At 45.8% G+C, this 125685-nt stretch overlaps 3 protein-coding genes and 1 long non-coding RNA gene across 4 annotated transcripts; all 4 read left to right on the forward strand.

The window, feature by feature from the left end:
* The first annotated feature begins 50329 nt into the window (after positions 1–50329).
* On the forward strand, positions 50330–57460 carry LOC126050522 (uncharacterized). Its single transcript, XR_007509574.1, has 3 exons — positions 50330–54292; positions 54578–54744; positions 55745–57460. It is a non-coding gene; the product is annotated as an uncharacterized LOC126050522 (long non-coding RNA).
* A 958-nt stretch (positions 57461–58418) lies between these two features.
* On the forward strand, positions 58419–70920 carry INF2 (inverted formin 2). Its single transcript, XM_049828481.1, has 5 exons — positions 58419–60800; positions 67651–68059; positions 69414–69529; positions 70068–70227; positions 70883–70920. The coding sequence occupies exons 2-5, from the start codon at positions 67666–67668 to the stop codon at positions 70918–70920; spliced, it is 708 nt and encodes a 235-aa protein (XP_049684438.1). The 5' UTR covers positions 58419–60800; positions 67651–67665.
* A 4095-nt stretch (positions 70921–75015) lies between these two features.
* Positions 75016–96153, forward strand: LOC126050512 (inverted formin-2-like). The gene is made up of 14 exons (XM_049828463.1): positions 75016–75121; positions 75897–75999; positions 76083–76168; positions 76709–76809; positions 78143–78213; positions 78327–78434; positions 79434–79504; positions 80142–80262; positions 81372–81536; positions 82263–82365; positions 83232–83390; positions 84415–85179; positions 86663–86722; positions 90105–96153. Exons 2-13 carry the CDS (start codon positions 75919–75921, stop codon positions 86719–86721), a joined length of 1890 nt encoding a protein of 629 aa, XP_049684420.1. The 5' UTR covers positions 75016–75121; positions 75897–75918; the 3' UTR covers position 86722; positions 90105–96153.
* Positions 96154–98558: 2405 nt separating this feature from the next.
* On the forward strand, positions 98559–115992 carry LOC126050443 (inverted formin-2-like). The gene is made up of 13 exons (XM_049828308.1): positions 98559–98747; positions 99081–99221; positions 100476–101015; positions 102418–102560; positions 103043–103104; positions 104578–104680; positions 105311–105396; positions 106446–106546; positions 107792–107862; positions 107965–108072; positions 108668–108738; positions 110366–110486; positions 115870–115992. The coding sequence occupies exons 4-13, from the start codon at positions 102429–102431 to the stop codon at positions 115990–115992; spliced, it is 978 nt and encodes a 325-aa protein (XP_049684265.1). The 5' UTR covers positions 98559–98747; positions 99081–99221; positions 100476–101015; positions 102418–102428.
* The last annotated feature ends 9693 nt before the right edge of the window (positions 115993–125685 follow it).

Consider the following 125685-nt stretch of genomic DNA (forward strand, 5'->3'; position numbering starts at 1 on the left):
GACTTCACGGTCCCAGCTGAAATATCACATATTATTCACATATTATGCCCTTGGAGCACAAGGAAGAAGTTCCCAGTGCCCTCAGGGGAGGCAGGAACTAGTTTCTCTTAAGCAGCGGAGCAACATTAGATTCACCTTGCCCTAATAAAAAATGTTCAGACACAGACCGTAGGTAGATATGTCAAGAGGAGACAGCCAGCTCCTTACTGAGGCTGTAGAGGAGGGCAAGAGGGTGAGAGAGGAATGAGCTGAGTGAAGAATAACTGGTTTTGGCAGAATTAAAAGCAAGGAAAGGCCCTGCATGGGCAACCTGGGTCACTGAGGACAGAGATGCTCAGGAGTGGGTGTTGGGGGAAAGGCAGGGAGAACAGGTGACCTACAGCAGCAAGGAGGAGGTAAGGAGCAAAAGAAAAGCCCACATGTCTGCTTAAAACTCTCACCCTGAGGCTTTGTCCAGCCATTTCTCCACTTCATGCCAGGTTCATGCCCCCTGCGGCACTCGTGGCACCCTCCAGCTGCTGCAGTCTGCCTCCCTCCTCCCCAGCCACGGCACAGCCGCAGCGGCCCCTGGGTCACAAACCTCCATCTCTCAAACCAGTAAATACCTAGCAAAAGAGAGGTCAAAGTCACCCTGCCTTTCTTTTTTTTCCCAAACATCCCACAGAAGGAAAGGAGATTCTTCCTGTGAGCAAAATGGGCTGTTCCTGCCTCAGTTTTTCCTTTACAAAGGCAATGGCTTCAGGTCCATCAGTGTTTCTCTTCCCAGCCTGCCAGCACAAGTGTGGTTTCCCCAAGCCTGCCAGCTTAGCTGCATGCCCGCTTCCCACCCTTGGGCATGCAGGAGCTGCAAGAGCTCGAGGTTTGGGGACTGCAAAAGTAACTTCACCCAGACCTCCCAAGGACTCCTTTACTCAAACCTCCTGGCCTGGGAGTCAAGATTTGATCTTTCTAACTGTCATCCCTGCAAAATTAATCAAAGAGATGAAAATCCCCTCTGCCATTCATCACCACTGATAAAGGTCCTGCCACCAGAACTGAGCTCCCAATTTTGCTGCTGATGCACAAGGCGGGAGGTGACCTGGTTCACTCTTGCAGAGCCGCCGTGGCTCTGCCACGCAGGTACTAAAAAAAGCCTGTACGCATCAGAGACCTGCATAGCCATGGCTTCAAGTTATATATGTCTGGTAGGATTGCCTGAGTTCTGCAGAAGGTAGCATCTTTTCAGAGATTCAGGTCAAGTTTTTGAAAAATGGTTCATGATTTTAAAGCGGGTCTCTTTCTGGGTTACCAATTGAGTTCTTTTTAAAGGCTCATATTTTCTCAAAGAACTGAAGAGTATTAGGTAGCTTCTGGAAAACAGATCTTTTCAAGGGCAGAGTAAACCGTTGGGCGAAACATGCTGTGCAGGCAGGTGTAAAACCAGCCTGAGGCTGGAAGCTCTTGAGTATCGTTTGTTGCTGGGAAGCAAAGTGGATGGTTCAGTCATAGTCCAGCACTGATGTGCCTATAACAGTTTCCAGGCTGGGGCTGGTCTCATCCCACCAGCTCTGACCTCTCAGCTGTCTGGGTCCAGCTGGGAAGAAGCTGAATATCCAAAGCTCAAGGTGTGCAGTATTAGCTGTCAGGTCTCCACAAACCCAGCCCAGAATTTGAGCAGTCTAAGTGCCCAGCATCTGCTTCCCAGTAGCTGCAATCCTTGCACAAAGGGTTAATTTTATTTGCAGAGCTCCGTGCTATGCACAAGTAAATCCCAGTGCATTTTTACCAGCATGATTTATAAACCAGGTTTAGAAAACTCTGGTCTCAGAAGTCTGTTGTCAGAGTTAATGGAGCAAGAATATAAACTGCAGCATCTTAGGGTTACAGTCACCTCTCGATAGCATCCTCCTGACAGTTTCGGATCCAGATCTCTGCTGCGTTTGTCCAGGCTGCAATGTGGAAATGCCTCTCCCTTATGGCCTGCAGGGCCACGATGGGACAGAGATTTCTTGTTGAACCTTTCCATCGAAAGGCTCAATCAGCTGCAGCAGCCTGAGGTCTGCATGACTTTTCCCCTTTCCTATCATCCTGCAGAAATGGAGCAAACAGAGCTCTTCGGACTGCAAACTGCACGTTGGTACTCAAAATGAAGGAGTGGAGGTGACTGGCTCGGAAAGGGGTAGGAGCGTGGTGTTTTGGATGGCCGTGCCTTGTTTGCACCCATGGAGAGCAGCATGGCTATTGCCAGGCCTCCCAGAGTAAGGATCCCACATAATAAGACCAAATGCTGCTAGATGAAGACACTCGTGTTGCATCTGTGCTCTTGAGAGTGGCTCAAATTACCTCATAGAAATCCACTTAGACAAGATTATTTCATCAGCTGACAAATTCCCTGAGCTACTAAAGGATCTTTTGCCTGCTTGATAAAAGGTTCCATAATAATGAAAAAAAAAAAATGAAAGAACTTTCTATATGAAGAAAGGCAGGGAAGAACTGAAAAATCTGTAATATGCCCGAACTTTGCTCTCTAGCCCCAAGAAGCACAGACAAGATATAAGCAGCAGGAAAAAATGAAACAACAGCATCAAAAAGCCACCTGAGTATCAAGAATGAAAAATGTGTAAAAAGTGAAATCCTGGATAATAATTAAGTCACTGATGTGTCATTTTCTGAATTATCTAGGAGCAAAAAGAATGAGAAATGTGCCAACTTGCACACTGTGGTCCATGTCGGGAAGCAGGGACAGGATCTCTAACATCATATGCTAGTGCTCTCCCTTCCATGTCAAGATCAAGAAGCTGACCATGTCCTGGGCTTTAAAATCAATTCAGTCCCCAGCCAGCAGCAGTAATAAAATGAGTACATAATGCCACCTTCTGGCTATAGTCGAGGACACAATAAAAACGTTGGCAGAAAGATAGTGTTCTGTCCCTCCTGCACTTGGGTGGATGATATATATCACTTGCTTGTGGAAGTCAAATTTCTTTTGCTGACTTAATCCCAGAGCCAAAATTAATCAGACATCCTAGCTAACAGGATCAGGAAATGCCATAAATTATGCTGCCTGCAACCTAACAACAGCATTAACAGCACGAAGAAGGTGGAGGCTTTTTTTGATTAATCACTGTTTAAGTTGCCTAAAGGACCTATGAAACCTCCTGCTGGCTGACACAATGAACAACATTTTATATTAACCCATATAAGGAAATGTCTTTAAAAGTGATGGATTATGCAGATGCGAGATGGGGACTGTGTGATGTGGTTACCTAAGAGCTGCAAGCTGCATGACGGGCCTTTCTGCTCTTCCCAGCCCACAGCAGCCCTCCCCACCATCTCCAGCCTACCCCAGAGAGGATGCTTGTCACCCAGCAGCTGAGCACCCTCAGGAAAAGCCACATAACACAATGGGTTGGACTGAGTTGGCTCCAGGCAGAGCTGGAAATTTTATGCAAACAAAACCACTGGCAAATTTGGGCGCCTTTTTTTTTTTTTTGCCTTTTTTTGCCTTTTTTTTTTTTTTTTTTTTAATACAAACCAGCAAGCTCAGTACCTAGGGGAGGGATAGGAAATGGACATTTCATCTACCAGGTTTCTGCGGCACCCTGCAGGACAATGTTCCTCTTTTTGTGCATGGAGATGTTGAGAAGTCACTATGGCTTCCCTTAGTCCCAGTGGGGTGCCACTGTCCTGGTAACACCCTGCGCTGGGGCATACAGAGTGGACAGGCTGAACGGAGGGTCATAACAACCCAGCCCCAAGCACATGAATGTCCACTTCTGGAGCTCTAGATATAGCATCCCTCGTCAAACCTGTTGTTTTCTCTATTTTGTAGGAGCATCTATATAGGAGAAACCCTGGTTCCTGCTGCAGGGGGTATGCTGAGGTTTCCATTTTCTTTGGTAAGCATTTTTCAGAGCAGCTAGCATCAGCCTTGCTCCGCTCCCACTGAAGTGAACTGCCTCCCATCCACTGCTCTTACTTTTTACTCTCCTGAGAAGTCTCAGCACTTAGAAAATACACTTTTATTTTCACTCTCTTGCTTAAAGAGATCTACTTCTTGGGGTGATGGATTTTCAGAGCACCCTCCACTGTGCTGCATTGCATACCATCATTTTAAATCTACATGAAATGAGCAACTAGCCCTTGTCGAGAGGGAAAAGCTGCATTTTACTCCTTTTGCTCTGGTACTATCAAATATAACATATGCAACGCAGCTAAGAATAAAGTCCCAGAGTTGAGACAAAGTGTTATTTTTGACAAAACGCCACTGTCAGATGAGATTATGGCTGGACAGATGGTTTAGGGATCTGCCTAATTTTAGGTGCACACCAATCAATACAGCCAAGCAGTTTTCTCATTGCTCTTCACCAGTGAGTATTTCTAGACAGGTCAAAAATTTCCACTGACATAATCTTTTGATGGTAATTTATCCAAAGTAGCAGAGTCAGAGTTTCATAAAAGAGTTAGAAATCACCAGTGGACTTGAACTCTGCAAAATGTTTCAGAAGGTCTTTTAGTTAAACTTCATGATCCTGGGATGAAGGGAGTATCTCAGTCTCCTTCCTAACCTCCCAGCTCATGCACATCTCCCCATCCCCGCTGGACACAAGGCATGGCTAGTAACTTCTTGCTCACTGATTTAATTCCCTTTCTGTGTAGTCAGGGGCTCCTGAAAGATGTATGCCCCTACTTGTCACTTTTCTGGTATGATGTCCTGACGGTTATTTACACCTTGATGCCAGGCTTGCCACTTGACCCCACTGCCATGTCCAGGCCAGCTCTGTCTGATGAGCAGTCCCTCACCCAGCCCCTGCTTTCCTCCTGGCTCTTCCAGCCACCCTCACTCCTGCATCAAGTTCCCACCCGTCCTGCCATTGGGACCATCTTCAAATATCTGTGCTGGTTTTTTGCTTACCAGAGAGAAGAGGATATAATTATCCATCACTCCCATGCTGTCTGGGAGTTTGGTGAAGGCACATGCTTAGACACATCCAGAGCAACCAGACCTTCCTCCTGCGGCTTTAAGGCAGTGGGTCTGGGGACAGCCAGAAGAAATCAAGGAAAATGATCAGCAGGAATGACTTTAATCCTGTGCAGAAAATGAAGTGGCAAGAAAATATGTCACTTGAAGCCTGACTGAGAACAACCCTGCAGGAATTTAACTGGCCTGAAATGATGTCAACTTGTTTCAGACCTGACTCATCTTCACTTTACTGAGCACTGACAAACCCCAGAGGCTGCATCCTCCAGAGAAGTGCCTGCTTCCCTTTGAGGCGCGGAACACCCCAAGCCTGCCAGTGAGGCAAAGAAAGTGAATAAATCAGTGATACAACAACTTATATCTTGCATTAGCATTGCCAAGGAAAGGGAAACGCCTTTTTGTTCAAAAGGCTGACCTTTCCCTTCTGAAGCCTTGATTTCTAAACCACATATTTCACTCTGTGCGTGTTCACCAGCTTCAAGTGAGCCTTTCCAGACCTCATGGCCAAGGACTGAGTGAAGCTCAGCTGCTGCCACCACGGGACCTGCTTTTAAGTGCGGTAACACATCGGCGTGAAGGCGGCAGGCTGTGCCGCAGCTCGTCTCCTGCAACTTTGGAGTCATTTGGGCTTGCCTTGCCCCCGGGGAGGCTGAGGGTGCCCATGTCAGATGCCCTCCTCACTGGCTCTGCCAATTAAACTAGACAGGCCAATGCTTTTGCCTTTACTAATTGATGCAGCAAGCACATAATTAAAGGACTCCCCATCGCTTTGCAATCTTATCCGGCTATTTGACCAGGTGGAGCCCTATCGTGCACCTTCCTCTCAGCCTGCTACCTGCTTTTCCAGCTGCCAGTCATTAAATGTCACCCTTCTACCAGGCCGCGGGATGATGAATGCTCTCCCGACTGCTCTGCATATCAACCACGCAGGAGGTCAGATACCCGCTCCGCTGCCGTCTCCCGGTCCGTCTGATCCGGCAGATGGATCCCTTGGTGTCTTTGTCTGCTCTGACCTACTTCTCCCTTTCATCATCTGCCGGCTGAATCTCTGGGGTGTCTGACTCACCACAGATGTGGGGATGCTGTGCCTGCCCACACATATCTCTCCTCTACTGGCTGCGAATTAACCCTTCATTTTAGGTATGGGGGTGGCCTGCACTGATTTCCCCAGCCCAGCTGTGATATCTTCCTCGCTGAAGCCAACAAATACCAAAACCACCTGCCCTCAGACCACCTCCAGCATGCTGGCAATGGCTCTCCCATGTTTCTCTGTGGGATGGGAATCTCAGGGCAAACAGGACCCATTGACTGCTGGCTAAGAAGTTCCTGGGGTATTGGCATGGACATCCATCCATCCTTCCCCTCTCTGGTTGACGGGAGGGCTGAATTTGGATAAAGACATTTCTCATACCCTGCAAGACCTTTTGGTGTCCTGGAAGGTGGGACGAGGTGCAGGGGACACTGAAGACAGCTACGATGGCAGATGCAGGCTGGTCCAAGCGGCTCTGACCACAAGGACCCCAGGCAGCGTAGAGCAGAGGCTCCCAGGCTGAGCCTGGGACATTGCGGAGGAGCTTGAGCTGGGCTGGCACTGCTAGAAGGATTCTGGGCCAAGCCACCAGCCCTGCTGTATGGCTGTGAAAGACCGAGTTGTACATATGGCTGGGGCTTTTCTGAAGTGTGCCTCAGAAGGGTCATGATTATCCATCCTGTTGTGACACTTGCAGGAGCCCACTCATCCCCTCTTTTACAGCCAGCAGACAGAGGCAGCAGCAAGCAAAGAGTCGCTATCAACTTCTTGCCACAGCTGTGCCTTGACCAAGGATCAAGCATGCAAAGCATGCACTGAACTCACCAACTGCTTTTAAAATGCCCCTAGCTGGCAAGAGGAAGTGTTGGAGGAAGGAAATAAATTTTACCGCATTATCGGCTGTCTTTGATTCGTGCCACACAGTTATTTTGGGGAACTATGAAACTGAGGAGCTGTGTAAGTAACTGCTGCTGTGTCTCAGCTACAGCAGATGCACATCTTCTGCCCTGCATGAGTGTACTCTGTCTAGACATGGCTTTCGAGGAGACCCTGCTGTGTGGCCTCTGAGCTGTGTGTGTTGCAGAAAGGAGGACCCATGGAAATCCTATTTTCCTTGCAAACTCCCCTGTACCAGGGGCTATTCCCAGCAGCAGACTTGAGCCTGGATTCTCTGTACCGGGGGGCAAGAAGAAGATGTCCCTCCAAGGCACTCGTATTAAAAGGTGAGAGAGGGCTCTGAAATGCTACGTGATGATATATCCTAACATAGAGAGAATCCGTAGAGAAGGTTTTACCAGGAGTCTCTGAGTCTTCACAGCGGTACCATTAAGGGCTGGATGCTGACAGATATGAGCTGCAGGCGCTGAGCCAAGTCTCTAAAGGATTCAGCCTGAGTCTGGGCTTAATTTCTTCTTGCTGAGAAGTGCTTGTGTTGAGTCTTAGCATAGACGCATTTAACACAGGAACAACCAGGCACTCCAAGACTTAATGCAAGAGTACATGCACAGAGAAAGCAAGTGAGAAGAATTTTGATTAATTGCTGTGTATTAATTTGCTGCTGCAGCGGATGGAATATTTGCTTCAAGCTTTTCAGAGAGACAACATGAAAATGTTTTACACAGCTGACTGGCTTCACAGTCAAGCCCATTTGCTGTTGGTTAACTCTCAGCCCCGCGTTGGTGAAAGAACAGGACAAGCGAAAACATCTTTTCACTTCCTAAGGCAGCCAAGCTTGCTGATCTAGCATAAAAAGAAGTGAACTATAACATTAGCTAGTTTAGATAGACTCGGAGAACATACAATCTCTCTTTAAAAGCTTGGCTATTGCACAAATCCTCATTTTGTGCTTTTTTTCAAGGAACATTCTCATAATTTATACCCAAACAACCTAATCAGAGGTGGTGTCAGCTCTGGAGAAGGAAATGCAGAACCCCAGAGCTGAGCATAGACAGGTAGTCTGAAAGCAAACACTTTCATCTTGTCAGGAGTGGTTTGTTTGTGTCTTATCCAGAACTGTGAGGAACTATAACCACAAATACTTCACACGGTACTTTGAATTTAATAGCTCACATGGGCTACTGTCTGAATTACTGCCTTTTATTTTATGACTAAATTAATATTATATACACAGGAGCACATTTAAAATACCCAACAGGGTAAAAGAAATGATTGCTGTGTTGAAAAATATAAATTTTTATGCACAGAAGTTATTAGCAAAGCCACATTCCCCAGTCCATTAATGTGCACACATTTAAATTTTCCTTTTTTTTTCCTTTTGACCTTTCTTCTCAGATACTACAGCATGTTATCTTAAAGCTTTAATAAAACAGTAATTCACTCATGCTTTTTATGGCCTACTAATTTGTCTGTTGTGCCATATATTGGGTTCCATAACTTTTATATGCAAATCAATAAAAACTCCTTTGATATTTCATTTAAATCATTGAATAATTAACAAATCCCAGCCCCCGTCAGCTAAACTGTGAAATGGAGAGCTAGCACTCACAAAACTTCAAGTAAAAGACAGTATAACTTAAGACTTAGATAAATCCAGCTTGTTTGTAACATTAGAAAAACTGTGCTTATGAAAAGGGGAGAAGGGGGAGAAAGATCTCATGTCTGGTAAAAAATAGCCTTGGATGTGTACAGTAGTTGCAAATGGAAAACAAAAAGGGAAATGGAAGCATACAAAAATATTGGTATAAACCTCTCTGAATATGTTATCTGAGTTCTAAGAAAAGGAAAATGCAGTACAATGCTCGTGGTTTGGGATTTCCCAGCTCCATCCATTGCAACAGGGTTGTACCTGGGCTTTGCAAGGGCTTTCCAGTGCAGCCCAAGCTTACAGCAGCGGCATGCACCCAGGCTCCAGGCGTCCTGCTCTTTCCTGGCTTTAACTCTCTTCCCCACATATGCAAAGCGGTGGGACCATTCTTGACTCCTCCAGGCATCTCAGTGCTCCTGGCTTCCTTTTTAGGCTGATTTTTCACAGAAACAAGAAGGCTGCAATCCTACCACTGTGTATAGGTTGTCTTTTGGTAGCTTCTAAACCCAGCAGCCAAGTCTACATTACATAGAATGGTAAGATCTCAAAAATATGCAAGTTCCTGCAAGTGTCATGAAAAATAAGAGGTCAAGCAAAGGTAAGAGAAGCAATGTGTCCTAAATGCAAAGGCTGAAGTCTGAGCCCATGGAGAAGCCGGATAGTCCATGTGAGAGAGGGACTCTGGTTTAGGCACGACTTGGTGCTGGGCTCATATCAGGTATCAAGTGCATCAGCTGTCAGCCCTTGTTCCACAAATCTGTAATAAAAACCCCATCTCCTGGCTAACAACATCCCACTAGTTCTGAAGATAACCCTGAGATGTGAAGCCTGTGCAAAGGAGTCCCTGGAGGCATGCCAGAGTTTGCAAATAGCCTGAATCCCTAACATCAGGACTTTTGGTATTTATCAGGACAGCAGCTTTTTGGTATCCTCCTGTTGCGGTTTAACCCCAGCCAGCAACCAAGCCCCATGCAGCTGCTCACTCACTCCCCCTCAGTGGGGTGGGGGAGAGAATCAGAAGGGTAAAAGTGAGAAAATTCATGAGCTGAGGTGAAGACAGTTTAATAGGTAAAGCAAAAGCCGCACACGCAGACAAAGCAAAACAAGGAATTCATTCCCCACTTCCCACGGGCGGGCAGGTCCATCACGTGTAACCATTACTTGGGAAGACAAATGCCATCATTCCAAGCGTCTCCACCTTCTTCCTTTTTCCCCAGCTTTATATGCAGAGCACGACATCATATGGTCCGGAATATCCCCTTGGTCAGCTGGGGTCAGCTGTCCCAGCTGTGTCCCCTCCCAACTTCTTGCGCACCCCCAGCCTGCTCCCTGGTGGGGTGGGGTGAGAAGCAGAAAAGGCCTTGGCTCTGGGTAAGGACTGCTCAGCAATAACTAAAACATCCCTGAATTATCAAGGCTGTTTCCAGCACAAATCCAAAGCATAGCCTCATACTAGCTACTAGGAAGAAAATTAACTCTATCCCAGCCAAACCAGAACACGTCCTTGCTCAGATGTTATGCTGCCTGCACCACTACACAACAAAAAGCCAGCTCAGCAGTTACGGGACAGGATTTAGGCGTATGGTGTATAATTTATTAAAGAGAGAGAAGATCCGGTGGATGCTAAGCCTCAGCCACTCGGGAATCTTTATCTGAGTGAGGGACAAAACCTCTCTTGCACTGATCAAAGCAGTTAAAAGATGTTCCCATCCTCTGCTCCCTGGACTGCCTGCGTCAGCCAGAGCCAACCGCTCCCTGTGTGCGCAGGAAAGGAGACAGCAGAAGTCGGCAGTGCAGCGGCTCACTGCTCTGAGCCTCGTTGGGAGCCACACGGGAGAGAGAGAGCCTTAATCTCACCACCCGAAGGATGGAGGGCCTTGGTTCTGCGAACACCAGCTCACAGCTGGCCTGGCTGCGCAGGCATCAGCCTGGGCATTAGCGTCTCATTGCACCGGAGTACATTCAATTTATTGCATATTTAAAGATGCTTGCTGCTCAGTCTGGTGTTGGGCTGTGCCAGTCCAAAAACTGTCCGGGAAGTCCAAAAAGCAACTCAAGACTACCACACAGTTATTAAAATACAGAAATCTTTTGAACTTTGCATACTATTGTTGGTATTGTTTCCTGATTTTTACCTGCTGTAGATGCAGAAGGAAGAATTAACTGAAAAGAAATTAAGGACAGACTTTAACTTTGCCTTTGCTTAAATAATGCGTATTTGTTTAATTAAGGCCTGTGACATCACATTAAAAGGAGAACAACGTAGTGAAATAGAGATTTGGATCAGTGAGGGATGCATGGCAATACCATAGCATTTTCTATTTGTTTGTGTCAACCACTGACAGAGAAAGCCGTTCTCCAAAGGAGGGATGGCTTACTCAGGGGATGCTGATTTAATTCTCTGTCCATCTAGAGTTCTGCACCGTGATATCAGGAGGAGCAGAGATAGAACAAGCCCCATGCTGGCCTGCCATTTCATGACCTAATAGTAAGGCCAAGGACAAGGAAAAAAAATCTGATCTAAACAGGCTGGTCCACACATTACTGAATGCTTATATTGCCTACAGAGAGCTGGGACACAGAGCTAATCGTTAAGCAGATGCATTCAAGGTTGAGAGTGCACTGTAAAAGCTGCCTGGTTTTACATGGGCATTAGAATAGTGCTTGACTACTCTCATCGCTATCTTGGAATAATTTTATGTTAATTCTTTAAATGTCAATTATTCAGATGATTCTGTGCTGCACTTCTAACTTCTATGTTATTTCTTTTAAATTGTTGCATACGTCATTTAACATGTTCTGTGTTAAAGGTCCCTTTTTTTTAATATTTATTTTCTTTTATATCTTTGCAGTACAGAATTAGCCAGGGCTCCCGCTCAGAGCCCTATCACTGGTTTGTCCTTATTACTTCTGGTACATTTTCAATGTTTTCATTTAAATTTGTACACTTTGTTTTATTGTGCTTGTAACCGTCTTAATTTATTTTCTGTCTCTGATTCTTCCTTCTGGTTAAAATGGACACACTCAAAGACCATCCACTGTTATTGACCCAAAGAGCAGACATCATCCAGGGGACCTCATTGGGGAGGTATCTGGGGCTATTGCATAGAAGCCTGGGTCATGTACTTGTCTTTTCAGACCTTACAGTTTACTAATCTCTGAATTTTCGGTGAAGCCTGGCTGCTTTTAATCAACTCATGTCTCTGTATGCTCCATCAATGTCAAAACAGGTAAAAAAATTGCTTATTAAATTCTTTGACCAGTAGTGTACCTGTAATTAAATGAGGCCCAAGAAAAAAGTACTGCAATGAATGTTTTACCTGGTCCCCATCCTTACTAAAGCCCTGAGCCCTCAAAATCTTACACAGGCACGTCCCCGTGAGCACCGGGCATCACCTCATTGACTTCCAAGACTGTAGTTGCAACAGACCATGGGGTCAGGGCATCACAGTGGGACCGTACCTGGAGGCAGACCTGGACTCCCCTCAGGGATGGAATGGCCTGATGTGCTTTACTCAGGGTTTGTCTCACCACCTTAAGCCTGTAATTACTGGCTTAAAGGAAGAAAGCTGCAAAGCACAAATCCAAACCCAAACCACAGCACAACTGGACCTCCCTGACTCCCCCAGAGCAGGGATGCACCACAGGCAGTACCACCAGCTCTTTGCATGGGATTACACAGAATGCCAGAGCTCTCTTTTTGGCTTGAATTCCCGCCCCCCCCCCCCCCCCCCTTTAAAAATTCATAAATACCTTTTTGGGGAGAAACCACATTCTCCCTAAAGGTGTCTTCAGTTCTTAGATTGGATATTAGAAAAAATTTCTTCACTGAAAGGGTTGTCAGGCGTTGGAACAGGCTGCCCAGGGAAGCGGTGAAGTCACCATGATGTGGCACTTTAGGACATGGTTTAGTGGGCATGGTGGTGTTGGGTTGACGGTTGGACTCAATGATCTTAAAGGTCTTTTCCAACCTAAACGATTCTATGATTCTTAGAGCATCCTAGGTCTATTTACCCCTTCGACGTTTGCTGCACCGCTTGGCAATTTCACCTCATGATACACCACCCGAGCTCGAGTGCTGCTGAAGCCACAGTTCAGCAAGATTACCGCTTCCCAGCTGTACCACCGGCCACGTCCTTTAGTCACCGGTCCCTGCTGGTGAGAGCTGCTCTACCTGCTTCCCTCTCCCGAGCCCAAGGGAGCTGCAGCCCAGGGGCCCCGAATCACAGCAAGGCTCTGGCAAGCTCCGCTTGGGAACCAGGAGAACAGCAGCCAGCCTGGATCCCAGGGGACAATGCCTGGTTTAACCACAGCGTTGAGAAACCCTCGCGAGCACCCCAGAGCAGTAAGACAAACGGCAGCAAGCGGAGCAGCCAGCGAAGCAGCCCGAGACACCGCAGGGAAGACTCGGAGCTGAGCCGGGGCTCTGCAGGGACTCACCGGCTTTTCACCCTCGCTCTCTTTGCAGAAGAGGAAAGCTCATCTCAGTAAACCTCCTTCCCAGGTGGGTTTAGCAACACACACCAAAAAGCGATACACAGGGACGTTACGGACTTACGGACCCAAGACTTTAATATAAAATGACTCACGGTAGCCTGCAAAAATGGCAACTGCAGGTGAGCCTTCAAGCTGCCAAAAGGCACGTAAATGCAAAACTACCACCCCAGGCCAGATAATCAGTTGGTCTAAATGAGTACAGGTACGGCTGCCAGCAGAGCTGTGCTGACTAGCTGAGAAGCCATCCTCCTCCCCTTTGTATTGGAAACCAGTTAAAAATGTAGCAGGGATGCACAATTGGGAGTACAGCGATGCCCCGGTTTTGCCAAGGGCTCTTTTTAAATCTGTTATCATCTCCTCAAGGGAGGAAAATAAAAAGAAATTAATTCATCTCCTCTTTGAGCAATTGCAATCAAAGCAAAAAGCAAGATTAACCTAGGTTGTCTCCTGCTCTAAAATTGTATTCTCGTCACTGCTTAAACAAAGTCCCAAACAAACCCAATTCTCCAAACCAATAATGATGACTTTAATACATACATTTAGCAAATGCAAGGGTTTTGCTTTGCTATTAAAGTTTAATTAGTATTTATGCAGCTATTGGCTGGAATTCTGCAAGTTACATAAATAAATATTAACTCGTGGATTATTTTTTAAAAAAATCCTTGCATCTGAAATTTATTTGTGTGACTCTCCATTACTTATTCATTAATTCATGTATAATTCCAACTCCTCTTCATTCCAGATGGAGTGGGAGGGAAGGGGCAACTCCCTTGGGACTGATGTGCATGGTTTTAATTCTCAATTTAGTCTCCTTCACTACAAATTAAACACTGAAAAATTCTAAACAGAGCGTTTAGCCATGCTGACATGTTCAAATCCATCAGTCTGCGAGAACTGCCATTTCTTTAGGTATGTAATAGTACAAGTTGAGAGCAATACGCAGCACCTGAGCAGAAAGGCCACCTTTTATATCGTGCTTTGGGCCTGTGAAGGAGCCCCTGCATCCAAACTCCCACCAAGGTCAGTTGGTGCTTCACCTGCTCCAACGTATGGGTTAGAAGAAAAATCAAGGACTGGGGCTGCAGCAAGGTTATGAATTTTGAGCAATGAAAATGTCAAAGGAGCACCTTTATGGGAGTTATTTTGGTCTTAATTTTTAGCACGCCATCAAAAATTTCCAGGGCTTCTCATCCCAGAAACACCTGACTGGGAAATTCAGGCTGGCAAAAGCACACCATCGCCCTGGGCACGCAGATGGCCCAGTGCTGCCCACCATCCCCAGTGCCGCCCACCATCCCCAGTGCCACACACGTGCCTGCAGCCCAGCCTCGGCCACCGGGCGCAGGGAAGGACTGCTGCTGGTTGAGGGGCCCTGGGAACCACCTTTCCATCATCCTGCCGTCTCTGGCTAGACACGTTTTGGCAAATAACTCTTGATATGCTTTGCCTGGCTCCCTGCAACCGGGATGGCTGAGGGGAGGTGTGTGCACAGGACCCAGGAATGCTGGAGAGACAGAGAGGATCACCAGCTGAAAAGCACCGTTATAGCCCAGCTCCAGCATTCCTGACTCAGTATTTAAAAGCAGGGGTTGGGGCTGGTTTCTTCCCCCCCGCTTGCCTGGGCCATTACCAAAGCCCAATTCACACGTGACTCCTCTCCTCTGGGGTCCCCGTAATGCTCTGATGCGCGATAGCTCTCAGGAGCCCCCGATTCCCATAGGGTAAATATCAACTGAAAGAGAATAACAAATGGTACATGGTAAATTACTGCAGGGACTAATTAAGCAGTTAGAGAACAGTCCTTGGGAGCAAAGACTGGTGCAAGGGATGTGCAAGGGATGTACAAGTGCCCCACTGACACTCTTGGGCTCATCTCACAGCTCCAGGACCATGTGAGGAGCAGAGGAGGAGCGGAACGGTGCTGTGGCACGTACATCTGGATGGCAGGGACGTCTGCTTAACAGTGATGCAGCACAAAAAGACTTGGACAAGAGGTCTGGGGCCAGATACCTAAGAGACCATGAGTCTGTTTGCATGTGTGTGCGCATTGCCTGCATTAATTCATGGATTTGGGGTTGAAAGACTGCTGCAGCCTGGCTCTATGGGACTGGGATCTGAGGAAATCTTAGAGTCCGAGGTGCACCAAAGTCAGGTGGGGAGGAGAAACCCTCTGGGTGATGAAACCCAGCAGATTTGGCTTGCCTTAGCATGGATATCTGCCCATGGACCATGACCATTAAGGCAGCACTTTGCAGCCAAAGAAGGGGAGTGAATGCAAATCAGCCCTTTTAGGATCACAGGAAGCAAAGAGGCTACACACATCTTAAATTTCTGCAGCTGTCCCACACCAATGACTGGCCCCTTTAAGCATCTCTCTGCTGTTCTTTCTGAGATAAATGTCTGAGCTAAATGCAGTAATTTCTGAGTAGTCACCTCCCGCTCTCCAGAGAGCTACCTTATGAACATAGGCTTGTGCAACTTTAAGACCCTAATAATTGGGGGCTATAAATTGTTAAGAAAGAGAGACTCTTCCAGTTTAAACTACGCTGTGTAAGCTGTCTAATAATCACACAGCACCACAGGGTAGGACATTAGACAGGAGACATGGGGGGCATTAAGAGATGGTATCGGCAAGCTTTTAGGGTGGATTTTGCACATCTTCTGAAGTGGATATTAAAACCCACAGTCAGTCAGTCAAAAAGCTTGCAGAGATCAAAATCCCAGCGGCTGAAATGATGCCTCACCTATAGCTCTTCTCCTAAGGGAATGGAAATAAATCGAGGTTCTGGCTTACACCCAGAGCAATCCACAAGGCACTGTCAGCCCTCACTTCTTTCTTAACCTAGAAGGAGTGGAGCCCCTAAAAATATCAGCAAACTATCCACATTTTCTTGTGATCACTTGCCTTTTGTCTCTGTAGTTGAAGGGAATTGATGTTTCCTGGCTTGGGAGGCTCCCCAGCATAGTGTTAGCATTACAGTATACGAGGAGCACAGAACCGTTTATTTTAATCACGAGGCTGCAGCCTGGCACAGCCAGCTCCTCTCTCTGTGCTGCTGTATTCAGGAGCTGTGTGGATCCAGACACAGCTCTATTTTCTGATTTTTCCATTCCATTTCATCAAGGCAGTGATGGCTGGAAACACTTGTTAGTAGCACAATTTCTGCCTCACACTACCTGAATTCTGCTGATAAGATTAAGCTGTAGTGCAAGACCTTATTGGTTTATATTTCACAGCTACCAGGCGTCTCCTGGAAAGCAGCATTGATGCTGTATGGATTCTCTCTGTTACAACTGGGTTGCCAATAAAAATGCAAAAGTACCTTAAAACAATGCAATTCGAGGAGATGTCAAAGAAATTCCATCTAGGTCTGTAAAAGAGTTTATGTATTACAGAGTAGGAGATAGCAAAGCTATAGCGTTATGAGCCATTTAAAGTAATATCCCCCATTACTGCAGAGAGCCCACATTCATCATGCGGGCTGACAACAGCTCCTGCTTCACTCCACCTCACACGAGCAGCATGTTCCAAAGACAAGGGATGTGAATGCACTGGCCTGCAGCAGCACGCACCTGCTAGCTGGAGTTTTGGAGGGCTGCAAAACTCTTTCTAGGGAATGGAAGAGTATGCAGAGATCATCGAGGCACCCCTTCCCTTCTGGAGTCCAAAGCCAGCCCTACAAGGCTGTGCTTCCTCCGTTTTGCTGGCTGTGCTGTGATCTTTAATCAGCAGCTACTGGCTTCTTACGCCTACTTTCTTTTTTCTTTTTTTTCCTTTTTTTTTTCTTTTTTCCTTTTTTCTTTTTTTTCTTCTTTTTTTTTTCTTTTTTCTTTTTTTCTTCTTTCCTTTTTCTTCTTTCTTTTTTAGTGGTTTTGGGGGGTTTTTTTGTTTGTTTTCTTCTTTCTTTTTTTTTTTTTTCCCTGGGGGTGCTGCCTCCTAGAAACAGCAAGTTGCAAATCTGTTCTGCCTCAGAATTTGGCTCCCACTGGGCTGGGAATATCAACATTGCATATAAGATTGTAAACATGATATTTCCCTACCTGATAAAATTACCTTGGCACTAGAGACAACTTGAAGGCGGTTCACGTCTGAAAAATCAGGTACATCTTCATACACCTCCCCACTTCCAGCTGACGGTGTGTAGGTCAGATTTGACCCGGCAGATTGTTTCTCTGGCTCATCACCGGTGCTTGACAGGAGGCAGAAACGACCATTAGGGCAACATGTGCCGCCCTGACAGGTGAATACTTTGACGCCTGCGTTTAGCGCTGGGGACCACCCCCACCACCCCCACCCCCCCCGGTGTGGCCAGTGGAGCCAGGGGACCGAGCGGGCACGCAGCGTGCCCGTGCAGAGCCAGCACCTAGCAGAGGGCTCCCCCCACCCGAGACCGGTCCCCCCACTGCCATGCGCTGTTGGGAGAGCTGGGCATCCCAGCAAGGCGTGAAAACCACCCTGACGACCGGCTCATCGAAATCCCAGCGGCACACTAAGCCTCGCCCTGCCCCGCGCCGCGGGCAATCCCAGCCTCCCGGTGCCTCAGTTTCCCCAAAGGCCAGCCGGGGACCCAGCCGGGGCTCGAGTGGGAGCTGCCGAGCGGTTGGTTCCCCGGCCGGCGGCAGCTCCGGCAGCCGGCGGCTCCCGCAGGACCCGGCGCCCCGGCCCGTCGCCGGGCTTTCGTCTCCCTCTGCTGTCCCAAACCGGCTACTGCCGCAACGGCGGGTTTGCCGGGGGACGGGAGGTGTTTGGGCACACGCAGCTTCAGGCGACCGAAGGGGACGGGGAGAGCCGCATTCCCACCGGGAAGGGTTTTCCAGGCACCTTTCCAAGGGAGGATAAAAGCCCCATACATTAGATGATTTGCAAGAAAGTACTCGGGAGAACGAGGAGGCGAGAACTAGGGGTCAGGGTCTGGTCTGGCATACCGACCTGCGATGCCTCCATCCCACCCACTTTGCTGGGGGGCTGCAGGACCCACTCCTGCTTGCCCCGAGTGTTTCGCCAGCTTGAGCTCAGCCCGGAGAAGCAGAGCTCGTCTGCAAGGGCCCGTGCACCGCCACGGCACTCCCCACCCCTTGTTCCCCCAAGGTTGGACCGCGGTGCCCTGACACGAGGTCGCACTGGTTTGTAACGTTTCCTTCGTGAGAAGCAGCAGCTCCCAGCTCCTGCGGCCCAGGCACTCCTCTGGGAGCAGACATCCCTTCTCTGCTACTGGGGTAGAAGCCAGACGCACTTGCACACCAGTTAAAAGCAAATCCAGGTCATTTCCATTTGTTCTACAAACTGCAAACAAAAGTGGAAGGAAAACTGATCAGTTTAATACCCTCATGTGAGAAAAGGACATCCTTACCCCAAGAAAACAGTAGAGACAAAAATCTGCTGCATACACACAACTCCCAGAGTTGTAGAGACTTTACTTCAGAGTGGCAGCTCTGGGCAAGGTCACTTGGTGAAATGAGAATAAAACTTCTCGTATCACTCAGAAAGCACAGGAACGTCTCTCAGGAACTGCTTCACAAAGCGCTTCCCTGCAGGGTGTGCAGCTCCTCTGGAATGACGCAGCAGCCACTTGTGGGGCAAAGCCTGCAGAGCGATATGACTTCTGTATGGTAGTAATTACAATGACTTTGGAAATAGAATCAAATCTAAAAAAAAAAAATTAAAAAAAAAATAAAAGCCAAAAAAAATTATTTAAGACACTTTTTTGATCCCCTTGAGTCTGAGAGTGCCCCTCTGCTTTTACTGTGTCCATGCCTTCAGCATTCCTGGAGGCAAAGGAAGCGCTGTTATCTCTGTGTGCACCACAGGGAACCCGGAGACAGAGGATGTAAGGACAGGCTTTTCCGAAGTGACTGGCAATTCTGAGCCCCGTATTTGGGATATGCTACTTGAGAGATCCCTACTTGCAGAGGTGAGGCTAGCAGCTTTGGCTTGCATTCAGTTTAGTTGCCCCTAGCTTAACAATCAAATATGAAGGTGCTTAAAAAAAGAATAAAAAATCTCCAGTCACTGTTGAAATGTCAACCTAAATAACTTGCCCTGTCATACTTGGGACACTGGGATGGGGCTGAGTAAACTGAACTGCCTCCTGAGTTGCTGAGTAGCATCTGAAAAGCCCAACTCTCCATCCTTTGGGACACTGGACATCCCCCAGAGGACGTGTGTCTGTGGCACCAAGCACCCAGAGCTCAGCTCTCGAGTCCTGCACTTGCACAACTTCCTAACGAAGCACACTAGTGTGAAGGGTGCTGGCGTTAGTCATCAGGGTGGCAGCAGGTAAATTGCCTATTAAAAACAGGGCTCCACCAAGAGCAGAGGGAGATACCATGAACTTGAAAGCTCTTAACTTCTTCCTTCTCTTTGTACACCTTAACAAATATTAGTGTCCGGGCTTCAGCAACATGCTGCCCATCACTGACTGACACTTACCTGTTATTATAATATCTTTGCTGTGTCATCCAGAGTTGACCTTGGGAAAGAGGTCTAATATATATTCATAACTCCATTTAATTTCATCATTAGCTCTTCTGTATACCTAATTTATCACCATAACTATGTCAAAGTGGGAAGCCTGCAATTTTCTTGCCAATATAATGTTGATGTAGTACGAAGACATCAGTGGAGCGGTTACTAACCTGCTGTTCTGCCTTCCCAACTCCCCCACCTGAAGGTAGCTGCAGAGGAGGAAGGTTTTCTTTCCCAGCCATGCCAGTCTGTTAAACTGAATGAAGTTGTTGCTCCACCAACTACTCCATTTATACCTTAAACACATTAATAAGGCTGGGCTTGAAGATGAATATTTCATAAAAGTATCTTTATTAAAAAATTAGAAAGTTGTTAAGAGAGCATTAGCATCATAAATCACAATTTGGACATGATGGCATATCAACAAAGAACTGATGTACAAACCCCCAGTTGATTTCAAAAGCGTCTGGATCAGCGGTTAGCTTAGGGTTAGTCCTGCTGAAGGAAACATGTTGATACAAGAATAAGGCTTATCTTGTGTGCAGGTGTCAATCTGCTGATCTTAAAATGAACCACAAAGCCACAAAACCCCCGTGTAACGGACAGAGAAATCCCGGTCTGGAGAGCACAGAGACAAGACTAAGGGCACTCAGCAAGGTGGTAGCAGAGCTGAGCCCAAGTCCCATCACACTCTTCTGCCCGCAACATAACGCAGGCTCCCATCACCCGAGAGTGACCAGTGGCATTTGGGTCCGTCTCACCCGTAGCTCTGATCTGTACATCTCGGGAGCACCGCAACCGCTATCGTGTTCACAGTCCCTTTCCAGCACTGCACCGCCTGATCCCAACAGCATCCTGGTGCTGTGAAGAGCTTCGTGCCCCTCTCCAGCCAGCTGTGCTGTCTCCTGAGGCCAGTGACCAAAGCCCCTGCTCGGAGTCACATCTAGGAGAAGGGGGAGCAGCCGCCAGCTGTGCGTGGCTACGTGCAGAGGGACACGCTGCAGCTCCTCTGCTCCACGCACACAAGCAGCACCTGCAGGAGAGCACCAAGAAAACGTGCTCCGGGACCTCCTGCGTAAGGCAAGGACATGAGCCACAGCCAGGACAAATTCAGCCACCTGTTTCAGAGAGACTTGTAGGGTCTGTGGGCTCCCAGCAGAGGGGAAAGAGCCTGTCCTTGACAGGCAGCAGAGACAATACCAAGATGCCAGGGCAATGCTCAGAAATGCTCAAAGAAACTCTATTTGCCACCCAAGAGCCGGAGATGTGCACAGACATAATTAAGAAGACTCCCTCCAAAGGCAGCCTGCATGAAGCAGACACAGAGCTAAGCTAAGTTTGCTAAGCAGGCCTGGAAAAGCCCAGAAACACATGGAAAAACAGCACCAGAAGCTATTTACAAGGAAATGCAGAGGAGGACAAAGGACAAAGCAGAGGAGGAAAATCTGGTGCAAAAAAATGCACTGCAAGTGCTTTACGTCTGAATGGTGAAGGGCAGGGTATATCAGCAGATGCCACACGAGGTCATCAACAGTAATTACTGCAAGAGAAATCATTAAGTCAAAGCTTCAGGAAAGAGGAGGAAAAAAGTATTACTGATTTGAAGTGATAAGGATTAAGGAGAAAGCAGAAAGTAAGCAGGCAAAGATACTGATGGTAAGCAGGTGGGGTTCCCAAGCATTTCTCAGCATCACACAGAAAATAAACCAAACCTGCAATTAAACAAAGCAAAATTAAAGCTTGGCAGGATCCAAACACCCCTGAGGAGATTCTAGATTACACACAAGATGTTCAGACACTCAAGCACCTTCTCTGGCAGCACAGGACAACTGGATATATCATCATGGGTGAGAGGTGCCTGGAGAGGTGTCACAACATGCTGTATTGCTGCCTGAGAGACAGCTGACACATGGCACCAAGCAGAAGCTGAATGACCAAGGCCCAGGTTTGGGACATGACAAGCCTGAGAAGGGAGGAATAAGCAATAGGGCTGCCATTGGTATTGGATACAGCAGCTTCAATAAAGTTGTGTAATTTTGTAATCCAAGTGAGGCCAAAGCTGGGATGAAATATTCATATGGTAAAAACATGAGCAGAATAAAAACAGGCAACTGAAGCAGACTACATCCCCAATCTCCTCACATCCAAGCTGCTAAAAGACTCCAGTCTTCAAGCACACGAGCAGTCGGCAGGTACCTCCCTGACTACACGGCGTGTTAAGAGAAAATATAATGAGAGCAACACAAGGAATGGCAAAAGGCGGCTCAAGGCAGTCTCCAGCCACAGCACAATTATCAAGGCAGCAAACAAGCTGTGAATTTGAACAGATCCAGACAAGCTAAATAGTGCATTGAACACACATCCATCCAAGTGCCTACCACCAAAGAAACCTTACCTGACTTGGCAAAAGGAAGAAAAGATATCCCCAGTGTTGGATGCCAATGCTGAAGATTGGCTTGAGCTACTAGGCAAGGAAAGCAGCTTCCTTGCCTCGTTTTTGAGTACCAGGATTGAAGTACAGATGGCTGAGACTGTCATTTGGGATCAAATGTAGAGGTGCCGCCAGCACGACATACTAACAAGACTCTCCGGGATCCATGTCACTGCTGATGACATTTAGGGGTAGAGATGAGCAGACAGCATGCTGGAAGCTGTGATAGTTAAAGGGTACAACTGGCTTTGTCAGCCAAAATAATAGGGAAGCAATTGGACCCGTTCAATAATACCAAGCTGAAACCGTATGTTGCTGCGCTATTCACTTGGTGATCTTCCAAGGGCAGCCTGGGAGAAGTTCAACCCAGGGCAAAACTACTCAAGGAGAAATCAGCTGCCAAAGGGCGTTCACTAACCATTGCTGGATGCCCCCAAACACCCTCAGCACTTGCTACTCAAGGGGGCACATGGAGCAGTGACTTGTTCAGATCAGCCTTGCGAGTTATCCCTGCTGGAGCCAAGCCTGGCTGATCTCACAAGCGCGCCTTTGCCACACTCTCCAGCTCACCTGGAATATTGCATCAGACAGGTCTTTTGGCAGTACTCAGCCCTCTCACCCCCCATAATGGAGAGCTGGCAGCCCCGGCAGAGGCAGCCTGGTTTCATCACTAGCCTTTCTTGCCGCACCATGGACTGGCCTTGTCTCCTGGTTTTGACTGGGATAGAGTTAATTTTCATTCTAGCAGCTGGTATAGTGTTATGTTTTGGATTCAGTTTGAGAAGAATGTTGATAACACACTGACGTTTTCAGTTGTTGCTAAGTCGTGTTTATACTAAGTCAAGAATTTTTCAGCTTCTCATGCCCAGCCAGCAAGAAGGCTAAAGGGGCACAAGAATTGGGGAGGGGACACAGCCAGGACAGCTGACCCAAACTGGCCAAAGGGGTATTCCAGACCATGCGACGTCATGCCCAGTATATAAACTGGGGGGAGTTGGCCTGGGGGGATCGCTGCTCAGGAACTAACTGGGCATCGGTCAACAAGTGGTGAGCAATTGCATCGTGCATCACTTGTTTTGTATATTCCAAACCTTTTACTATTATTATAATTTTATTATTGTTACTATCATCATTATTAGTTTCTTCCTTTCTGTTCTATTAAACTATTCTTATCTCAGCCCATGAATTTTACCTTTTTTTCCCCGATTCTCTCTCCCATCCCACTGGGTGGGGAAGAAGCGAGTGAGCAGCTGCATGGTGCTAAACCACGACACCTTGCCACCAGCAGTTAGTCCCTAAGAAAAGGGTTCACTCCCCAAACAGCTGACCCTCTGCCAGGGCCAGCAATACTCAGGACCGGGGATGCTCAGGACCTTTTAAACTTAGTGAGTTTTAATCAGTGGAGAGCCAGCCCCAGCAGCATGGTACTAGAGATTTCTTTCTAGGTGCCACATGGGCAAGGGGCCACCCCTTCGTAAGGTCTGGGCCTGTCACCTGGAAGTGGAGGTTTTGGCAGCAGCAGGTGAAGCAGTTGAAGATTAACCCCTGCCCAGGGCCGCTTCCCAGGGAGGCACAGGGAATTTTGCCACAGACATCCCCTACGGAGAGAAACACACCTATCAGAGATGGAAAGCAAAGTCCTTCAAGGAGCTTTGTTGGTCCCATGTCCAACGTCCTCCCGAAGTCACCTGCTGTTGTTTTCCAAGCCTGTAAGTGGAAAAAAAAAAAAAAAAAGTTAAGTGGAAGGCGTCGCAGCGCATCCCAGGGGAGATTTCCAACGCAGCCTGAGGAAGGCTGGGGCTCCCAGCCCCACACCGCAGAAGGGACAAGACCTGGGGGTGAGGGGGAACCGGCGGATCCTTCTCACCGTCCCAGCAGAGGATGAACCACTGGGTGCCAGTGAACGGAGAAATTCCCCGTGCCAGCTCCTCGTCTGCTTCTCCTCCTTCCCCGCAGAGTGGAGCTGCGCTGCCTGGTTTTAGGCAAGTCACAGCCAGGGCCAGCGATGCAGCGATGCAGCTCTGGATGCAGCCGGGCTGCATCCCGGCACTCAGCAGCGTAAATTGGATCTGCATCAGGCACCTGAGCTCTCCAGCTAGCCAGAAAGCCCAAATCAGAGTGTGGGCTGGTGTTTCTCCAGCTGCAGGAAGGCAGGCGACAGCCCCTGTGGCACTGGTAGGTTGTCAACCCGGTGAACAGATTACGGATAGACCCTTGATAAAGCAGAGATGCTTCCGAACTGTATCCGCAACTGCCAAACTCGTAGCAGGCAATTGCACCTTTGAAACGTTTTTCTATTGAAACTCTTTATTTAGGATGCTGATCTCATTATTCTAAAATAAACCTTGGGTTTGGGGGGCGGGGGGGAATCACTGAGGGCTCTTTGATGTCAAGGGTTGGGTTCTGATCCAAGCTGTGCATGTACAAGTGCGCCAGCCTCAGCTGAGTTGCTTCTGCTCCACACCCACATAATGGAGACAGTAATCTGCACTCCCCCATCACATCTACCATATGCACCCTGTGCTGGTGCTTTAATATGGCTGGAAACCCAGACGAGTCTTGGGATGCTGCAGCTGAGCTGAAATCACAGGTGGCCACAGCAATACAACTTCTGAGATGACATTGTCATATTTTTAGCTGAGCCAAGCGCTCACGAACAAGGCAGAAATGACACATCTGAGAGCTGAAATACTCCCTTTGCGAAGCAGGCACAGCAGAGCAGGGCAAACACATGCCCACGTGGATCACCTCTAAACGCTGCTCGGGGTGGAGGAGCTGAGTGACATGGGACCTCCCGGAGCATGGCATCCCCACCAGCCAGCACCCACCGGGGTGGCTCCTCCTGGATGGGGCTTTGAACAGGGACACGTTCCAGTCGTCACTGACGTAACCCCTGGTAATAGAGATACAGCTTGTAAGGGACAGGTGAAATGCAGCCATTGATCTACCTGTCTTAGTGCTCTGGAGAGCAGGTTGAATACAGATAAAATTTCTTTTTCTTCTGGAAAAAAGAAGCTTTTATAGAGCTAAAAAAAAAAGGAAAACTAAAGGCAGCACTTCAATAAAACCCCGTGGACACTTTTCATCAACTAAAAACCCCAAATTGAATCTTTTTGTAGAAACCAGACATTCAAAAGACACCCATTTTGTGCAAAACCCAGTTTCCATTTGTAAAATAAAAAGTGCTTTGCTAGATGTTTTCGGGCAGCGCCAGCACCTCGTCCGTGGAAGCAGCAAACAGCAGACATGCAGGAAACGCTTTATTGAAATAATTTCATTTCTTTCCTCTTCCTTCTATATTCTCCAAGGGACAATGTGCTTGTGATAGACTCCAAAAGCCACAGACATGCCCTATCTCTGAATTGGAAGCTGTCAGGCTTCCTGTCTGTTAGTGTTGTCTCTCTGCACTGTATGGTCTTCTGGACAACTAACGTCTCTGTGCGTAACAGTAACATCTCCGGATCTCACGTACAAGCCAAACCGTGCTGCCTCTGCTCTTGCTAATGCAGCCCAACACAGTTTGGTAGCTTCGTCTCCATCCTTCTCCCAAAAGTTATTCCTCTTATGTGACAACGCTACTAGGAAAAAATTATTTCCTTTTGGTAAGTGCCCATATCCTTCTGAAGGCAGGCAGGCCAAAACACAGAATGACAAAGAGATGCTTTTTGATACTTTGGCATCAACTAGGTGATAGCAGCAATAGCTGTGATGAGTTTATCAGCCTCTGTCCAGAACAGTGGAGTAGCAGTCTCTGCCAAATTTCTCTGCCTGCCCACAGAAGAGTGAATTAAAAACTCACAACAGGTCCTGGTGCAAAGTGGTTAGCCCACCTACACCACTGGAAGATGGATACGTGTTTGGGTATTTGCTAAGAGTCAAAATGAGCCCAGGTTGTCCTTTCTCAGCATCTTATTTACTTATCCTCTGTCAGCATCTTGTTTGCTGTATGGAAACAGCCAGTCTGTTGAGCTGGTGCTCTGGCAGCTCTGAGCATCTATAATTCAGGTATCTACACTGACAGTGTTGAAAAATACACCCCAAGTCAGGTCTTACATTTTTGTCTTTGCCTATCTGCATTTACATGCCATCCGCCAGGTCTGCTGTACCCTCCTAGACCCCACTGGTGGCAGGGGCTCAGCGCCACTCAGCACCATGCTCACTTGGCTTTTTGAATACTTTCTTCAGCTACGAAAATGCTCTTTCCTGGTCTCAGATACACACTGTATGGCATTTGGACTAAACACCTGCAGCTGCCTTTTTTTTTTTTTTTTTCCCCCCTTCTCTCCTTTTCCTGGTAACATTATGTTCTCCTAGGGAGGAAAAACATTAGCCTGGTGCTTGGAATGATTCAATTACTCAGCAGTAGGTCAGAGAGAAAACAAACATTAGATGCTGCTGCTTGCCTCCTCTAAGCAAAAGCCTTGCTGGAGCACAGATGAACTGGAATTTCAGACAGCATCTTCGGACTAGTAGTCCTAAACTAAACACTTTTTTTGACAAAGGGGATTGATTCACAGCCTATGGCTATGGATTCATCTTCTTAAAAACATCTGGATTCATTACTTACTATCAGGCCTAAATATTCTTCCCCCCTACTTGGAGGGAGCTGTGAAATTGAGTTAACACATCCAAATCCTGAGTTTCATTATAATCATGTATGCTTTTGCAGAGTCTCATTCTCCTAGCAGATGTTTGGGTAAACTAGAGGCAGATACAGACATCTCCCACAACCTTCTTCATGAGATTTCGTTCGAAGGAAGACTGCATGGCAGCATTTGCTATCTCAGCTTTACACTAGCCCTGGATGTTGGCACACACGAAGCATTGCAAATGCTGGTGAGAATTTGTATTAACAGAAACATTCATGCCAGAAGTACTCATGCTGACATCACACTATAATAGGAGAGGACAAGGGGGGAGGTCCCAAACAGGGAACAGAAATAATGCCCAGGCAATTAGTCAGACTAGATAAATAATGGGGGGAAAAAAAAGAAAAAAAAGCACTTGTAAGAAGGCTAAAAATATTCATGTGTAGCAACGATAGGGCTGGATGCAACAAAGGATTTAAGCTAATTTTTGGTGCAAAGCCAAGGTCTCAGCTCAAGAAAGTCTTCATTCGGTTATTACCTGACCACAGAAACACCCAGACTTTCTTCTTTGGCACTCCTAAGGCACCAGCGCTCAGCCTCAGCGCCCGGGCTTGCCAGGATTGAGCAAGCCGGCGTTTCGCTCGGCTCTGCCAGAGCAGGCTCAGCAGCAGAGCTGTTGGCTCGTGTGCCCAAGCAGGCAGAGCGCCCGCCTTCCCAGACCGCAGGCACAGCTGCCTGACAGTGGTCACGGAGGAGGTTTGAGTATTTACAACAGCCTAGCACTCACAGCGTGCAGCCAAGGAAGCAAAGTGAACCTCCTCCTCACATCTTCTCGCCAGCATGACCTGGTCATCGTGCTGGTCCGGTCCAGCTCCCTGCCCTGAAATGCTGCTTCTCTGCTGGAGAAGCCGAGAAGTATGTCCACTTGGGAGGACGTGGTGAATGGAGACACAAAAGCAGGGCACTGCTCTGCTCCTTCTGGCAGGGCATCCCCCTGCCATGTTCCCCTGACAGTCTCCGTCCCCTTCGTATTAGCTCCTTGGGACGGGGGTCTCCTGGAGGCTGTGACACAGACAGGCTTGGGTCTTGGTTGAGGCACGAGCATGTCACAGGGAAGGATGCGGTCACCAAAAAGCCCTTTTGCTCAGGCGTGCCTGCAAGATGCACTTTGGGAATAGTCTGAGCAACATCACACCTGCCTGCAGCTCCTTCAGAGAAGAAGACTTAGTTATTTGCATAAATTTCTGGACTGTTACAGCTAACATCACCTCAAAATATCTGTTGCTGCTGTCTGAGCTGTAGCAGGTCTTCCCCAAAGTGTTCTTCCCATGGCTTAAGGAGCCCAAGGGATGGTCTATCTGTCACAGCTCCATGTTAAGATATTCTCCTGTTTTGGCAGTGCCAAGTGTAATAACCTGCCCCTTTCCAGAGCTACTGCAAGGCGAGTTTCTGGTTGAGCTCTCTGTTTGCTTTCTCTGGGTTTTAAGGTGTACAAATCAGCATGGCTGCATTGGCTAATTTCCAGGGCAGGAGCAACAGTGCAGTCCCTAAACTGACTTGTACGTGTTCTTTTATGATAAATCTAAGCTAAGGTATCTGGGAGCTCCCAGATTGCAGCCACTTCCCAGTTTGCTATCAGAGTGAGACGTGGGCGTATGTCAGCCCTTCCCTCCCTTTACCAACACACTCTGCTTCCACATGAAAAATATGCCAGTGCGTAGAACAGAACAAGCTGCAAGAGGGGGCAAGTATGGACAAGTGGCCCAAGACCCTGGAGCAATGAAACAGTCGGTGTATGTGCAGCCTTAGACGCTTCTCAGAGGGTGAGACACAAAATACTGTGTATGACCAGCTGACTCTTGGACTATTTTGCTTGATTTTCTGTGCAGGGCCTGGATCAAATCCCCCTCAGATCAACAGAAATCTTTTTGGAGATTTCAGTGGGAACTAAGTCAACTTCAGTAAACTTTGTCAGCAGTAGAAATACTGAGGTCATCAGAGAGATGGTGTATTTTGTGAAGATCCTAATTTCTACTTCCTTAGTTTTCATTTTTAAGGAAGTGTTTTCTTAGGGACATACCCATCTTTTCAAGTTTCCTCTACTCAAGAATCGCAGCAGAGAAGTGATACTTATAGTTGAATTTCACAATTCTGGTGGCTAATTTTCGTGCTGTCTCCTCTTAAATCAAAGGGCATAAGAACCCAAAGAAAGAGATTTCCTGAGAACCGAGATAAACCTCCTCCTTTTAAGATACCCACTGGTTCAATGTGTGCTTGGTAGGATTTGCAGATATAGACTATCTAATCTCGTAAGTGGAGTGGTGCCTACCCGCAAGAGCAACAGACAGAAGAACGTTGAGCAACACTTTGTTATGGACTGATGAGCTTGGTAGGACTGGTTCAAGGAAGGTTACTCTGTGCTTACCTTGATTTTCTTCCCTATAAATTTTCAAATTTCTGTTGTTTGGGCTGCATTTTTATCCACTGTGTACACTTTTCAGGCTGAATATCTGGGCAGTTAGTCTGGCTTTCAGAAACATGGGAGAAAGGAATTTATCTCTTTCCAACAACAGGGCTAAGCTGGAGGAAACATTGCTTTGCCCATGCAAAACCCAAAATTTCCTTTCTCACGTGGAAGAGACAAGATGTGGAACTAAGCAGTGACGTAACTTCTGGGTCATGAACATGGATTTTCCCAGGCCCATGAAAACCTGTCCAGACTAGCCAGTTCACGAGTTACCTCCTGACTTTGCTGCTGCTTGAAGAGGGGCAAGGAGACTGCAGGAGGTGAGGGAATTTCAGCCTAAATTAAGCTCCCAGACTCACAAGTTGACCATGGAGTGGCCTAGGTTATTAAGGGAAAATCAGCAAGAGAAGGAGCACTAGGCTGACCGTGCAGTGTAATGCCAGTGAAGTCTTGCCCTGCCTCTCAATGGGTTTCTTGCTTCCCTGGGGAAAGCCTCAAGGTCACTGGCCTTATCCCCGCACCATTCTTTGCTTACCCTTAGAGCTTCTTAAACCCTAATTGAAGTTGCAGACACTGCTGGTTGGATGAAACCTAAGTTCCTGGCAAAAAAAAAGATGCAAATTCACAGGACGCTCTATGGGCATCTATCTGGAAGAAAGAAAGGAGATTAAAGACCTGAAACTTCTGCAATCTCCATACATTCAGGAGGTATTTCTGTTCAAAGAGGAGACATAGCAGAAAGCTGGGGAAATGTTATTACGGCAGCAGAGGGGAGAATCTGAATTAATTGTCCAGGCACTCATGGTGAGCTGTCACCCTCACCTAAAGCAGGTCTGGGAGGTTTGGGGTGCCAAAGAAGCAAAGAGATGGGGAAGTCTGCAAAGCGGGTGCCATTAGCAAGAACAGAGTGAGCTACCAGATATTTTTCTTTTCTCCCTTCAGCAAAATACAGTTTATTTACCCAACTAATCCACACTTCTGAGTAGAAAAATATCTCCCCAAGCAACTGAAAGCTTAGTTTTCCCAAGCCGAGCACTCGAGCCAATGCTTTATTAGGAATCTAATCTAAAAGCTAAGCACACGCCTTGTTGCTGCCAATCCAGTTCTGATAGAAATGACAGAAACATAAAGAGATATACACATGTAAAATACCTCCTTACTGAAGTACGTATATTTGTTGCACTAAGGGTACATGCACCTAAATGGGGGAGAGCACTGCATTTCTCTGCCTGACTCACCAGCAGCACCCATGGTAAGCAGCATATGCCGAGGTGCCAGAAGTTTGGAGGATGTGTGTGGGTAACGTAGGGAGGACTGATCCGTGTCAGATGGCTCCACTTCCTCTTTCTGAGTTCACAGGAGTGCAGCACAGATATGATTCATACCTATTTCAAGTCACTCTCCATTACCCCAGTGCTGCCTGCACAGGAAGAGTGTTCAGTCTGAAGGTATCACTTCTCTAAAAACCATAAAAGAACACAGAACTAGATACATTAATTAAAAAAAATAAATAAAAAAAAATAAAAAAAAAATCCAAACCCATGGAACCAGAACACATGATAGGAAGGTGGCATATAGTCACCAGGCTGACTCACAGTGAAAGCTTCTCCTTCACCTGTGTCAAGGGCACATGCACTGTCACTACCTAAGCATAAAAAAGTCTGAAGCTTGAGCTGCAAAAAGTGAGGAGTCTTTGGAAAAACCTGGAATATGCCTGTCCTCATATTCTAGGAGGGAAACCTTCTTTTCCAAGGGCCCACATATTCAGTGCATATTCATTTAGTATTTCTGGAAAAATGCAAAATGACAAATGCAGTACTCACAGCTCCTGCTCAGGTTGTCCAGAAAAGTCACATCTCTTGCATCTGATAGACATGGCCTGTTCCATAAGCCTCCCTTGAAAGGCTCGTATGAAGCATCCTCCACTGAAAGCCTGGTCTTCTGCCAGTGCAAACCTTCTTCAGTATAGCCTGATTTCTGTCCCTTCAGAGGATTTGGTCTGGTGAAATCCAGCAACAGGATGAAGTACAGAAAAGGTAGACAGAGACAGCAGTGATTAGACAAAGTAGTGTAAAGGAGCACTGCTCCAGTCATTATAGGGAGTTTATATGGTCTTGCATGGTTGTGGTGAATTCATTGGCACACAAATGACCTGAGACGAGGCAGAATAAGAGTTACAAGCCTTGCTTAAAAGTGATTTCAGTCTCAGTTGGGGATGCAGACACTGAGCCTTGCAGACAACCTAAAGGAATGCAACATAGGCAGGCAAAGCTTGTCCAACACTAATAAATCAGTCCCTGCAAGCCAGGCTAGCAAGGCTTAGAGCCTCACAGCTGCATCTCCTTGGGATTTAAATGAAGCCACACAGATGTGGTCAAAGCAGAACAATGCAGTCTGCCACGGGGTTGTTTCACAGAGAGTGATCTGGGACAGAGCTGTGCCCGCATGGCTCCACTGTGTCATTTCCCTGTGAAGAGCAACTAGGAAATGCAAGTCAATTATAAACCAGAAAATCAAATAGCAGTGCCATCTGGTGTGATCCGTTTCCTTCACTCCCCGTGCACAATCCAAGTGCAAAGGATATAGATGGTAAAGAGCTGTTACACAATATCGCCATTTTGAAACTCTCAAGTTAGGATTTAAGAAGGGAAGAGGTCACCCTCATGCTCTCCAGTACCCTGGGAAAGGGACGGAGAGGGTTTGGAGATGGAGGACATGCTTGGGGTTTTTTTCTGAAGTGATTTGAATGCTCAGCCCACTCAACCTGGGAAGCTTTGAGATGCTAATAGAGCCCAAAAACCTAAGCAAGCACCTTGTTGTCTGAAATCAGCACTCCTGCCCATTTTAAGAACAGCCTGGGTAACTATCTAGACCTCCATTCATCACTTTAACACAGCTGATTTTAATGGAGCTGTGCCAATTCTGGGGGGCTCCACCCCTTCCACTGAGCAAACACATTGCAAACAAAACCTGAATGAGCCTCTATCTATTTGACAGATCAGGCACTTACTGTTTAATTATACAGATGAGTAACGCCAATGAACGGGTGCTTTCTCTTTGCGAGTTTGTTACAGGGGAATGAATGCGAATTAGGCTGTAAAACAAAACAACTGTGGTGTAAATAGTGTAATTGCTGTCTTCTCATCTGTGGCAATCAATGATCTGTAAGACATTTTACATGGCTGCCCCGAGCCACTTCACATCTTGCAGTCTGGGGGCAGTAAATAACTCCTTTGCAAATGAGAGGAAGATCTACTTCGGTGTGGTACCCAGTGAGAGAGCTGCGCTACTTCAACAGGGACACCGGCAGTATGGAAAATGATGTGGGCGCTTGCTTGTTGACACAGAGAAGGGATGGACAAGTTGAGGCGCACTTAATATAGGCAGGTCCTCGTTTGACAACTCTACTTAGTAAAGTCTCTGGAAGGGGTATTTACCAGAGGTCACGATTTGTGCCAAGCTGCCATTTTTTAGAAGGAGGCTTAATCGGTTGCCACTTATCTTCAGCAAAACACTCCAACTTACAGGTATGTCAATTAGCCGTTAAGCTGAGGCCAACGGGTTTTACTGACTCAGGGACCACAAGGGGACTTAGATGATTTCCAGGATCTGGATGAGTATTTTGGACGTGTTTCTTGATGACAGAAAAAAAGCTGAAGGTGCAATCCTGAAGCCCCTTGAGCGCCATGTCTCTTTATGCAGCACCCAATGCCCTGGCTCCAGCTTCCTCATGGAGACCTAAATGTGCCCTAACTGGCAAGTGGGGGGATTCAGACAGTGATTTCAAGACCCCTTTTGTCCAGCATTCACCCTGACCACTGCCGCAAGGGCGATCCTCCTCTCCCTCGGTGCAGGCATTTGGGCAGCTCGCTGGTGAGTGGGGTCGGGGCTCCCGTCCCCCTGGGCACTGTCCTGGTCTCCTCACACCTGCGCAGCCACGTCGGTACAGACATTAGGGAAGACAGTCAAACCGAAACCCAGCCTGCCCTGCAGAGAGCTGCCCCAGCAGGCCAGAGGCAGAGAAAAGGAGTGCTTTTTCAGCCATTGCCCCAGGGTTAGGGACCTCACTTGGTCCTTTCTCAGAAAATGGAGAAATGAAATAGGGCTGTGGCTGGGGTGTCACGTATTGCTCCGGGGTTACAGTGCTGACCCCGAGCATAGAGCAGTATCGAGGCCCCCGAAGGCCCAGGCTTTCCTCTTACCCAGTTGAATGCCTGAGCGTCTCCCTCGCCATGCAGATTAATTGCCCCATGCAACATAATTTTGATGAGAACGCTAACGCACGGTTCTATCCAGGCCAAGGAAAAGGGACTGTCACGCTGACAGCACCACAGGCAAGCGTTCAGTCATTCCCATTCAGGCTTAACATACCCCATCCTTCATCCCCATCCTCAGGGGAGGAAGAGTTTTCACCCAAAAGTGAGAGACAGGGCTCAAATTGCTTCTCGCCAGCTACGTAAGCATGGCCTCCTCCTGCAGCTCTGGCTCCAGATGCCCTTCCTAAACCGCATACGCGCTGGATCTGGCCTCTGAACCATAAGCACCCCCAAGACAGGCACAGCCATGGTCGTTTTCAGCAAAGCGCCCCAGCCTGTGCATGAATAGTGTGCTTCAAAGTAAAGTTGCTCTGCCTTTGCCATCACTGGGTGCATGCACGTATGCTCGTACGCGCGCACACACACAAGGTAGGTGTGAACAGGAGCTACTTGGCTTCACTGCATGAGTCAGTAGCTGAGGCAGGTCACCAGTCCTCAGGTCTCTGCTTTAGCCTCTTTGCTCTGGCACAGCAACATTCTGCAGGGTTTGACCGTACCTGTTCCTTGCGCACCTAGACACACTCGCCACAGACCAGGTCTTACCACGTCAGTGTCCATTTACAGCATTACTGGCTCCTGCACCATGACCGTGATGAGAAGGAAGGAGCCTGGCAGCCAGTCCCGCTGCTCTCCCAACAAGCCTGGCACAAGCCATCCTCTCCCAATTTTAGTGCTATTGATTTTTCTTCCTGCCTGCCTCTCCTGAAGACACGGTGCTGGGCTCCGTTCCCCAGCCCTTGGGGCTGCCTTGCAGTTCCCCTGGCTCCCCAGCCACCCGTGGTACTCGTGGGGCTTCGCAGAGCAGCATCAAGACCTGGAAGCAGAGAGGACACGGCTGCCTGCTCACCTCCAATCCTATGCTAAGTCAGCTGGCAAGGCATGTTTTCACCTTGTTCATTGAGAACAGCTAGAAGAGGGGCTTTTTTCCTCTAAATCAGCATGAATTCAGGAAGGGAGTTCACATCCAGTTACAGGCACAGTAAGCAAGATGCTTGCATCTCAGCTAGAAACAATGGTGCAGCTCTTCCCAAGCTCACTTTTCCATTCATGGCAAGAAATTCCCACCTGGCCTGTGGCTAACCAGCACGGCTGGAGTTACTGCTGCTTTCAGACTGATCCTCAGAGGGGAATTTAGTGGAGTCTGCTGATTCCACCAACCCCATACCTGACCTGCACAGTGCAGAGGCTGAAGGCGTTGCTTAAGCTCTTCCTAGCTAGTATTTACTAAATGTGAGGGGGGAAAAAAAAATTGTGCAGGTATTCTCCCAAGCTTCCTGATACCACAAATCATAGCTGGTTTATTTTGTAACTGCCATCAACTATTTTATATCTTCCCAGAAACAATAGTCAGTCATTTGTCCAGACAAAGTGCATCACCCTCTGTGATCTTTACATCAGTGCCTGGTGCCTGGTTTGGCAGGTATGGATGCCCAGACCTTCCCAGGGACAGCGATGTCTGGAGTGGAGTGATCACACAGTCTGAACAAGCCCCTTTCACATCTCATCGGGAAATTGGCAGGGATCATGACCCAGAGCTTAACAGCCCAGCAGTTCTTAACTTAACACAGGCAGACAGGATGTCTCTGTTTAATGGAAGGGCATGGAAACAAAGGTACACATCTCCAGAGGCCTTCAGGCACCTAATGGACCCTGAAACCAGAGTCACACCATCCAGGTACAGAAGTATGGCTAGATGTTGGCTCTCCTCGTTGTCTCCTGGTTGCCTCTGTCATTTCTTCAGTGGCTGCACCACACTAATACCTACTACGCAAGGAAGTGTGATAGCACTTCCTCCATGCAAGGTGAAAACCTTGAAAACTTTCTTAGACTTCTCTGCTTTTGATCACTATCAGCATCTTCCTGCACCTTCTCGGAAAGCACTGCAGCTTGCTGGCAGCGCTCCTATTTTAAGAGCACCGTGTCATACCCGTATCTCTGGGTCGCCAGCATGTTGTGTAGCTGAGTGTTGCTTTGCATGAGACTCTGCTGCCAGAGGCTCTGCGATTCTCTGTTTTTAATCAGAGCCCAAATTTCCTCCCCCTATACCAATTTGTGATTCTAAAAGTGGCCAAGATTCACAGCTTCCCTTTTGGCTTCTTCAGTGTGTAATCTCATCCACGGCAGAGAAATCTAATGAACCTCATCAACCCCAGTGCAATGACACTGCCTTTGCCCAGCTGTAACTCCAAACAGCAACTGGCCATTCATTTCATACCATGTTTCAGACACTTCAGCATACATATTTGCTTCTGCTTCCTTTTTTTCATTTGACATGAATTAATCTCTTTGCTATGTCCTGTTCACACTAAAATGTGGGTTTCAGCAAAAAAAAATTTAAAAAGAAACTTTTTTTGGCCTGGAGCAGGCAAAAAGGATTGAGGGTCACAATCCCACCTCCAAGCCAAAAAATGGAGCCCTCCACAATTCCCCTGCCCCTGGCATGGCAGCGAAGCCTCCCACGCTGCCTCCCGCTCCTCCCGAGCAGTCCCGCGGGCTTTATCTGCCCCCTCCCATTCCAAGTGCCTGACTCCTCCGGCATTTCTGCTCACCTCCCACATTACAGGCAATCCAGACCTTTCCATGCCGTCCTCATCTGCTTCTGGGGAAAAGGCAAGACTCTCCGCTTCAGAATGCACAGCTTCCACCTCCAGTCCTGAGGCTTTGCAAATGTCCGAGCCGTGGAGCTCCGGGGCACGCATAACACTGCCCAGTTGAAAGCCTGTTGACCCACGCTGGGTAGTCAGAGCAGCCATAGACCGCAAAGCCCTGCTGAGCTCCTCTAATTGAAAAGCATTTGCCTTATCATCTCCCTTACCCCTCCTCAGACCATCAGAAGATCCCCCAAAAACCTCCAAGACCAACCAAGGCTACCAATTCGGAGATCATCCTTGCAGAACAGAGGTGAGACATCAACCCAGGGACCTGCACCGGCTTTAATCCAGCTATCTGAGGAAGCAGCTCACCCCACAGCCAAGCCAACAGATCACACGCTTCACCTGGCTTGCGCTCTATGGGCAGTGCCCCACTGTGTCTTCATAACTCAGTTGACCACCGCTAGGTGATAAAAGCTGGCCAGTGTAGACAGGCGCATTTGCACACTGCTGCCTTGGTGTACGGTGGTTCTGCAAGGGTCCAAGGCAGCCCCCTTGCTGGGGGAAGGCTCCAGCTGCCTCGCTTGAGCAGGGGATCAGGCCATGCCCCCGGTGAACTGCAAACCCGCCAGCTGCAAAGGACTTCTCTGCACTTGAACACATAGAGGTTTGGGTACAGTGCATCTTTGCAAACTTTCAGAACAAAAGCCAGCACCTCACTAATAAGCTTTGCCTGGGTTTCTCCAGCAGTGGCTACCCGAGAGTATCAACTATCGCCAGCCAGAGGGCTGAAGGCAGCTATGGCTGTCCTGCTTGTTAGCAAGCTCCTTCAGTGCAGAGACTGGAGTAGTTGTGTGTTCCTAATGGTCTTCATATTGATGAGGTGAAAGAAAACTGATCTTTCTCTTCTTTCTCTCAGGCCCAAGGGAAGCTGAGCCCAGTGCAGGAAGAGCTTTTGCTTCTCATGAGTAATGCAAGTTTGAACTCAGCTCTCAAAATATATGTCTCACCAGCTAGGAGCTGCTAGACTCTAGTTATTCTTAGCCCCCAAGTCACTGTGAGAAGCAGCTAAATGAATGTGATTCCCAACAAAAAACATATTGAAATGAAAATATTTATGATACTGCTTCTGGAAATGAGAAAAGGCTCTTCATTTTCAGGGCAAACATGCTGTTTCTATAAGAAACGACTTCAAGGCTGATATTTACTCATCTGGAATTTCTGGAGTGAACATGAGTGCAAGGCATTTGTAAGGGACTCTGCCTCCATCCTCCCATCTAGGATCTCCTCTACACGTTTGATGGGAAATGGACAGACCAAGCAGAGCAGCTGCACCAGACACATGGGATCCCAACGAAGAAGAGCTACCATGGTACAACACTGGTCCTGAACACACTGCATCTGCAGGGGGGGAATGGAAAGAGGAAGTCAAACAAGTGAATCCCATGCCCAGCATGTGAGAAGGGACAAATCTGCTGTTCTGACTTGGTAGTGTCTTACACCAGCATAACTACCGCTAGTAGGGTTAGCTCAGTGGAGAAACAAGCCCTTTTCTGGCAGAGCTGTTGATGCTGGTAGGAGATGTGAGCTATCCGTTCCCCATTCATCTACGGCTCCATTCATGGAGTTGGAAAATAGAGCTCAGCACCTACACACCTTCCCAGCTTTTGTCTTACAAATTTGTCAGATAATGCCAAGCTGAAGCTTTTGGGCTAGTCTTTTTAAAAGCTGATGACAGATTTGAAGACCAGTTTTCCTACGCTCTACGCAGATTTCTTAATAAATAAAAGAAAACTGAAGTGAGTATAACAAAAGATTGCTCTCCCTGCGTGCCTCTCACTGCTTACATCCTTAGAGCATCACAGCTACAGCAATACTTGGCTACATGAATATTCAGGGAGTCCACAGCAGCTTTCAGCAGCATCGGCAGGATCTGGTCTGACTTCCTAGAGGATGGCCTTTGGGACTCAGCTCTTCCTCTGCTCTGGGGAAGAGTTATGGGTCTGCAGCCAAGAACAGCCCGCACCGCTGTGGTTTGCAGGATCTGCACTGTGCAACCGGGAGCCACGACACGGACTGCTCATCTTTAAGATTTAGCAGCCTGAAATGAGCCATCTTTAGTGTCTATTCCAGCCACACCAAGAAGCCCTGTTGGGGAAAGTAGGCCCCAGTGCTGCCAGCCCACCCTCAATCCTTCAGCAGGCATGATTCCCCTGAAACCTGTGTGAGACCCAAGCACAGAAAGGCGACACTGGAAGTACCTTTCCCGGTTTCCCTCTCGGGCCAGCTTCTGCTGCCAATGAGGGAAGGGGCAAAGCCCCCTCAACCTCTTCAGCCACTCTTCTCCATTCATTTTTCACAAGCTTCAGGTCCCCTCTGGTCCCTGTCTTGCAGACACTCAGGAGACAGGGACCGTTTCAAATTTTACAAACAAGGAATCAGGCGGGCCAGACCCATAGATCTTCATTGCATCTGCGATGAGTTTCTCTGGGCACACAAGCGCCAGTGCTGCTTTGGCTTTGCAGCTGCTGATAAAAGCCCCCTGCAATGACCCATCCTTCTTTCTGAGCCTGACCTTGCAGGGAGAGGACTGATTTGTCCAGCCTGAAGCAACTCACTGCACAACATCAAGGCCACGGACATAATTTTCACTCTTTATCACAACAGTCAGATGAAGGGCAAGGCAATATAGTACAAATGAAACAAGCACGGGGCAGCACAGGCTGCTAACAGCAGGGAAATAAGAGCTAGAAAGTGACTTGAAGGCTTGCCGTCAAGTGAGGGGTAGGGTATATCCTGCCCTACCCTAGTACAATCCTTGCAAGCCTTGTGACTCAGAGGTTCACCCTGAATCACCACTCCCTTTCTGGTTTCCTCCTGCAACCGAAAGAAGCATTTACTTCTGGCCCACGGCAGTGTTAAAATAACAGCCTTTCTCATGCTGGCTCGGCTGCTCGGTCCCATAAACGCAGGGTGGAGGCGTGGTATATTCCCCACACAGCCCACCTAGCTGCAGGAGGGGACACGTCAGTCCATACGTGGCCGAGAACACAGGCAGGCAGGTCCCTTGAGCAGGCCTCAGGGCTAAATACACTGCTTTCTGAGGTTAACGCAAATGCCTGGGGCTCAGTGCAGCTGTTGTGCAGCTGGAAGGAGGAAAGGGTTTATTATGAAAGCAGAAGCTCGCACCAGTGAGATGCGGAAAGCTGTCGGTCCTCCTTACCCCATCCTACCGCTAACCCCAGCTCTGAGCCTCTGCCCCAGCTCGACCGTTCAAATCTTAATCAAATTCAACTCAAAATTAGTCTTTTCTTCAGGCAGTTTTCTGATGAGTAACCAAGTTAGATCAGTGGCTGAGTCATAAGAAGCAAACCTTTGTGCAGCGAGAGCAAGCTATGGAAACTCCCTGTCACATCAGCTTTGTGACTGCCATCTTCAGATGTTTCCAAAAAGGCAGCTTCTCTGCACCACAATTAGCTCAAAATCTGCCAGTGGCAGGGGATAAATGTTTTGAAAATGTTAGCAAATGATTAAATGGTACCTTAATTGCAAAGAACAGAAGCAGAACTGCACATGGGGAGGAGGGCTGGTTTGCCTCGTCCCATGGTACGTAATCCCATGGGGACTGTCCTGGTTTCGGCTGGCATAGAGTTAATTTTCATTCTAGCAGCTGGTATAGTGTTATGTTTTGGATTCAGTTTGAGAAGAATGTTGATAACACACTGACGTTTTCAGTCGTTGCTAAGTCGTGTTTATACTAAGCCAAGGATTTTTCAGCTTCTCATGCCCAGCCAGCAAGAAGGCTGCAGGGGCACAAGAAGTTGGGAGGGCACACAGCCAGGACAGCTGAGCCAAACTGGCCAAAGGGGTATTCCATACCATGCACTGTCATGCCCAGTATATAAACTGGGGGGAGTTGGCCTGGGGGGATCACTGCTCGGGAACTAACTGGGCATCGGTCAACAACTGGTGAGCAATTGCATTGTGCATCACTTGTTTTGTATATTCCAAACCTTTTACTATTATTATAATTTTATTATTATTATTATTATCATTATTAGTGTCTTCCTTTCTGTTCTATTAAACTGTTCTTATCTCAACTGATGAGTTTCACCTTTTTTTTTCTGATTCTCTCCCCCATCCCACTGGGTGGGGGGGAAGTGAGCGAGCAGTTGCATAGTGCTTAGTTGCTGGCTGAGATTAAACCACGACACGGACACAGGAGATCTGAGTGCTCTTGCAGACTCTTTTTGCCATCTTCCTCCAAAAACTTGGAAAATTCAGCTTCAAGGTCTAGCATCAATCCAAAGGTCAGTTTTTGAAAGTTTGGCACCTGGCCCATGTACAGTATGGGATGATATCCCGTCTGATAGCAGTGAACACTTAGGCAATAAGGACACGGCATGCTAATCTCAATACTTTTCTATTGTGCAGTTTACAGGCTTTCTGATCCACAGTTTGTATTGGATCTTTACAATTAGTAGCCTCAATGGACTTTTCTCTCTTGAATTTCTCTAACCACTTTTTGAAGGCCTTTATTATTCAGCAACTACAACAGAACAGTGAGCTCTAGAGTTTAATGCCAATGTGTAAAGAAGCACTTTATTTCGTTTTTTCAAAAAACTGCATTACTGAAAATATAAGTTCATTTTATGACCCCAGGTTCTCATTTGGGGAAAAAAAGGGTATGATTTTGTTCTCTATTCACCTTCTCCATTGCACTTATGACATTGCAGCCTCTACTACAGACCCTTTCAATCATTCCTCTTCCTAGTCAGTAAAAAGTCCTCTTATGTGAAGTGGTCCTATTCCTTTTGCCAATCCTGGTGCCTTCCTCCACATCTTTTCTACTCCCACTTATTTTCTTTTTTCAGCAAGGGAGTTAAGAACTGCATGCACTGCTCTGGGTGTGCAGCATTGCAGCTGTGAGTGCAAAATACTTCTAGAGTAGCTTGTTATGTTTTCTCTTTTCTGCTCTTTTCCTGTTTGAACAATACCTAACATCCGATTTGCCATTTTCTCTCTGCTGAGCGTTGAGTTGACATTTTCATAGGGTTATACATCATGAGTCTAAGCTCTTCTTTCTGAGTGGCAATAGCTAATTTTAGACCTCACCGCTGTGAACGGTTATGATTCTTTTGTTTTCCTTAAGTACATTAATTGCATCTGCTATTGTACCATTCAGCCAATAACCATTATGAGATCCTTCTGTTAATCTTTACTGTCAGTTTTAATTTTTATTATTCTCAGTAAACTCTGTATCATCAGGATCTGCTGTCACTTCCTTATTGACTTCTCTTCCAGATTACTTTTGAATACACAGAAAAGCAGCCCAAGATAAATCACTATAGCAGTCTATTGGTCCATTCCTTCTCAGTTGTGAAAACTTTTTGCTTCATATGCTTTAACCAGTCATTAATCCATGGAAGCATCTTCCTTTTATAGGTAGATTGATTGTTTCTTTTGTATTTAGCCCTTTGACCATTAATTTAATGCTCTGTTATTCTTTCCTACCAATTTTCCAAAGGCAGTCTGAAGTTTCCTATATAGTTTTCCTATACTTTTCTAGACCCCCATCCTAAGGGACCTGGCTGTTAAGTTCTCCAGAAAATCTGCCCCTTCATGACTATGTGCCTTCACAATATTTGAGGAATGCAAATAGTAAAAAAAAAAAAAAAAAAAAAAAAAAAAGTCAATTTATAGGAACGTCACAAAGCCTCAGAATAAATCCTGATGGTAGTCAAGTGTTTATGTGTTTAGAGGCAATGCCATGTACTGAGTCATACATGTTATCAGCTCTTCTGCTGGAACAGATCTTTTTGTTCTTGGCCTGAATGCTGAAACTTACACAAAGATTTTGACGTTATTAGAAAATGTTTATGTGTTCTGCCATGTGACGTTATGCCATAGGAGACAAGTCATTCATGCCAAGCTTTGACAACTGCCACTGCAAAAACTCTTGCCTAATGCTAATCAATGAACTGAATGTGATCAAAATGTCCAAGTAAAAATTGTTTCACCCAGTAAAACAACTGACGATTTTGCAAGAGCCTCACTCTGGTTGCTTTGTTCTCCAGTTACAGCCAATTATATTAACAAAGGCTCAGATGTTTACATTGCAAACACACTGTGTCTTAAGCCAGTGATTTGCTGTGTTTCCAGTACAGCAACCCAAATTTTCCTTGCATTATGAGCATAACCACAAAATGAACTGAGCAAGTATGTTACATCCCCACAGAACTTTGTGGACAACTTATAAAAACTATCACTAATCTACATACTACCACTGCCTTACGTGCTTCAGCTGTTGCCACTATTCAATTGTTGGAGTATCTCAGGCATCTAAGGACAGGCTTTAGAAGTCGTACCTTCTTCCTTTTACACATGAGGAACAGAAGTGCAGAGAGTTAGTCTACACATTTACCATAGCACGGGCCTTAAGTTACCTGTAAGGCCCAAGTTCTTCTTGGGCTGCTTGTTTGTTGGCCATGAATTCAGCCAAGAAAAGGTCCTTAAGAGAAACAGATGTTACAGGGAGAGGAGAGAGAAGTGATGAGCCAGTTGGGCATCAACAAAGACTTTTTCTCTAAAATGGCGGCAAAACCTTTTGTGTGTTTGTTACTGGGCTTGAAATTGAGACCCTTTGGCCCTGATGGCAAGATGGACTGAGCTTGGCCAGGAGAAAGCAGAGACACAAAATAAGCATCTCCTTGAAACCAGAATGGTAACGGGAAACAGGCTGACTATCCTCACAGTGGATCCAACCATGGCCCTATTTATTTACAGCCAAGCATGATGTATGCATGTACAATAGCCAAATTATCAAATATTCCAAGCTATTGTTGAGTACAGATTATGGGGTCAGCCTTTGTTCTGCTGCATGCACCAGCTTTGAAAGAGAGTCTTTGTAAAGGAAAATGGCCTGCTGTTTGTATCAGTTTCCCTCCCCAAAATGAATTCTGCATTTCTCCCAAAGACACACACTAGGTCTAATTCTTGCTCTCACAAAGGGGCTCTGTCTGGGTGCCTTCACTTAGAACACAGATTTTATTTATCAAAACTGCGCATGAAATTCGGTGCCATGTTGATACTTAACATGCAGAACATGCTGCTTCTCAGCAAGCTAGGACAGTAGAAATACTGATCATAAAGGAGAAGGAACCATGCCTTGCCTGCCGTGGTACTTCCATCCTTCCACCAGCTCATGCAACCTGGCTAAGTCAGTGCTACCTTAGCACCAAGCTGTCTCTGGAAACAAAAAATCCCATGCCTTGCTCAAAACCAGAACAAAGACGTTCTGGGGAAGAAGTGAGACAGCCTTTTGCAGACTTCATATCTTTTTAATCAGCCTTTTGCTAAGTCACTTAGCTAAGACTTTTGAGTCATTGTTTCAAAGAATGGATAGTGAACCAGGCTCTGCAGATGTTGGAGGGCTACCCCTCCACCTATGAGGAGCAGGCTGGAAGAAAGCCCAAAAACACAAGACCAGATGTACTGGGCAACACCAAAGTCTCCATTCAACTAGCCCCACGGTCAGTCTCTGTAAGCGGCCAAACCAGATGCCTCGCAGTTGCTAGTCCTGTCTAAGTACAGCATATAATGATATCTACCCATAACACCTCCTCAGCCTCCAGCATTTTGCAGCTTAGGGACTTCCAGAGCCAGAAGTATTGTCTCGATAGCCCTCAGTCTATTTTTCTTCCATGAACTGGTCTTCAATGATTTTTAGTGTCCGCAACATCCTGCAGCAGGGAGTTTCACAACTTATGTTGTGTGAGAAATTGTCTCTTGTTACTTGCCTTGAACTTTTCTTCTACTAGTTTTTTCTGAGGTTCTAATTGTTTTGTCTATTTGTGTCTAATTGGTCTAATTGTGTTCTGCCAGATTGCACCACAGTGCCCAACAACTTGTAGGGCCCAAGCATCTGTAAAAATCCTTTACCAGAAATGCAACATTATTTTTGCTGTATCCACAGCTCCAGTATTCTGAGGAGGGCGAAGAAGTAGGAGTTGTGTCATTAATGTAGTAATTTGGCTATAACTAGTTCTTGTTACACACATCTTAAGCTGGTTGCTCTTTCTTCTTGTGGCTGTGGATTGGTCTTCCAAATGTTGATGGAGGGAGTTTCCATTCCAAGAGACAGTCAAACCTACATTGCCCATGAACTTTCACCTTCTGTCTCAAAGTGTATCAAACAAACCAGGCATACAGGAGGCGAAGGGAGAAAGGAAGCCACCAGTGAACCACGACCAAGGCATGAGATGTAGGCTGAGCCTGACAGGAGTATCTGAGGAATGAGGAGGGAACCAAAGGAGGGGTGACCTATCCCAAAGCACCCCACCCTGCATTGTGAGAGCGGCTGTTCTTGATCACTACCCAAAATGGGAGGACAAAACCATACATCACAGCGTTTCTTCTTTCCTTCAGGCTACAGAAAGATGTTTAAGTAAGAGGAAAGGAGAATTTAGGACCAAACCCCTTTGTGGTCACTGAAACTGGCGTCTGCTATTGCAGGCAAACGCCTCTTCAATCACTTTTCATAGAGCAATGGAGCTCCCTTTTAACTCAGCCTAGGATTTTTGGCCTTTCATCTCCTGACAGAGGTATCACCTTCCTGACCATTAAAACCCCCGTTCTCTTCTCCAGTGTAAATGTGTTCATTTCTCATTAACACCCATTTGTTCTTGTTCACATGCTTGAATAGCCGGGAGGATTTTGTTCCTGCGTGGCACTGACACCTTTCCTGAAATACTCAGAGATGATCACATCCCTTCTCAACCTTCATTTTGTTATGCTATATCAGCCAAAGACTTTTAATCTCATGCTGTAAAGCACCACTAGCATTCCCCTTCTCAGCATCTGTTCCGCTTTAAATTCACCATTCTGGGAATTACTGAGAATTACACACAGCATTTCAAAGGATGCTCCTAGCTGAGTTATTAGCAGTGGGGACCTGAACTCCAGCAAGCCGGACATAAAAGCAGAAGGCTTTCCTGCCAGAGCTGGAAACATTTCCAAGCTCTGGCAGGCTTAGAAATCTTTATGCCGTCTGGATAAGAGATAGGGGCAGGGAGCCACACATCATCTGTACCCCCAGTTTGGCTGACAGATGTGTATCCCACCAGTGAACGGGATACCTAGATGAACATTCTCCCTGAGTTTGTAACCGGTTCCCTTATCCATAGCAAGTGACACCAAGCGTGGCTTTGCTGTGTATCTGGAAGAGTACCAGGCGGACCAAGAAGTAAGAGATTTAGAGGAAAGCCAAAGCACTGAATCAGTACAAAATTGTCTCGTTAGTCCATGCTTTGCGTGTGCCTGAATAATCAGCACCAGAACTACAGTGCTTTAAAAATCCATTACACAGGAAACACAGCCATTAATCCGAAACTGCAATTCTGTAGAAATCTGAGAGTGAGGGGAAGGAGACTTTAACCTCTTCTTTAACTGCTGTGGATGTTTGTTTGGCAGCTTTTAACCTCTTTGAAATCATGTTTGAGATGCAGTCGCTGTTGCTGGGGAAATAAACGTGATGGCACATGAAGAAAAAAACCCCTCTCAAGTGGGGAGTAGGCAAGAGGAGCAGATGAGCCCTTATGAAACAAAGGACTCTCTTGCTCTCCAAGTGTCGTCTCTAACAAAACAAAATATGAGGCAGAGTGACTGAAAAAATGACTGTGCTTAGCTACATTATATAATAGGACATCAGCAAGTCTTTATCTAAATTACACAATCTGAGGCATTTCACCCATTCTATGTCTCTAGGCTTCATAAATGTGGTGGTTTTTTTAATCTTCCTCCCATTACAACAACAGAAAATGTGTGTCTAAATCCTTGTGTATGTATACTAAATGGCTTCCCAGCGTTCTTACTTAATCTCCTGTGGTTCAGGGAACACTAAAACACAAAGATTATTGTGCACTTGATATTACAGATAATATCTTCGTCTTTGAGGCTTATAACTCTCCCGGGGCCCCTCCCTCAACCGCTGCTACTGCTTTGTGACTCAAAACCAAAAGGAACTTTTCTTCTATGTTCTGACCTTCGCTGTTAGCATTGCAAGGGCTGAAGCAAAGAAACAAAAGATCGGGAATCCTTCTGTGCAGTACATGCTCTTAACCTCCACCACTGCTGGAAACGAGTCCCACTTTAATCCAAGCAGGGACAAACACAAAACCAGCTCTCGTCATCAGACCTTGGGACAACAATTCCTGCAGCTGTGCAGTAATGACATTCCCGGCATGGCAGATCTCTATCTAAAACGCAGATAATTGGTAGGAAGAGGAATGTCTGCACAAACATTTGTGTTTCTCAGACATTCCTGAGCTCTGCTGCAGCCCTGCCTTCATGTCATAAGCCCCAAATAAATGTTTTGCTCCTCTTGAGGGGCAGGGCATAACTGTAGGTAAAATATCAGGAAGCTAACATGGATCCCAGGACAGCAAGAAAAAAGATCAGAGGGAAAAAATTTTGACCCAAATATTTGGCATCTGGACTAGATGATCACCGTAGGTCCCTTCCAACTGAAATATTCTATTCCTATTCTATTCTATTCATATTAGTGCAGGTAGTGAGAACACAGAGCAATATAATCTAAGAGTGATTTGGAAGTAGCTTGTTCCACTGAAAAAGTTACTTTCTAAGATCTCAATCCAGCCAGGGCAACAATCCCCTCCAAGCTTCAAAGCCCCATCTTCCAGCTGCAGTGTTGTTTCTTTCCATCCCTTTTACTGTGGGACCGAGCAACCAAGAACCAGCATGAGGGTGCTGTTGAACAAAACTAGACTTGCCATCAGCTCTTTTGCCTGAACCAAAGCAAAAAGCAAAGCCATCAGCTGTGGATTAGAAGAGAAAAAGTGGCTCGTGGTGTAACCAAAGAAGAATTTGATCCATGTGGTGGACTTCTACTTACACATTTCTGATATGATTGGCAGCGATAGCACCAAACAGAAATGGCAATTCAGATAGACATTCAACAGCATCTTGCAGGTGAAGAGCCCAGAGAGAATTCAGCCTGCTTTTCGAGGATGCAAGGTTTCAAGGTGCAAAGCACACTGCAGATACAGGTCCGGAGAAGCAAATCAGCTCCTGCACCCCCTCGGCCACATCACGTGTGCATCCAGCTCTGGACACACATGCACAATGTGGCTTTATCCCAACAAAGGAGCATTTGTGTGTTCACTGTTCCCCCCCACGCTCATATCTGCTTCGGTCAAAAGGGATTTGGGTGAAAATGAGGGGCATTTATACAGAATTTCATTTTCTCTCCTTGCCTTGCCTTTGCTGAGCTTTGTTCCTCACTCTTACATGATGGTGAGATCCTTTATAGCCCGGCAGTTATAACTTATCTTCCATAAGCAATTTTTAGGGCCATGTGGCCCCTCATGTCCAGGCCAGAAAGCATGACTGACAAGTGTGAAGCATTAGGGTAAGGACGAGTAAAGGAATGACACACGGAGGAAGGGGAAGGGCTCCCTTGCTGTCTTTTATCTGCCCTGAGCACAAGGTCACGGCGAACTGCAGTTCTCCTGCACATAACATAGCTCCCCAGCCTCCCTGCTGGGGACCCCATGGTCCTATGGCCACAGCTGGTAAGTGGATTAAAGGATCCACTGGCCAACTGCTCCAGCACACACAGTCACCATGTGGGAGAGAGGCCACAAACCTGAAAATGCCTGAAATGGGCTTATACATGAGGCAGCATGAGTGGAAGCCCCACACGTCCCATCACGGCCAGGAGCAAGGTGTCCTGCCTGCCTTCCGCTTGGCCAACCCTGCTCAGGTGCCACGGCTGCCCCAGGATGAAAAGGGAACAGACAAAGGCAAAGAAGAGGAAAAATGCACTCGAATAGGAAAGATCCGGGTTCCCTATTCCTCTTCACACACCAAAGCAGCAAAAACTTGCAGAGAAGGGAAGAAGCTAAAGCAAAATCAGCAGCAGCAGCAAAAGAGAATTGCTATTTCCTAAATAACAAATAGCTCTTTCAAAATCAGGTTTATACCCTCAGAGAAAGATTCCAAGGGGCACATGCATTTTTCCTGCTGTGTCAATTTGTAAAACAAATTATGTAACCACCTGGGTATTGCATGAGATACCAATTAGAAACATTTATTTGGAGTAAAAGAAAAACTGATGGGCCACAACGGTTAGCTGCTATCCCTGAGAGATGCAGTCTTCTTCCATTTCTCTCCTCTTCCACTAAAAACAGAGGAGTGTTTTACGAGCAAACGGTAAAACCTCAGCTCTCATTTTCCAATTTGAAGTCTCAGAGATGCTCAGCACTGTGTTCTTACCCTGTAACTATCCTCCAGCCTCCTCTAATCACACGCAGTGGTCTAAGCTCGGCTCTCACTGGCTTGCAGCAGCCCTTTGCAAAATACTTTATCCTGATTTTTACGTCAGCTGTCCCCCCCTCTCCCCTACCCGTGATTTTCCCTGCCACGTTTTCTGTCTGGATGGCGAAGCCGAGCGGCTTTGCCTGAAATCAGAACCGAGTCTGGCCCCTAATACCTGCAGGAGACAGCACTCCTGACCCACGAAGGGAAACAAACTTTGCCACCAAACTCCCCCCACCTGACTGACAAGTCTTTAGCTTAACTCCACTGTTGCCCTGCTCATCGGTAGAGCCGGTGCATTTTCCTAAAGGTGCCGGCATCCCTCCCCTCTTTTCACAGACGTTCGAAGTAAAGTGTTTCACTTGCAGAGGTGGGGCGCGGGCTCCCTAAAGAAGGGTCCCTCGGGTCTCTGACCGCCTGGGTAGCCTGTCCCCAGGTTTCGTGATTCCCCACTCACCTCCCAGCCCCGGGCCGTGGATTCAAACCCCCGTGGCTGGACAGCGAGAGACCCCACGCCGGGGCAACGAGCCGCTCGGGCTGTAAGACGCCCTGTTGCCCGGGCCGGGGGGCAGCGCTGGCCCCCAGGATGCCCACGGGCGACGGGAGGAAGGGGAATCCCTCCCGGGTGGGGGGGTCTCAGCACGTTGGCTCCGGGGAGGGCCCTTCCTCGGGATGGGGTGGGGGGGGGGGGGGGGCTCTGCCCGCACCTCTGCCAGGTCGAGCCCGGGGGAGGGGGCCGGGGCTGCCGGCGGGGATACCCCCGGCGGGGCTCCGGGGGGGGGGGGTCGGGCGGGGAGAAACTTCCCCGCGGGGGCCGGTCCGGACCCCCCACCCCCGCCCCGCCGCCCCGCCCGCGCTCCGCCCCGGAACCGGGCGCGGCTGCCGCGGGCGGGCAGAGCCCGGCGGCTGCGGGCGCCGGCGGAGGGTCGCTGCCCGCCGCACCGCACCGCACCGCACCGAACCGCACCGCGCCTGGCCGCCCGCAGGAGACCCGCCGCGGTAAGGCCGAGCCCCGCCGGGGGCGATCGCGGGAACGGGGTCCTTTGGGTCGCGAGAAGTTGGGCTGAATTCTCCTCCACCTCCTCCACCTCCGCCGCCGGGGTTGCAGCCCCGGCTGGGCATCCTCCCTCCGGTCCCGGGCGGTGAGAAGGGGTCGGCGTCAAGGGAGGAAAGACCCCCGCCGGCACCGCGGGCTGCTCGGAGGTGTTGGTCGGCGCTTCGGAGAGGTGCTGGCCGAGCGGGCAGGGGGGGGATTGGAGGTGGAGGTGGGACCTGGGGCTGGGCTGCAGGTCCGGGACGTGGTCCCGGCTGCCGGTTCGACAGTGCATCGGAGAGGTGGGAGGCGGTCCAGATTGCAGATGCAACAGCGCGAGGTATAGGTGGGACGAGGTCCAGATTGCAAGCGCGGCGGTGAAACGTACAGGTGGGAGTTGGTCCGGATTGCAGTTGCGAACAGCCCGCGTACCGGCTGGATGAGGTTCGGCTCACAGGTGCGACTACGCAATGTGTAAGTGCGACGTGGTCCGTACAACGCTATGACGTGTAGGTGCGATGTGGTCCAGAGTGCAGGTGTGACAGTGTGATGTGCAGGGATGTGGTCCTGCCGTGCCTGCGTGTGACAGCCCATCTACTAGCATATAGCGTGCGGCTGCCGTGTCCGCTCCCGGGACTGGGCCGGTTTCAGGCTTTTGTTTTGAAAGATTCTGTTATCCAGTAGTTTTTAGACAAGGTCTCCCAAGTCCTGCCCCGGGTTTACTCACATACTTCTCTCGTGCCTCATCCTCCCTTTTGCTCAATAGCTCTGCAACGATGAAGTGGCTTCTTGCAACACCAGCTGAATTCCAGAGCTTGGGGGCGGGGAAGGAGTGCTGGAATACACCGATCTTAGGAGAAATACCCCAAAATGGTGTTCACGGTCCTCCCTCCCCGTACCAGATCAGCATTGTGAACTGCACATCGTTTTTCTTGGATTCCTAAGACTGAGGAATTTCTCTGAGTAAACACGCTGCAGGCTGCAAAACACATCAGGCTCCCTGCCTGCCTCCAGACTGCTAGGAAACTTCTGGCCTAAGTCAGTTAAAAAGAAAAGTTGGAGTCAGCAGAGTTATAGTAAGGTTGCAATCGACCTACTGAACTTGCTCAGAATTTGGGCCATCTGGCCACTAACCTGATTTCTCTTCCATCCACTTAAGCTTGTTTTTCCGCCGTACAGAGGAGCGGTGGCTGCCAAAACTGGAGGGCGGGGGGTGGATTGCAGGAACCTATGAGGGTATGTGATTTTTTTGGTCCTGTTATAAGTTAATAATCCCATTCTTGGCTGTCATCCAAGAATTTTGCTTCAAAAATGCAAGCAGTGTACAAGACCCATTGTGTAAAAGATAATCTAAACGTAGGACTGGAAGGGACCTGGCAGGTCAGCAAATCTAAGCACTGAATGATATTACGCCTTATTGCATGCCACTGTAATTCATTTGTTCCTGATCTCCCAGGAAGGGGAAGTTTCAGAACTTTACTGAACTGTTAGAAAATTCTTTTTCCAATATATGGCTTTCTCTTATTTATATTTGCACTACGATTGCTTCGTTCTCCCAGTCTGATGCCTTTCTCTCTTACCAGTATAGAAATAGGAGTTGCATGCTCTTCTCTTTGCTGTGCAATGCCAGACAAGCTAGAACTTGCTGTCTGCTTTCATGAAGCAGGCTCCAGCTTCTGCTGATCCCTGGCAGTCCTGCAGTGGGCTTCTTACTCTCTGACTTCCCCGTGGATGAGCAGAGCTGCAAGGCTGAGAGGTCCATCTGGTGCCTCTCGTGCTTTGACACCTCTCCTAGAAATAAATACCTCACCTGGTAGGTACTGCAATTAACCTCCTCCCCGGGCTCCTCCTGTCCTGTGATGGGGGTGGGAGACTGGGATTTTCATCCCCAGGTGTCCGTCCGACTTTTGGGTTCTGCTGTCAGCTCTGATCTTATTCCAGCCCTCTTATTAATCCCATTTTTATTGCATATCCCGATGCTCTGTGCTGGTGCAGTATTCTCCCAGCTTTCTCTCGCTCGCTTTGTTGTGAAGGCAGATGTTAAGTAGCATGGGGTCTCCCTCGCTTTTGGTAGTGACCCCTGCCAAACTCAGACTGACCCTTTCTATGGGACTGGCTGTCCGATCCTTTTAGGTCTGTACCCTATTTATTACGAATTTTCATCTTTTGTGTCTTAACTCCTGGTTTCACTGAGCTGTGTAGCAAGTGGCTGCATTTCAAATGTGTTGGAAGCTGAACTCTACCCCTTTCTTGTGTGCCAGGTATGCCAGATAGGTTTCCCAGAGCAACTGAGTAGAAAATTGCTCTTATCAAAGCAAACTAAGTTGCATTTTGTCCTCCTTTCCCCTGCCATTTACTTCCATGTCTTCGATTATTCATTTTTTTTCTGCAACAATTATTCTGTGGATGAGGGATTTTTAATCCCACCATTATACCATAACCAGTCATGAGTAGAAGATGGGCGTAATTCGGCAGTGGGTAGCAGCATAATGCCATGGATTAGGCAGTGGACAATATTCACAGAGCTGCAAAAGTTGGGGGAACTTCAGACAAACTCAGTGCTCATATCTGAGCTCAGATTTAACTCCCAGTTGAATATCCTTGCTATTAAGATTTGCAATAAGGTCTATCAATAATGATTCAGAGGAAATACCACCCACTGAATCAACAAAGTCAACTCATAGGATCACACAGTGGCACTGAACAAATCCAGCTCTGCTCGGTGCAAAATACCGCAGTCGGTAGGTGCAAACACATCACAAGGAGTTACCCCTGTTCCATTTGTTAACATTGTACATTGCTTTTTATCTAACTAGGTGAAAAATAGCTAAATATTTTGCAGAAGCTAGATACAGCCCTGCAGTGTGATATCGCTGGTGTTCAGTGCAGGAGGGAGGCTGGAGAATGACTTCAAGCTTCTGGCCTAATATGTTATAATCCCTTTGGCATTATCCACCAAACTCAAGTTTATTCCAGTTTTTCTCAGCATTGCATGTGTAGCAGTTTATCATACAGTGTTTGTGAGCGTTGTGCTGCAGAGGCTGCCTTCATCTCCCAGTGGCCAGAAAAAGCACTGAGAGCACCAAGTGCTGCAACCGAGCGGGCAAACAATCTGTATTTTAATTATATTGAGAGCTCTTGGGTCCCATGCTGTCAACCGAGATGCTAAGACCAAATTGGGAGAAGGAAAAAAGTTACATCGAATTTTGAGCCCTGGCTTTCTCCTTCTAACGGAGGGTGGCATCGTGCTGGTAGGTCTGGTGTGGGGTTGTCATGGCACTCCGGTTGTTCCAGTTCTGCAGGCGTGCTGTACAAACTGAAGTGAAGCGCTAGATGGGAATGCTTCAAAAAAGGGTTCACTACATTTGTGTGACTTCTCAGTGCCACTCAGGATCCTCGTGAAGGGCAAGTATTGTCTAGTTCCTTTTTACTAAAAAAACCCAAAACAACTAGTGAGCAATGGCCAAGACTTATGCTTGTTACCAGATGTCATAAGTGGTAGACGACGAAGCCGATGGTATGGAACTGAATGTGGAAACAAATAGGAAGAGGGTGTGGGGAGCTCACGAGCCCCCGAGTCATAGCCCGGCATCTACAACGGTTGTTACACTTAAAAGTAAGTGGTTGTACGATGTGGCAGGTGAACATTTGTTGCTGTTTTGTCAACCTAGCCTTTCAGATCTGCGGAAAGCATCAGGAGAGGGTCTAATAGCGTGAGGTTTTTTCTGTTTGATCTAATGAACAGGTATTGCTCACAGATTCAGCTGTTTCTACTACTGTGATACCTGAGCTGACGTTTCAAAGTGCTGGGAATGCTGAAGCCACAGATCAATGAAAATCTTAAGCAAGCAATAGTGTTTGCAAAAAGCTCTGTAGCATTTGATGGTGTATTTCAAGGTGCTCTGAAAAAGCTACTGAGCTGATAAAAGAGACCAGGCAAAGCCAGAAGGATGACTGAAAGCCAGTGGATGAAGTCCTCATCCCAGCATTGGAGTCACTCAGCCGATTCCAAAATGTTTAAGTACCTTAAAAGCAGCAGCTCACTTCAGAAGGGACATTGCTCCAGCACTATGTCCAGTAAAAAAAGGAAAGGCAAATGAAGAACTGCCAAATTTTGTAGCTGGTAGGGTGCAATGTTGAACTTGGCATGGTTATAGTAGGTGTCACCAGGTGGTGCTATTTTGCATTGACTTCCCATTTGTTTTTCTTACCATGACCATTATTTTGCCTCGGCTGAGGTGTGTATGGTATTAATTAGGGGGAGTGTTTAAGGGCAGAGGAGGAATTTTCTCTTTGCATTGCTGCTCCATTAGAGTCTGTTGTGCAGGTCTCCTCAGTCAGTCCTTGGTGCTGGGAGGACTTTCCCAAAAGGGACACGAGAGAAACTCCCGTTGACAGGTTGCGTAGCTGCTCGCAGAGTACCCATAGGTTCAGTAACACTGATTTCTCCCCAGATCTGACTTGCAAAGCCTTCTGTTGCCTCTGCTGCTCCCAAGCTGATGGTTAATGCCGACACAGGACATCACTAATGGCAGCAGGCCACCTCGGGACTGCGTGGGTCTCTGCTTTTCCAGCTGGGAGAGCTGAGTCACGTTTTAACGAGCGAGGACAGCGGAGGAACTTGGAAATCACTCCAGGAAAGTGTGGGAAAGGAGGCACCCTGCAACCATAAAACCTCTACATTTAGTTGCAGTTTGAAATGGAAAATGTTGGTGATTTTGCCCTTGCAGAGGTCAGGTGAATTTGGGGACCCGCGGGTCTGCTCCGCTCCCGTCTGCCCGGGGAGTCGTGGCCGCCTGCCCCACCTGGCCGCCGGCAGGGCCGGTGCCACACGGGGAGACGTGCCAGCCCCGCCGCCGTCCCCGGGGCCGCACGGCGAGCGCGTCCCTTGCTGGAGACACAGCCTCTCCCCAGCCTGCGCCGGCAGGCGGAGGGGACGGAAGGAGGGAAGCGGCAGCGGCAGCAGAGCCCGTTTCCTCTCTCCAAATCGATGAATGAGGACGGCATCGTTTCTATTTATTTGTTACGTCGGTGAGCGGCTCTAGGAATAACTTTGTTACCCTCCGCTCTGTCAGTTAAATTGCATTATTTTTAATAAGACAGCTATCTCCGTCCTGCTTCTGTTGTGCTGGTTTCCCCTATCTGGGAGCTGTCTACTCCTCGTCTGTCCAGCTCTTCTGTTAAGTCGTTGCCCGGCGTTCACCGAAAGCAACGAGCTAAGCGTTAGCGTTCTTTTCTGACAGAGCCCCCCGGTGCAAACAGAAGTTCCCGTGGTACGAGGTAGCAGCTCTATGAGCAATGGTTTTCTTCCCACAGCCTGCCAAGAAACCAAGCCACGGCAAACCAGCTCTTTCCACCGCCTGGCCCAGATCGAGGTCCTTCACAGCCCTCCCCGCACCGTTGGGTTTGCACTGGCCCATCTCTTCCAGCCGTGCTGCTGCCCAACGCCGAGCTCACTCCCTCCGCTGCAGCGGGTCCCCCAGGTGCGCGGGGTGGCACCGGGGGGTTCTGGGGTCCGGCTTTGGGGTTTTGCCCCCCCACAGCTGTGGACCTTGGGCGGCTGCCTCTGCTGCGTCGGTTGTGTGAGTAAGCCTCCCTCCCGCTCCAGAAACAACCACAATCTCCTCCTTTGTGTGTTTCTAGCTCAGAAAAGGCTGATTCATTCTCTGAAGCAGATTAATTACTTCTGCTATTTAAAAAAAGAAAAAAGAAATCCTTTAGAGTTGGTCGGCTTAAGTTTCAGCTGCGTGTACAATGCAGTAAAGCAAACGCGCTCTGAGCCAGAGCAAAAAAGTTTGCATGGAAAAAGAGGCTGTGGGTTGCGACATTTACCTGGCACTTCAGCAGTGGGCTTTGCAATTCAGAAAGTCTTTGTGAACGTGTCTTGTTCTTGACTTACATGACAAGTGGTGCAAATTTGAGCCCGCCTTGAAGGTTAACAGGGGAACAAATATTTTTATTCCCTGATATGTTTTATAACTCGTTTCCCTTCTGGTTTTCATCATGCTGATGTGGCACCCGGCTCCCTGAGTAGCTTGCATCCGAAGCCTGGCTGAGCTGCTCCATCTCTTCCTCGGAACACTGCTTTCCAGCCTGCTTGGCTCTGCTCTCTTGTTTATGCGCTGATGGGCTGTAGTTCCACATTTCAGAACAAGCTGTCCAATATTCATGAGTTATTTTGTATTTACCCAGTCCTGAGGCTTCTTTTATAAGCCTGGGGATAAATTCTGGTTTTTGTTATTTCCATTACTGGAAATGGACTGAACTTCCATAACCATTACCAAGCCCTAAATCTGGCCTCTGTTTATCTAGAAGGAAGGTAGGGAAAAGGACTGTCACAGAGCTGAATTGATTTACAAATCTGTAATTCCCAAACCCCTGTTCTGATAACACTTGTAAGCAAGTGTTGGAGCAAGCCATATGTATAGGGATGAATCACTTATAAAATTATATCCTAATATTACTTTTATATTTATTTATCAGATAAATATAGTGATTTTCCACTTGAAGATCAATGACAGCCACATGCTCAGCTGGCATAAAGCACTGCAGCTCTCTGGACTACGCAAACCTGAGGATATGACTGAACAACTGATTTCTTTGTAAAGAAAAAACCCAGTATCAACTACTTGTTTCTAAAGTGATTTAAATTATTATGCAGGAAAAAATAAAATGTTGGTATAAGATATCCTGCATGTAAGTTAGAGCTATGTATAGTAAGGTCATTTCTCCCCAGCATGAGAATTTCCCATCATAAACCCCCAGCTGGTTGGGCCATATTAAAATCCCTTCACGTTCATTCCAAGGCTGAGTTAAAACTGGAAAGATAATATCTAGGAGGACAACTTTAGGTCTTCTCGAAGCAGCTGGACCAAGTACTGTAGCAAAGTGAAAGGTTAAGCTAGTCTATGTTCTAAGATTACTGCATTGTAACATAGGGACTTCAAACTTTTTCACCCAGCAGTAGAGACAATAGTCTGAAGGCATCTTTGGAGTGGATTAGTTTTGAAATCATGCTAAGCCACTCTTCTGCAAGAATTTATTTTAAACGGCTCAAATGCTTAATTTCTTGAATTGGCAGCTGAGCACGTTCTCTGGTTACTCTTAGTAACATTCATATTCAGACAAGCTTACAGGAAAGTACCTGGCAGTATCTGGGTCTGTTCTCCTTAACCCGAGGAATCCTGGCTATGGTCAGCCTTATCTGAACAAAAATGTTCAGGGTGTTTGCTCTTGGGCTCTTCACCAGGTGAGATACCAGCCACCATGATTCATCAGCGGTTGAATGGAAAAGCTGATCTCAATAGGAGGGAGTTGTGTTTGCAGCCTGTTTGGAAAAGAGCTGGGAAAATGCTGCTTTCTTATGTACCATTCTGGTGTCTCAGTAGCTTTTTTTCAGCAGAGACGTCTGTAAACATGAATATGGATCCAAGCATCTCTTTGGTTTAGTGGTGCCTACAACCCTTTCCCCTGTGGAGCTCCTGCATCATACTGTTTTTTAGGGAAGAGCTATTCCCTGCCTGAAGATCATCCTTGTGCAAGTGAGGCAGGTTTGTGCCTGTGCCAGAGAAGTATGGCTAAAACCTGCACAGGACCTGCCTGCCTCTCTCCCTCTGGGGCAGGGCTCAAGCGGTCTTTTTTCTGTAATTACAGCTTCTCACTGTTGCAGCACCGGCGTGTGCGCAAGGGAGCAGAGTTCAGCTGCCTCGGCAGCCTTCATCCTGGCAATTCCTAAGTGGTTCCCCTGCAGCCTTAGCACAGGTGTAATATATGTATGCAGGATAAATAAACTGAATAAATATCAGGCTCTTTCCTCAGCCTGTGCTTAGGAGCACGTACGTCCTTTAGAAACCTGTGCATGGGTCTGTGCCCTTTGCTCTGGGTAGAACTGCTGGTGCAGTTTGGGGTTTTGGCAAAAAACTTTGTCATCGCCTGTCCAAAGAAAGCACCGAGATCCCCATGGTTAATGGTTTAATCTCCCCGGCTGGAAGCACCCTCCCCAAAACAGGATGTTTTTTCGTTGCAGAAGCTTCCTACCGAAAGAGCTGTGGAGAAAATGTTTTGGATGTTTATAGTACATCGACCCCATTAAATACAAAGTTCCCGGAAATATGCATGTGCTGGCAGTAGCAGAGTCCTTTATTTTCATTATCTGAAGTATCCATCAGAGAAAGACTACTTCAGAACGAATTTTTTTTTTTTTTTCTTCTCCTTATAGCATCATCTAAAGTGAACATATTCAGCAGAAAAGCAGTCAGAGAGCTGGTCTGTGACAAGAGCACTGGACGGGTGTCCGTCTCCAAGGAGGGGAGAGCAATTCAGTAAGCGGGAGAGCAATTCAGTAAGCAGAAGAGCCAGCAGTCAGCTTTGTAGCTCCCATCTTGCTCCCACGACTTCCTGAGGATGCTCAGATGTCTCTGCTCCTCGAGGAGGGAGCGAACCCGCTGCTTTCACTGTGCTCTCCCAATGCCTGGGAAGGTCATCGCTAGCCCACCCCATCTGCTCCCCAGCAGCTCTTCTGGCATCTGCTGCTGTCCCTGTGGCACAGGGTCACGCTGCAAAGGCCAGACACCTTCCCTTCCTTGTGGGCAGGGGGAAGATTGGGCTCTCCCCCTAAATTTGCCTGTCTTCACCTGGCCAAACCCCCTTTCAGTGCCCTTTCAGCACTTTCTTTGACACTGGTCCTTCTAATGTGGAATTCAGTTCTCAGATGAATGAAGGAGTCTTGTTAATTATCCAGATTTTTTTCCCCGTACCCTAATTTTTCCCCTATAAACGTGTGGTTGTCTTCACCGGCTCTATAGGAGCCGCAGTACCCAACAAGGCAGTCGCAGAGATGGGGAGGCGAATATTACACCTGTAATTCTCAAATACTGGCTGTGCTGATGCTTAGTAATTTAGTAGCGGATGATACCAGGCATTTTAGGCAGGATCACCTAAAAAGAGCCATCGCAGCAGACCTCTGGCTAGCATCTCTCTCTGCCAGCCAGAAATGAGCTGAGTGTCTCCTTTCCAAAATCCTTGACACAACTTACAAGAAAAGCCACTGGCACAGGAGCCGATTTGTTGCATAAATGTAGAGCAGCAAGAAGACACTGATTGCTGTAATCAGGAATAATCTAATTCCTAAGGGCAAATTGGGTGTATTTATTTCTGTTTAATTGGATTCCTGCATTTTGCGGACCCGCCACATGTGCAGGGGAGCCACCATGCTGCCATCTGGAGGCAGAGCAATAGTGGAGCTGTAGAGGGTCTCAGCTCTTGTTTACCTAACGCGGGACTAAACTGTTAGTTCTTGATTTAATCTGCCTGACTTTGATGTAATTACTGTTCGGAGGACCACCAAATCATCTGCTAGAAAATCAGGGTGAAATTGGGCTGATTTGCTGGGGGAAAACCGTTAGTTCTCTCTCTGAAAGCAAAGTCGCTGGGACAGAAGCTCAGATGTGAGAGGATGGATCCATCAAAGGATTTATGCCCTTAACCCCCTACATTCTGGTGGTGTGGGGGCAAGCAGAAGCATCCATGTGTCCACAAGCTGCTCCCGCGCGGGCTGGCATCAGAGCGTGGCGAGGGTGCGGGCAGCTGCCTGCAGCGGCCAGGCAGGGCTGCGAATGCCTGGAAGAAGCACAAGTGATGCACGTGCTGGGAGCAGGAGCTGGGATCCAAACCCCCTCGTTTTTCTCAGCTATGGCCCATTGCTGCTGCTGTTCATGTGTTGTGGGACCCGCAGAGGGACACTGCAGCCCCAGAGCTGGTTTTTCTGCTTTTTAGCCCAATTTCTCTGCTTCTGTTTATTTTTTTTTTTTATGTGGAAGACGATGCAGCCTTTCTAAGAACACAAACCTTTCTGGCATATCTCACAGGTCCGGGCTTCAGATGAAACCTGATGGGAGCTGATAGCCCTTTAAATTTCTTCCGTGGTTGCGAGGACAGGAATTTGCAACATCAACAATCCTTTCTTTGCAGGAATTTTTCTTCTCTTAACCTTTTACATTTTCCCTAAAACCTGGTGTGATCCCTATCCTGCTCCCAAGAACTAGATTAGTGACTGACCTTTTGCGGACTTGCGGATTACACTTCAGGAGTGCACGTAACGCCAAGTGACATTCATTTGCTGTTGTAAAACCCATCATGAATTAACGTTTGTCTTGTATTGGATAAACACGCCCTCAGAGAGCTTCCTACAGCAGGATGGGGAGCTTTGCAGAGTCATTTCCCTGGGTATTGAATTGTTATGGTGAAACTTCCTTAATTAGAAAGCAAGTTCGTCTCTTAAGGGCTAGCTGAATTTGGACCAAAGGGCAGACAGATCAGTGTATTTCTAATATTGGTGGAGCTGTGCTCATGTACACAAGGGTTGAGTTTCCCCACTAAGGCAGGAAAGCTCTTGCTGTGGGCTCCAACTTTTGATCTAGGGAGTTCAATTCAGGGTAGAGACCTCACAGAGTAAGAAAAAAACGAGCATTTGAAGCCTAACAGCTACCCTGAGCCAGGCAGGAGGTCTCTGCTAAAATGGGCCATGTTGAAATATTCACAGTTTAATAATAACTGGCTTTCAGTTAACACCTCCCGAGAGGCTGAATGGATGCATTTTACAGCTGTGGCTCACAAACCAGTTTCCACGTGAAATCTCGATCAGAAAGGCACAGAGACATTTTCTGTTAAAAAGCTTTTAAAGTCTTCAGAGCCTGCTCAGCCCATAAAAGCTGGGCCGGACTGAAGCTTAGTGGGACCTTAGGGGTACCCCAGTGAGAGCAGGATTCCCGTCACCGAGCCCCTGCCCGGGGGACGCTGCCTGACCCTCTGACCCTTGCTTTGCCACCCTTCTCCCCACTGCCGATCCTGGGCTGGGCAGCCTTGGGTCAGACATCCTCATTATTTTAAGCTGTCCTGGCTCTCCCAGCATTTCAAAGACCTCTGAGATCTTGCAGTGTTTAAAACCCCGGCGCCACAAAGCCAGAAAACCCCGCGCAGCTGATGCAAGGTGCAAGGGGCTGTCCCTGCTGCCTGCCACCCCCACACTCTCCATCCCACCCACCCCGGCCATCCTTCTTTGGGGTTTTTTTGGGTGGGTTTTTTTTTTCCTTTCCTTTGCCAGATCATTTCCCTGCTTTGATCATTTCCCTGCTCTGAGTCACCCTGTGCCAGGACTGCTTTCTCGTGCTGGCGGACGGAGATGCGGCGCAAGCCTCCCTCCTTCCCAGCCCATGGGGAAGTGTCACCCTCCGAAGAGTGAATGAACGGGGTGAGAAATGATATGCAAATGCCTTCCCTGGAGGCTACAGAAAATTCACTTCCTTGCACCTTTCCGAAGACTGGTATTTACATACTATTAGATGCCGACATCCTGTTGAACTTTCTTAGAGCGTGTGATTTGCAGACACGCTCATTTGAGGATTTAGACTTTATTGACTGCAGGTTGCTTGGCAGAGAAGAAGAAAATGAGCTGGCTGGGGAAGTGAAGGCTCACACAGCCGGTCGAGAAGGACCCTTCTGTGCGAGAGAGACAAGGGAATAATTTGGCTTCAGCTCTGAGGTAGGAATTCTTCCCTCTACCTGTTTTCTCTGTCCTCTTGGCATCCTGTGGAGGTGTTTAAAAACAAACAAAAAAAAAGCAATAAAAGGTTTATGGTTCTCATAATATCTGTTTGTGTGACAGCTTCCTGCTGAGCGGGAGCTGGGAGAGTCTTAGAAAGTTACCACCACACTGTCCATGTTGCTGGGTAACAGTTTCTGCTTCTCACGTGACCCCCAAATCATAATAATCATAATAATTGCATCCCCAAATGCTGAATGATGCTGGAATCGCTGGTAGGTGGATGGGCTGCCTCCGTCTGAGCGTGTGGGTGCTGGAGCAGGGAGCGGGGGGCCCTCCAGACCCGCCTTACACCCCGTCAGGATATTCGTGGGATCCAGACCCAAGTCCCATTCCTTTCCGGCTGGGTCAGGGCACCTCGCTGGCTCCCGTGGGTCTGCTAATGACAGCGGGGATGAAGCTGTGGTGAGATCAGGGTGAAGCATTTGCAGCCCCATTTGCTGCAGTGTAGCTGGGAGCCGGCACCCTCTGCACGGGGCAGGTGCTGGCTACCACCCAGCATCCCTCCAACCCAAAATCCGCCGTGCCTCTGAACGCCAGTGGTAACATACAAGGATGCCGCAGGGCTCGTACCCACCGTGGAAAGCTTTTAAAATTGGTTCAGCTGATTTGGCACTCAAACAGATAGGGAAGGCTGGCACCTTGCTTCTGGCCAAGGTCTCTCCAGTTGGCCGTTCCCAAAGCGAAGGTCTGAGAGCTGCACCAGCCTGATTTAAACCTGGCTTCCCGGGTTAAGGTGAATTGGTTATTGAGTGTCTTCAGACAGCGTTACTGGTGTAACAAAGAGTGGTTTTAAACCCATTTAAAGCTAAGCTGGTGCAACCTTTAAATACAAATAAGGCTTTAGGTGCCACTGACGATCCTAACATAAACATCCTTGAGCATCAAACTTGAGCTGGATTTGCATGTAGTACCTATAGCAGCCTGATGATTTATTTACTTGTTTATTTACTGGCAAGGAAGCAGGCACCAGTGATTATATTTACCAGCATGGTTAATCCTGGTGTAACCCCACCACTGCCACTACATGTTGAATAGAACATTTACCCCTTGTGCAAGGCATCACACAATACCATAGCTTGTATTTGCCCAGCAGAGAGGAGCTGTGCAGGCACACAGCATCCTAATAGTGTTAGATGATGGGACTGAATCAGGACAACGTGTTTTTCCTTTCTTTGTAAAAGAATAAGCTATACTGGCAAATACATATGCCGGCATGGTCCTTTTTGTCTATGGACTGAAGTCCTTTTCTTGGAGTTCACTGCCAGAAGAAGCCCTTGCCAGCCCCGTGCCACCTCCAGCCAGCACGTGGATGGCACAGCTCCTGCCCGCTGGCCGCAGCGGGCTGCGTGTCCGTGCTCCCTCATTTGCTAAAGGCAAAACACTCCCCGTGACGGTGCGGTGCCTCTGAGGACACAGCCGACGCGGGCTGCTTTGCGAGAGCTCCTATTTGCCTCACACGGGGGCTGTGCCAAAGCAAAGCGTAGTGTGCCAGAGATTTCATGAACTTCTTCAGTAATGCCGAGCAAGATTAGGCCTCGTTCCAAGACCTTTTAATTTTTTAAGCATGAATGACTCATTCTGGCCTCTGATACTGGGGAGATCAAGAATACATAGATCTGGAGGCGACTGAGGCTACTGGCTATGGCAGAAAAAGGATGGAGCAGCAGTTGGTTTGCGTGCTGAGGCAGGGTCTGGTGAGCAAACCATGGTTTTTGTGTGCATGCCTCAATTTCCCACCATACCCTTACCATCAGCTCCCCTGGGAGACTGAGTATGCTGCCGGTTCCTACCAACACAAATGGGCCCACACCAAGGGGTCAGGTTGGTTTCTAAAATAGAAATTTTGAGTCCCCCCCAACACCTCTTTTGGTGCATGGGAAGATGATTTCATTAGCCTGTATGTACGCCAGCTGTTCAGAGGCTGCACAGGAAAACACAATAGTACAAATGAAAGCAAGAGGAGAGGAGGAACAAAACCCATCATGCTTCCTGAAGTGCTTTTGGAAAGCACAAAGCCAGGATGTTGTTTCTTTTTAGTGACTGAGTAGTCTGACATGTTGCAAAATACAAAGGCTCGGCATATTCCCAGCAGCAGAGTGGAAACTGGAACTATCCAGAAGCAAAACCTATCATTAGCAGTCAGCCAGGTAGAACGGGCTCCTGAGTGCCAGGAACTGGCATAGAAGGGAGGAGGGGCTGAGCAGCAAAAAAGAGCTTTTCTTAAGGGCCAGCGGTGTGCCCAAGCAGCCTTGTGGAGGGAAGCGGTTGGCTGTGAGGGCAGCACTTGGGGTCGGGATGCTCTCAGACTTCTTCAAAGGGCAGCAAGGAGCTGCTGTTCCCCCTCAGGCCCCCCTGTCCTGCAGCATGGGCAGTGGGTCTGCTCCCAAAAAATCAGAATGGTTTTGACCTGTAATTTTTCTCCCTTTTGTTTTCACTTGATCATATTTTGTTGCCCTGAGAAAGCTCTTCTGACATGTTCTCCCAGGTCCTTGCTGTGATCCATGTCATCCTGGAGGCATGTAATAATTTAGACTGAAAGCTGTGCTGTGCAGCTCTGTTCTCCACAGCATCACAGGATGGAGAAAGTATTGATGTGCCCTGATTTATCTCCCACAGATGTCATCTCCCTAGGAGCTGACTTGAAGGACAGAGGGGCACAGAACATTGAATCTGGGAAGCACCTGATTCAAAAAGAAAGGAGGAGGAAATTTTATGAACTGGGTTGGATGGATGCAGGGAACATCACAGCTTTGCAAACCCAATGATCTGGAAAGATAGCACCACAAACCACAATGTTGCTGTAGCCGGGTACAAGCGGACAAGCCTTTATGATGCCTTTATGTTTCTCAAAGGAATCTCTTCAAATTAAGAGTATTTTTGCATTGATGCTTCTTTAGTTGTCATTCCCCATCAGGCCTAACCCACCTCTGAGGGTGAGAAGCAAGATGAGGGGAGGGTTGCACGTATCACGGTGAACGTTGTGGGCTGTGGGTGTCCCCACGGCAGCAAGCACAAGGTGCTCCATCAGGATGTGCCCTAGGGAGCAGCACCCAGCACCGATGCCAAGCGCGATGGGAGGGCAGACCACGGGTGCTGCAGGCACAGTCGGACACAGAGGCTGGGGACATTGCTTCCACCATCGCAGCCTCCTCTATGGCCTGGGCAGCAAAAAGCAAAGGTCCCCATGCCCTTCTACTGGCAGGTGGAGAGACGTATTCAGCCTTTCAAGTCTAGCGCCTTGTCTCGTTTTGTCAGGGGACTTTCATTCCCTCAGCCAGCACAGTCTAAATGGCCTCTGTGAGACAGCCAGACAGATGCATTCCATTTTAATCCCTTATCTGTCTCACTCTGCTGAGATCATTTACCTGCTAATAAGCTCCTGTGGTCAGAGATAAAAGGCAAAACTACCAGCCCTTTAAGGATGATGCTTTGCAACACTGTGCTTCACGGAAAATATGGAAAGATGTTGCATTCATAATATATCACTCATATCTGTGTTTGTAAACAGATTTATCACACCATCTGCAGAATTGTACTGCAGTCTCCTCCATATTTATTTCCTTTCCATTTATATAGTACAGCTCCTATTTATTTTATTCCCTTTTTACGGTTAGATACATTAGCCATCTTCTTTTCTTCCCTACAGAAGAAGTGCACTCTCTGTGGGGAAGAGTATTTAATCAATCCAATTTGTTCAGCTTAGTCCATAAAAACACAAGCCAGTACTGTTTGGAGAGGTACCTGCCTGGGTTTGTTTCTCATCTCTTCACATCTGTGCAGAGCAGGTGGGGAGGAAAGGATAATTCAGAACAAATCCATGGGTAAACAGGATGCTCTGTCAGTATTTCCTTTCTGCTCTTGCACTGGTTGAGTGTAATTTTCAGAAATCAGCTAAGCCTAAGGTCAATAATGCTATTATAATCTCTCTGACCTTCTGTAGCTGATACGATATCTAATGAAGTATTTCTACAACTGGGAGCAAAAAGCCAGCCTGCTTTGTTATCCAGTTTGAAAAGAAACCTTTAGTCACACGCAAATGAAAAAAGTGATTCGCTGAGCATAAAAAGAAGTCACACTGAGAGAAAGGGAAGCTTGTGGTCGGCAGCCACTTCTGCAGCCCCTCGGCTGAGCAGCACGAGCCCCGGCACAGCTCCAGGCAGGGCAGAGCCCGGGCACGAGCCGGGGGGACCGTCCTCCTCCAACGGCTGCTCCTGCAGCGGGACCACGAGGCTCTTCCATCCACACAAGGCCCAAAACCAGATTCTTCTGCTTGGGGCACCCTTTCACTTGGGGGAGAGGAAAGAGTCTGGGTTACAGCAGAGCCAAGAGGAGGGACGGGTCCCAGCCAGTGAGCCAGGGCTTGGCCACCGCTGCCAGCGCTGGGGCTTGTGCCCATCCCCTGTGCAGAAGTAGAAAATCCAGGACAGTCGGTTCCTCCTCCCGGGCGGGAGGCTGAGGGACCTCGGGTCTTTGTGGAAGCCACCGAAGGACGGGGCTGGGCAGGATGAGCTGTGCTGCACCCTGGACGGATGGTCCTCAGCACTGCCCCACGCTGAAAGTCTGGCCTTGACCCCAGGCACTGGAAGAGGACTACTGGGCTCGATGCACAGCACGGGGAAGGATTTGACCGCAGCTCCTTAGGAGCACCACTTCAGCCCCATGACTGTAAATTTGCTGTGGGGAGAGGTGTAGGACACGGACCCATAGCCAGGGCTGTGACCCTGGGGGCAGGACACTTTTGCTCCTCTCCCTCTGGGGAGGGAGGATTTCTTTTCTTTGCATTGAGCCTAACCCAAAATCCTGGGCTTCGGTACAGAGGAGTGACTGGGGGTGACTAACTCCAACAAGAATTTTACCAAGAATGAGTCAGGGCTCTGGGCTGCAGACAGTGATGACAAATCTCAGAAATTCAAGCCTGTACTTTGGCAGGAGGGATTGCCGTTTGGGTTTTGGGGGTTTTTATATGGTCCTTTTTATGATTTTTTCAGCTGTACAGTGTGTTCTCAGATGGTATATTTGCAACTTCATGTTTTTCAATCGTGACCATCATTTTTTCAGATAACAGAACAGTGAACAACTGGGCGCTTGGCCAGCTCTTTCCCCACTGAAGCAAAGGGAAACTCTGCAAGAGGGTTCCTCCAGAGCTTTCTAAAAGAATTTTCTGTGACCGCATCCCGCTAACTCCCCCACCTTCTGACCCTTACTCAACATAGCCGTGGATGCTGTGAGCTGAATGCCCCTGCCAGAGAGTCCCACCATCACCTTTTCCCATGAGAATTGTTCGGGATCTCTCAAATATCCCACCCCATCACACTTTGCATCTTTCCAAGAGGCATGTTTAGGCCTATAATATCATGCCTGCCACAGATTGGTGAGCAAACTTTTTGGCTGTGTATTTGCCAAGGGGTGACTGCCAAAATGAAACTTTTGGGTAAACCAGAAGCCATGTGGCTCTGCTGCGGCGAAGCAGCCAGGACCTTTCCTCAACAGTGCAGTCCCCAGGAAAAATCACAAGGCAGGCTTTAAAATAACAAGATTATTTCCAACCATTGTAAATGGTCCATCTTTTATCTTGGCTTTCTGGCAAATAAAACCTTTCAGAGATGTCTCAGTTTAGATTTTTCAAGCCTTTTCCTGACACGCTGCAGGGCTAGAAACCCTTGTGCTGTAGCTGGTAAGGGAAAGAGAGACTCTCCTATAACTCCTTCAATCCTGCAGGAGCTGGGGTTTGGGAGCCAACTGGCCCCCAGGTTATTTTGAGCCCCGTGTGGGCCCAGGGAAGCATTGGTCCCAGTGGCGTGGCAGGGAGGGGAGCTAGCGTTAGTGGCTGGCTTTGGGTCCAGCAGGTTTATTCCCCTTTTGTGAGACAAACTGTCCTCTCTGGGAGCAATTCAGCTTTAAACCGATTGCATTCAGCTTTGTAAAGGCCTTGCATTGTACAATTTAATCACTGTGGGACTGAAAAATAATAATCCTGCCTAAAACCAGAAAATTTGGCTTTGCTATTTCTCTGTGCTGAATCAGCTCCTCACTCTCCTTGCTGCTAACAGCATGGCAGAGACAGGCCATGTCCTCCAGAGAGACGGGCCTTGAAGAGGTGCTCTGCATCTCCAAAAAGGCGCGCTGCTGTTTCCATAGCCTCCCGCTGCTGCCCCTTCGCTTGCAACCTGTCAGGCTCTCACATTATCACACACAAGCAGCACGTTTTGCAAACATATTTACTATTACAGCAGACAGGAAAAGATTAAGCGAGTGTTATAAAACTAACCTCCGCATCAGTCAAAAGAAACAAAAGCAAAAAAATAACAACGTAATCAGATGCTCTTATGAGCAGGGTATGCTCAAAATTACTTCTCCATCTCATTACAAATGCTTAGAAACTGCACAGCCTCTCCAGTGCAGTGAGATTTTAAACTGGATAATGGGCATATGTAGCTCAGAGCTGTTAATGCCACTTCCAACCTTATCCTTTTGCTGCATGAAAATAGGTAGTGGCTATTGACTGGTGTAAATTGGCTACTTTTAAAGCTGCATTTGCTGGCTTAGATGTGCTAAGAGTCTCTCTACAGTTTTCAGGGCCTGAATGTAATGTGTGTGGTTAAGGAGGGGATATATTGAGTTTCTTCAGCAGAGGACTGGTTCCAGTGTGTGCCCTACATGCTGGAGAGCTGGGGACCTGCTGCAGTTGAGCTTTACATCCCAGTTACTAAGAGAAAAAACAGGGCTGCTGGACGGTTGTTCGTCAGTCCAGGCAAGCTTCTCACTTTGTCTTTTCATTTTCTTTCAGGACAAACTGTTCACGATGTCAATCAAAAAGGAAGGTGCCCACAAGAAGTGGGCTGCCCTGAAGGAGAAACTCGGACCCCAGGAGACTGACCAGTCAGAGGCCAACCTGGAAAATGCAGAGCCAGAGCTGTGCATCCGTCTCCTGCAAATGCCATCAGTGGTAAACTACTCTGGGCTGAAGAAGCGGCTGGAGAACAGCGATGATGTCTGGATGGTCCAGTTCCTGGAGCTGTGCGGGCTGGACCTCCTGCTGGAGGCCCTGGACAGGCTGTCTGGGCGAGGAGTGGCCAGGATTTCTGATGCCTTGCTTCAGCTCACTTGCATTAACTGTGTGCGAGCGGTCATGAACTCCCACAAAGGCATCGAATACATTGTGAGCAATGAGGGCTACGTTAGAAAACTCTTCCAAGGTGAGAAGACATCTTCCCGCTTCATCCATCAATGTGGCATGGGGGCAGGACTTTCCTGTTGCTTGTCCTCCTGCCTCACACCAGGCTTCTTGCAAATTGTTGGTCGCAACTGATTAATGAGGTTGCTTTCTTCTTTAAAATAATACTGCTTTGAAATGACATTGCCTTTACCACTCAATGCTATTTCCACACAAATATCTTCATAGTTTACTGAGAAGCCAGGGATAAACCCAGCCTTAGCTGTTCGCAGGCATGAGAAGTCCTCGACCCTTCAGCTGTCAGCAGACATTTGCTATTTAGTCTTTGGGAGCCCCAAGGGCAGAGGGAGAGGGATTGAAAGGGTGTGGAGACTTGTAGCCTGTAAGAGGAGGGAAGGTGGCATGGTTTAGACTCAGGAGAGCACGTTCTCTGCGCTGCTCAGTCTGTTCCGTCTAGAAGATGGTAGGTAATATCACTCACTTTCTGCTGCCATTCACTTGGCTTGTCATTAGGTATGAAACTTCGTCAGGGCATCTCCTAGGACTTATTGTACACCACTTAATGATGGTGGTGCTGGGAGGATAATTTCTGTGCTACTTCACAGAGCTGAGATCACCGGTGTGCCCAGAAACCCTTATTAATAATTATTTAAAACACATTTAGTCTGAAAGCTAGCTTGCCCCCCTCTTCAGTTTTGAAGTCCTCTTTCTTCCTCTCCACCCTGTATTTTCTTAACTAGTGTGAAATACAGAGCTGGCATTTTTGTGCTGTGAAAAACAGGCCGGTACCCTGGGCTTTTCAGTGGTCAAGCTTCTTTGTGCGCTAATAAAGGAAAAATAAGATGGTCTAATCCACTCCTCCCAACTCCCGGGGCTCACAGAGAAAGAGTAGTGGAAAAAAGAGAATACGTGGGGACTGGTTAGAACAATTGGCCTACTTGATATGCATATGGGGTGTTTCTGCACTAAAAATAAGACTCATTAATTGAAGAAAATGGTTCATCTGCTGTTCTAGAAAATACCCATATGTGAAAATGGGAAATAAAATGTGCGATTGCGAGTGCTGAGATCTTGGCTGCTGTTGCAGTGCACCACTGGTACATGGAAAAAATGAACACCTACAAGCAGCACCAAAATGCCAATAGGGTACTTGAACTAGCATTTACTGTTCCCAATAGAAGTTACTACCAGATATTGCTATTGGGATGGAATATCTATAAATTGAGATTTTTTTCTTCCCATCTTCCACATTCTGGCTCCACTCCTTCAATCTGTTTTTCTACCACTGGTCATAAGCCATGTAGCAGAAGACACTGAGATTCAGAACATTAATGTCATTATAAATTCTTTTTTGTTTTGTTTTGTTTTCCCTCCAGCACTTGACACAACTAATGTCATGGTCAAAAAGCAAGTGTTTGAGCTCCTGGCTGCACTGTGCATTTACTCATCAGATGGCCATGCTTTGGCTTTGGATGCCCTGGACCATTACAAGGCAAGTGTTGGGCTGCAGCAGGGGTACGGCTCTGCTCTGATCCATGCAGGTAGATCTATGTACCACAGAAAAGCGATAGGAATTCAGGCCATTTTGCATCATTTTGGTAAGAGAGGCAGGGATTTATAAGGTGAAAACTGGAGGAAATTTGGCCTGGTCAGGATAAGTCCATGGTGCTGCTCTGTGACTTGTCTGGACAGATGACTGCCAACCACAAGATCCCTTTTGGCAGGAAAAGCACTACCAGATTAGCAAAATAGATAATGCCACATCCATGGGTTTCATTGGCCACAAGCCCAGGTAGGTGCATCAGTTATCAGAAAGCATAAAGGGGTCCAAGAGGAGTTTCACTGACTTTCTCTGCTGACCAGACCCCGCTCCATGATGGAGGAGGGCTGCTTTTATCTGTATCTTCCTGCCTTGCGCACAGTGGGATAAACTGAGAGGTTTTAGATGCTAATTCCATCTGAGAGCCTGCACCAAAGTGGTAGATGTTTCTGAACTGTCTGAGCAGAAATTTCACTTGTGTTATTAACAGAGTGCGAAGAACCAGCAGTATCGATTCAGCGTCATAATGAACGAGCTCTCCAACACAGATAACGTGCCATACATGGTGACACTGCTGAGTGCCATCAATGCCATCATACTGGGTAAAGAAGAGCTAAGAACAAGGACACAAATCAGAAACGAGTTCATAGGTAAGGATGTTCGTTGCACCTAACTTTCTCTGGAGAAAATCAGTTGCCAAGCAGGTTTATTTTCAGATGTATCCATAAGGTGACTAAAGAGGGCTGGGGAGCAAAACTGCAAATATTAAAGGCAGACTCCTTTCTTTTTTTTTTGTCTTTTGATCTCTATGTACTTCAACAACCTTTCTGTAAACAGATTTTTTAGACCTTGCTGCTTTCCAATATCTTCGATCTTTTCTGGAATCCCAGCTTCTTCAACACATTTCTATAACCAACCATCTTATGTAGCCCCATTTCTATATGTTACAGCTTCTCATAAGAGTACATAAGGTTTCTTCACCCTGTGTGTACTCAGCTGAGCCACTGAAGCTGCCCTGTGAGTCAGAAATACTTTCCAACTGCTTGAATACCAGGATCCTACGTACCGTTGTTAGGATTCACCTCACATAATGTGCACATCTGAGCTGGTGAGCTTGGGCTCCATTTCTCTCTGTGGAGAGCAAGGGACATTTGACAGCACCGTTCATCTGACTGATCCATCTGAAGATATTTTCACTTTTTCTCTCTGCAAAAAGTGTTTATGAGCATAACATTATATAAAGATCATAACACATCAGTACCAAGTAGGTCATAATGCCAATATATCTATTTTTTGTTCTCCCAGGGCTTCAGCTATTGGATATTTTAGACAAGCTAAGGTAAGGATCACTGTTTAAATTTTCTTTTATAAATGAAATTCACAGTAACGCAGCTATGGAAACTTAATCAGCCTTCAGCTGTGTGAAGTGAAGTGTACCCGTGTGGAGCGGACCATGCTTTTGTGCACCCATTACACAGGAACCGGAGGCATTAGGCCAGTGTTAAGATGCTCTTGCCAACCACGGTGTCACAGGGACAGCTGTTGGCACAGATGGCATTGACAAAGGCTCTGAGCACAGATGGAGCAAGGCTCAGCAACGTCCTCATTGAGGCTGCGTTTCAGACTGAACCTGAAGTGATGCTGTGGGCTCCCTGAGCAGCTTGCTATATTCAAAACGCCTTCACTGCTTGTGTTGGTCCCAGAAGCATCCAGCTAAAACAATTTACTAATGCATATCTGGACATACCTATCTTCACAGTTTCTTACTTTAAAAATGATGTTGTGTCAGAAACACCCATGATGAATTCTAGAATGCATTATATGTGAGTTGCAGTTATCCACATAACTGGAATTGCTCTGTCCAACCCCATAAAAATTAGAGAAGAGAAGATCTTGCAATAGTGCCAGCTAGCAAGGGTGGAGTTCCTGCACTGAGTGGTCTCAAGAATGCTGAAAAAGTTGGCTTTAGAGTATTCAGGGGTTTTTTAATCCAGTTTTGAGTAACAGAGAAGGAAGTTTTTTGAACAGAAACATCACTGGAATATTTTCAATTTGTCTTGACTTTAAAAAAAAAAAAAAGAAGAAGGTGGCCCAGTTTCAAAAGGTGGAAATGCCACTCTGTTGTTACAGTTCCAAGAAGCCCATACAAAGCATACACTGGCCCAGGCTATGCCATGAAAAGTCCCATTCATTTGCATGTCTTGACTGTAGAAAGAGGTACATTCAGTTCAAGAAAGGACACACTGATGGCATTTGATCCTTTATAAATAAGGTAGAGTTGGGTACTTTGAACACCGACTGGCCGAGTCTGAGAGGCAAAGAGATAAAAGCCATTTAAACAAAAACAATCATCTGAAAATCAGTGAAGGGCTCTCCAGTGAAAATGAATGCTGTAATATTGCAGAGACATAGAGGAGGAGGATCTGCTTATCCAGTGTGATACATTTGAGGAGTTCAAGATAGAAGATGATGAGGAATTATTAAAGATATGTGATGGGATAAACATGAACGATCATCATGAGGTCTTTTCATCTCTCTTCAATAAAGTAAGTAGGCCCTCACATGGGGTGCAAAGTCATGCAATGGCAAAGTTAACACCCTTTGCTTGGAACCGGTCTTGCTGTGATGGAAAGCTGCCCTGTCTTCCAGGTGAGCCGCACTCCGGTCTCCATCCAGCTGCTGTCCATCCTCCAGAGTCTGCTGCACTTGGAACCATCTCATCACTCCAGCCTCCTGCTGTGGGAGTCCTTGGACGCGGTAGTGAACAGAGCCCTTTTGCTTGCAAATGACAGTAAGAATGACGTATCCATCCAGCCTTGCACTCTCCTCTTGTTTTCCCTTGTCCCATCCACTGCCCCCAGAAGTCCTTCCCAAATGCACAGAAAATAATCTATGGGACTTGCTAAGAGCTGAACAGAAGCTGGGACAAAGCTACACCTCCTGCATAGGGTCAAGTCTTGATGCGAAGCCCCAGCCATATGGATGCCAGTGAGAGCTGGCCATATTTAGCAGTGGGCTCAGGATTCACGGTCTTGCTTTGATCCTTAAGCCCTGAGCTTTGGCTCATGGGACTCAGTGGGAATCTGTCCTCATTGGCATCCTGCCACTGGTGCTGGCTAGTCTTACTGGCAGGCATGCTCAAAACAGTGTTTGTGGTCCAGGACCATGGGAAGGAAATTGCCCAGAAGCTAAAAGTGCATTTGTGTAAAGTGACATTAGGGAGTGGGCAAAGTGACACCAGGGAGTGGGCTCAGTGACACCAGGGAGTGGGCTCTGTGGCTCCAGATCTGCTGCTTGGTGAAGGTTGAATAGCATGAACCAACCTTTCGGCCCCATCCACTTCTCTGACCCCAACTCATGTCTCTAGTCCAGGGGAACACAGTTGAAGAAGTCATTGAGAGGCTGCTATCTATCAAGAAACATCCAAACAAGCAAAAACGAGCCGAAAACCGGCTGTCCGGGAGTGCAAATGGAGGCATCCAGGCTGAGCTAGAACCACGTGCACACGCAGCTCAGAGCCCAGCAGGATCATCAAACCCCTCCAAGGCACCAGCAACTCCCTCAGGGCCACCCGCCAACGAAAAGATCTCATCCTCCCAGCTCACAGCCTGCTCTGCTTTGCCGGAGACATCTAACCCTCCACCCAACACTGCTCCCGCCCCGGCACCTCCACCCCCACCACCTCTGCCCCAACCCTCTGACACAGCAGCTGTGACCCCCACGTCCCCCATGATGAATGCACCTCCAGCCCCTCCACTCCCTGGCATCCCTCCACCCCCACCCCCATTGCCTGGCATGGAGGGTATCCCCCCTGCTCCACCCCCATTGCCTGGCATGGTGGGCATCCCTCCCCCTCCACCCCCATTGCCCGGCATGGGTGGCATCCCTCCCCCTCCACCCCCGCTGCCTGGTATGGTGGGCATCCCTCCACCCCCACCCCCATTGCCCGGCATGGGGGGCATCCCTCCACCCCCACCCCCATTGCCCGGCATGGGGGGCATCCCTCCCCCTCCACCCCTTCTGCCCGGCATGGCAGGAGATCATGTAGAAGCCGTGGTGGCCTCCCAGTTCAGCTGTCCTCTTGGCTCGGGCAGGCCTCCCCACAAGACGATGAAGACGCCGACGTTGAGAATGAAGAAGCTGAACTGGCAGAAGCTGCCCTCCAACGTGGTGAGAGGTGGGTGCTTCTGGCATTAAGTCACGGCTGCTTCAGGGGTCACCCAGGGGAAGAAACACTGTCTTTGAGTTTGTCAAATGTAGTTGACTTCATTTAGATACAGAACTTCCCTCATTTCCATCACATCTGACCTGCAGAGCTTAAATAAATAAAAGTGGCATGAAACCGCTAATATAATATAATAACCATTCCAACTAAATCAGTAGTTTGGAATAGTTTGTTTATAACTAAAATACTTTGAAATTAAAAGAAGGAGGAGGGATGGGAATATTTCTGTAATCCACCATGACATGCATTATGTCTGAGTTTTCAACAGGCTCTGATCTGGGTTCCCCAGACTTTTGTTCCCCAGTTCATCTATACTTGTATCTGGGTATATTAAAGTCATGAGTAAGAGTGCAGGTAAGGATCATATCACAGTTTGAGAAGGACATTGAAAGAATTGGAGGCCCATGAGAATCATTGACTTGTTTCTTGATTTTTGGGTTACATTTCCCTCTCCTAGTGGATCCAAAGAGGAGCACGAAATGTGAGAAGAAGCCAGGACAGGCAATGTCAGCTTTGCCCTAGACAAGCAAGGCATCCACTGCATGGAAGCTGGCATAGATGAAGTCTAAATAAGGCGTGTTTTCAATCACAGGAGCAGTTAATTGTTGATATTCTTTCAGTAGAGACTTCTACAGGCATATTTGGGTGATTTTTATTTTTTTTAAAGATTTTTAAGGAAGCGCAGTGGGAATTAATTCAAGCAGTCCTATAGCCAGCATTATACAAGGAGGCTCTATCATAAAATGAAAAATGGAGGAAGACTACAGTCAGAAAATGTCCAGGTTGTGGCCAGGAAGCAAAAAGAACATCAGCCATGGGACTAGAAAACAAATGGCCGAGGTCCTTCTCGTTCTGATCCAGTTTGCCTACCGTGGAGGAGAATGCAGTCGTATAGGGAGGGATGGGGCCGTATGGCCTCTGTGTGCCCAGTGCTTCATCCCCTTACCAGCACCTCTTGGGGTAAAGCACCAGGTTTAATTACCCTTCAGGCCCTTTGGATCCTGCCTGTGGGACTTGCCCCTCCTCAATAATTAGTATTTTTCAGGACTCATATGTCCCTCCTTATTTCATTCGTCTTCTGAGAAGTGTCCCTTCCAGCAACTCGCATTGCCCCAGAGGCCAGGAGCTTTCAGCTGTCCCTGTAGCCAGTCTGAACACCTTGTCTTTTTTCAGAAAGTCACTCAATGTGGGCTTCAGTGAGCAGCAGCAGCGAGGAAACTATAGAGCCCAATTATACAAGCATAGAGCAGCTGTTTTGCTTTCCACAACCAACCCCCAAGGAGAAAACGGCCACACCAGTGAAGGCAGAACCAAAGGAGGTGAGGAGGTTCCTTCTCGTTCTTTTGAATAAAGATCACTGCAGACAGCTCATCTAATATGAGATATCTTCTTTTTCTTTAATGAAGATCACATTTTTGGACTCCAAGAAAAGTCTCAATTTGAACATATTTTTGAAGCAATTTAAATGGTAAGATATAGCCAATTTTCCTGACAGTTGACAAAACTGAGCAGGTTTTGCATAGTATCTGGAAGGTCCTCATGAAATCTGTTCTAGCCAATGCGCTTTGGTGGTCTGTGTTACTGAAACATCTGAACATTTCCCAGTTTGTCTTACACTGTCTCTAAAATACTGAGTTTAGGGATTTAATTATGTTTTCACATACAACATCCCCATATGTTGGCAAAGGTGTTACATCTCCATGTTGCAAATAAAGTTGTGGCACAGACTCTTGGGGTGACTTAGGCTGTGAGACACCTCTGTAGGTCAAATTCCTCCTCAAAACAGGGCCAATGGAGACATTAAGAATTAAATTTTCTTTTAAGGTAGTCAAATGCCCAGAGACAAAGATCTGAGTTGCAGGATTGATCTCTGGCCTTGAGTCATTTGACCAGGGCCAGAAACAAAATTTGGGGCATAGCAGGGATCCAGGTCCTGATTCTAAGTTAATCATGGGGACATATCTTTTCGTTTGGATTATTGTGGCTCTCCCTAGGGAAAGCACGGAGCGCTTGCACAGGTACATGTCTCGGTAGCATGTGATTGTGGAAGAGGGGTCTTTGGGTGACAGCTGACTCTGCTCCTCCTCCCTGCAGCTCCAACGAAGAGGTGGCGGCCATGGTCCAGAATGGGGACCGGACCAAGTTCGACGTTGAGGTTCTGAAGCAGTTGCTGAAGCTGCTACCTGAAAAGCATGAGGTAGGAGGAAAAACGGTACCCTTAGTTCACAGAGCTGAACACGCAGTGCAGTCCTGCAGTCTTGATTTTTTATTTCTCATTAGATAGAAAACCTGAAGTCCTTCAAAGAAGAGAAATCAAAGCTAGCAAACGCAGATCAGTTTTATCTTCTCCTCCTTCAGATTCCCAGGTAAGGGTGAACTTCAGCCCGATCTTTTTCTTGGTTTACCTCTGGGAAGTTTAAGTTTCTTTATAGGAGGCTCACAGGCGGACACTGATGGATATAGCTGGTGGATTCCCCCTTCCACCTTAGAGCCATCCCTTTCCCCTTACCCTCAGATGAAGGGCTGTTGCTGCTCCAGCACCTCCTTTCCCTCTGAAGCAGCAGAAGCTGGCCCAGACCCAGGGTCAGACCTGCCCAAAGAGGCCCCATAACTTAGTGAAAGGCAGTGCCAAATGCAATGCCAAGAAGGGGGAACCCATATCTCACACGGTGGTCGGTCTTCTCTTTGCTGATCACAGTGCATCAGCAGAAACTACATCCCCACTGGACCCCCAGGCAAGCAGCAGCCCCTCACCTCCCTCCACAAGCCATAGATACTGGTTTGATGTGGATGTGGTTGACAGCGATGTTGTGGGGTTGCCAGACTTACCAGTGATGGGGGAAGAGGGCCGCTGTGCTGGCCACAATCACAGTGCCTTTAAGCTTTGAGTCCATCTCCATCCTTAGCTACCAGCTGCGCATTGAATGTATGCTGATCTGTGAAGAGACCACTGTTGTGCTGGACATGATTCAGCCAAAAGCTGAAGCCATCCGGAGAGCCTGCGAAGGTAAATGACCTGACTTTATTTGTGGATCTTATTTATGACAGGAAGCTTGAAACCTCCCAAAACTCCCCTGGAGCTCTGCAATGATACTACCCAGCACCCCAAAAAAACCTCCCTTGTGGTCCATTCACTGGTTCACTGCAGAATACAGGATACAGCTTTAGGTATTTCCACCGATGGTCAAAGCCCTTAATAGGACTGGAGATCACTTTCCCTCACCCTCAGCCCTCTTTTTCTGCATCAGATGTGTTCCTCTGAAACTCTTGCAATGGTGAAGTGTTGGTAGATCGTCAGCCCTTTCGAAGGAGCTGAATGTAGACACTGGAGCTGGCGCCATTACAGCTAATTCATCCAGCATTATTTGCCACATTAAGACCTTCACCCAGCAATTTGCTGCCAGAAAAGCACACCCCACACTTTCCCCAGAAAGTAGTGATGCTTTACTTTTTCATTGCCTACAAATGGAACCAGAAGAAAAAGTTTGTTATTTTGGGCTATAAATTGCTGATGCTCCAATTTTGTGAGTACCTGGAGAGATTACGCAATAGGTTTTGCCTTCCTGTGGCAGAAGACTCAGGTCCCACCCTGCTGAGAGCAGGATGATCTTCTTGGCATTGTGAAGTGCTGCCCGTCCTACAGAGGCAGTTCCCCCAACTCCTGCCGGAGGTTTCTCCAGCTGGTATTACAGCTGCCTGCTGGCATAAATTGAATCTTCCCCCAAAAAGTATCTTCCTGGCAGCCCAGCTGTCCTTTTGGAGCTGCTCCTGTCTCAAAGTTGAGTGCGTCAGAAAGCACAACACTGCGGCACCCTGTTGTAAGAGCAAGGATAGGGACTGTACCCTTCATGCCCTGATAATCACCTCCACCATGTGAGACCAAGAACAGGGTGAGCGTGTCTGGTTTTAGCAGCTGGCAGATAATTGCATGGCTGTCAGAACTGGCTTCACTGCAGAGTCTGCAAGATTAAAATTGCAGCCCAGTTACCCTCGCCCACACCAGGGTAAATCAGGGTACTTCCAAGGAAGGCAGCGAGTTGATGGCTGTTACTGAGGAGGGTCCAACTTCAGGTTTTCCATTAGGAATGAGAGACCAGATGTAATGAAAGAAAGAAACATATGTCAACAAAAACTTTTACAACTCATGGAACTGAATCTATGTAGAGTCAGTTTCTCTGCAGGTTGGGCCATTGGGCTGCAAAGCTGAAATACCAGATTTGGTTTGGTGGTATTCAGTTTCCAGGAGGAAACTTCTTCAGGTGGTATCCAATTTCAATGCAGTTTAGGAAATGTTCTGGTGTAACAGAGGCTTTTGTTTAAAAGTCCTTTCTGTCTTTCAGATCTTCTGAACAGCCATCGCCTGCCGCTCTTTTGTCAACTGATTCTCAAAGTTGGAAATTTTCTGAACTATGTAAGGACTTCTTTTGTCTTGTCCTCCCCCCATTACAGTATGTGGATGATCTCCTTTAGGGTTGCAATTTGGGTGGACACAGGAGTTACATCTGCTTTCTTTCTATCTTGTAGGGAAGTCACACGGGCGATGCCGATGGGTTTAAAATCAGCACTTTACTCAAACTAACAGAAACCAAAGCAAACCAAACCCGTATTACTCTGCTCCACCATATTCTGGAGGTACCACTGCCAAGTCCTGGGCAATAGGGAAGGGGAGGATTTTATCACAGATGAACCATTTCTCCTACTCTACTTTCGTAGTTAATGCCACACACTTGTATTCGTATCCTCCCTGGCTAGCTGCAGAGTGTCACAAGTTGGGAGCGTTTGAATCACTTAGGCTGGTGGAGGCTGCTTGTAGGCACTACTCAGGCAGCTCCTTAGTTTAAGACTTGCTCTACTTTCTTCCAGCATGTTTCCCCACACAGGCTGGAACTTCCTTTTTCATATTTGTGCAATCTGCACATCATCAGCTGCAAACCACAGAGCACATGACTACCAAAGCTATCCTAAGCCTGTACCCATTCAGCCCTTCTGTCTTTCCACTGCCTCTCCCTTTTCCACCAGACTATGCTCGAGCTTTTCATACTCCTCTCCAAGCCCCCATGGCTTTCTTATTCCCTATAATGCTGTTTTTTCTTTTTTCTCCATGCTCTGCTCTGCCACCTTCACTCCTCAAGGTCCCTCCATTCCAGTTATGCATGTTCAAGCCCTGCTTTAACTGGCAGTAGCTTCAGCAAGCACAGCCATAAAATTAAATTATGCAAATAAGATTCAAGCCTTTTTGACACCCTCTTGGGACCGTAGGAAGTGTCAGACTGCATCAAACCACAGTCCTGCCTCCTCCCATGGTCACGAGTAGGTGTCTCAGAAGAGGGTAGAATAGCTCAACGACAGGTCAGCCTTGCTTTGAACTGTAAGTATTTCTCAGCATTTGGTCCTCTTGTATGCTTTTATAGCCCAGGAGCAATGCCTTTCCACCCTGAACGTGCTGTCCTGTTTTGAACACGCCTCGGCTCTGCGAGGGAAAGCAAATTGGGGGGGGGGGGGGGGGGGGAAGCAGCAGGATGTGGCACAGTCGTCCTTCCCGGGCACTTCTGCACGTTCTTCTTACCCCCACCTTCCTCTCTCAGCTCCTGCCACACAGCAAATAACACTTCTTTCTCTCTTCCGCTTCAGGAAGTAGAAAACAGCCACATGGACCTACTGGAGCTGCCAAAGGATCTTGAATATGTTTCAAAAGCAGCAGGGTAAAATTGTGTGTCACTTCCTTTGAATTAAAAACAAAAATAAATCCCATACACATCAACAATGTACCAGAAATTGGGACACACACAGCTGGTATAGCACATTAACAAGATGGCATCTTATTTAGTTTCAGCCGAAAGATTTGGTTGATGAATGTTGAAACCCCTTTAATATATAATAGTTCTACTACAGCTGGCAACACTCAGGGCTGTAATTTGCAGAGCATTGAGTTAATGCTGCCTTCCAGGCCCTTCCAAACTCTGCACTGCCTTTGTGGTAGCAGGACCTTGTGGAGGCCAGCTACCCAGAAGCGTTTCTGAAGTGCCTTCAACCAAAGAAGATGAGCTAATGCTGAGCTCTGAGGGTGGAGAACAGCCCTTTGAACACGTGAACTTTTTTTGGCATTCATCTACTCAATACAGAAAGCTGTAGGCAGACCTGGCAGCCTTTTCATAAGTGCTGTCGAGGGAAGCTGTTTTCCATGAGCTTGGACTGTAGAGAGTTCAGAGCTCAGGTGTCAGTTCAGTGAAGTGGTGGGAAACACAGGGACAACCAAACCACCAGCTCAGATTTGCCCACTCTTTGGTCAGCACAAGATGCTGGAGTGTCAACTAATGGGGGGGTTCTGTGTGATTTCAGAATTAATCTTGATATTATACGCACGGAGTCCAGTACCAATTTAAAGAAATTGCTAGAGCTTCAGCGAAAAGTCTTATCATCAAGCGACGATGTGAAACAACAGTATGAGAAACCTATCCAGGTTAGTAATGGAGCTCCCTTATACCTCTCTGCCATGGTTTAACCCCAACTGGCAGCTAAGCACCTCGTAGCTGCTCACTCATCTCCCTCACAGTGGGATGAAGGAGAGAATCAGAAGGGTAAAAGTGAGAAAATTCACGGGCTGAGATAAAGACAGGTAAAACAAAAGCCACGCACACGAGCAAAGCTAAGCAAGGAGTTCATTCACCACTTCCCATTGGCAGGCAGGTGTTTGGGAAGACAAATGCCATCACTGTGTATGTCCCCTCCTTCTTCCCCCAGCTTTATATGCAGAGCATGACATCATATGGTTTGGAATATCCCTTTGGTCAGTTGGGGTCAGCTGTCCCAGCTGTGTCCCCTCCCAACTCCTTGTGCACCCCCAGCCTCCTCGCTGGTGGGGTGGGGTGAGAAGCAGAAAAGGCCTTGGCTCTGGGTAAGGACTGCTCAGCAATAATGAAAACAACTCGGCATTATCAACACTGTTTCCAGCACAAATCCAAAACATAGCCTCATATTAGCTGCTCTGAAGAAAATTAACTCTATCCCAGACAAAACCAGCACACTCCCCCATTACACACACAGAGGCAGCGCGCAGTACATATGCAGCTGAGGAGGCTCATGAGAGGGTGGAAAATACTTTCACAAGACATGCTCTCAAATTTGGAAATAGGCTGCAATGCCACACAACCCATTGGTGGCTATTTGCCAGTTCTGCCACAAACCTGGATACCCTTGGTGAGGCCATTTCTTAAAGCCCCTGCCCCAACTGCACTCTCTGCTCTGTTGTGTGACTCCTCACTTTGAGTGAAGGCGTTCACCCTCTGTGTGGATCACCAGAGTAAAGCCCTTCTCTTGGGATTAAGCTTTGCGTTGAGTTGTCCATGTTTTGGTCAAGTCACCCCTGTAAACTGGCACAGCACAGTCACCAGGTGCAAAGATCATCTGCAAATCTTAGTTTTCTCCCACCTTATAAGTTCTGCTGCAGTTAAAAGCCAGGGCCCAGAGTCCTGCTCCAAGCTCTTTATGTTGACATCCTTTTTTCTTTAAGTGCACTTCACTCATTGTCCTCTGGGTGGTGTTTCACTGTGTATATTAAATGTATTTCAGGATAGCATTGATGCCTCCAGAAAGCTGGAAGAAGAATTTGAAACCATTGAAAGGAAGAGAGAAGAACTTGCAAATTATCTCTGTGAAGACCCAAGCAAGTTGTCCTTAGAAGACATATTTAGCACCATGAAGACCTTCAGAGATCTCTTCATCCGAGCCCTGAAGGTTGGCGTCTGCACACATGATGCCGAGCATCCTTAGTACTGATGTATGCCTCCGCTCCGACAGACAGGGGTGGGATGGGCACCCAAATCTGGTGGGGGGAAGGTGCTGGTTACAGCCTCCTCCTTTCGGCGCTTGGCATGAGGTCACCCAGTGAAGAGGTGTCTGATCCCTACTCCACTGCATCCTCATGCCATGCTGGTGCTCCTGGCCTGGCCCAGACCCTGGTGATTTGCAATTTTGGTACAACTTTAGCTGCAGAGTCACAAAGATGCTTTGGAATCAAGTGTGTAAGTTTTAGAGGAAGGGACTTATTAAACTTAATGCTTTGCTCCAACGTGAGCAAACAGACTCAGAAAGGGGATGTACAGTAAAAAAGCCACCAGTTTGGATGAAATTGTGGCTTCAGTACCTTCCACTTTTGCCTCAGCTAAAGATGCAGCTTTAAGGTCAGGCAGAAGATCTGCACACTGGTAAGTAGCTGTGTTGGGCAGATCACTGCTGCCACCTCGTACTGGGATGTGGCAGAGCCCTGACCAAGCCAGCCGTCTCCCTCTCACCCTCTTGGCAAGACAGTCTTTATTCCCCATGCCCATGTTATTTATTGCATAGGATAATGCCAGAATTTCTCTTTCTCCTTTGCAACCAACTGCAGACCTTATTTCTCTTCATTGGCTTTTCTAGCAGACGTTTAGCCAAGCTTCTCATGCCCCTGTTACCTCACTGCAGGAAAACAAGGACAGAAAGGAGCAAGCTGCCAAAGCAGAAAAGAGGAAGAAACAGCTGGAAGAGGAAGAGGGGAAGAGACAGAAAGGAGAAAATGGAAAAGTCAGTGAGTATCTGAAAGGGCTTTGAAAAAGATAGATGGACCTGATGATAGGAGCTCTTTGCTGGTCCTGCTTTAATGGACCAGTAGTGGCAATTTATTTTGTGGGTTTCCAGGTGCTGGCTGACTAAAGGCTTTTAGGTGTCTTACAGCCACAGCTAAGAATTGACTTTTCCCAATTGCAGCTGGGCAGAGAAGTTAATTTTAGGTTTGCTGACTGAACAGCAGAGAAAAAAAAAACCACCAAAAACCAACCAAATTGAAACATTTCAGTTAACTTTTTCTGCTTCTAAACATAGCTTTTGAACCCCAAATCTAACAAGAAACATTTGACTTCTCCCCCCCTCCAAAATCCCCATATACACTTGAATAGTCTCTCTTTACCAGAGACTACTGACATCCCCAAAATCTTGCAGATAACTTAAATCTGCCTTTCTCTGGATGAAAATGAAAGGCACAACTGAAAAGCACAATTGGAAGAAGCTGAGAGGAAAGAAAAATCAAGATTATTTTCCTTCCATCCTGCCCCCCCCTCCCCCCCCAAAAAAAAGACCCCCACCAACACAGATAGCAAACAGGAGGCATTTCAAGGTCATGATACAACCAGGCACAAGTCTGGCCAGAGCAGGTGCCACTGGTGCCAGCCTGTAGCACCCAGACTTTGGGGTAAAACCCTTCGACTTCAGCCAGGACATGCTGCTGCGGCGGCGTGGAGCATGGGCTGCTCTCAGGCCTGGCATCGCGGTCTTGCTTTTGCCCAGTGGTTGCTTGTACCAGGACAGCAGTACCCACCCCAAGCAATAGCATCGCTGCAAAGTCTCCTTCTGCTCCATCTCATGGGCAGATTTAACATCCGTCTCTCTCTATCCCAGTTAAGAAGGGGGTGGTGAAGCAGGAGGAGGTGTGCGTCATCGATGCGCTGCTAGCCGACATAAGGAAAGGGTTCACGCTGAGAAAGACAAAGAACAGACACGAGTTGGATGCAATTCCTAAAACCTTGCCTGCAGAGAGCCCGGAGCAGAGCCAGTCTGGTAAGGACACAGACCCGACTGTACCTACAGCTATTCATTCCCCTCTGCCTCTGAGCCTGAGCCAAGCACAGAAGCAAGAAGCCTTCGCCTTTGCATTTGGGGCATTTTATTTAAGGAGGCTTTGCAGCCAGTGCCGTGGAGAAGAGGGCCCTGAGCTATTGCCAGCCAGGTCTGTCCCAGAATTAGCAGCAATTTGGAGCAGCACGGCCTTGTCCTCGTGCTGATAAACCCTCTGAGAGGCATGGCCCACGGGTCAGCCATAGACCCGTGCTAATGGGGTGCTGGTGTCATCCACACATGAGTCCCCTCCGTGCTATCAAGTCTCAGTAGCACAACTTGCTACTGCCTTGGAGAGTGCTGCGCCCTGTCTTAGTCTACATTTGGGAGTCTAAAGAAGCCCTTAAAAAAAGACTAGAAAATGCTAGTTGCAGAAGGACCCAAGTCCTTTAGGTGCTTGTTAGCAGACAGCCCATGGGTTTAGCTTTTCTTTGGTCTCTTGACCTTGGTGTCAGTGCACACTAGGTAACTTCAAGAACATTGGCCTACCATAGAGCCTGACTTTTGTGCACTGTGGCTCTCCTAAACATGCTCTGCAAGGGCAGAATTAGGCTGGCTGATGGGCAGTTTTGAAGTGCTCATGCACACAAGCCAGCAGTCCCACTTGGTTCAGGACCTCGCAGGGGGGTTCCTTCCTCCTGCCTTAGGCTCTTAGGCACCCTTGTGAGTCCAGGGGCTTCCATGGAAACCAGCCAGTTGGCACCAAAGACACATAAACTCCTGCTGAAAATAGAGCAGGGGCTTTGCTGAGCTGGAGTCTTGGGTCCAAATCGGCTGACCGCAAGGGGTATAAGGAGGGGAGGTATAGGGAGGATAAAATGGTGCTGCTTCTGCATAGCTGCTTTCGGGTCAGTGCACTCTCCACAGGCAGCTGCTAGCTCGTAACCTCTCCCAGTGGCAGAAACACCTTGGCTGATCCCAGGTGCAGTTCTGCAGCTGTGGCTGATTGTGTGGTTTTTGTTTAAAGGAAAGAGCGTTAAGGATCCACAAGCAGCAGGAAAGCAGATCGATGATGAGACAGAGCAGAACAACGATGGTCATCCCTCCAAAAGCCCTCCCCCCTCAACCACTGTCCTGATGGAGACAGGTGGAGATGTTACAAATGCCTCAGCTTCAAACCAGGCTTTAATTAAAAACAATGCTGGAGGAAATTTGCCGCCAGAGTCCCGGACGGAAAGCCCCTCAGTAAGCTTGGTGGAGGCTGATGGGGCCGGTCAGCCCACGCCGGGCACCGGGATGGAGCAGGCAGACAGCTGGGCAAGCCTCCAGCCAAGCACGAAGAGCGGCTCCATTGCCTTCTCTGCTGCTAACATAGGCACGGGGATAAGGTTTGTGAGCAGCAGTTCGGGCACCGCTCTGAGAGACCAACTCAACGGGTCCATCTCAGAAGGCCAGGACAAAGAACGCCCGGCTGATGGATCGGAGAGCTACAGGCTGGCGCAGGAGCCAGAAACCTGGCTGAGCGAGAGCAGGGTCGACCCTGGCAGCGCTCAGTCCGCTCCCTGCGATGGGGCTCATCAGGCAGAGTCAAAGGAGATGGCGAAGGAAAATGAAGACCCTGGTACAGACTCGCTGTTGGACACCTCTCAAGAGAAGTCCTTCTCAGAGGAGCCAGCCACTGACTCCTCTTGTTCGGCAACGCTCCCCCCAGGGCAAACTCACAGCGACAGGGAAAAGCAGAGGCCATCTGGGAAACGGAGGAAGAAGAAGAGGCACAGCAAAAGCTACTCAGGTAGCCTATTTCATATATAGCTCCCGGGGACTGAGTTAAACTGGGGAGGCTTCCTCGTGTATTTGTGTATATCTGTTCCTCCCCACTTTGAGGTCCAATGCCCCCTGCCCCTAGAGCCACGCTGTTTCATGAGGCTGTTATTTTCTGTTATTTTTTTTTAACCTGAAAGAGATTTAAAAAGAAAAATACAAGCATAGTTCATTCTCTTGACACTTGTAAGTAGTTTATAAAGGGGTAATGATGAATCAATAATTAAAAAGCCCATTACACATACGCAGTAAAGATGGCAATAAGCACATCTGTCAAGTGTGCTAAAGACAGCTACAAGGCACAGTTATGTGCAAACAAGAGCTCCATTAGACTCCAGAGCAGTGATTAAGAGCAGTTAATACCAGGTACTTAATCAGCGATCTCCCCCTCTCAGCTACTTATAAACACATAAAGGCAGCAACATGAGTGCTGCCGTGGGGTTGTTTGGTTTTTCCTCTCCTAAGCCTCACTGCAAGAGCACTTTGCCTGCAGTGACTTGACAGCCTGTCCCAGAGGTACTTTAGGTGGCTCCTGAGCATCAGGCCCTCAAGCCATCGCTGCAGGGTAAGGGGAGAACGTCAACAATTAAAAAAGAGCACCTTGCTGATGCTTCTGGGAAGGATCGTATTTGGCTGGTCGAATGGGTCCCTCGCATGGGGCTGCCCTGCCGGGGCCAGGAGAGAGCTCGACTGCCGGAGGCATGGAGCCACCCAGGTCTCTGCTTCACGGTGAATGTCCACAGCCAGTCCCAAACCTGGGAAGTGCATCCAAGTCCCTGAGACTCTACCGAGCTGTAGCCACCCTTGGGTTTGTCACCTATGAGGTGAGGTGCCTCATAGGGAAGACACATGGGTCTGCCAGCCTTTAGAAAGATGCAATACTGTCCAAAGCCTGTTTTCTGTGAGATCCTGGGGTCAAACAAATGGGCAGGAAAGTGGTGGAAGTCTCTTTTTATCAATGTTTAATGTTTTTCCTTCCAAGGAAGGTGGAGGAGAAAGGAAAGGAGGTTTTGAATACCCACTGCTGAGAAAGACGGCATGGGTTGAGCATCTACCACAGAGGGACTTACCCTTATAATGCCGGCATGCCCTGGGGCTGTAGTTATTTACATTTCTAAATGTGCCACTTTCCCGTAGTTAAAAAACAAGCCACAAAGCAGAAGTGGTTTCCCAGAGCAGTGGTTCCCAAACTTGCTTCTCAGGCGGCAGCGGGAGGAGCTGCAGCATCGGGAGCACCCACACTCCCAGCCGTGGCGATGCTCTCCTGACATGAATTGGTATTTCTGGCTTAAGGAACTGAACCCCCAAAAGCCACGGGGCTGCCTGGGCATCCAGGGATGGCTTCTTGGGAACCTCTCTGCTACTAGACAATGTTTTCATCGCAAGAAGTTCCCTGTTGTTACGTTTGCCTTGCCGTGATCAGCTGTATTTAGTGTTTCTCTTTTGTTTAAAAGCAGAGGTTGAGACTGATACTGGAGATAATAAAACAAAAAAAGGTTGTGTGGCACAATGAGGTATGTAAACTCACAAAGGTGTTTCTATGTGAACTAACCACAGCATTGGGACTTTACAGACCTAATCAGTATTCAGCATATCAGCTAAGCTTTTTGTCTTTGTGTCTAATCACAAATACATGTAAAATAAATTTGTTACTCTGATTTTTACTCTCCAGGGTGTTGATCTTGCGTTGAGTGGAGTCAGTGCTGATCTCCCCTTGACACAGGGTCGCAGCCCACGTGTCTGTCCTCTGTGTCAGCAGCAGCCAAACCTCCTTTCTCTGCAGATAATTAAAAGTCATTATTCTAACCAAGTGAATCCAGCTTCATGTGATAAACAATCTCCTTGCTTTGATCCCGTTATTTTCTCAAAAACTGTAAAAATGCAATTTCAGTATCTACCTCCTGTGAAGAACAATGTTTGCTTTGCTTGTGGGTAGCTACTTCCTATAGCACCATTTAGATATAGGTGTCTAGAAAGGAGAATAAAACACTGGACCTGAGGAGAAATACTAGTTCGGGCAAGATACCAGCTCCAGCTTGAAGCCAAATTCAGTTCCAGAGTTGCACACTAACTAGTCCATTGGAGTGAACAGACCATGAATACTTCTTATGTACATTCATGCAGCTTTCTGGGATGGTGGGGGGGTAGGTCATTTGGCTTTTGTCACCGAAAAAAATAATACAGGTACACCCAATTTCTAGTGAAACTGTGTAGCCAGTTCCCTGCATCCTTCACGGGTGCTGGCAATTATACAGTTGCCCCTCAAAAGAAAACTTCAGGAGTTTCAGGATGAGACTTTCATTTGCAAACCTTTGCCTGTTTTTTTGGCAAATGGAAAGAAAAGCAAGAGAAAAACAATCAAAACTCCCACTGTACTGAAATTGCATAGTTACACGTTGTCCTTTCCATGCTGATGAGCATCATTTATGAACTGAATCAATAATGTCAAATCTCTGTCTGTCTGACTTCCTGAAAGGAATGTATTTATTCTCCAGCATCCCCAGTGCCCAGGGCTGGGAGCCCAGCTGGGAGCCCTGCTCCCACACAGCCTGGCAGCCCCCACCTCCGGGGTGGTAGAACAGAGGAATCTCTGCAGGATTTCCACACAGGGTTGCTTTAGTTCCTGCACCTGGAGCATCATTGCTAGCAAGAGAAAATGAGATATGAATTGGGTAGTTACAGTCCTGACTACTCCTGCTCTCCTCTTGGTGCTTTCTCTGCCGTACCACAGGATTGCATCAAGTGGAAAAGAGAAGTAGCTCTGTTGGTTTAAAAATCCTAAGGAAGATTTGCAGCAAGAGCAGAAAATAGTAGCAGCAAGGCACAGGTAAGAAATATGGCAGGACCAGTAGTCATGCTGCACAGGGAGGGCAGCTGAAACCGTGAGTTAAGCGTAACTCGGATTATGTATGTTTTAAGCACAGGGATTCCAGCATGCGGGCTTAAAAAAAGTCACATTTGAGAAAAATAGAGACACAGACAGTTTTGAATTCCCCTTAGAAGACATGGGAAAACAATATAAAGGAATGCATGGACAAACAGTACCTTTATGAAGTGACCAAGTCAGGCAGGAGTTTCAGCGCATCCTTGAAATGCAGCACCTGGCACAGCCGCATCGCGCCGGCAGCGCTCGGCTGTGCTTCAGTGCCAGGAGGGTAGAGACAAGCTGCACCTTGAAACCTGCAATTCTCTTTTTTCTCTGCTCCCATATTTATGTCACTTGGAAAGGTTAGAGGAAACAAAAATCCGCTTGCTTCTCTTGGTGTCCAGCCACAGTGCTTCCTCACCCAAATGCAGCTCAAGTCCATCCCTCATGATATGACAGACTCAGCAAGCCTAGAGTGCTCTCCAACAATATTTTGTCCTAGGATGTTCCACCTCTTTTTTTTTTTTTTTTTCTGTCATTTATTGTCCCAAGTGCACATGATCTGTGCAGGTCACAGCACCAGTTCTCTTTTGGTACAGGATATTTCTCTGGTGGATTTGCTGGATGTGGAAGTTACTGGGTTTCAGTGAAGTCGCAGGAATCTTCTTCCTTCTTGTGCAGATCCAGCTGCAGGGATCAAGAATCGATCCCCTTATCAGTTTTTAGAGCTTCTGTAACAGCAGCAGAGTAAGGGCAGGAACAGCCTGTGACTCTGTAAAATAATATTTCAGAGCAATAAAAGACTGTTGTAATCAGCTACTGAGCTCTTGCCTCACTTTGACTATATCTTGTTCTGCAGCAATTTCTGTATTAATGTTAATGGTCTTTAAATGTCAGCTTTTACACCCAAAGAGTGGTATTCCACGTTATCTCCATATTCCTGAAAAAAATGGTTTAGCTGGTTTTCCTGTGGAATCAAGGCACTGGTAGTCACACTGTGTTTGTGTGCACCCTGGTAACATCTGAACTCACTTCCAACCAAATCTGAAAAGAGCTTGAAGAAGGACCATTTAACAAAAGCTGACAGTCAAACAGAGGAGGGACTGTACAAATGCCTGAACTCAGGAGAGGTGCTCTTTGAGTTCCCTTGCCTTAGACCCTAGAGAATTGCTACAGACAGATGTTCGCGTCTGTTTGTGCAGCAACCTTTTTCCTCTCCTCCCATCTTTATGTCACTTGGAAAGGTTAGGGGAAACAAAAGTCTTGAAAGCACAAGTCCATAAGCAACCGGGCTTTGGCAATTTCCCTGCTCACAAATCCACTGGATTTATTCCCTAGAAAATAAAAGAACAAACCAACCCGGGAGCTCGAAGACCACAGCCTGGTGAGGAGGGAGGGAAGGGGCAGGAGGGGGACGCAGCGCTGCCTGCCACCAGCTACAGCATGTACACGGCAGAGTGGGACATCAGCCTCCCCCTGCAAAGAGACAGCAGGGTTTGAGAGTCAAGGTCTTCCTCCTCCTTTGTTTTTTTCAATTGTCTTCCTTTAATTCTAGAGGAACAGATGCTTCACCTTCCCTTCTGCAGACTCAGTATTGTCTGTGGGCAGTTTTCTAATGGACCATGAGAATATAATCAAGCTAATGCTCATCTTCCTGTATGGGCTTAATACCGTTAGAAGCGGTATTTGCTTTGGTTATGGAGTGAGACAGGCTCTTAAAAATAACAGTGTGCCGCCCCATCCTTCTGACAGTTCTGCTAAATCCTCTAGATTTATTAAGTTCAGCAATTTAATATCTAGAAGCATATTCCAATATTCTGCTTCGAAAATACAAGACTCATGTTGTTGGACTGAACTAGCATCCAGCTTAAAAGCAACGAAGTACATAAAGATTTAGGTCTACCTGTTTTTAGATTATCTGAAACTGGTTTCCCTAGTAGCACCCCAACCATTAGATACACGCACATGCAAAACCATACCACTTTCAATTTATAGCTGCAAATAATTTGCATTTCCCCCTCCTCCTGCAGGTGTCACAGCAAGGCAGAAGAAATAAGAGACCCAGCGAACTGCTCACATGTCCCCAGAGTGCTGCCAGCTTCTCAGAAGCCGGGTTCTGCATCGCCAAAACACCACCGTGGTCACCTCTGCCCCACCAGAACGCACCGCTTCTCCTCGCACAGCCTTTCACTCCCCTCCCCGAGACCCAAAGAGTCTCCCCGGAGACTTCAGCCCCCTCGGCCGTGCCTTACGCTGGGTGCCCGTGGGGCCGGGGGCCGGTTCTGTGCATGGCGGCCCAAAAGGGTCAGACCTCGCGTCCGCTGTCCGGGAAGCCAAGTCTTTCAACCTGCTCTTAGGCCAAACTCCTCTTGAAACGACAGCTGAGTGTGGCCCAAGAAAGGACTGCAGTGTTTAGCCCTCAGAGAAATTTTAAAAATAGCAGTGCCTCAACTAAATTAAGGGTATAAATTAAGCAGTGGCTGTACCATTACAGGTGGAAGCGTGTTAACTCCCTCTTCTCATCGCCCACTGACAATTTATACTGGACCAGGTCCAAGACCCAGATCAGACAAATGTATTTTTACTCTCAATCATTTAAAGCAAGGGAAATCGGTTACAGGGGAAAAAAAGTAAAAAGAAAAAAAAAAGTATGTATTTTAGTAAGCATATGGCCATATAAACAGTGTCTGGTTCTTACATGACGCTTATGTGCAATTAAGTTGAAGCACGTCAGTAGTCTTGCAGTAGTCTTCTCACATGCACAGATGCATCCATCGACTTTTGGAGAACCAGGGCCCCAGTTCCTCTTATTAAAGCAACAGAAAGAGGTTTTCCAGAATGCTCTACCGGACACATTTTCAGCTCATCCTTTAGTAAGTCTCTGGGTCTGAATGCTGTTGTCAGCTGCTTGCACTCAAAAGTCTTTGTGTTCAAGCTGCAGAATGTGTAGATTCATGTTACTTTTGCTTTAAAACTGGGAATGTGCAGTATTGTGTTTTCAAAATTCAGAGCTTTATTTCTCAAGTTTTGTAATAACATTGTATCATAGTTTTGTACATAGCTGTCCATTTAAAATGATCTATGTTTGTTGAATCTATAGTGTGATACTGTGCTGAAACATGAAACAAGTGAAGAGCTGGGTACATTTAAGAACTTTGCCTTTATATGGTAATTCACTGTGGCTAGACTAATGTTCAGGCTGAAGCTTATTTTGCTTTGCTTAATAGGACTTGTAATGTCCTTGGTAATACTGAAACTTTGCTGGACTAAGTTAGAAGTTAAACCAAGAATTAAATCACTGGTTTATTTTAACCAAAGCATTGCTATGAGCATATTGAGAATCGGTTAAAAAAAGCAAAGATGACTAGAGAGCAGACGCATGGGCAGCTTCAGTTCAGCAGACCCCGCAGAGCGGCACAGCCCCATTGCAGCTGAAGTCCCGTTCCCGGCCGGCAGAAGCAGGCAGAGCCCCACCGTTTCCTGCAGAACCACGTAACCCGCCCCAGGCTTGACATGCAGGACGGTCTCTATCACATTTACAGGTTTCCCCTTTTTTTTAATCTCTTTTCCAGTCTCAGAGCACATCACCCAAGCGTCATCCTTTTGCTCTTTAATCTAGCTTCTCTGCTCTCAGATTAGACCCCAGGCTACAAAAATCTGAGTATCAAACATGTTTTCCCAGCAGCTTTTCAACCTCTGTGTTTCCAGCAAAAGCCTGCAGCCCAGGCTAGCAGTGAGCAGTTAGCCTCCTGCTCCCCACCCCGCTGTTTTATCAATAGGAACAACATCATTTGGAGATTCAGGACTCATGAACAAACACGCTTTCTGGGTGTTACATAGGGAACCTTACCTGCTGATGCCCTGCAAGCTACTCTCTTCAGATGCTGCAGCGGTTGTCCACTTGTCCACCTAGGTCTTTCAGCTACCCCCATGTCCACCTAGAGAGAGCAGCTGTCTTCACACAGCCAGAGGTTCTATTGCTCTCCGTTCTTACCTCAGCCTTCAAAGAGAAGGTGTTTGGCATTATCTTCCCACTGCCCTCAAGACTTTACAGAGAAATGGGTCGTTTTGAGCCACTGCCAGTTCTTTGTTCCATGGTCATCTGTGAAAACTATATTAAATTATCTATACAATCACATCCCAATAAGCAGGCTGAAGCATAGCATTTATAATTTATTACTCCAGAGGAGCTCTGTTTCCATTACAGTGATTTTCTAAGAAGAACAGGGGGACAGAATCAGAGCAGGTCATAGAATGATGTTCAACTGGGATGTGCAGTTTTGTTGCATTTGTGACCTTGAAATAAAGCTCATGATCCTGAAGATTTTTCAGTGGTTGCAAGGCCAAATTAACTGCTGGTAAAAACAACATCACTTGCAGCTATTTCAAAAGGTCTGTGGTCATTTAAGCCAAAAGTGAGTTTGGACCTCAAAAAAGAATTCATGTGGTATATTACAGTTGACTGCAAATGGAGTCCAGTATGTAAGCCAGGCTGTGAACACCACAAGTTTCTAGCTGCCAAATCACTGCATATTCCTTAATTAAGCATTGGCTATATGATAAAAGGAAGCTATGGAAGAAATCAGCAGGAGTCTTTTCCAAGTATTTCACATCAGAATTTAGATATGTTTAATGGGATGGATTTTCAGTGTTTGGTTGGGGGGGGTGTTTGGTTTTTGTTGTTTTTTTTTTATTATTATTTCAATACTGAAAATATTTCAAAGTTTAGAATAAAATAAGTACTTGACAAGTTTTCTTTCTCTTGTGGGGATGGGGAAGACCTATGATTCACCAGAATTTGTTCATCAACTTCCTGTATTTTCTACATAGTTTATAAAGCACCTAAGCATGTAATTGTTGTATATGCTTAGTAATAACTACCCATTGTTTTCTCTCAAAGAAACAGAGATGTATAAATGGAGCTATATCTAGTACATGAGCACCACCACAGTGTTGCACTGTACTTAGAGCATGGCTGAAATCTCTGTGTCCAAAATTATGCCAATATCTTTCAGTTTGAGTGTACCATTTGGTCCTCTCCTACATTCAGTAGAGCAGAGGTGGCTGAGAAATACCTTCTGTTCTGGTTAGAAAGAGAGGGGATAAATTGAAATAAAATAAAAATGCATGAGCCCATTTCATCAAAATTAACCAGTTTTTGGTCTGTCTAAATATAAAGCCTGAACCTACAGCTTCATATTTCTGGTTTTTTTTGTACACAGTGGTCAACTGAGTAAAACATACAAGCTTACCAATACTAAAAATCAGCATTGTACCAATCTAGCTCGCTCTATGTGGTAATAGTCACAGCCATGAAATATGGGTGAACATGTTAGTCATGGGGTTATATTCACCTAACGTATCTGAAAGCAAATACAGTCGTGAACCAACTCCACCAGAACCACGTTTTGTTTGGTCACCTTACAATCAAGCTGTGGGCAGGATATGAAAAACAGCTTTGCCATGCCTAGAAGCATGACTACAGAGGGTTTAAAATGGGGCAGTGATAGTGATGGGACCTCTCTAGGTGTTTGCAATTACTACACAGTGACAATCTTGCAGAATAACCACCCTGTTTGCAGGACTTGCAATGGAAATGCAGGTCCGTAATACAGAAAAAGGTTTCTGATTCCTTTGTGTAGAGCAGGTACCAGACCTTAAATACCAGTGGAGAATTTGATCACTGCAAGTTAATGAGCATATTCAGCACCATAAGTGTAACTCACTCTTTCATCCATGCTATGCTAGCACTTAATTCACATTAGGGATTCTCTAACGCTGTCTTTGCTGCAGCATGAACAATTCTTGCAAGAACTGTGTGTGACAATTCATAGAGAGCCAGGTGTCAGTAGGAATTAGCAGGAGCTCTGCTCTTCCCTGATGGAGACTTTAAGCAGATTCCACTTACATTACTCAAAGTCAGAAGACAAGAATCACACTGTGACAGTCAGCTCCTATCAAGTCAGTTTAGATACACTCCCAGCTTGTCAAAGTAGGTTTTTTCTAGGATCAGCAGTCTTTGCTGATGACACCTACATTATGGTTATGGTTGGTTTGCCCTGCTCTGGGCATGCAGAACCTGATGTGTTTGTTTAGTACTTATGCAGCTTCATACAACATAATCTGCAATGAGTTTAGCAATGAATTGGTGACAATTAATTACCAAATCCATCAGTCAGAATAGATGCAGAAAGTCAGAGCTACCACAGAGAGAAAAGGTTTGCCCAAAGAAGCAGCAGCATAGGCAAAAAGGGTAACAGATCTATGATGTGTGCTGCTGTGATCCTTTGAAACCCGCAACTTGATATTGTAATCTAAATGGAATGCCTAATAGCACACAATTTCCAGGAGTGATCCTTGGAGGCCAACAGACTTTTTCTATACACTTTGCCATGTTTTGTAATCTCCATTCTTTAAGGTTTTCACAGCTCAATTAGACAAAACCATAGCTGATCTGATCTGTAGTGGTGGTGATAGTCCCCTGCAGGGGAGCTTGGACAAGACCATTTCCAGGGTCGCTCCCAACCAACATTTCTATGATTCTCTGTTCAGCAAGAACCAGATACCAGAGAAGCAGAGTAGTTCAGAAAAGATAGGAGTAGTAGGAGTCCAGAAACACTTTCAGGTCTGTATGTTAATCCTCTTTGGTGAGCCAGTATCATACACACAGAAGAGTATGCCCCGAGAGTAGTGACTGCATTCACCATAGTAGCAGTCTACAAACCCATCCTGAATCGCAGACAAATGGTTTGCTTTTCTAAAATACCTCCTTAATTGGAGAGACCCCAGGGAGAACAGGAGGACAGAAGGGTTTTTCTCCTTCCAGGTACTTCCAACTGCTCTGCTTCGCTTGTAGAGTTCTAGAGGACAGAGGAGAGACCCTGACCTCCACAAGGCATGTTCTGTGACACATACAGCTGCCTGCAGAGGTCTGGGTGCAGACCACAGCATAACCGCATGTAGATCAAGTGACAGCCAACGTGGTAATCTCTTCTAAACCATGACCTATCCCAAACCTAGCAAACACCCAAAGATTAAAGCTATTACATCCTGTCATTAATCCCTTCAGCTATACAAGCCCCAATTAAAGTAACTGTCAAAATTCCTTTCCATTTTGAAGAGTTCATCCATACTCTCTACAAACCCCTCAGTCCTGCAAGTCATCTTCTCCCAGCCTCCTACCCTTCACAGCCCACCGCCGTACTCTACACAGACCTTCCCACGGTTCCTTGGTTGAACTGCCTCCCCGCCCTGCCGCAGGGCACAAAGACCAGCGAAGGGGTCTTAGCAGCAGCCTCCCCCAACATCTGCCACCCACAGCTGCTGGTCCAGGCTCCACTTGCAGCAGATCCCAAGGCTCCTGCCCTCCCACCAGCTGCCAAAAAGTGCACCCAGTTCCCTTAGAGGGCTTTTCATTAACTCCATCACTAGGACTGAGCCCACAGACCTTAAGCACATAGACTTCCCAGCCACACTCCAGCCAACAGCAGAGGCAGTTCCAGAGTGAAAAGTGAGCATTTTTACTTTGTTTCCAACTGTTTCCAGCTTTTTGATATGAGAAAATGGAGGCACAGCATTAGCTGGATCTTAATGAGGGAGAGGTGGGTAACTTGCTAGATTGCAAAGACTAAACAGATTTTTGACTGCTGGAGCACTGAAATGAAATACCAGGGACTTGGGCTACTTATTTTCTGCCACCGGCTTCCTGAGTGGCTGTGGGCAAGCCATTTCTCTGTGCCTCAGTTCCCACATCTGTAAAATGGGGACAATGGTATCCTTTGAAACACTTTGACAACTGTAGATGAAAAATACCACAAAGGAAATATTGTTAGTAATAAGCAAAAAAAGAAAAAAAAAAAGTCTTCTTTTTTTTCTGACATCGTAACAGGTGTTTGCAGCCATATTAGAGTCAAAACAAAAGGACGAGGGTAACTTCCAAAGAGCTGCTGTTCCCCTAAGACCTTTCTGAACCCAGATTGCAGAAAACCCTTGGGGACCCCTAGGAATGTATCTGAAAGGAAGAGGGTGACCCTTATAGCAACATGATTATTTGTGCAAGAAAGGATTAAGATCTCTAATTTCTTCTACTTCTTATTCTTATCCTTGTAAGAATCATAAACATCAAGAATAAATTACACCTGTTGAAAAGTCAGCAGCGAAAAATATCACACTGGGACCCTCTTAATGCAAGCAGGTCCCTGAATCCAAACCGTAGCAAGTGTAGCCCATTTAGAGGTAAGGATCAATAGCTTTGTACTAGTTAGGGACCATCTATCTGCATAATCAAGTGACTAACCCTGTCCCTGGTTGGGTTATACATCCTGTAGCTCACTTCCAGCCATTTGGTAAGCAGAACATCTTACCCTCAAAAATATCTTGCATTGCAGATATTGACTCTTGTGCTTACACTTTTGATGGTTACCTTGAGAGTGTATGGGGCACAATTTTTAAACAACTTCCCCCCCCCCCCCTCCAAAAAACACTTTAGGAATAGCACACAAGGGGAAATACCAGGTTTTCTGAAGCATTCATTGAAATCCCTGTTTCCAGCATAATAATGACCAATAAATGAACTTCCGGCTACAAAGAAAATCAAGTTTATAAAAATAACATAGCCCTATATCAGCCCAACAGCAACACTAGAAATGAAAAAATAAGAGTGCTTACATAACCTAAGACACAGAGATAAGCTGGTTTTTGGATCTAACTTAAAAATCTACACCCTATGCCATCAAAATACAACTTCTCTTTCTAGGCTAATGAGAAGTGTGCCTATTTTTAGCTTGTCAGTAAGCGGACAGAAATGAAAGCCTGTATTGTGTCAGTCCTCAAACATCAGCAGCTTTCCCAATAAAACAAAAGGTAGAGTAGCAGAGCACTGAAAACAGCTTCACAGTTAATTGCAAGTTAATTGATTTCAACTGGATCATCAGAGTTGGACTGGTCTATTGAGTCAATCTCCTTTTCCTGCCCTGCCTAAATGGTGCCAGCCAATTACTGAGCTTTTGGAGCTTTCTGCAGTATGTTAGTCCTTATCTGGTTGCGTTCAGATATGTATGTATATGTGTATATATTTACTAGAGGTGGATTTTTGCACTTTGTAAGGAGAAATTTGACGCAGAGATTTTTTTTTAAATATACACACAAGCTCATTTGAACAGTATCAGCAATGTAAGTTACAGCTGCCTTGAAGTTATACCAAAGCTTTAATCTTCCTAAGAGCATGGATTTCTCTACATAGTCTCAAAAGTATAATCTTTGGAGGTACATTATTATAAGCCTATTTATCATTCAAAGCATATTAGCTGTTTCTTGTGTAGTACTGCTTGTTTATTAGGATTTTCAAAAACAAGACTTTCCTGTACACAAACCCTGTAGCAATTTAGATGAGCACTCTGATTAAAAAAAAATGAGCTTCCTAATTAATCGTCTTCTACTGATTCCTCCAATAGCTTAATTAAAATAAACAAGTAGCAGAATTTTAACATGATTATTTCTAATAAGATTGGTTTTTTTTTAATCAGCTCATTTTACTCCTAATATTTCTAGCAGAAAGTGGCTTATTTCTCATTAGGCTCTTTCATAGTGCTGAATCCCTCACTTGTCCTGCTAGGGTAATTACAGACATTTGTACAAGTTTAGCACAAAGATTGTAAAGTCCTAAAGGGGATACATTAAGTTGTTTACATAAATTAAATGTAAGCCTGCTTTACCTTTGGGGAAGTGTTAGTGCTTATTTGTGCAAAAAAATATTTATGGAAACCAACAACAAATTAATTTAAGTAAACAGCAAATACAGTTAATACTCATTTTCTATTACAGGCCTTTGGTTTAGCTATTTTAACTGTTTCCATTTTGTATGTAAATCAAGTGTTATTTTCTAGTTGATTTAACATTTAATGTTTTCAATGTAAGTCAATCCTACTAAATTAAGATTAAAAACACAGATCAAAAGTTTTATTGCTTTCTTTTGCCTTGGATCCACTGCTTCACAATTTTACTGAGGCTGTTGTAAAAGCTGGACACTATCATGAGTATGAACTGCTAGGTTTCACAGACAAACTGTTTCAAGTTATAGGATATGCTTTAGAGCTGTACTATGGACTAGAGATGCATCAACTGTAGATTTTAATGCAGCTCCCTTGAAGAGTTTTATCCGAGTCATTACTTAAAATTGCTGTGTCAGGAGAAAAACGGTCATTCATAAGTATTAATCTAGTCCTTTGGGAACATAAACATGGTGTATATACCAAATAAGTCTCTGATCCTGCACTAAAAATAAAAAAGAAAGTACCCAGACAGTTAACTCCATTAAAGCTGCTGATGCTACTAATGCATGTTTTGTTAAAGACTTGTATAAGGGCTAGGATGAAGGGGGTCTTTGTTTCTCACTACACACAGTCCCTAAAAAGGCTGCACCTACTGTGTCATTTCTGGAGGGTGATAGTTTGCTCTTTGCTCCCCATTTAGCATGTGGTGTTTCTACAGTTGTTGATGACCATTGCTATACAAGTTAGCTAAAGAGAGAAATCACAAAGCAACTACAGCTACCGAGATTAAGTGTCCCAAGACACTGTTCATCCACAGGAGATGTAAGTGTTTGCAGAAGAAAGGTTTTCTCAGTCAAGCAAACAAAACCAAGTCCTGAGCCAGCAAGCGTGCTACTAACTTAGGTAGGTCCACTTCCATTTTTAAAATTGGGCATACATACAAGATGGGCACTTCCACATAGCCTTTTGCAAGAGGCTCCGGGAGAAACTGTATAGTCTCGGGACAAATGTAAAGATTTGTCCTAGGTGAAAATTTGGTTGAAGGGCAAAATAAGACCATCTTACTCATTTTAATGCTTATCAGTCATTTCCCTGTGTGGTCACAGGTCCCTAAGCAGCTCAGCCTGAGTTCTCCTCAGCTGTAGCTTGTTTAATTTATTAGGCTATTTTGAGAGTTTCTCTCAAAATCCCCACCCTTCTGCACTCAAGGTAAGTTGTGGTAACATGGTTTCTTAGGAACAACTGTCTGTGTCCCTGCGGTTTGAGAAGTCCCCTCTGCAGAGCACCTGTAGCAACTTCTGTAGGAGGCATCCATTTACCCCATCAAAAGAAAAATCCTACTGAATGGCTGAGCAACAAGAGGAAAAAAGCAACCAGGTAGAGATCTATTATGCTGATAGCATTTACTTTTCCTTTCTCTGTCACAACAAGAAGGTAGAAGGCTCAAGGGAAGTCAAAAAAGAGCCTTATGGCCAGCAGTACTGCTTTGCTCCTGACTCACACAGCTTAAACCACCATGAAATGTCACTTGTAAAGCAGATAGAAATATTTCTGCCACGTACCTTAATGGGAAACTGGTTTGCGTTTGCATGGCAGGGTTCTGGTAGCAGCAGAGGGGCTGCAGGGGTGGCTCCTTTGAGAAGCTGCTAGAAGCTTCCCTGGCTCCGAGTTGCACCTACCTCTGGCCAAGGCCAAGACCATCAGCGAAGGTGGTAGTGCCTCTGGGAGAAAAGATTTAAGATGGGGAACCTGCAGCAGCGGGAGGAGAGTGGAATGTGAGAGAAACCCCTGTGCAGATACTGAGGTTGGTGAAGGAGGAGGGGAGGAGGGGATGCCCCCCCAGCCCGTGGTGAGATGGCAGGCTGTGCCCCCCCCCCCCCCCCCCCAGCCCATGGAGGGGAGCAGGGGAGCAGATGCCCACCTGCAGCCCAGGGAGAGAGGAGCCCACGCCGGAGCAGGGCGGTGGATGCCCCCCAAGATGGCTGTGACTCCATGGGAAAGCCCGCGCTGGAGCAGCCTGTGCCTGAAGGACTGCAGCCCGTGGAAGGGACCCACGCTGGAGCAGTTCATGGAGAACTGTCTCCCATGGGAGGGACCCCACACTGCAGCAGGGAAGAGTGTGAGGAGTCCTGCCCCTGAGGAGGAAGGAGAGGCAGAGACAGTGTCTGACGAACTGACCCCCGTTCCCCGTCCCCCTGCGCCGCTGAGGGGGAGAGGAGGTAGAGAAAACTGTGAGTGGAGTTTAGCTGGGAAGGAGGAAGAGGTAGGGGAAGGTGTTTTAAGATTTGGTTTTACTTCTGATTATCATTGTTTTGATTTGATTGGTAGTAAATTAAATTGATTTTGGTTTTTCCCCAAGTTGAGTGTCTTTTGCCCCTGACCATAATTGGTAAGCGATCCCTCCCTGTGCTTGTCTTGATTCACAAGGCTTTCAGTGTATTTTCTCCTTCTCATCCCACTGGGGCGGAGCGGGGGGAAAGGAGTGAGTGAGTGGCTTCATGGTGCTTTGTTGCCAGCTGGGCGTAAACCACGACAGAAAGTCACTGTTATTTTTCTTTTTCTGGGTAGTTACCGGTAGCCAGCAGTTGTGAGGAATTTTGCTAATCCATGGACCTCCTTGTTGTCTTGTAGAGCAGGCAAATGGGACGGGGGCAAGCCACAGAGAACCTGCTATCAAGCATGCAGTGCCCAAATCACCACAAAACAGTGTCCAGAAGATCTGTTCAAAAGGTGAACAAATGCATTCAAGTTAATATGGAATTGGAAGAGGAGAGCCGCGGTGCAGACCTGAGCCTTTCTCCAACAACTGGCCTTTCCGGGAAGGCGCAGCAATCTCCAGGGAACACGTCACCTTCCCAGCGAGGTGTTTCCTCACCCTCCCAAGGACAGTCTGCAATGCCACCTCTGCCACCACTACTGCCAACCCCTGCACCGCTACCCTCTGGGTGTAAGGTGCCTCCTCCACCCCTTCCCGTGCCTGGCATTAATGTCCCGTCACTCCCACCTCCCCAGCCATGCAGTAATCCCGAGTGCAGTCATCTTACTTGTGGATACGGGGGGCAGCCCCACCCTAAGAAGATGCCGACTTTGAAGATGAAGGTGTTTCACTGGCAGAAGCTCCCCTCCGATGTAGCAAGACGTACGTGCGTGTTCGTGACACCGGGGTAATCGGTTCGTTTACTTCACATCCAAACAAAAATGCTAATGTCGGGGGGCTAGGCCTTGACTCAGTAAGTCAGGTCACACAGGTGGTCCCATTGTCCGCTCTCATCCTACAAAAAGTTAGTAATCACAAATAAATATGGAAAGCCAGGCCTTCACCAATAAATGGAGGAAATAGCAGTTTGGGAAAAGCACTGAACTGAGGCTCTGTGGCTGCTAAAATTATCTTCTCTTAATCTCTTAGTCTCTATTTGTTACTTGTGAAGTGATGATGTGAGTCTGCATTAATTAAGGTTTGCAAAATGCTCTGGCTGTGTTGAGTGGAAAGATCTGTTGAACGGTCATGCTTTGTGGTTCTTCCTAATGAACTCCTGACACATCACCAGTAAGTGTCTTCTCAGCTGAAACTTTTACCTTTTTTTTTTTTTTTTTTTTTCTTGCACAGCCAGAAGATGCATCAGCCAAGATCTAAGGCTGAAAATTCTTGTCAATATGGCTGGGGAACACGTACCTTCAGGGTAGGGTGTAGTCTCCAGCTTCATTTCATAGTGACCACAGCCATGTGATTTGTGTGGGGTTTTCTTCCCCTCACACAAAATAACACTAAGGTCTATGGTTAACATGTGGCCTGCCAAAGCGGTTTGCAAGTCCTGTTCAACCTTCAGCAAGGAGACTATGAATACATTTCCATTTTTGCTGCAGGTTTTAATACTCAGTTCACACAACACAGATCTTGTAGTTGTTCTCCATTGTGCTTATCACCAAGAAAAGCAGACAGCAGGGGGTAAGAACTTGCTGCTATGATAAGATACATAAACAAGCATGGAAAAAAATAGTCTGAGCCACAGTCTGCTTTCCTGGGCAGAGATACAAATTTCAGATTCATCCACAATGTCTTCAGTGCCACTGTTGCAACCTCTCCTAAAGAAAAAGGTGAGATCCTTCATTAAAGATTCCAGTGTTGTAGACAAGTTCATGTTTTGAAGTGCCATGTGTTATTCAGATGGCTCCTGATGATTCTGTTAATAATGCTGGGCTTGGGAGTCCCTATCTCTTGCAAAGAGAGATGATTACCTAATTGGATGCAACATCCCCTGTTTGGGTACCACAATTCTGCGATGTGTAGCCAGTCAGCAATAGCCAAAAGAATTGGGACCAGCCCATTAACTTCATCTGCTGCCTTCAGTTCGGTGAATCAAATGTGGTGGTAGTTTTCCAGGTTTGATTAGCCTTCAGATTTTCAGGATGCTGTCTGTGGGAGCTGCCATTCTTAAATAATTAACATTTGTCCAGGACTAATGAGTGTCATATTTCATTCATCCTCTAAAGTGTTTTCCCTTCCACAAATCACACTGTCTTGAAAGTGCTCCTCTACCTTTGTGGTCCATCTTGAAGTGGTTTTCTCTTCCAGAAAGTCGCTCCATGTGGGCCATGATGCCAAACAGCAGCAGGGAGCTTGTAGAGCCTGACTACGCAAGCTTGGAGCTACTTTTCTCTGTCCCGCCAACAGCACCTAAGGAGAAAATGCAGCCAAAAATAAAGAAAGCAAAAGAGGTACTTGGACTGCGTGATTTTTGTAGAGCATGGCAAAATTCTTGGAAGAGAAAAGCTTATTCACTCTTTATTGTTGTCAATTATTTATAATAAGAAAGTTTGAAATATTTGTATAACCATTGCCTAAGATTACCTAAAAAAAAGCATGGGAGAAGTGTAGAATTAAACATGTTGAAGTAACTGCTGAGGGAGAGGTCTTCATCTGAGAGGGGAAGACATGGGCATTTCAGTATTAATTCTTTTAAATTGTAATATTCTAGACAAATCAATTCCCTTCTCTATGCCTTTGCCTCTCTCTTTTTAAAATAGAACTAATGACCTGTACCATTGTAATTGCTCTAAGTTTGATCAATGAAGATTGTTGATAATGTTATTACCAGAGAAGAATGAATCTTGCCCACAAACAAACAAAAGCTCTAAAATTTCCATTAAAATCAAGGTAAATTTATTTCTAGCTGACTGCTTTTTTTTTCTTTTCACAGATCACATTCATAGATCCAAAGAAAAGCTTCCTTCTGAGTATAGTTCTGAAGCAATTTAAGTGGTAAGATTTGGAGAGTACTGTCTGAATTGCTTATTTGATGTGTCTATGTGTTTATTCAGACATTAAATGAAATATATGTAGCAGAAATACTTTACAACTAGTATCTGGCTTTAGAAAGGAGTCAACTTCTTTTTTTTTTTTTTTTTTTTTTTTTTTTTAAACTAATGAGATGTGGCAGTCTCTTTCCAGACAATTAATATCATGTCTCACACTGGTATTAAACCTAAAATGGACCACTAATTCTTAAAGAGACAATATTCATAAATAACAGCAAAATCATGTGGAAACGTATTTTTGTGTGGTATTATTGACATAAATATCAACAGCTGGCACCAACCATCAGTGAAGATTCCTGACTGGAAGTCTCGAGTTACTTAATTGATTTTAAAGACACATCTCCAAGGGTTCAGATCCAAAATTGTATATAGATTTTATTTGCAGTTTTTCTATAAATAGGAAACAGTTTCTATAATTAAACAACAGGAAATTTACCAAGTCACAGTCTTCACAGGGAGGGGAAAAAAACAAATGAAAGGGATCTGTATTAGTTTTTGGCAAAATATCTTTACTCTTAGATTTCCTGAAACTATTGCGGGATGAAGATGGATGTTCTGCCGTCTCCCTGCCTTTTGTGCAATGGCCCATGTCACAAGGGCTTCAAAAAGAAACTCAGCCTAGCAGTTCCCTTGTGTTAAGAATAAACCAGAATCAGTCAGAGGGATTTTTTTTTTTTTTTAAGAATATTTTATTCTTTTTCCATTGCAAACTGCTTCTCAGTGGGGAAGATCTGTGCATAGCCTAATCCAGTTGCTGTTTCCTCTCTCTGTGTGATTCCCTGGGCAGTGGCGAAGCTCTCCTGAGAGCAGCTAGTGACCGTGGGATCAGAGTTGAGCCCTGCTTGCACTCGTGAGGGATGAGGCTGCTCTGCAGCCGGGTGCTGCCTCTATTAGCACCGGTGGCTGCAGGGAGCCGAGCTCTCCGGAGCCCAAACCAGAGCAGTCTGGACTCGTTTCAAAGACATGTTGTCTGCCAAAGTTTCAGGCAAGGATTTTGGGAAAAACCTTCTGGGATCTTTATAAATACTTCTCAGCAGGAGGAGAGCCATTGGTTTTAGCCCTGGCTTTGCTGCAAGCAGTGGAGGAATCCAAAAGTAAATCTCTTCTCTGGCTGTCCAGTGTCACTAGGAAAAAGGAGGGCCTTCATGGTTTGTTGTGTAAAGATGAACAAAACTCAGAAAGCACATCTAAATTATGAGAAATATTGCTTTAGGCTTAAAAAAAAAAAAAAAAAGCTTTGCTTTTTCCTATCTCCACTGTACTTCTGAGGACTAAGATCCAAAATGTAATGGGAGGCAAGCATAGTAAGTTACTTCATTTACTCCTATAGTGCTAGCTGAGAGGTTGGGGTCTCCTCCGTTTGTCATGTCACTCCTCCCTGTGCCATTGCTCCACAGCACTTCTCTCTTTCCTACAGCTCCAATGAAGAGATTGTTGACATGATTCAGAAAGGGGATAGATCCAAACTGGATGCTGAGATACTGAAGCAGCTACTTAAACTGCTGCCTGAAGACCACGAGGTATTAAGTGTGTTATTCTGATGGAGTTCAGTGTGGTTTGTGCTCAGCTTGAAACACTTGCACTGCTAAAGCAAGAAGTTATGACTGGTTCCCATATCCTCCTGCACCATCTCAATGAACTTCCAAGGCAGAGTGGTGGGAAGTCTGCCCCAGCAGCGGTCTGGCCTCTTCACGCAGAGATTAGGCAACAGCACACTGGGAGACTCAGCACAGGGGTAGACTAAGTGCTGCTCTCTGTTCCCATTGTTTTATAATGATGGATGAAGTACATCAGCATTTGTGGACTTAGGTGAATAAAGAGCCTTTCAGAGCAGGTTGCAATGAGGAGAAAGGACCCATCTTTTTAAAGGGGTTGCAGGACTTCTATGCGCTATAGCTTGCTGAATCCTTGCCTATGGATCAGGGATTCATCCCACAAGACGCTATACAAATGCAGATGACCTTCCAGTCAAAACAAAACCTATGCATTTGCCCTTACAAACCAGTTCATATATGGAATTTATTGTTCATCTGCCTCAGTCCCATTGCCTGTGCCCCCAGCAAGTTCAGAAAAGCCTGTTTCATACCTGTAAGAAGCAACGGGCACCCGCAATATCTGTGTGGTTATTTTACTATTTTATTCCCTGTTAGATAAATAGCCTGAAATCTTTCAAAGAAGAAAAATCAGAACTATCAAATGCAGATCAGTTTTATCTCCATCTCTTCGAAGTTCCTAGGTAAGCAAAATTCTCCTTGTCTTCAACCCATTAGTGTGGTTCTTGTAAGATTTGTCCATAAGAATTAAGGTCTCCGTTTCCTATGCTAGAGCAGTGTTCCTCATATTCAGTCTTCAGGATAAATCATCTGACCACTATTTGTAGAGCTGGTTTGAGAAACTTTTCCTTCCCAAAGGCTGAAGAGGCTTTCAGACACCTTTGGCAAACTACAGTTAAATTAACCTTGGTATGAGAAAACTCTTGACTGTTGTACCGCTACTATCTGTGTGGCATGAAGTTGCAGACTGAATCCTGCCACCAGGCTGCTGATTCACTCCACCCCTGGTTTAGAGATTCCAGTCTACCAAAGAGTGCCCACAAAACCGTGAATGAATCACAGCAGTGCCTGTGCTTTCACCACCTCCCTCATTTTTACGAAGTCAGATGAGGTGCATGCAGAGAAATCTTTATGCTGTTCATAAAAATATGGTGATATGTTGTAATTCATAGCAACAACTCTCCATAAATCTGATCAGTTGCCATGCCACAAACAGAAACACTTTTCTGAAAATGTCGTGGTGAAAATACGCCTTTTCATTTTCTCAAACTTATAGCTAGCTTTAAAAGTACTTCAGAAAATGTTTTCATGGCTCTTCCACAACATTAATCCATGGTGAGGCATAAATATCATTAAAGGACCTCAATGCAAAAATATTTCTAATTTCTGTTTGGGAAGTTGAAAGGAAGAACAAAAGTCCTGGCTAGTGTTGCCCAGGAATTATAAAAAATTATGGCCTCATGCAAGGAAGTCACTGCCAGATGTCAGTGCAACATTGCTTTCTGAAAGAGGAGATGATAATTGTTTCTAGGGCATCTTTGGAAATATCTAAGTGTTTGATTTATTTATAATCCAGTTCTCATGTCAGAGCGTTAAAGAGCATGTAACAATGCTGGTACTGCACTTTGCCTAAAATGGGTGATTCTCTTGCTGAACACAAGTCAATTAATCAGGCCTGTGGGGATTGTTTCTGTGGTATTTGTTGGGGGTTTTTTCCACTGACTTCTTTTAGCTACCAGTTGCGGATTGAATGTATGCTGATTTGTGAGGAAACAACGGTTCTGCTGGAGTGTCTGTGGCCAAAAGCACGAGCTATCAGGACAGCCTGTGAAAGTAAGTACATCAGTGCTGTGTCTATGCCCAGGCTCAGTCACAGGAAGCCTCTCTTCTACTTGAATAGCATCAGTGGTAACATATGCTATAATCTAATCAAAATTAACCTTTTAATTGCTGAGTATGTAGCAAATGTCAAAACGATTCTGTAGATTCCTGCTTCCAGAATTCATTCTGCAGAAATACGTTTTGTGCTGTCTTGCTCTGAAGTGGAGCTTCTGTTGACGTGAATAACACAAACCTCTCTCCTGCCAGTGGTTCTGCAGAGAAGGAGAAAAATTCCTTTATGTCAATGCCAGATTCTGTTTGAATACAGGTTAAATTTTTGTGCGCAGTGGAGATTTTTGTCCATAACAATGAATCAGGTCCAGTTTTTCATCTAGTGCACACTAGTTGCAGTCCAGCTTAGCTCCGTGGTGGAGCAGGCCACAGCGACGTACCAGAATCTGGTTTGGCTTCCAAAACAGATGTCCCAAATGACGTTCACCAGTGTTTCAGCAACCCCCTTCACACGAAATTAGCCTTGGTTTTAGTTTTAGCTCTTTCTTGAAGTTGATCTTGGATTCTACCAATTAGTTAGTTCAGTAGTTTTAGAGAGTCATTGACCTCCTGTTGAAGAGTTAAATTGCAAAACTTTTGTTTATGTTTGCACATAAAACTTGGCTATACCTGGCCGTCTGATGTCAGGGCTATCATTACTCTTTACTGTGTTGCAGTCAACAGCTCTGCAGTCCCACCCGTCCACCCTCCATCCCGTTGCGTGGGTCAGCATTTCTGTTCTAGTTCTGCCAAAAACTTTATTCTTACCCCAGATTCTTCTGCTAAAATGCACAGCTTCTGGTTATCACTCCCACTAACGATGATAACAAGGCAAAAAGCCCTTTGCTTTTCTTAACCTAGAATAATTACGTGCTGGAAGTGGGGGCTATAGACTTTCACTAGTTTATACACTTTCTCATATGTAGCTCTCCTTCATAAGTGGCTGCAGGGATGACACATCTATACTCCCAACTTGATGGCAAAACTAGTTTTCCATCTATTTGTAGAGAAGAGACCATAACAGAAACTTACTCGTTCCACTTCCATTCAGCTGATTTATTTCTGTACTGGTATATTTCCAAATCCGTAACAATGGCTTGACATAATCTTGGATGAGAATTTTGTTACCCCCCACTGTCAAACCTAAGGAAAATCCTATTTCAGATAATTTAGTTTATTGAAAATCTCTCTCTTTTTATTCTTCAGCACTTCTTACCAGTCACCGACTGCCAGTTTTCTGCCAATTGATTCTTAAAGTTGGAAACTTTCTGAACTATGTAAGTAAACTGATTTCTTTAATTGCTATATTTCTAAAGATAACAGAAAATATAAATGCAAGACTTGGAAACTTGGAAGGAACTTTTTTCTATATCTTCTAGGGGCGTCACACTGGAGATGCCGGAGGTTTTAAAATTAGTGCCTTGCTCAGACTAACAGAAACAAAAGCAAACCAAAACCACATTACTCTGCTTCACCATATTTTGGAGGTACAAAAAACTGTGAAATTATTTCTGCATGCATTATTCTCAAATATTCATTGCCCAGAAACCAAGGGGCTTTGACCTCTGTAGCACCCCACTGTAGGTGTCTGGAGAGTGAGCCTCTGTGCCTGAAATACGATGAAAACTTTTCCACCGCTCTCTGTGCAGATGGGATCAAATCCATGTGCAGTAATGTTTAGAGATTTAACACTAGGTTTCCTTTCTCAAGTTTGTTTAACATATCTGCTTGCTGTTTTCTTTCTCTTCTTCTCCAACTGCTCTCTTGTGTTGACACGTCTCCCAAATGCATCTGTCAAATGAAATTAATTTTAGCGGTATGAAGACAAAATCTCAGGTCAGCTTGCACACTGTGGCAGCACGTGGGATGTAAGCCTGAGCAGTTGAAAGAGCCTTTTGCTTTCTTTTTAACTCCCTATGGGTACCAACATGAGACAAAGAATGAACGAGACTAAATTTACCCCTACGCTTATAAGAATGAAAACTGAAGTGTTAATTTTTCAGTCCTGATGTTGTCCAGCTGAAAAACTTTCATACTCTTTGACTGACTGTGCAAGGTAACCATTTTTCTCTTCAATTTTAGGAGGTCGAAAAAACCCACACAGATCTGCTGCAGCTTCCCAGGGATCTTGACTTTGTTTCCAAGGCAGCAGGGTAGGACATTATTGTTTGTTTTTGTCATGTATGAATTGCCAATCTCTTTAAAGCCAACAAGGAGCTGAGTCATTTTATGACGGTGTAATAAGGTCACAGGACTTCTCTGCCATGGGAGAGAGAGGTTCCCTTCTAACACCAAACATTGTTAAGATTTATAAATCAACCTGGTTAAGACTTTTTATGTGGAGCTCAGTGTGATTTTTCTTTCGGATGATCCAGTAAAACTGTGTAAATAGTTAACGCCTTCATTTTGAAGGACTGGATTCTTCCACCACTACTACTTTCTATTCCAATAGAATTCTTCTATTCTATTGCAACAGAAGCATATCTTCCCTGAAATTTCTGTGATATTCATGTACAAGGCCATCAGGAGGTACATGTGCAGAGCTGGTGTAAGAAGGGAATGATCAGGGTGATTTACTGGCAATCAAGGGACCTCAGGAGTACCTGAGTTGAGTATCAGCACAAGTTTCTAACATATGTGGGTAGAAAAAAAAAATAATCTGTTTCTGCAGACTTTCCCACATGTGCCTGAAAGCCTCATGAGTCTAACACCAGCACTTTCTGTATAGCTGAGAAGAATCACATGGAGATATGTTAAATTACACTAATCTGAATCCACATTTATAGCACCGGCATTAACATTTTTTAATCCTGTTATGGATTAAGAGGAACCTTGCAGTGGTTTACGTTTCCTTGTAGCTACAAGCAGGGGTAACTTTTATATCTGGAGATGGATTGACATTTAAGTAGCTGCTAAATAATTAAAAGAAAATATTTTTTATTCAGTAATGCTACAGAAAATTTTATGGCTTTTGTGAGTTATATCTGTGCAGAATTTAAGTTGCATGTTGCTTTGAAACATTGCTTTCTTTTTAGGTTGCATCATAATAGAAATACTTTTGTTACCTGAAACTAAATCTTGCTGGTCAATGATATAAATGTGCTTTTTTTATAAAGTAATCGCCCTTTAGTTTAGTCAAACTTTGAAACTTACAGAATTGATTTGCTAATCAACCTGTGGAGAACTGTTTACAATGCAAATCCTGCAAGGGACTCTTCTAATGCTGCTCACATCTGGATACACTGTGAAACACCATGCCAGGTTTTGCTGATTCAGTACTTCTTGCCTGGCACAAAGAGTAGGTCAGAACCATAGAAGATGTTGTTTTGGCAGTGTAACGTGTTTGGGTCTCCACGTGAGCTAAATGAACTCTGAGAAGAGATAATTTTGGACTACAAATAGATTAGGGAGAAAAGGTACAGAGGGAAAAGAACCAGCTAAGTAAGGACAGTATTGGCACAAGAGAGATGAGGGTGTGTTGCCTATGAATAAATTAGGCTGGAAATTTTGGAGGAGTTTTTTGAATACTAGAACAGTGAGGTTCTTCCACAATCTACCCGGGGAGGTAGTGAGGGCAAAAGCACAGATTCTTTCTTAGATGAGGGTGTGAGCACATACAAAAGGATTTATATAGAGAACTACCTGCAAAAGCAGGGTCTGGGTTAGACAATTAATTCTACATTCATTTGCAGAGATGATACTGTTTATAATAATCTTTTAACTTAATGAAAACAAAACACTCACGCCTTCAATGTACTGTTCCTTTTGTGGGCCTTTCAGAATCCACTTTGATGTTATGCGTGCTGAGGCAAGTGCCAACTTGAAGAAACTGTTGGAAATAGAGAAGCGTTTATTTTTGTCAACAGACGATTTAAAAACACAGCATGCAAAATCTCTTCAAGTAGGTAATGTGGGTGTGACACATTTCCCATCCTTCTTCCCAAACCCTTTAAATCTCTCCTCAAAGGCACTGTAATTCAGGTTGCAAATGGACATAGAGCTCTATGGGAAAGGGTCAGGACTGCACTCCCACTGCGCCCTGGTGGAAGGAGCATCCAAGATGTTCCTCCACTTCTGTAATGTGGTATTGTGATAAGGAAACAGCGGAGGGCCAGTCAGCTTTGCGTGTGGGCAAAAGAAAGGGAGGCCCTAAAAATGAAATGTAGGATGCAACTATAAATGTGTGCAGAAATGTGTTTTGTCTCAGTGCTCTTTGGGAAGAAAAAGTGAACAGATTTGCAATATGCTTTTTTTTTTTTTCTTTTTTCCACATTTCCAATTTGCATATTTCCAAACCTCCTAGCTTTTCCTGTTCTCAAAACAGGGTCACTTAACTAAAGCTAAAAGGCAGAAATCCTAGTGCTGTATCTCCCTTCATCAGTCATGCCAGGCTGTGCCAAATTTCCATGTGGTTGTATAGTGAAAGTGGCAACATAGAATGAGCTGCTTTAGGCCAAATGAAACCAGGGAAATGCAGATGATTCAATTAAGAAGCAAATACCACACATTGTGAACAAATCTTAACTGTTAATTTTTTTAAAACCGACTGCTCTGTGTTAACTGGGTTGAGTGTTCTAGGCAGCTCAGAATATGCTACTTGTTAATGTGCATAAATTGTGTTGCAACCTGTGTCTCAGGGCAGTCTCGATGCTTCAAAAGACCTGCAGAAGGAGTTTGCCACCATTGAAAAGAAAAAGGAAGAACTTGCTGATTATCTTTGTGAAGACCGAAAAAAATTGTCTTTGGAAGATTTATTTAGCACAATGACAACCTTCAGAGAGCTCTTCCTCAAGGCCTTACAGGTGGTTTGCATTTGTGACTGTTTAGAAATAGATTGAGAACTTTTTTTTTTTTTAAGCAAGCAAGAATTCCTTTTTTTTCTTCTACTCCAAGCTGAGCTACCTAAACCTTGGCTGCAGAAGTAAATGAAAGTAACTGTTTATTTGCTTGCAACCTGCAGCAAGAAATGAGCATGTGGGCAAATATAAAATGTGATTTTTTTTATTTTTTTTTTTTTTCCTATGGAGAACTAAGAACCCTCCAAGTTGTTGTTCCCACTGTAAAATTACTAATCAGGCCTCTATGCAATAGGAGCTTAGTGACGTGTGAAAGAATGAGCAACGTGACATGCTTTATAGGCTTTGCCAATAGACCAAAGGTAAATTTTCCAACAGGCAAAGCCTAATTGGGAGATATGTTTACATGTAGGTATTTCATTGTACTAGTTAGTTCAAAACAGTATGTTTTGTGTCCCCTACAAAACTACGAATCTGCCAAGAGATCATATTTGGCATTTTATTAATTTATAAGACTTCACTCATTGCAATAAGGAGTAAGAAAACGGCAATTTCACCGTGAAAGTTGTGTACAGCACCTTCCAATTAGTAAGCCTCCAGTAAACCTCCATTTCACATCCCTTACTACATACTTCACACCTGAACTAATGTACTTCCTCCAGGGTTTTCTTATGCCAAGTGAGAGTGGCTTCACTTTCATATATTTGAACAGCAATAATCCCCCACTCCTGTGCTGACTCCAGGAGAGCCCCAGACTGGATTTGCCTTCTACACAGGGGACCATCCACATGACAAGAAGTATTGCAAGAATACAGACAACTATGCTGGGCAACGTCAAGGCAACAGAGGCTGAAGGGGTGCTTTAGGGCACATCATAGTTTCAGATGAAAACAAAGGAGCTTCTGAGGAAGTGTTAGAAGATGAAAGATGAAAAACATATCCTGTAATAGTTCCACTATCTGCTTATCCTGTGAGGCACTGGGCTTCAATTTTGCAAGCAATACAGCTACCCAGGCTCCAAAATGATGCGACAGCGCCACAGACAGTCTGGAAAATAAACCCTACAAACCACAGATCCTATGGCAAAACACTTGATCCTTAGAGTTCCTAAAACTCTAGGCAGGAAGGAAAGAATTAAGAGGGTCGAGAACATAGTGGCTCAACATCTGTGGAGAGCTATCTGAGAAAATTGCTGTGAGGGGTAAATCCAGCAACTGCAGTTCTTTTGAGAAACAGTCCCAATAAAGGTTATGTAGTATCCTAGTACAGCTGCAGAAGTTTTAAACTACTTTTTTGGGTGCTGCTTGTTCACAGCCAGGTTGCAGCAACTAGAAAGGGGCTTCTTTTTATCTACCCAACATGTAAACTCCCTTTCATCTTATTTTTGGTTCCATTTCTCAGAAGCACCTCACCTCAGAGGTACCACGGCTGTTAGCCATATTGTATGCATCTCCGTTACCTCCATTGCAGACTTGGAATGGAATCTCCTCTCCCCTCTTGCCTTGCTTTCTCTCCCTATCACTGTAGTAAAGATACTGTTTGTGCTTGAAATGGCAACATGCTGAAAAGTTGAAGGTTTTAATTTTTAAAGTATCTTTTTGTTCTGTGATTTTGATTTTTACACTAGAAGTCGGCCACATGCATCATCTCTTTCCAGTGCCATTGGATGGAAGCTTTAAGGCTAAGGTGTAACTTTTACTTTGAGATGAGCCTTCTCTGTAAAGCAGGTCTCTTAGCACTACCAAAATCGTTAGTGTTATCTTTCCAATCTCACATCAAATAAGAAGGGAAATAATTTTGATAAATAGTCATCCTTTATGGCTCCTAAGCTTACCTAGAAAGATTTTGACTTTGTTACTTCTTTGTTTAAACAAAATCTTTCTTCATTCCCTGAGGGTTCTTTCTGGACTCATAGCCTTCAGGTAACAAAAACTGAGCTACTCAAATCAAATTACTATAATAAGAATCTGCATTCTTTCTCTCCATCTACTTGAAGAGGTGGGGGGGAAGCTTTACAAACACCCAAATGATCCCCAAAACTGACACAGTGAAAAAGGAGAAGGTTTGTCACCCAGGGTTGATGACTGTTTTACCAATTCTCAAAAAATAAAAGGAGCAGATGGCAGGAAGAAGGAGACAGGGAGAAAATAGCTTCCCAGCTCAAAGATAAAAAAAAAAAACCAACCAAAATTGGAGATACACTGAGAACTGAGTTGTAAAGTTGCGGGGAAATGAAACACTGTGTGATTATAGGGGATTGGGAGAAACATTTGATTTCTCTTAGCACTTGCAGCTGTTCCAAGAGGGGAGCTCCCAACAAAGAGGCTGTCTAATCTCAGGAAAAGGAACAAAAATGTTAAACAAAATCTGCTCTAGGAAGTACTTGGTTGATGACAGAGGTTTTACAGACAGCTCTGCACAGGGATAGTTCCTCCCAGTGCTCCCCTAGGATAACCGAGCTGGAGCAGCTGCTCCTCAGTAGGCTGCATGTGGTGTTGGAACAGGATGTACTTTAGATAGTGTGGGGATAAACAGTTGTCATGGAGCATCTTTTAATTCAAAGATCGAGCAAGTATCTAACGTCTCACAAAGTGCAAATCTAAAGTGACACCCCTCTATTATTTAATCTCATCCATACGGCTGTGTTCAGTAATCCAGGAGATGGAGAAAGGATTGTGAATATTCATTACTCTGTCTTGCTACCACTTTGCCTTGTCTGGCTTTCTTGTGTTGAAGAAACTCTGTTAACAGTGTGTTTATGTCAAATCGATATGTATATTTTTTGTTTTAATTTCTCTGAACAATTTAGTTCAAGCTTGCTCAATCCATAAATTTATTCCTAATGTGTTTTTGTTTGTTCTCAGTACTCTGTGTGTGCTGCTCAAGTAGCAGGACAATATATCCCTGAATTCACCTCCTTTACTTCTTGTGGCATGTTACACAGAGACATTCTCCCACGGCCCACAGATCTGCAAGTCTCTCAACAGCGATAATATCTCAAAGACATTATGCTAAAACACAGCAGGAATTTACCAGGCAAGCATGTAGGAGGCATACAGTGATGAAAGGCTTTTAGCCTCTCCATAAGACTTCGCTGCCTGTACCCTGTTCTTTCAGAAGCACCCTCCTTTTCTTTCTTTGTCAACAGTACACCGTTTTTCTCTCCTTTTCTAGATATTCAGTGAAGGTCCCCATAACCTTGAGCCTATAATGGTCCTATATTTCAGAGAGACTAACTCTATTAATGTTCTCAAGTTTTCTTTATTTGGCTGGAAATTTCTTTGGACCAAAGGATCCTATGCTTTTACTTTCCATAAAGGCTCTAAGAAACCTGTGCGTTTTTCCTGGGACTTCTTCAGCCTATCCATAGCAATCAATCAAATCTATCACTATAATGGGAAAATGTCTTTGCTGCTGCCAAACTCTCTGCAAAGGAGAGCAGACGTGTCTCATCAAGAATCCTATCTGCACCAAATCATCAACATCTTCCTGGACATTATTAAATTTTGTAATATGACACAGCAGCACCCTTCTCTTAACATCACAAATCTCTATGACAGCAGGCCTAGTAACTACTGATCTACCTACGACATGTAGATTAGCTACTGACTGGTTGCAATCAAAAGCAAGCAAGCTTCCAGGTGTGATGGCAATGTTCTGATGATGATTGCAACTCCGGAACAAGGACCGCATAAGCTTTTAAGAAAATGGCTTTTGTCATCTTGATGTTCTGCTACAGTTATCCCAGTTGTTGAGAACTACCCTCTTCTGTCATTGTGCCACTTACCAAAACCCAGAAATACTCTTCCACTGAGTAAAGGTCTTCCTTTACTAGGAGCAATTGTTCAATTTCTTCCTCTTCCTCCATCAATCATATCATCCCGGTACCAGCAGCTCTGCGGAAACCAGAGGCCTGCCTGCCTGCGTAAATCCCAGCAGGATTTATGCCATCCTGGCAGTTGTATGACTAGTACCAACAGACATCCAGCTTGGACTCTGCCACTGAACACTAATGCAGAAATACAGCTGGCAAATTTAATGGGTGCCTAAAGAGAAAGTGTGAATTGCTGTTTAACACAGCTGGAGAGTTCCTGAAATTTCTGGTAGAAATCCCTGAATACAAACAATATAAAATCAAGGTTGCTATGGGATAAATCTCTAGAATGCTAATTAAGTTAAACTAATGTTCTGTTTTGTGGACAAAGGGACTAATTAAGAAGAATGCATTTCAGTCCATAGTCCAATGTGGCAGTTAAAGCTAATGAAATAGTTTGCTGGTGACATCATTGTATGGAAAAGTCCAAAGGGATTGACCAGGGAGCTCTGTTCTGCTATTTACCCTCAAACCCCAGCAGCTGAGAGTTTTAAGTGTGCATAGGGCATATTCAGAATAGATACTCATTGCAAATTGACAGTTTATTAACCAGCTTTTCCTTCAGTAACTCTTCCTATTTATTTTTTTCTATTTGTTCTTCTGTCTGAATGCAGGAAAATCAAGACAGGAAGGAGCAAGCTGCAAAGTCTGAGAAAAGGAAGAAACAGCTTAAAGGAGAAGATGCAAAGAGGCTAAAAGGAGAGTATGGAAAGAGTGGTACATTAAACAAAAATTAATTCTGGTTTTATTAGCCAGTCTTTTGTTAATTAGGATGAAAATATCTGTTTAGTTGCAGCTAATCTAATACAATGAGAGTGACTTAGCTGTGGATGATGTAGTTGTCAAGCAGATAGTATAGTAAGACATCAATTTTCAAGTGCATGTGAATGCTTGGAAGAAATCATGGTAGGGATGTTATAAAAAATATCACTCCCAACAAGAAAGTTGCTACCATTTTGCTTAGAGGTGGGTGATACCCTGCTATTGCTCTGAATAGTTGTTTGAAGACTTAGGGGCATAGAAAGTTACACAAACTTGAACTTCAAGCTGCGCTGTGTCACTGTAGTAGGCAAGTTGTGTCACATGTCACTGTTACCAGAACGTTTGCTTTTTTCTGATTAGACGTCTGATTCCTTCAAGCAGTTATGAGTGTGCTTAAAGGAGCGTATGTGCTTTGCTGAAGAACAGCTGATTGACATAAATGTAGAAAAGCGTTTGTTGTGCTGGCCTACCTGGCTGTGAAGCATTTCTAGTGGTAACACTGGCATGTGTGTATTTTAAAATTTTATTTTGGCAAATACTTGATGTCCACTTTTCTTGAAGATTTCTGCCAATAACACTTGGTTATGATTCTTGATTCTTTAGAGAACCACTGCAAAAATGGCATTAGTAAATCTGAGTGGAGTTTGTGTAAATATTACACTAGATGCTTACCCCTTGGAAGACTTTTTTTCCTTGTATCTGGTGTCTAAATAAATGGCCTTCTTTTAGCTCCTCTTTCACAGTTACTCATCCTTAGAAATATATTTTAAAAATATGTAAGATTCACTGAAAACTGACCAAAGCGAGTTTTCAATATTGTCTTGACAAGCTGTACTGCAAAAGTTTTACATACTTTGCAATTGTAACATGCTTAATGTAAAGCTGCAGATTAAAACAATAAATGTTTTTCCTGTAAATACAGAACAGTAACTTAGTATATGGTAAAATAAAATTATAAAGTGACATTCAGCAGCTGTAAGGATTAAAGGTGTCCTTCCACCCTGTAAAGAGAAGGAGCACCAGACCAGGAGAACCTTCTGCACTTCCAACACGCAGTTTAGATGGAACTGTCGTTATTTTTGGTCCTTTGTGAGAAGGTGGATTTAATTCTTGGGGTATAAACTCAAACGTGAGAGGGTATTTAGACTGAATTATTTTTTAGTACTTATTTTAGAAAAGTGTGCGTAGCACTGGCGACAATGAGAATCAGGTGGTTTTTTTCATCTATTTTAATCTCCATCAGGATATGGTGACATAAACTATAGAGGGTATCAGATATGGCATGGCAGGATGTTAGAGCTCATCTTAACATTCTTCAGTCTACATAAAACCTTTTTTTTTTTATCATATAATTAGCAAGTTAAGTAATTATTTTCTGTATTTATTTTCTGAAGGAGGGAATGAAAAGACAGTAAATCTGGTGAAACCCTATTAGCATGTGCTTACAGGATTATCAAGGCCTGGTTCTGCAAAGAATTAAGTACACCTTTAACTTTGCAGGTATCTCCCGTGAAGCTAGCGATTTACAGCACACGGGGTAATCCTGTGCATAAATCTTTAAGGCCCCAGTCCTACAGGCTTTGAATCTCTGACCTTTAACTCCAGTCACATGCTCTTGTCAGTGTCAATATCTGGTTTATCCAGTTGTCTGAGGATCATTTCTCTGCAGTTGACAGATCTGCCATGGACAGCACAGAACAGCAAAGTCTCTTAGGGCAGGCAATAATCTTTGCTCTCCTGAGTTCAAACAGAAGAGGTGAAGGCAGAAGCACCCATCACTGATGTACTATTAACAGATTACAAGGGAGGGCTTGTGGCTACTGAAAATTGCTGAGAACCAAGCTGAGTTAGAAATTGTTACCAAAATTCAATAAATTGGGTGGGTGAATAAAAATTAAGACAAAATTTCCTAAAAAAGTTCAGTGACAGGCTTCTGCTGATTCCAGAGACTCAGACATCTAGGGGTATTTTTAACATCGCTGAACATGTTTACATATGTTTTTATAATTAAGAAATTTTTTTTCCATGCTTGATAATGGATTAAACGACTATCCTGCTTTATTTTTGTTAGGGATGCACTTCAGCTTCTCTTGCAGCAGCTTCTGTTACTGAGCATTTAAATTCTTCAGAATTGTATCAAACACCTGCAAAGACCAATTCTGTATGTTATTTCAAGAGAAATAACATATAGAGGTTTCTTTACCTAACCAGGTGGAAAAATGAGCTGCTTCTAATGCAAATTTGAGGACATAGCTAATGACCAGAGTAAGCAACTGAACAATACCACTTAAGAACAAAAAAGTGAAAAGGTGCAGTTAAATATCTGGTGAGGATTTATGTATGTAGCTGTAATACTGTAACTGCAGCAGAAAATGAAATGCTATTAAAAGATGAAGAGAAAGTAAAATTTGATGAACAGTACAGGAGTTCCACAGCATAACTACAATCGTTACATATAGAAACCAACTGCAAAAGCAGACACCCCAGCCCAATTTCTTATGTTGATATATTCAGCATCAAATACAAGAGCTTGTCTCTGGCAAATTTCTTATTGTCTCTACTTACACAGGACTTATTCATGTGGCTGTAACAAAACGATATATGATAAAATGTCATCAGCATAAATTGGCCCTGCAATAATAAAAGCATCAAGTCTTCAAGAGCTTGGGAAAAAAAGCAAATGTTCTGCTGCTAAAAGCTTATTGCTTACTGGGTTACTGTTGTATTGTTTGTATTTGTTTTTTTAAAGCATGTAATAATGGTTTAAAAACTGTGTATTAAGGACAAGTCCAACTTTCAATGCAGAGTTCACTTACAACTGCATTGTACTCTAATATGTATTTGTAATCTAGGATGTATTTCACTTCTGTATAAGTTCACTTTACTAAACAGAGCTAAACAAATGTACCTGAATCTGTGAGGCTTATTGGTTGTGGTTTTACACCACGTAGTAGCAAGTAAGATCCTGACCAACTGCTTTTCCTGTACTAACTGTGAAAACTGTCATGGTATTTTTATTTTATTTATTTTTAAGTGCAGCTGCAAGGATAGACTATCTGGATCTTAATCTCCTAAATAAGAAGGTGAATAAATGAGAAAAAGCTTCTTAATTGCATCTGGCAATATAAAACCATTAAGCAGTTAAATTAATTCCACATGAATTCTAGAAAACTGCAAAGATTTTTTTGTTAAAGCCTGACCCTGCACCCCAGAGTTCAGTGAGTTTGCCACAGTTCTTTTACTGGGAGTCTGGCAGACTTCAGGCCATGCTCTCACAGGCATAAAGGAGCATAACCATATTGCAGTGCTACTTTAATCTCTTTTTTAAAATATATATCACCCTGCAGAATCTTCAACTCATTGTATTGACTGGACAGGTGACTCAAATTGAACTAATTTCATTAAAACGTGTTTTCAAATCTTTCCATAGGTTTTATGAAATCTTATTTCAGTGTGTATTATTTACTCAACCAGCTGAAATAATGTGAAGAGGCCTCCAGTGCTTGATTATTTGTTAGGCAGAGAAAGATGCTACATAATTCACCTATTACAGGGCTCACCCCAGGATGCTGGAGGCTGAAGTTCCTGTTCATGTCGTTAGTCCCAGATTTGAACCAGTCAGTGTCTGTCACATCACAGCTGAGACCCTTAACTCCTCCGCCAGTCTGTGGTGATAGTCCAAATACAACTGGGGGGGGGGGGCATTTGCTCTGGTTTATACAATCACTGTTCATGAGGGAGGGACCTGGTAGCAAAGCAGATGTGAGACCTCTCTCATGACACAACAAGCTGAACTGCGGGATAAATTGCCTGTGCCCACCCACAGACGTGTAGGTGATTACAAAATCGGGTGGCAGCTGAGCAGCTTTTTAAGTGTTGCTTAAGTATTCAACTTGGGCATCTAGCAGATGGATATGTGCTTTTGGGGGGTTTGGGCCAAAGTCTTCAGAAAAGACCCACAGTGCTGGGACTTCCACAGTTAGTAAAGCTGATCTAACTCAAAGCAGTTAATGCTGAATCATTTTTGCCTAATCTCTTCTCAAAAAATGCCCAAGCACACAGGAATCCTGCAGCCTGGACAAGCTGCTGCTGTGCTAACATGGTGCTAAAATGCTGCTGTGCTAAAATGCCATCCTTAGCAGTAGTGTTGGAGCAAAGCTGGTCTTATTCACAGCTTCTGTTTCAAATTTAATAAAGCTTTATATGCTTTCAAGTTTGTCCACATTTATCACATCAGTTGGTTTAGCCTAAGCAAAGATGCAAACTCTTTTCATTTCATGCTATCCACCACAGAGAAAACACGATACCACTCCATTTTAATTTGCAGCAGCCTTTTACATACTTGGTGGCTGTTATCATGTCACGTCTGGTCTGTTTCCACCTAGACTAAACCACCCCAGCCCTTCCAGTTTTTCCTTCTGGGACTTCCCTATTTTTTTCATCCTAGGGTTTTCCAAATCTGTGTTCATGCACTTGTGGCACTCTTCTAGATTTTCGTCAACTGGATCTCATCTTCCTCACAGTATAGTGCTGGATTTCCAGCTGGGCAATTCAGGAGGGCTGAGGAGAGTGAAAGGATATCTTCCTGCATTTTACAGGTTGTTCTTCCATCTCAGCGTGATGTTTGACTTCTTTTACAACCATGTAATATTTTGACTCCAATTCAGAGAAGCATCCTGGTCTCCAGCATACTTGACACTCAAGGGTTGTGCCATCTGCACATTCAATTAACGCACTCTATTGCACACTCCAAGTCTTTCACGGTTTGAAACAGAAAAAATTTTGAACCACAAACCAAGCCTTTACCATTTGATGTGGGCTTTGTCCAAATAAATCATTCTTTACTACTCTCTGAGTATAGCTCTTCATGTGCTTTTGCACCAATTTACTGCTTTTATCAGGGCTGTGAACAAACAAATGCTTGGTAAAAATGTTGTGAAAAGAAAGAGTATAGCTTTGGTTAATTTATTCTGCAGTAAATCTAAAGTGCACTGCTTTAATAATGTGGACATATTTTGCTCCTATTAGTTGCCCTGAAGTAAAAAGTACTGCCTTTTTTTACCCGAGAAGGCAAATGCTTGAAAGTTTTTTCTGTGAAATTGCAAAGGTCAAACGTTGTCAGGTGAATTGGTTTTAACGGTAGAGCTCTGAGGAACAGGGAGCTCCTCTGAGACACTGATACTGATTACGGAGCTAATGGTGCATTCCCTTCTTTGTCAGTACCGGGCACCAGGTGACTCACAGGGGACGGGGACACTGCATACCTGCAGCCCTTACAAGTCGCATGTCACTCTGCATGACCTCACTGTTAATTTCATGTATTACTCGATTTAAAAGTCAAACATTTGCTTTTAACTGAGCAAAATCTATCTTAAAAAGTTGATTATTTTTTTCCTTCTCACACATCAAAATGGACTTAAATCCATTGATTTTGGTGGACTTGAGTTTATTTTTAAATTGGTGTAAGAAGAATAACAAATCACTTCAAGTAATGTACTGTTTCATGTTATTTCTATGCTGAGTTACATGGTTTGAACTTTTATAAGAGAAGTGTTCCCCCAGTTGATTAGTTTGCCTGCAAAGTGTTCAGTAATTTCTTCATATATAACAGTTTACAGAAATGGAAGGTTTGACATTGTTGGCACTGGAAAGAAAATATGACTGGAGTTTCTGACCATCTCAGAATGACAGTGGATCTGATTGCAGAAATGCTGAAGAGAACATTAAAAATTTCAAGTTTGCTACATCTAAAATAACGTAAAAAGAAAACCCCAGAATACTTTAGAATACTTTCTGGCTATTAAGAAGAGAGAAATTGCACCTTTCTTTGCACAAAAACATGCATAAATTTCCACCAAGCCAGTCACTTTGAAGATATATGAAAATTATTAATGTATAACTGGCTGAGAGCCACAAGCAACTGAAAACACTGTCATCTCCTGTTAAAAAGGTTACATTCTGTCCTTAAGCAGGGCAATTTACATATAGTCATGCCAGGATTATTTGCTTTTAAAAAAACAGATAGACCATAACCAAACCAACCAACCAACCAAAGGAACAGCAATAACATTACTCTGGCAAAAGATTTGAGGTCCTACCCTAACAGGTGTAGAGTACTGTACAGAGAGAAAAAAACCCATGCAAGAATGGCAATGTTAAATACCATAAAAATAATAATAAATATAACTCTGGGATCCTCTCTGACTTCGAAATGTAGCTGTATACAGCTTCTCCTGCAGAGGAACAGGACCAGGAATAGGTATTTCTTGCAGGGTATTTTTGTATTCTAGCTGTGTGGCGCTGACTCACAAGCTGTCAGTTTTGAGGAGAATTAGTGTGTGTGTGAGGGAACTGAGTGACACCACTGCCACATTTTGCTCTCCTTGGTGCTCATGTTTTCAAATTGTAAAAATAACCGTAAATGTAATGCTCGACAAGTATTTATTCCACAATGAGATGAAACAATTTTTATTATTTAATGGACAAAATGACTTTGTTATTAAGTGGCAAAAAAATCTGAAAGATTTGATGAACAGTAAGGAAAGCTTTAGAGGAAATTCTGAAAGAAAATAAAAGTCTGGAAGGGAATGAAACTGGGATAAAGTACAAAAGGGAGGAGCAAAAGTAGAAACAGATCACTCCGGCACCGGCTTCCTTTGCCAACTATCAAGGTAGACCAAATGCAGTAGACATGGACTTCATTAAGACACTCGATGTGGTGCAGAGTATGGTGTGAGTACAATTACAAAGGATGCTAAGGTATCAGGTAAAGAGAATTTTAAGTCATTAACAAGAATTTTTGTTGCATGGCAGGACCAGGCTGGCTGCAAATGATTGAGGATAGACCAGTGCAGAAGTTTCTCAGACGAGGTCCACAAGTTGTCAGTGCGTGGCTGTGAAGAGAAACATGCCCAGTGCTGGCTGTTCCCATGTCAGGTGGAACAAGTTCAAGCTCGACTGGTCTGGGATGCTGGGCAGCTCTAGACTGGCTGGTACCAGGGCAAGAAGCCTAGAGAGTCTGGCATAAAGCCTATGCTTGAGGAGTTGTGGCCAGACATTTGGTACATAGTAGACCACAGGAACCAAATGTCTTAAAAGAATGCACAGTAGCCTTCCATCCTTACAACTGAAATAATGGTCAAGATAAAAGTAAAGGTTAAAATTCTATAATGTAAAATTCTGAAACGGAAGCTGAAGTCTCATTTTCAGGTCATGTTAGATCGGATGTGGTATCTGGCTGTGAATATATACGTGAAATGCCAAGTAGCTGTATTGTGCATGTGACATGCCAATGGCAGAAAGAAGTAGCAGCATTTCAGTGTGTGAGATACCAGCAGAAGTGTGGGAGAGGAGCTGACTTTTGTCACATATGTGGAACTTGACAAGTCCAGGAATGTCTTAGGCGAGACCTTTCCAGCTGAAATGAAAAGATGTTAATTCCCGTGTAGAGAGCACTAGGGAACTTGAAATGGACCATAGCATACAATTCTAGCCACCCTTACTCAAGACACATAAACCAAATCCAGAACAGGTGCAGGGCAGGCAGATGAGAACAACCAGCAAATTGAGAGCTGGTCTCTAGAGGAAAAGAGTGAAAAACCTTGTCTTCTTCTGTCAAGCAAAACAAAGCCAGTGACTGGATGTAATTCCTTCTATAAATACATACAAAGGAAAGGGAGAGGAAGAAGTATTTCAACTAAATGGCAATGTCAGCACAGAACATATGGATATAAATTGGCCAGAAGGATGGAAATTAGCAGAGGCTTCTAAGCAGAACAGCTCTGGAACAGTTATTCACTAGGAACAGCGAGGTGTTGTGTAATTTAGTTAACTGCAGTAGCAGGGGAAACTAGGCTTAAACATCAGGAGCTCCCTTCCAAGTCTTCTCTTCCATATTTATCACCTTCATCAATCGATGCTAAATACTCAGCTGGAGCATAGAGAGTGTTAAATCTTCCCTACCTCCTTTTCCTAGAGGAAATATTGCAAATGCTAGAAATGAAGTGGAACATATCTCTGCTCTGTTTGCCACCATGAATGCTTACAAGGTGCTGGAGTCTGGAATATGTTCTCTACTATTTCTATAGATGCACATATGTAAATGCATACCTGTATGTGTATGTACATGGGTAGATGCTCGTGTATATGCATACATGCACACATATGGAGCCGACATACGCACATTGGAAACGTGCTGTACATGCTGCTATATTTTTATTTCTAAGGAGTTCATTTGAGTATTCCAGTACTTTCTTTTCATCCTTATACCAGAGTAATGGATTGTATAAGTACCCTTCTGCATTTTGACCACTGCATACACAAAGTGCTTGTGTCATCTCACATATATCATGGCATCTTATCTGAGCCACAGTGTAAGAGAAGGAATGTGTTACTTGAAAATGCTGAATTTCTGTCACTTGCTCTCTTGGTAGAAATCACACGCATGCATTTGCCAGGAGGAGCACGCAAGCAGCGGCTGGTGCAGTTCTTCCTGTCTGAAGCTGCAGCCCGGTATGTTCTGCTGGTGTTTTGCTTCTGTGCATGCATGTGCGTGCAGGCATCTACATGCATATATATGCCTCATACTAACACAGTTGCATGTGCCTCAGACTGGTCCGTAAGCTTACACTTTTCAAGTTGCTTTTTTTTAAGGACGTGGTGCCACACACCTGGAGCTAGAAACGCGTGTTACAGAAAAAGTCAAGCCTAGCATATGGCTCGTGCATGGGGAAAGGGTTATGGGTGCCAGGCACTGCCTGTTCGCCTGTCACACCAGGGAAGCGGGCGCATAAATCTGTCCCTGTGACACAGCTCCACGTGCCTCGCTTGTTTATTTGTCTCACGGTGACGGTCCTGTGTTTTTTCAGGTCAGTGTGTGAGCGTATGTGTGGGTGTGCATGTGTGCCTTGCTGGAACAGTCTCGGGTGTCTCAGGCCACCGGGACAGGGTATGCATGTGCCTGTCAACGGGGTTTGTGCCAGTTCAGGACAACAGTCGTATGTATTTTAGGCTAGCGTGTGTGTCTGTCAAACTCAAAGCGCGCCTGCCCACGTTTCTCGGGCCAGCGGGTAGATGTTTGCGTCTCATGACCCGTGAATGCTGGAGTAGCTCGTGTGCCCGTCCTTCTCCCTTTGACTGTCAGGTATCACGGGGTACTCCGAGCGTACCTGTGCGCCTGTCAAGCTGCTCTGCGTGTGCAATTCTCAGCGTGTCTGACAGCGACAGTCCCAAATGCCTCAGAGGAACCTCTGTCTGGCAGTGACACGGGCCCATGTTCCTCAGGCCAGCGTCCGTCTGGCAGCGACACAGGCTCAAGCGCCTCAGGATTCTGCGTGTGTCTCACAGTGACACAGCCCCTGCGCCTAAGACGAGCGCGTGGCTCTGTCTCGTGGTGTCACTGTCACGCACCCCTCAGCACCGCTCGTGCGTCTCACAGTGACAGTCACGCACCTCAGGACAGCACGTGTCCGTACGTCCCTGTGACACAGCCCCACGGCCCTCAGACCGCCGTGACAGCCACGCGCCTCGGACCCGTGTGTTGTGTCTCTTCGTCACACAGCCACGCGCCTCAGACCCACGTCAGAGCGAGACAGCCGCAGGCCGCGGACCCTTGCATGAGTGCGCCTCGCAGCGACACAGCCCCGCGTGACTCAGCCCAACGTGTCTGT

Source organism: Accipiter gentilis, chromosome 25 (assembly GCF_929443795.1).
Source record: "Accipiter gentilis chromosome 25, bAccGen1.1, whole genome shotgun sequence".
Lineage (NCBI taxonomy): Eukaryota > Metazoa > Chordata > Aves > Accipitriformes > Accipitridae > Astur > Astur gentilis.

Excerpts from the sequence above, each read along its gene's own strand:
- LOC126050443 (XM_049828308.1), top strand. The coding sequence starts at position 102,429 with ATGTGGGCCATGATGCCAAACAGCAGCAGGGAGCTTGTAGAGCCTGAC. Across the intron at positions 102,561-103,042 it reads AAATAAAGAAAGCAAAAGAG|ATCACATTCATAGATCCAAA; the intron begins GTACTTGGACTG and ends TTCTTTTCACAG. Across the intron at positions 106,547-107,791 it reads TATCAGGACAGCCTGTGAAA|CACTTCTTACCAGTCACCGA; the intron begins GTAAGTACATCA and ends TTTATTCTTCAG.
- INF2 (XM_049828481.1), top strand. The coding sequence starts at position 67,666 with ATGTCAATCAAAAAGGAAGGTGCCCACAAGAAGTGGGCTGCCCTGAAG. Across the intron at positions 68,060-69,413 it reads CGTTAGAAAACTCTTCCAAG|CACTTGACACAACTAATGTC; the intron begins GTGAGAAGACAT and ends TTTTCCCTCCAG. Across the intron at positions 70,228-70,882 it reads AATCAGAAACGAGTTCATAG|GGCTTCAGCTATTGGATATT; the intron begins GTAAGGATGTTC and ends TTGTTCTCCCAG.
- LOC126050512 (XM_049828463.1), top strand. The coding sequence starts at position 75,919 with ATGGTCCAGAATGGGGACCGGACCAAGTTCGACGTTGAGGTTCTGAAG. Across the intron at positions 76,169-76,708 it reads CTCCTCCTTCAGATTCCCAG|CTACCAGCTGCGCATTGAAT; the intron begins GTAAGGGTGAAC and ends CTCCATCCTTAG. Across the intron at positions 78,214-78,326 it reads TTGGAAATTTTCTGAACTAT|GGAAGTCACACGGGCGATGC; the intron begins GTAAGGACTTCT and ends TCTATCTTGTAG.